Consider the following 128,642-nt stretch of genomic DNA (forward strand, 5'->3'; position numbering starts at 1 on the left):
TTCATGATTTCCACATTGGATGGCTGCCCAGGCATCCACCTTTGAAAGAACCCTGATTACAAATGCCATTTTAAAAACCTATTCTCCAAACTCAACAAAAAATTAAGTATTGGTTCTGCTGAACTGGTGCAAACCAGCTGAATCCCACCACTACCCTCAACCTTGGGGTTTGAACCTGGGACCTCAGAATCCCAGCTCAATGCTCTATCCATTGTGCCACCAGTGGTCGGGCTAGTTTTACTTTATTAGGCTTATTAGATTTGTTTCTATTAGCGTTTTGAAAGAAGCAACATTTGGCTCAGGTCACCCTTGCACCATATGTTTATTTTCTATTTCAATTAGTTTCTATTCACATTTTAAACCTATTCACTTGTTCTTTTTGCACATTAAATTGGATGCTTAAATTATTACCTTTTAACTTCGTTTTCCAATATAAGGCCCAGTCCTGTTTAGACCTCTGATAAAACATTGTTACAACTTCCTACCGAATCCAAAAACAAGTAGAACAGAATACTTAAGTTTTTCAAGAATTATGGCAGGGATCCCAACAAGATATCTGTACAAAAACTATATATGAGATTTTAAGATTGGATGTAAGTAAAGAAATATATAAAGAACTGTGTTCGCTATTGCACTAGCCTACTGGAATGTAAACTCTAGGAGGGCAGCAATTTTTATTTCTCACTGATATAACCTCAGTGCCAGAACAGTACCTGGAACACAGTAGGTGTTTAATACATATCTTTTTTTATTTTTTAATTTTTTTTGTTTGTATTTTTCTGAAGCTGGAAACAGGGAGGCAGTCAGACAGACTCCCACATGCGCCCAACCGGAATCCACCTGGCATGCCCACCAGGGGGCAATGCTCTGCCCTTCCGGGGCATTGCTCTGCTGCAACCAGAGCCATTCTAGCGCCTGAGGCAAAGGCCACAGAGCCATCCCCAGCGCCCGGGCATCTTTGCTCCAATGGAGCCATGGCTGCGGGAGGAGAAGAGACAGAGAGGAAGGAGAGGGGGAGAGGTGGAGAAGCAGCTCTGTGCCCTGGCCGGGAATCGAATCCGGGACTTCCACACGCCAGGCCGACACTCTACCACTGAGCCAACCGGCCAGGGCTAATACATATCTTGAGTCTATAAATGAATGCTGCAGCTAAACATGTAGTGTTTTCTCTTGTAAATCTTAATTTTTTTAAGCCACAATATTAGAAAACTTCACACTTCCTAATCATGTTTAAAAACTTTTCAAACTAGGTAATTATTTTCATTAAGAATATTTTTGGCTTGACCTATGGTGGCTCAGTGGGTAAAGTGTTGACCTGGAACACTGAAGTCACCAGTTCGAAACTTCTGGCTTGCCCGGTAAAGGCACATATGGGAGTTGTTGCTTCCTGTTTTTCTCCCCTTCTCTCTCTCTGTTTCCCTCTCTCCCTTATTCTCTCTCTCTCTCTGCACCCCCTCTAAAATGAATTAAAAAAATTTTTTTAAATAATATATTTTTCTTTTCTTTTAGCTCAGCATCTCCATTTCCTTCTATATCACATTAAATTTTAAGTGCTCATAAAAATACCACAAGGTAGCATACAAAATCTCCTAACATTTCTGGATATTTTTGGTCAAATTTTACTACATACTCATCCTATAGGAAATCTTAAATCCAGGGAAGAGTGACCCCACTCTGGAACCTTTCCTTGCGGGCCTCCTAGGGTCTATGTCCTCCCCTGTAGGGTGAGACCTCAAGGCCTAGACATGGCCCTGCTCCCCCAGAGAGCTCCGGTCTGTTACAGAGGGTGGAGAGACAGCTGGAGGGCACACTGCAAGGCCTGGGCTGGTCAAGGGGCATTAAGCAGCTGGGGTAGGTTTTCCTTGGGAGAGGGTTGGGACAAAAAGGGCCACTCATTGGAGCATGGCTTGAGGAGTCCACAAATTCTAGGGACCGTAAGAAGGCATATTTCCTAAGGTAAAAACAGTTTGTTTATTAGCTGGATTTGTAACTTCTAAATACTTAGGTATATAGTATATGTTCCTCTATTTTCAATCTTGACAGGGCCCTGAAAACATCAGAGACAAGACTATGTGTGTGTATATAATTTGTGGGTATTTTTGTGTGGATCTGCTTACTTAAAATCCATATTTAAAGTTTATACATTAGAATACTGGGATTTAAGTAATAAAATTAGCATTTGTTTGAGTATCTTGTATTAGCTATTTATCAGAAAAATAAGTTTCATCATAAATGGCCTATAATAGAATGTGAAAAGAAAGTATACAATTCAATGAGTTTTAGTATTTCCAGAGTTATGCCACCATCATCACTGACTTTAGAACACTGCCGTCACCACAAAGAGAAACCCATACCCACTGTACTGTGGTAGGGTGTGCAAATCTTTGCAGAGCTAGTGCTAATGCTGTACACGGCTTAGACAGTCTATATTTCTCACCAGACTATATGCCCTTATTAGGACACGGGACGTGCCTGACTCTTAATTTTATCACATAAAGCAGTATTCTTCAAACTGCTTTATAACAAATACTTGTTGAATAAATAATAAAGTTATAAACATCAAAAAATTATAATCTGAAATCTTTGATATTGGCTATTTTGTCATTACTCCTTTATTTTTTTTAAGAGAGAGAGAAGGGGAGAGCTGAGTAACGGGAAGCATCAACTCGTAGTAGTTGCTTCTCATATGTGCCTTGATTGGGCAAGCCTGGGGTTTCAGACCAGTGACCTCAGCATTCCAGGTAGATGCTTTATCCACTGCGCCACCACAGGTCAGGTTCATTATTATTTACTTCTTTAAGATTATAGAAAAATCTTAATGAATGATTTTGGTTTTAATATATATCATGAAAATGCACAAATGTTTTCAAACCAATGTAGAGTTTCAGATCCTAATACTAAGTCTAACAAGGTTAAATTAACAACATCCTGTAAGAGCCCATTATATAACTCAGTATTTTCCTGTAATATTTTTTTAGAAGTTCCAGTGACACACAAAAAAATTCCACCTAATTCATTGTTATGATTGAATAAATATTTATTAATTCCATTCTAAGTTGTTCAAACTTATATTTTAAAGAAAAATATTTAAAAATACATTAAAACTGAAAACATGGTACCATACCAAAGATTTGAGAGTTCTGAGTTGAAATTTACTTTTATTCCTAAGAAACAAGTATTCGTTACCTGTTCCCTTTTTAGAAGAAAAAGTGAATTCTATATAATATATGCTTCCTTTGCCTTTACATATATGCACTGACATTTAAACATGGTACAACCTTAGATCAATAAATAGTTATAAAATAAACCTTCAGAATGTAGTCACTAAGAGTGTGTCCAGACACTTCTACACAACCTTTTTGAATAGGAAAAAATATCAAGATTCAAGGAGTTATACATTCTAAACAAATACTGTAAATGGATTTTGGTGTTTACTAACTTAAGTACTCAAGGACTTGGTTTGAGGAGTCCAACAGACTGAAAGTTTGCTTTTCAAGACTACTGTTATCTTCTATCAATGGAGAGATTTTGGCATTTCTATATTCTAACAGTTCACCATCCTTGCTCGATGTCAGTAATTCGTTATCAACTACACCAATAGTTGCGTCTTCCACCAGAATATTTGCTTGGTATGCTCCAACTGAAATTTCAGGCAATCCAATGTAGTCATGATCTGCCACTATTGAACCTTGTAAGAGATAAAGACTGTCTGAAAGGAGAAACATCAAAGGGTGCCTTTTAGAATTATAATTAAACACATCATTTTAAAATTAAACAATGTTAAGTGAGGAACAAGATCCAAAATAATAGAAATTTACTAGCAAGATTAACTTCTAAAAAAAAAAAAGATTAACTTCTAGTAGGTTCTCCTGTCTACGAAATAAATAAACATTTCAAAGAATGAATAAAATTATATATACATTTGAGGTTCATATAACCAGGGTCCCCAAACTTTTTACACAGAGGGCCAGTTCACTGTCCCTCAGACCATTGGAGGGCCGCCACATACAGTGCTCCTCTCACTGATCACCAATGAAAGAGGTGGACCTTCTGGAAGTGCGGTGGGGGGCTGGATAAATGGCCTCAGGGGGCTGCATGCGGCCCTCAGGCTGTAGTCTGGGGACGCCTGATATAGACAGAAGTCAGGAAAGACCATGGATTTAAAAAGAGCCAGGTTTCCTGTTCCCTTGACTTGTCTTTGGTAGATGTGGGGAAGGGGGTGGAAGCAACTGCCTATTATGGTATAGATTAAAACCAAAATTATAAAACTGTATTTTTGATGTTAATAATATCGTTAATGTGCTTCTACAAAACATTTCTGGGTAAATTAGTAGGATATTGAAGAATATTTTTTAAAGTAAAATTGTTAAATACTTAAATTTACAACTTTGGATAATTCTTCAATCTTTATAGAACCCCTACTAGAACAATAATATCAAATTATTACTGACTGTCCATGTCATCTTCAGGTTACTCAGCTCTCCCTATTCCTCTTAATAATACTCATTTCCTTCACTACACTCTTCTGTACAAGATTCAGAAAGGGGCCACGTACTGTGAGAGAGCCAGCACTCTCCTAGGACATTACCCCACCTCAGCTGCAAACTGAGCAAACAAGCTATACTAAACCTACTATATTCCCAGCTAGAGAAATTAAAACCCCGAACCTCTCCTGCTCAAGGACTTTAAATACCTCTCTCCTTTCACCTGCTCCCCTATGCTTCAGGGCTCAGCTCAGGGTGACATCCCAGTTGGTCACCTCCCCTCCAACCTCTGCAACACCACAATAACTTCAATTTCCCAAAGACCATCAGAACCATCAAGTTAACTATCAAGTCTCTCCCAGAAACAAATGGGTTATTTTCTAACCCTGTTCGATTCACAGGACCCTCTCCTCTTTCAGCTTCACAAAATAAATGCTCCTGTCCCACCACACGGCTCTATCCCTGGCTCACTACCCCTTCCACACGGTTGCAATGCTCAAAGCAGGCCTCTGACCATGTCTCCCCCTAGTTGGGGCTACACTTTCCTCCACCTTGACCGTCTGCAGTTCAGAGACAGATGGACAAAACCGATCCCTTGTTCATCTGTTCTCTATTCACCTCTCAGCCTGCCTTACCCAATCAGGGGCTTTCTATATGTGTGGGACCAACACCTATATGCGCCTCCCAACTAATTGGACGGGAACCATACCCTAGTCTATCTCACCATGAATATCAACATAATCCAAGTCTTGAGATCAGTGGCTCCGCACAAACTGGGTGTCTTGGTTATTACCATTTATTGGTTCACTCACTCTCATACTTGTCATTTTAGCTTTTGGGCCCTGTCTCCTACACCTGTTCTCTAGCTTCTTATAGAACGGCATGCAGGCCTTCACCAACCAGAAAATTGGAGAAATCTACCTAGCTCTACACATCAACCCTGAAACCTACACTCGCCGGGCAGAAAAATCTGAGCCCCCATGTCTACACCCCTAAACAGCAAGAAGTTACAGAAGAGAGTCCACTGCCCCTATAACCTAACCTGCCTTCTGCCTTTTCAGCATGTGGTCTGTCTCCGGCACCTTTTCTCTAATTTCCTCCAGGACCGCCTGAAGGCCTTCACTAGCTGGACTGTCCATGAACAGTTACTCCAAGCCACCTACCAGAAGGTCCCTACTTCACCACTGCAGCCCATCCCTTCCCCAGACTCGCCGCCCCTTACCAGCAGGAAGTAGCTACAGAAAAATGATCGTTGCCTCTCAACCATATAACAAAAGGCTGGAATGACAGGGTTGCAGGTGGAGGGCAAGACCACGTCCTCCCTTAAGTGGATGAAGGGACACTGACAAACTAGATATTCCAGATTACCTTCCCCCAGGCATCCGGTGACTAACCCGGGTGTGGAAGGTCCCCTAGCGTATTTACGGTTAATCTGACATAAATCGCTGAAAGATACATTTTTCCTTAAGACCACCAGCCCCCACCCTCAAATCCCCTATGTAACCCTACCTGTTAGAGAACCGGGGGCTGCTCTCCCTTAGGAGACAGCCTGGCAGGTTTCCTTTCATTAAAGCCTGTTACACTGGGCTTTCGGACTCTGATTGATTCTACCAGTTACAATATGTAGTTATAAGTAGGATGAAGATAAAGTTCCTAGAATCAGGCTTACCTGCTGGGACCATGTTAAGTAAACAGGCTGCAGTGCAATACTATAAAAAGCTTAGCTTAAGTCTAATTTAATACCAAAATGCTCATGAACTTTTAAGGTTTTGCTAAATCCATACTGAAATACCAACAAGGAATTTTTGTTATTAGCATTTTTCTCTATTTTGAGCAACTTTGTCACCTCTATCAAAAAATACTTAAAACAAATGTTAAACTAATGGCAAAGCAGTAGCATCCTTTAAATAAAGATTAATATATATGAAAAAATTCCTCCCTACCTGATATTTTAATTAATCACAACAAGGAACTCTTCTACCATGGCTGATTAACATCCTGGACCCCTGCCCTCTCTTCCTGTATTTTCTCCCCCAAAATTAATAGATTCTCTTGAAGAGTTTAATAGCTTAAAGAGTCCTCATATTTTAAGTTTAAGAAATAGCAAAAGGAAGACTAATTGCCCATTCAGAGTAGAGATCAATAAAAGTTTCTCAGAGCAGATCAAGTTGGTAATATAGCTTAGAACACAATTCCAATCCACCCATCCTCATATTAATATATGAAAATCTCACTAAGCCTACTCCAACTTCAAGTATATACTTTCTACCAATAGGTGGCAGAAGTGGTCTTCGGTTTGCACGGACAATTAGTTTTGCTCAAGCAGTACTTTGTTAGGCAGTATACCTCGTATTTTAATTCTGAAAGGCCTTTCAAGTGTAACTCTGCTAGTCCTTATTAATACAAATGTAGTAATTAGATTCAAAATGCTGTTAAAAAGATATACATACATATATACTGCTCACAAAAATTAAGGGACTTCAAAATGAACATGAAGTAATAAAATATCCCCTAATTTTTGTGAGCAGTTATATATGTATGTATTTTTTAGAGAGAGAGGAACAGACAGGAAGGGAGAAAGTTGAGAAGCATCAACTCGTAATTGTGTCACTTTAAGTTGTTCACTGATTGCTTTTCATATGTACTTTGACCAGGGGGCTCCAGCTGAGCCAGTGTCCCCTGGCTTAAGCCAGTGACTTTGGGCTCAAGCCAGCGACCTTTGGGCTCAGGCTAGCAACCATGGGGTCAGGTCTATGATCCCATGTTCAAGCCGGTGACCCCGCGCTCAAGCTGGTGAGTCTATGCTCAAGCTGGCGACCTAGGGGTTTCGATTCTAGGTCCTCAGCAACCCAAGTTGACATTCCATCCACTGCGCCACCACCCAGTCAGGTTGGTCATATATATTAATGGTGGAAAAAAGTATAGATAACACTGGGGAACAATTTTTTTTTTCATTTTCTGTTGCATGAGGATTTAGAACTATTTCTATATATTTCTGCATCGCTAATTCCAAATCTGAAATCCGTTTTTTGTTGCATGCTCTAGTTTTTATGCAATTTTAATTTCTTTTTGTTACAGTTAATGGCATGCATTGGTTTTTAAGTTGGAAGTTAAAGGGCAATGACTCTTGGATTGAACATAACCACAGGGCAATTAATGTTTTACAAATATCACTTTTACATAATTGTAGTTGTTTTTAAATGTAAAAAATTATCTGATAAAAACACCCTCTTATTTTATTTTAAGATTAAATCATGGCTTCTTCAAGTAGGCATATATGTAAGAATAGTCCTGACACCTTCTGTTATATATGTGGCTGTTACACACTTCAACATCAAAGGCACATATATTGCCTATTTTCAGCGGTTCCAATTGGTTATTTAATTCATCTGCAAGAAGATTATAATGACATAAAAACTGTCCTCAACTTTCTGAAGTATGAGGCGCATAACTGGATCATTTGTGTAGATCTTAAAATGGTAAATTTCCCGTTAGGACAACAGAGAGGTTTCACCAAGTATCCTTGCTTTCTGTGTTTGTGGGACAGCTGAGCTCGGGAGAAACACTGGACACAGAAGGAGTGGCCGAAACGTGAAGCTCTGGAAGTAGGGATGCAAAGTATTGTGAATGAACCTGTAGTTAATCGAGACAGGATCATTTTTCCCCCACTTCACATCAAACTTGGCTTAATGAAGTAGTTTGTTCAAGCTTTGAATAGAGAAAGTGAATGCTTTCAATATATTATTTCTGCTTTTCCTGCTTTGTCTTTCAAGAAGATAAAAGCAGGTGTATTCAATGGATCTCAAATTCAAACCCTCGTATGTGACAAAGAATTTGCCAGGAAGATGAATAAGGAGGAGAAAGCAGCATGGCAGTCTTTTGTGACAGTTACAAAGAACTTCCTTGGCAACAAAAAAGCAGAAAACTATGAACTTCTGGTTCAAAGGATGCTGTTGGGTTTCCGAGACATTGGATGTAACATGAGCGTTAAGATTTACTTCCTGAACAGTCACCTTCATATGTTTCCCGAAAATCTTGGAGCTGTTAGTGATGAGTAGACTATTGCTGGAGCATCAAACGAGATTGTCCTCAACAAGTACACAAACGCAAGAGCTACAAATGCAAATTTTTGCCTGAATAGAATTTAAATAAGTTTTGCACAAATTTTATGATTAAAATAAGTGTTTTAATATGTTCTATTTCATAATTATAGACAGATTCTGATGCAATAATATCTTTTAGTGTATTTACTGCATTATATAAATTATTATAATTTCACAAAGATGATGCCCAAGAAGACATCATTATGTCATATTCTACTTCATTATGTTAAACTAAATGTTGAAAATTTTACAATAAGTTGAAAACCTAAAATCTTGAATTGCAAAAAAACTGTAGCTTACAGAGAAAAATTAATGTCAGATTTGAGATCAGCACATTCGAATTAGGTAAGAACAAGTGTTTTTGTGGATGCAACAAAAATTTCGTTCCCCAGTGATAATTGAAGGTGGCAAAAAATGACTTTTGTATGTCAGCATGGGAAGAACTGCTGGATAAGAGGCACAATTCTGAAAGATAAAAAATAAATCAGGCAGCCCATGAGAAGTGCTTCAGTAATAGCAGCAAGAAAAATAAAATGACCAATGAATGAAATATTTTTAGATTCTGTTACTAGAGGACCAACATTAAAGTTCACTATTAGCCTGTCAATACTGGAGAAGACTAGGTAGTGTTTTATAAGAGAACTTAAAAAGGCTAGATGTGGTCAAAGTGTCCTGATGAAATTTTTCTAATAAGTCTTAAAGAATTCCATAGGTTCAAGGCCTGTACAATATGGCAAAGTCAGTGATAGCAGATATCATAGCATTTAAGGTATTTCCAAAGATCCTTGTAGACATCTTTGATGACAAAAGTTTTCTGTCTCAGAAACATTTTCTACACAGATGAAGCAGGTCTATTTAGAAAAATATGTCCAGTAAACATGTCTCAACAGGGAAAATCTGCATAGATGTAAAGCTTATAAAAATCATCACTTTGGCCTGACTGGTGGTGGTGCAGTGGATAAAGAGTCGGCCTGGAACGCTGAGGTCACCAGTTTGAAACCCTGGGCTTGCCTAGTCAAGGCACATATGGGATACAACTGTGAGTTGATGTTTCCTGTTCCTCCCCCACTCAACTCTCACTCTCTCTCCTCTCTCTAAAATGAATAAATAAAATCTTTTTTAAAAAATTACCACTTTGGTTTGCCAGAAATGCATTCATAGGTCTTAAGCACTTCTAGTTATACTAAGAAACAAATAAACTTTACCAAACTCCTGTCTGTTAAAAGAAAGGTTCTAGATACAAGTGATACACACACACACACACACACACACACACACACACACACACACACTTTTCTTTTAAATAATAAACTTTAAGGAACCTTGTTGTAATAAGGATTATACTCAGCAAATTCTACACAAATCAGTTTATACACAATAGAAGATTTCAAGCCTTGTTTGTGAAAAGAAAACAAATCTCATTCATTCAGAAAATTCAAGTATGTTTCAATTCCTACTATGACCTAAATCAACTAGAGCCAATAGAAATATTCTTTAACTTCAAAAAAGATTACAAAAAAATTACCAGAAAAAAGACTATTGATACCTTCTGTATATGTTGAAATATATTTTAGATATACTGGGTTATATAAAATAAATTATTAAAATTATTTTCACCTATTTGTACTTTTTATTGTGACTACTAGAACATTTAAAATTATATATTGCATAATTATTGCATTACATACCTATTGGACAATACTGATCTAGAATAATCCTGAGTTAGGGATATAGAAAAGAACAAGGTAAGAATCCTAAGTTAAGCATACAGAAAATAACAAGGTAAGTTTTGCCCTCATTATAGAGAGGTAGACAAACATTTTTATAGGACTTTTCTACTCAGTCACATTACACAAGAGACTTTAAGTATTTTTGTTTTCTTAACCATTGATTTAGTTATGATTATGACATCTGTCATAAAGCAGTATTTCAGTTTTGACCAGATTGAACAATTAAGTCTTTAGTTTCTTAGAAACAAAAGTATTTTCAAGACATTTCAGGAATCTTAAAATCTGGCATATAAAATAATGGTTCAATATCATTTTTCTTTTCAAAGAGGAACATTATGATTACAAAGAGACAATATGGTATATCATAAAATGTCTTGTTAAAATAATTAGTCTTGAAAAGGAGCCTGGCATTGAACTAGACAAAATGACAAACAGGACTGCTTAAAATAACAATGAGATATTGTAGACGTAGCACGGAATGTGCTCTCTCCACACTATGTTCTAGATAAGAAGTTGGCAACAGAAGCCTATCTGCTTTGGACAATGAGTCTTTAATACAACTAGGAAATCTCAAGGCTGGTAAAAGTAGCAGTGACAAACAAGCAAGAGAGACAAAATCCCAGTTCTCTTCGTGATAGCTCATCCAAATTTATGTCAAACAAAAGAATGGGGCTCTAATTAAAGACATTTTGTTTGCTTTAAATTAAGTTCAAGACTCTAAAATCAGCTTCTGAGGTGAAGATTTTCAGGAAAATATGTGATACTGGAGAAAAAGACTGCAGAAATCTCATTATTCCGAATTTTTGCAAATAAGAGAAACATAAAAAGTGGACCAAATAGTCATCAAGAACTAGATTCCAAGATGGCCAGATCAATACTTTCTTGGTTAACAAGAAAAAACAAGTTTACTCATCTATCTCAGGTTTTTTATTCGTACACTAGTACTAAAACTGTAATTTCCTTTAAATTGGCAGAGAATTCAAGCATGGTGCAAAAATTGTCCTACCTGTGTTTAGAAACTGTTCTGTGCAGTTGGATTCTGAAATATTCAGGAGTAACAAAATGACCTCATTTCTTTAGCAAGAACAAATTGAAAAATGCTGAAACAGATCCTGAAACAGCAACACTTCAACTTTGTATTAATGAAGGAAGGTTAACACATTAGAAGGGAGCTAAATGCCAAAGATTAGGAAGAAAATCGTGCTAAAGAAAGAACATGTATCTGCATAATCTTTTTCTACTTAAATTGCAGAAGGGAGAAATCATAAAGGATAGCTCAAAACTAAGAGACACAAAAATAAAGTACTTATCTTCTAACAAAGAGAATGAAGACACTGTGAGCTTTCAGAATTAGAACAGCCTAGATAAGACTTGCTACTAGAGCAGCTGGGTCTGTCACAAGCAAATGGAAAGGTACTAAGAGCTTCTAACATGAGAGCTGTGACCCAGATCGGAAGCACAGCTAAGCTATTGCCAAGCAGACCCAAAGTGCTTTCATATACTAAAGTATAGGTAATCTGCTGCTTTTCTAATTATTACTTACTTAGGCTTGTTAAATAATTCAGTTGTTTATATTGTTTAGCACTATACTAAATTGTAACTTTCATGAATTGTTTTCATATTCAAATAATATTGATGCTTTGTCTTTCTTTATAAAATATGCAAAGTTAAGGTAACAATGAACTCCCTCTCAGTTATCCACCTTAGGGAAACTAGGGAACAGATAACTAGGACAAAATAAAACAGTCTCCATAAAAGTGGGATTAAATCCAAAAGCCACAGCATAATGTCATTTAGCTCTAGTCTATGAAAAAAAAGAGCTAGGGAAATCAGGATATCTTGACTGCACAGAACCATATTTGGGGGCAAGTACAACCTTGTTTAGGGTGCAATCACCTCTTATAGCACCTTATAACATTCTTAGTATTCCCCACTCTGCCCCTTCCCCTCATCCACCATGACCTGATTATGATGCAATGTTAAAAACTAATCATTTTTTTAAAGTCCCCCAATATATTTATTTCACAACAGGATTCTAGACAGTATGTTTGTTTTGGCATTAATTATCTTAGTTGTTGTTTTCATGCTAAAATGAGACACAAAATTGCTCATAAAATACTGTGAATGTGAAAATAGAGAACACATAATTCTTCCTTCTGTAAAACAGTTTCAGTATCTCCCATATGAACTGTGGGAAAAAGTGTGAAAATCACACTAGAAATCAGAATAAAATTTCTTAAAAGCCTGACAGTTCCAGAAGAGGCATTCTAATAAAACAGACCTATACCAAATTTTATAAAAATGAGAAGAAAAGAAAACCTAACCAAAGCAGAGAGTTGGGGGTTATATTAGCTTCCTCCTCATTCAAAGTATAAATGTAGAGAAGTGACAGATATTTACCTTGTTCACTGGGCTCTCTTACATAGGGCTTAAGGTGAGACATTTTGATAGGTCTTTTCAGTCTAGCCCCAGTGTTATCTCTCAGAACAGCACATCCACTCTCTGTGATATAGTCTATGACACAAGGACCAACCCACTCGGACTGGAAACGACCATCCTTCCACCAATTTTTCCTTTGTCTTAAAACTTCATGACCCACTTTTAGATGAAATGGATTTAATTGCTTTGGTTTCTTTTTAACAGTGATCTTGTTTTTATTTATTTCATCGACATTTTTATTCTCCATCTACAAGTGCAAAAAAGACAGATAGAACAAAAAGATGAAAGTGCTACAGTTTCCTGAAGTTAATTGCAGATGGTTATTTATTGAGATGCTACTTAAAAGATAGGCACAAATCCCATTTAATTCTTAAATATCGCAAAGTCAGCATTACTCCAACTTTACAAAGAAGGTAAACTGAGGTTAAGTAACTTGCCCACGTCAAACAACTGGAAAGCAACAAGACCAGAGATTTGAATTCTGCTCAACTTGATTCCATAATTCATGGTTTCCCCATATCTGTCTCTCAGAATTTCATAGCTAGCAAGCACATTGTTTAATTAAGACAAGTAGAATTTGGTAGAAAAAGAATATGGCTTAAGGATATATATATTGTGTGTGTGTGTGCACACTCGCATTTGCATCTCTGTGTGTATATATATATATATATATATGCTACAATTTTTAAAAGAAACCACTTTATAGCTATTTCTATTTTATAGTTTTCTATTAAATAGAATCACCTGGCCCAATGAAGTTGTCTTATTCTCCATTATTTTATCAGCTTCTTTAATTGCACCTAGAATTTTGGCAAACATACTTGTATTATCACCATCCACTTCACAAAGAACATCTGAAGTTGCAGGCATATAAGGATTTCGATTAAACATTTGAAAGTATGGTGTATTTTTAGTAGGCTCCTATTTTAAGAGAAAGAAACAATAATTTGTAATAGAACATTTATCTAGGCAAGAGATGGTCATAACTCAAAAGTACAGAGTTACAAAAAGGCACATACCAAGTGAGTAATATTGAAGGCAAATGAAACAGCTGATAGGTGGTCATCCCAGTTGTTTGGGTGCTCAGCACAAAGTTTGGAAAGAAACGTTTTGATGGTGTTGGGTATACCTTCAGCTTGGTTAACAGTTTGAGAAGCATGAGGAATCACAATCTGCTTTGTGCCAAACAATCCACAAAGTTCAACATTAATCTGAAAAATATATAAAACAAAGCTGACTTTAAAATTGTATTTTTCCCTTGAAAAAAGGAAGAATTTCAATCTTGCCTTTTTCATTGACCATAGCCATTCTATATAAAAACATGTATATTTTGTTAAAAACAGTAGTTATCAGTTACTGAGTTCTTACTATGTGCTGGCCAATGCACTAGATGCTTTACATTGTTGTCAGACATTATGACAATCATATAAGGTATTAGCTCCATTTTAAAGAAATGAAGATTTGGGAAGTTAAGGCCTTGCCAGAAACACATATACATCAAGAAAGTGGAAAGGCCCTGGCTGGTTGTCTCAGCGGTAAAGTGTTGGCCTGGCGTGCAGGGGACCTGGGTTTGATTCCTGGCCAGGGCACATAGGAGAAGTGCCTATTTGCTTCTCCACCCCCACCCCCTCCTTCCTCTCTGTCTCTCTCTTCCCCTCCCGTAGCCAAGGCTCCATTGGAGCAAAGATGGCCCGGGCGCTGGGATGGCTCCTTAGCCTCTGCCCCAGGCGCTAGAGTGGCTCTGGTCGCAGCAGAGCGACGCCCCTGAGGGGCAGAGCATCGTCCCCTGGTGGGCAGAGCATCGCCCCTGGTGGGTGTGCCGGGTGGATCCCGGTCGGGCGCATGTGGGAGTCTGTCTGACTGTCTCTCCCCGTTTCCAGCTTCAGAAAAATACAAAAAAAATAAAAATTAAAAATTAAAAAAAAAAAAGTGGAAGAACATAATTTAATATCAACTCTGAGTTCAAGTAATATTTTAATTCAGTAGAGAACTTCTTTAAAAAACACTGAATCAAATAATCTAATTAACAGCTACATGACCTTGGCCAAGTCACCAAACCTCTGTGTACTCAGTTTCCTCATCTGTAAAATCGGGAAAATCCTACCCAGAACTTTTCTGAGTATTAAATGAATAAATGTAAAGACTTAAAACAGTTCTTGGCAAGTATTAAGTATTATTGTTGTTATACTTATTATGTACAGGGCCTAAAAGAAGACAAAAGTTTAGAAAACTTCTAATTCTAACAGTAAACTGGTTACATGTAAAATAACTTATTTTTTCTACTTTACATCTAAGACTACTTTTCTTATTAAACTGTGTAAACTTTTGGCTGATAAAGTTGTTTCTGAAAAAGGAGAGTGTTACATTTCTTGTTTACTTTTAAGATGAATAGTAGTATCAGAGTAAATGAAGAGGTAAAGCAACAAAACCAGAGGGGAAAAAACAAAAACAAAACCACATTTCCAAAGCGCCCTTACAGATAGGGGCAGTCATGTGACAGAGTTCTGGTCACAAAGATAAAAATGGAGGCCCTGGCCGGTTGGCTCAGCGGTAGAGCGTCGGCCTGGCGTGCGGGGGACCCGGGTTTGATTCTCGGCCAGGGCACACAGGAGAAGCGCCCATTTGCTTCTCCACCCCCCCACTCCTTCCTCTGTCTCTCTCTTCCCTTCCCACAGCCAAGGCTCCATTGGAGCGGAGATGGCCCGGGCGCTGGGGATGGCTCCTTGGCCTCTGCCCCAGGCTCTAGAGTGGCTCTGGTCACGGCAGAGTGACGCCCCCTGGTGGGCAGAGCGTCGCCCCTGGTGGGCGTGCCGGGTGGATCCAGGTCGGGCACATGCGGGAGTCTGTCTGACTGTCTCTCCCCGTTTCCAGCTTCAGAAAAATACAAAAAAAAAAAAAAAGATAAAAATGGAAATTGTTAGGCTCTTAATAGCTGTTGGGCAGACTCAGCTGGTACTAGCTCCCCTTCCCCCATTACCTTTCCATTCTTTCTGCCTGAAATGTAGACTTTGTGGCATGGGCTCTGGCAGCCACATTGTTAGAACAAGACTAACAGTCACCTCTTAAAGATGGAGGAACAGTAAGCTAGAAGCATAAGTTCCCAATGACATTCAGAGTTGCCCTTCCAGCCTCAGAGAGACTGGCCTTCTTTCATCTAAGTTTATATAGTAGGCGGAAGAGAGGTGTTCTGTTACTTGCAGCTGAATACAATTTCTAGCTAATTAACTATGTACAAGTAAGCTGTCCCCTGTAAATTCAACAGTAATTAAAAAGAAATCCCAGAGAATAGGTGTATTTGGGTCAGTCTCAATCTGAGGTCATAAACAATGGTCTTAAATGACTGACCTTTGGAAAAGGCTTCAACTTTTTTGTTTCAAGAGATTGCCTAGGAATGGTCCAGTGAATGAATCCATTTCTGAGATGCTATCCTGATATGCTTACTCCAATAGCCTTTTTTTCTCCCCATTCCACCAGTGGTTACAATATTGGTTTTTCATAATACATAATTTTAAAATTAAAAAGTAATTTTACACTTGAAAATGTTTATTCTCTTTTCTTCAGAGGTTTACAAAAAATTGTCTACTTTTATGGAAACAATTTAGCAAACACTCTAAGCCAAGTTATGTTAGAAATGTGTACTTTCATCCAACTGTATAACAAACCTCCCACTTCATTTATACTGCTCTACTCTTATTAAAACACTTTAACAGAGTTTTCCATCAGTATTTGCTGACAAAATAAAACATTTTCTTTGGTGGCTCTATGCTTTCTGTGTAACACTGAAGCCATTTAAATCACAGTAAACAGGACACGTTTCCCCAGTTATATGTGATTTTTAGTTCTTGTTGTTATTAAACCTCATAAAAGCAGCTTATATATGTTTATTGTTACTTTTGGCAAAATGTTCAAAGTCCTGGATTGATCATCACATGATTTCAAACATGACTGGGAAACTGGCAGTGACTCACACTGGCTTTACACTGCTTCAGCTATTTAGTACCCTGAAACACGATATGCACTCAGCGTGAGGCTCCGCATTGATAAAGGTGGAAGCGAGTAAGGACTTAAAAATTGTTCTTTATAATTTTGTATTTTGGTGGCCAATTTCCTATCAGATTGGATTAAAGTATTAATATTATCATGTTTTATTCCAAGAAACTTACGCCACCTGGATATTCTGTGAGGAGTAGCTTGGTGAAAACTCGATGAGAGCCATGAATTCAATTATTGCTGAGAGCAAAAAGAGTCAGGGAACCACTGTAAATTCCCACACACTGGGGATTCTCACTTTTCTCCTAGGATACCTTCACATACCAGCTCTGACACCATCATGCCTTACTGATTCAGGGTGCTATTATCAACCTGTCCATATTATTAGTAAAGCTTTATTTTTTTCTTATTACATAAAAAGAAATATAAACAGAAGTCCCACAAAATAGATTGTCTTACATACCCTATTTTGCAGATCACTGCTGTGTCAGTCAAGGTAGGCAAGATTATGCTGCAGCTATAAAACACTGAATGTCTCGGTGGGTTTACCTCAACAGTTTTACTGCTTGCTTATTCAAAATCAGCTGTAGGTCAGAATGTCTCTTCAAAGCAATTATTCTCTACTAGGTGCCTCAGCAATTCTGAATGAGAGAAATTCCCTACCCTATAGTATAGTATCTGGACTATCCTGTAAGTTCTCCAGAGAAAAGAGTAGGACTGGGAGACTAAAGAACTGGGCCTGAGTTTTTTACTGCCTCAGGCTGAGAGTGGTACTCAGCTATCCACTCATTTTCTTTGGCCATATCTAATTCCCTGGGCTTGACTACCTGCAAGAGACTACAAAGAACCGTGTATGTTTGAAAGACAAAGAGAACTAATTACTGCTAGCACTAGCAATTTATATCACAAAAGCAATAGATGATTATGTATATTTTAATTACTAATTATAAAAGCAACATGATAACACATATAAACTGAAAAATTAAGAGAAAAAATTATAATCTCATCACTCTTTAAAAAAAAAACTCCATGATTAACCTTATGGATTTTTATTTTAGTTTCTTATATCTATTTTTTACATAATTATCTATGTCAATATATGAATATGTAATATATATGTCATAAAATTCTTTACTCAATCTTTTTTTCTTTTTTTTGAGGGAGACAGAGAAAGGGACAGATAGGGACAGACAGGGACAGACAGACAGGAAGGAAGAGGGATGAGAAGCATCAATTCTCTTTTTTCTATTTAAACTTTTTTTTGTGTGTGTATGACAGAGAAAGAGAGAGAAAGAGAGGGACAGATAGGGACAGACAGAAAGGGAGATGGGAAGCGTCAATTCTTCACTGCAGCACTTCAGTCGTTCATTGATTGTTTTCTCATATGTGCCTTGACTGAGAGGCTATAGCAGAGCAAGTAACCCCTTGCTCAAGCCAGCGACCTTGCACTCAAGCCAGGAACCTTGGGCTTCAAGCCAGCAACCTCTGGGCTCAACGCCAGTGACTATGATCCCACGCTCAAGCCAGCAACCCCATGCTCAAGCTGGTGACCCTGCACTCAAGCTGGAGACCCCAGGATTTTGGACCTGGGTCCTCTGAGTACCAGTCTGATGCTCTATCTACTGCAGCACTGCCTGGCCAGGCTTTATTAAAAATTTTAATTTAACATGTTGTAAACATTGTTCATGTCATTTCCTTTTCTTTATTTGTAAACATTGCTAATGTCTACATAATATTTCATCATGTGACTAGACATTTTTCTGAAACATGTCTTTTTTTGGGTATTTAGGTTGTTTCCCATCTTTTGCTAAAATAAATAGCAGTGTGGTATTTATAATAAATAAATAAATAGTAAGAGCCATTTCCATACTTTATTGACTCATAAAAAATTCTTAGAAATAGGATTGCTATCTGAAAGAGAAAAATAATTCTATGACTCTTAATGGCCCTCCAGCATACCATTTCATAAACAAGTCAGTTTCCAGGGGCAGCGCTACCAGTAATGTAAAGCCGTCTCGTTCTGCCTGTGCTCCCTTTGGCATTATTACTATTTTTGTTGAAGCAAAAAAATGGTCTTAATCTGCATTTGCCATTACCATTGAGTTTAAACATTTTTTCATGTTTCTTATTTTTATTCCCTTTAGTGAACTGCTTTTGCCATTGATTTAATTTTTAAATTTGTTTAAATCTTTTATAATAAAGACAATAGCCCTTTCCTGCATAGATTTACTTATTTTTGTTTACCTACTTCTTGGCCTTGATGTTTTCGTTATTTTACCACAGGTAAGTTTCTAATTTTTATGTAGCCAAATTTGGTGATGTTTTCCACTGAAATTTAAATACTACTGTTCCTAAGCTTAGAAAGTTACCTCCATCTGTAGAGATTTTTTAAAAAGTCAGTTGTACTTTTCTTGTTTCTAAAATCATAGTATGTGAAATAAGACAGTCTTGCTAGTTCTGATTTTTTTCTTATACAACTATCCTGTCAATTATACAAAATTTTAAATGCTTTTAGTGTGGTAGTTATTACATTCCTAGTGTAGTTGTTCTGTATTTCTTTTCTGGAATTTTCATTTATATTCTTGTCTGTTTATTCTCTCAAGGTAACTTTACTCTGAAAAACGGCCAGGGTAAGGGGAGCAGCTCCCTCCTCTTAATGCTGATCAGAAATTCATTAATTACATAAATTATTTTCAGAAATATTAATACCTTTTGATATTGAATGTTCTTATTCATGAACATGATACATTTTATCATTTAGTCAATTCTCCTTCTCCATGTCAATCAGAATGTTTATACTAGAAGTAAACAAAGATTATTTGGTCCAACTACCTCATTTCAGTTTGAGGAAACCTGAAGATAGGTTTAAAATGACTAAATAGAACAATAAGTACTAAAATCCTGGTCTCTTAATTTCCAGTCCAACTACCTCTGTATTATACAATATTAAACCTCTATATCCGTAGCAATTTATCTAAACTTACTAAGCATCCTATAATCTAAGGTATGCTGGTCAATAAAGGTGACCAAAATATGCTGTTCGACTTAAGTAGTTTGTCTTACCTGATGAATGAACTCATCTCTTTGGTCCATTATTATTTTCTGAGGCGGTCCATATAATAAAAATATATTGACAATAGCTTTAGCAATTTCTGATGCTGAAACATCACATAGAGGCAAAATCACAACCCATTTTGTGAACAAATCTGTCATGATTATAGCATATACATGACTTTTGTTGCTTGTATGAAATGGGCCCATTAGATCAACAGTAACTATACTCCATGGATTTTCCACCTTGAGAAGATGCTGTTTAGGTGCTAGAATAACTGTATTTTTTGCAACTTGACAATGATGACAGGCATATACCTACAAAACAGGCACACAGTAAAGACAAGCAAATGTTAATATATTCAACATAATAAATTCTTATAAATCTGAATTTTAATAGTTATTAGGTTCTTTGTGTTTTGAAGAAGAAACTTTTAAACTATCTTAGAATAGAATATAACCTCCGGAGTGACGTCACGGAAATGGCGCCGTGAGAAGCGCGTCCGACAGCTCTCCCCTAAATCACAACAAATTTATCAACTAGAAACAGAAAAATTTATCCTCGGAGCATTCCGGAGTTCCACACAAACTGAAAGCAAAAGGACTGTTATCACTTGAATCTGAGAGACGAGGGTGTGGAGGAAGCTACCGCAGCGACGCTCATTCAAGCCGCCAGGGAGTGCGCCCGCGGTGAGTCAGCCCATATACTTGGGAACCGCAAGCCACCGCTCGCGGCCGCGAGCCCGGGAGCTGCCGCGAACCCCCGCGAACCGCCACCGCGAGCTGCTGCGAGCCCCTGCGGAACCGCCACCGTGAGTGGCCGCCACAAGCCGCCGCGCGCGCGTGCGCGCGCGCCCGGTCCGGTTGAGCACTGCTGACGTTCCCAGCGGCCCGCACACTGCGAGTGGGGGTCGCCGGCCACCGGTGCCCTGAGCGCCCCATTCGCGCGCGTGCCTTGGGCATTCCACGCGCCCAGGGCGCCCTGCTGGCCCGCACACCCAGGGGGCTCCATTATCCTGCGCCTGGTGCGGTCCAGCCGCCAGCGGCGGGGCAAGCGGGAGAGGCTTGGGAGATTCTCTCCGTGGGCGGGGCACCTCACCCAGCCATTCAAGCTAACAATCAAGCGTTGGGGGAGGGGCGCGTGCAGGCAGCCTAAAATACCCTCTGAAACACAGCTGCGACCCAATCACTGAAATTAGCTTAACCCATAAAATCTGCGCACCCTCGGTTCTAATTGATAAGATCTCTCTCAGTTCAGCGATCCAAGACAAGAGGCGTGATATTTTTTAGTGCCTCTCGCTAAAGGGGCGGGGGCAACTTCTGATTGATAGAGCCTCCATATTCAGGGATAAACGCTAACAAGAAGGACTTGGCAGATAATAAGGTCTATACTACACTAGTCGTAAGCAGAGACTAGTGCCTCTTCTTCCCTGCAAAAACAGGCTACAAAGTGTGGAAAGCCTGGGTTGAGAGGTCCAACTAAATGATAGGCGCTGAACAGTTACCTTGACAACAATTGACTCCCACCCCCGCCTGATTACACTGGAGGCCCTGACTCTCAGAGCCTTTCCCAAAGCCTTGCACTGAGTGGGGATAGAGTGGGGATTTCCCAGCTCTTTGAGCCTCTTACTCCCCAGGCAGAAGCAGTTGCAGCCTTATAGCTGGATCACCAGGCTGCTAATTCAGAAAGGGGGGACTAGGAGAGAGAATCCAGGAAAGCAAACTCTCTCATCGTTGGACCCTGCAAACGCCAACAAGCCTTTACTTCCAGCAAGACTAAAGCCAATTATATGACATTGCCATAGAATCCTATCAACTGCAAATCCCTAACTAAGAGTGACACAGGGGCAGAGCCTGGGGTACAGAGTCACCGACTAGGAAGAGGGAGAGAAAAGAAAAAGGAAGAAGTTAACCTCTCAAAATCAAGAAAAACCCACAGACTTTACAACTTGATCCACTAATTTTTTGTTGTTGTTGTTGTTGTTGCTTGTTTCTTCTATTTTTTTGCCTTTATTTCCTCCACCTCGGTCCTTCTATTCTCTGCCCATCTTATGCTTCCCCTTTCTTGAACTACACTACCCATGAGTGTTGCATTTTATTTTTCTTCTTCATCCTCACCCTCCTTTAAGGTTATACTCCAAAACACTTAACTCTCACTCTCTCCTCTTTTGTTTTTTTTTTTTTTGTCTTGCTTTATTTTGTTTTTTTCTCCTCCTATTTTATTTCTTCCTTCGTTTTTCTCTTTTTCTTATTTTTTCCTTTCTATTCGTTTTTTCTTTTCTCATTTTACTTTCCTCCCATATAATCCTCAATCACGAACAAATTAGTTAATTTGGGACTCAAGGCTTTTTTTTGGTTTTATTTCTCTTTTTTGCTTTTATTTTTATTTTTTTTTTCTCTTGTTTGTTTATTTTTGTGGCATTTTGGGTCCTCCCAACCCAAGGTCTCCATTGTATTTAGTCTTCGCTCCACTTAATACAACAGATTTTTACTTATTATTTTTATTTTTTCTTCTTTATTATTCTTTTTTGGTCCTTTTTTCTGATTCCCTCTTATCCCTCTCATTATATATCTTAGTTGACCATCACTTACAAGCAAATCATCTTATGCTTGTCTAAGATTTTCTTCCTTTTTTTTTTTTTTTTTTTTTTTTTTGCATTTAGTAGGTCCCTACTCCCTATTTTTTGCCCCTTGAACTCTTCACCCCAAATCAGGCCCTCCATTATAGGCACGATATTTTCCTGAGGAGGGGAGAGGAGAGAAAGAGAAGAGAGAAAAAGGGGGAAATAATAAATTATTACTGGTTTTTTTTGTGGGGTGTTTTACCCTTTTTTTTTTTTTTTTTTTTTTTTCTTTTTACTCTTTATTAATTCTAATTAGTGCTATCAATAAGACCACCCTCAGATGCCGATAAGAAAGAGGAAATCGAATATTATGGATACAAAAGAAAGAGAGGTAACACAAATAGATGTGGAAAAATCTATGGAGAAAAGACTTAACATATTGGAAGCCTTGGAGCTAAATGACAGAGAATTTAAACTAGAAATCTTAAAAATACTCAGAGATATACAAGAAAACACAGAAAGGCAATATAGGGAGATCAGAAAACAACTCAATGAACACAAAGAATATATTACCAAGGAAATTGAAACTATAAAAACAAATCAAACAGAAATGAAAAACTCAATTCACGAGCTGAAAAACGAGGTAACAAGCTTAGCTAACAGAACAGCCCAGATTGAAGATAGGATTAGTGAAATAGAAGACAAACAACTTGAGGCACAACAGAGAGAAGAAGAAAGAGACTCAAAAATAATAAAAAATGAGAAAGCCCTACAGGAATTGTCTGACTCCATCAGAAAGAATAACATAAGAATAATAGGTATATCAGAGGGAGAAGAGAAAGAAAATGGAATGGAGAATATACTCAAACAAATAATAGACGAGAACTTCCCAAGCCTGTGGAAGGAACTAAAGCCTCAAATTCAAGAAGCAAACAGAACACCAAGTTTTCTTAACCCCAACAAACCCACTCCAAGGCACATCATAATAAAGATGACACAAAACAATGACAAAGAAAAAATTCTCAAGGCAGCCAGGGAAAAGAAGAGTACAACATATAAAGGAAGGCCTATTAGATTATCATCAGATTTCTCAGCAGAAACTCTACAAGCTAGAAGAGAGTGGACCCCAATATTTAAAGCCCTGAAAGAGAGGAACTTTCAGCCAAGAATACTATACCCATCAAAGCTATCCTTCAAGTATGAAGGAGATATAAAAACATTCACAAATACAGAAAAGATGAGAGAATTTATCAACAGAAAGCCCCCACTCCAGGAAATACTAAGGGGGGTTTTCCAACCAGATTCAAAGAACAAAAGAAAACAACACCACAAGTAACAGCTCCACCAAGAACACAATAAAACCAAACTTAAACTGTGACAACAAAGGAAAAAAAGGGGGGAGAGGATGGAGATTAACAGTAGCAAAGGATGATGAAGTGCAGAAATACTTATAAGATAGGGTACTACAATGAATATGGTAGGTACCCTTTTCATTACTTAATGGTAACCACCCTTAAAAAAACCACCACAAAAACACTTGACTTAAAAAAGGTAGCAACAGAGGAAAGAAGTATGGAACACAAACAAACAAAAACAAATGATAGAAAAACAAAAGAGAAGAATCAAACTAGATACAAAACTAACAGAAAGCAATTTATAAAATGGCAGTAGGGAACCCACAAGTGTCAATAATTACACTAAATGTAAATGGATTAAACTTACCAATAAAAAGACACAGAGTAGCAGAATGGATTAAAAAAGAAAATCCAACTATATGCTGCCTACAAGAAACACATCTAAGCAACAAGGATAAAAACAAATTCAAAGTGAAAGGCTGGAAAACAATACTCCAAGCAAACAACACCCAAAAAAAAGCAGGTGTAGCAATACTCATATCTAATAATGCTGACTACAAGACAGAAAAAGTACTCAGAGACAAAAATGGTCATTTCATAATGATTAAGGGGAAGTTGAATCAAGAAGACATAACAATCCTTAATATATATACACCAAACCAAGGAGCACCAAAATATATAAGACAGCTACTTATTGACCTTAAAACAAAAACTAACAAAAATACAATCATACTTGGAGACCTTAATACACCGCTGACGGCTCTAGATCGGTCATCCAAACAGAGAATCAATAAAGATATAGTGGCCTTAAACGAAATACTAGAACACCTGGATATGATAGACATCTACAGGACACTTCATCCCAAAGCGACAGAGTATACATTTTTCTCTAGTGTACATGGAACATTCTCAAGAATTGACCATATGTTGGGCCACAAAGACAATATCAGCAAATTTAGAAAAATTGAAATTGTACCAAGCATATTTTCTGATCATAAAGCCTTGAAACTAGAATTCAAATGCAAAAAAGAGGGGGAAAAACCCACAAAAATGTGGAAACTAAACAACATACTTCTAAAAAATGAATGGGTCAAAGAAGAAATAAGCGCAGAGATCAAAAGATATATACAGACAAATGAAAATGAAAATACGACATATCAGAATCTCTGGGATGCAGCAAAAGCAGTAATAAGAGGAAAGTTCATATCACTTCAGGCCTATATGAACAAACAAGAGAGAGCCGAAGTAAACCACTTAACTTCACACCTTAAGGAACTAGAAAAAGAAGAACAAAGACAACCCAAAACCAGCCGAAGAAAGGAGATAATAAAAATCAGAGCAGAAATAAATGAAATAGAGAACAGAAAAACTATAGAAAAAATCAATAAAACAAGGAGCTGGTTCTTTGAAAAGATCAACAAAATTGACAAACCCTTGGCAAGACTCACCAAGGAAAAAAGACACAGGACTCAAATAAATAAAATCCAAAATGAAAGAGGAGAGATCACCACAGACATCATAGAAATACAAAGAATTATTGTAGAATACTATGAAAAATTATATGCCACCAAATACAACAACCTAGAAGAAATGGATAAATTCCTAGAACAATACAACCTTCCTAGACTGAGTCATGAAGAAGCAGAAAGCCTAAACAGACCAATCAGCAGGGAGGAAATAGAAAAAACTATTAAAAATCTCCCCAAAAATAAAAGTCCAGGCCCAGACGGTTATACTAGTGAATTCTATCAAACATTCAAAGAAGACTTGGTTCCTATTCTACTCAAAGTCTTCCAAAAAATTGAAGAAGAAGCAATACTTCCAAACACATTTTATGAGGCCAACATAACCCTCATACCAAAACCTGGCAAGGATGGCACAAAGAAAGAAAACTACAGACCAATATCTCTAATGAATACAGATGCTAAAATACTAAACAAAATACTGGCAAACCGAATACAACAACATATTAAAAAAATAATACATCATGATCAAGTGGGATTCATCCCAGAATCTCAAGGATGGTTCAACATACGCAAAACGGTTAACGTAATACACCATATCAACAAAACAAAGAACAAAAACCACATGATCTTATCAATAGATGCAGAAAAGGCTTTTGATAAAATACAACACAATTTTATGTTTAAGACTCTCAACAAAATGGGTATAGAAGGAAAATATCTCAACATGATAAAGGCCATATATGATAAACCATCAGCCAGCATCCTATTAAACGGCATAAAACTGAGGACTTTCTACCTTAAATCAGGAACAAGACAGGGTTGTCCACTCTCTCCACTCTTATTCAACGTGGTGCTAGAAGTTCTGGCCAGAGCAATCAGACAAGACAAAGAAATAAAAGGCATCCATATCGGAAAAGAAGAAGTAAAGCTATCACTTTTTGCTGATGATATGATCCTATACATCGAAAACCCGAAGGACTCCACAAAAAGATTATTAGAAACAATAAACCAATACAGTAAGGTCGCAGGATACAAAATTAACATACAAAAGTCCATAGCCTTTCTATATGCCAACAATGAAATATTAGAAAACGAACTCAAAAAAATAATCCCCTTCACGATTGCAACAAAAAAAATAAAATACCTAGGAATAAACATAACAAAGAACGTAAAGGACCTATATAATGAAAATTACAAAGCATTGTTAAGGGAAATCGAAAAAGATACAATGAGATGGAAAAATATTCCTTGTTCTTGGATAGGAAGAATAAATATAATTAAAATGGCCATATTACCCAAAGCAATATACAAATTTAATGCAATTCCCATCAAAATCCCTATGAGATTTTTTAAAGAAATGGAACAAAAAATCATCAGATTTATATGGAACTATAAAAAACCCCGAATAGCCAAAACAATCCTAAGGAAAAAGAATGAAGCTGGGGGCATTACAATACCTGACTTTAAACTATATTATAGGGCCACGATAATCAAAACAGCATGGTATTGGCAGAAAAATAGACACTCAGACCAATGGAACAGAATAGAAAGCCCAGAAATAAAACCACATATATATGGTCAAATAATCTTTGATAAAGGGGCCAACAACACACAATGGAGAAAAGAAAGCCTCTTCAACAAATGGTGTTGGGAAAACTGGAAAGCCACATGCAAAAGAATGAAACTCGACTACAGCCTGTCCCCGTGTACTAAAATTAATTCAAAATGGATCAAAGACCTAAATATAAGACCTGAAACAATAAAGTACATAGAAGAAGACATAGGTACTAAAATCATGGACCTGGGTTTTAAAGAACGTTTTATGAACTTGACTCCAATGGCAAGAGAAGTGAAGGCAAAGATAAATGAATGGGACTACATCAGAATTAAAAGTTTTTGCTCAGCAAGAGAAACTGATATCAAAATAAACAGACAGCCAACTATATGGGAACTGATATTTTCAAACGACAGCTCAGATAAGGGCCTAATATCCAAAATTTACAAAGAACTCATAAAACTCAACAACAAACAAACAAGCAATCCAATAAAAAAATGGGAAGAGGACATGAACAGACACTTCTCCCAGGAAGAGATACAAATGGCCAACAGATATATGAAAAGATGCTCAGCTTCATTAGTTATTAGAGAAATGCAAATCAAAACTACAATGAGATACCACCTCACCCCTGTTAGATTAGCTATTATCAACAAGACGGGTAATAGCAAATGTTGGAGAGGCTGTGGAGAAAAAGGAACCCTCATTCACTGTTGGTGGGACTGTAAAGTAGTACAACCATTATGGAGGAAAGTATGGTGGTTCCTCAAAAAACTGCAAATAGAACTACCTTATGACCCAGCAATCCCTCTACTGGGTATATACCCCAAAACCTCAGAAACATTGATACGTGAAGACACATGTAGCCCCATGTTCATTGCAGCACTGTTCACAGTGGCCAAGACATGGAAACAACCAAAAAGCCCTTCAATAGAAGACTGGATAAAGAAGATGTGGCACATATACACTATGGAATACTACTCAGCCATAAGAAATGATGACATCAGATCATTTACAGCAAAATGGTGGGATCTTGATAACATTATAAGGAGTGAAATAAGCAAATCAGAAAAAAACAAGAACTACATGATTCCATACATTGGTGGAACATAAAAATGAGACTAAGAGACATGGACAAGAGTGTGGTGGTTACCAAGGGTGGGGGGGGAGGGAGGACATGGGAGGGAGGGAGGGAGAGAGTTAGGGGGAGGGGGAGGGGCACAGAGAACTAGATAGAGGGTGACGGAGGACAATCTGACTTTGGGCGAGGGGTTTGCAACATAATTTGATGACAAAATAACCTAGACATATTTTCTTTGAATATATGTACCCTGATTTATTAATGTCATCCCATTACCATTAATAAAAATTTATTAAAAAAAAAAAAAAAGAATATAACCTCCTATTCAGGATAATAAGCAAATATTGGTTGCTACTATTACTCAATAACTATTTTAAGGAGTCTTATTCACATGGAGCGTAATTCTGGTTTACAGTCAATAAACACTTATGAAATGACTAGTTCTTAAAACAAGTTTGCTATGATTTTAAATCAATCTGTAAATACCAGTATATACTAATTTCTATAAGCAAAAGATTTTTTTAAATTATCACTCTAATAAGTTTATTCATTCATCTATTTCAACAAATATTTATTAACAAATCATTTTATTCAAACAATATTTATAGATGCCAAAAATTCCTGTGGATCCTAGGAAAAGAGAATGGACAAAACCAAAGTCCATGCTGTTATGGAGCTTTCATGGGAATGAGGTGAGACCAACTGACCAACTTATAGGTGGTGTCATTGCTCAACATATTTCTGGAACTCCACTTTGAAATCACTTTTAAACCAACTCCTGAACAAAAGTTAAAAACGATCTTATTGCATTATTACTTCTGAGCAAAGTTTTTATTTTCCAACTTATGTAAAAATAATCCCAGGTTATTTCTAAAAATCATATCCTCTCTCAAATGATAAAGATTTTATAAAGATTTCATCTAATGTTTATAAAGGAACTGTGGCAGGTTCTAAAAGGCAAATAACAATTACTAAGGGATCTCACATACATATCAAGGAATTCCTACCATTTGTAAATTGAGTATCTAGAAAAAATAGAAATCAGTTGAGCTACCAGCAAGAATCTCAGAATTTCTTGGTGAATTTTTTATTATAAGAAGTGGAAAGCCCTGGTAGGTTATAAAGTTATAAAACTCTGACTAATTGCATTATCTTCAGAATTTGATTTTGCATTTGGTTGATTTTGGGTTTCTGCCATATTTGATATTTTCTACGACAAGATGAAATGGGCACAAAAGATGAAAGCAGACATAGGACCTGACTTAGTATGAACATATTCACCTCTCAAGGATTCACATCAAGACTGAATGACTGCCATCAAAGGGGAACTAACTTAGTTAAAGAAATTTCAACCCCATTAATATTATGCCTCTATAGAAGAGTTCAATGACAAAATTTGGTTCTAAAAAAAATCTACCTAAATGCAAGCTTAAATAATGCTTTGTTATAGTTCAAATTATATTTTTGTGATTTTAAGAGGAATTCTGAAGGGAAATAAACTCCCTTTAAATAATTCTGTACAAAAACTACCCAAGAGAAAATACTTAGTGAGAACTGCTATCCAGAGACAATGTGGAGCAATAATGAATTCTGAATATTTGACTATCTATTACAGAGATATTATTTATTTAAGATATTCTCAATACTAGCCATACCCACTGTTTGACATCATTGGTCACAGAAGTCCAATAGTAACTGGATTCCACTAGAGTAAGGGTTCTGGATATGCCGTGATGGGATCCAGCGTCATTTTCGTGGCATTCTCTTAGGACTTTCTTTTTCTCTTCTTCTGAAACAATTACCAAACGGTTTTGTTTTCTGTCTTTTCCAACATAAAACAACTTTTTTTCTGGAATAAATGACACCAAAAAGATATAATTGCAATATTTAGAGATTTATACAGTTTTAAGATAATCATAGCCTTATCTTTAAACCAAGAGGGTTTTTTTTTTCCAAAATTAAACACCTTTTTCTCTCTAAAACAGAGTATTTATTTGTAACAATGCTACCATATAATCTGAGAGTTCCTCAGCTTTACACTTATTAGATACGTAAGAAGAGCACTAACTGCTAGAATTTTGTATCTAGCAATACAAGTACAACTATCTTTCTTGCTCATCAAAGCATGTGATAACTACAGGAGTATGAAATTATCTTTTTATGGGTTATTCAGATTAGAAAAATATTTGCAATCATCTCCTAAAAACGGCATGAATTAGCAAATGAATTATGTACAGATAAGCTACTTCAGGAACAGAATTTTCCTTCCCTCCCTCCCTTCTTCCCTTCCCTTTCTTCCTCCCTCCCTCCCTCTCTCTCTCTCTCTTTCGTTCTTTCATGTGTGGGGGAGAGAGAGACAGGAAGGGAGAGAGATGAGAAGCATCAACTCATAGTCACAGAACTTTTGTTGCTCACTGATTGCTTTCTCATATGTGCCTTGCTGAGAGTGGGGGTCTCTAGCTGAGCCAGTGACCCCTTGCTCAAGGCAGCAACCTTAGTTTCAAACCAGTGACCTTTGGGCTCAAGCCAGCAACCATGGGGTTATGTCTATAATCCCACACTCAAGTTGGTAACCTTGGGGTTTCAAACACGAGTCCTCAGTGTCCCAGGTAGACACTCCATCTACTGTGCCACCACCTGGTCAAGCAGGAACAGAATTTTCTGAAATAATATTTCATCATAACTGTATTTTTGTAAGCAACCACCTATCTTAAGTTTTTCTGGATTTGAGTAGGAGGTGAGCTTGATAAAGCCAGAAAGTGGGAGAACCTTAATCCTCAAGATAGTTCTCTGTTTTTCTTTGGAGGACACCTGAGAAGAATCTACAGCTGGGAAGAACCACTGCCTCTCCAGTGTGGATGAGGTGCCTGTCTGAACCCCAGAAAACACCATTAAACTACTAATATGTTTAATTAAGCACATGCTCAGTGGAAAAGCCCTTACTTGAATTAGAAGGTAAGAAACTTGAGGGCAGAAATCATATCTATCTTATTCATCAATGTATTCCTAAGGCCTAAAATGTGATTTGCACACAGTAGGAACTTGGTAAACATTTTTTATGTAAATTAAATAAATTGGCCAGTGAATCCTCACTTTGGTTTAAAAGGCATGCCTCTTCTTAAGCTTAAGGGTTATTAGAAAGAGTGTATGACATAGGGAGAAATGAGCAGGTATTGATCTATTATCTCTTGACTTGCTTTGAGGAAAGCCTGATTCTCTACCTAGAAGTAAAACTCTCAATAATAGCACCAACATTTATTTAGCTATCTACTGACTGTACTTCTTACTTATCGCGTTCCAAACTTCTCTTCCCCTCCCCTTTCGAAGAGGAGAAAGCAGTAAAAATTACCATAACCTTTCAAGAAATATATTCTACTGTCTTCCTAATATTTAATCCATCCAGAAGGATTTGAGGGTCCAAAAATAAATATAATTCTGAGCTTATTTAATGGCTGTGGGAAAGGGACCCACAGAAATACATATAATAAACAAGTTAACTTTGTCAACATTTTCATATCAAGTGTCAAATAAAATCTTCACAGATCGTAACATGGGTGCTTCAAAATGCACCATTAGAGTAGGAACTACCTGAGAGAAAAAGCACAAAAAGTGAATTTAGGTGTTTTGTTTTTTTCATGATATCATTTTCTGTCTATAATTTTAAATGCCATTTTCATGCTTATGGGGTCTTCAGTTAACTTCGGTGTATTTTTATTTTGCTTTTGACTGAGTGGCATCATCAATTCAACTGGTAATTATTTAGCAACAATTTTAATTACTATAGAAATTCTCAGGATTCTGCAAAGAACACATACAGGAGAAGAAGCTATACTAACTCTATCTTCCGAATTGGGAGCCTTGATCTTACCTTTGAAGACAAACTTTTTTGCTGCTCTCCTTATTCCGCTCCTCTCGCTGGGCAGTGTCGTTGGATGATATTCGCCAGTTCGTTTATAATACGCAATCTGTTTCAGATGAAGGTCGCCGTTTTTTCCACTACGGACCATTGCGAACCTAGGTGAAAGATATTTAAAGATATCATTTAAATGATAAGCTACTTCAATTGCTATTTAGGTCAGGCCCTGTCATACTTCTGCTCACATGTGAACTGACCATTCCTGGAATATGATCTATGACAGAGATGTTTGTAGTACAGGAAAGAACAGTATGATGCATACGAACTGAAATATTCAAATAGTATTTTTCAGATACATCTTGACAAATTATCTCGTCTCCTTCCATGTGGTAAGAAATGCTGAATACCTTCCACATTCTGGGAATAAAGGAAATTAACAGGTACACTTTAAAATGTTTTGCTTAAAGTCTCTCATCACCACCCACCATCACCATCATCATTTAAAACATTACTTATATAGAATGGTATGTTGTGAGACATTTAAATAAATAAGTTATGAGGAGAGAAATAAAGTTTTATATTATTTCTAAATATATTATGGTCATTGCGATATGCAAAAAAAACAAAACAACCCAAACCCATTCAAATCAATTATGAGAAAGATATATTTTGGAAACATTCAAATAAAAAATTAAAAGGAGATATTTAGCCATGCTAGTTTTCATATACTCTTTTGAACAATATGTAAGCTGATTCTTTGAATAGAAATTAATTTTAATCCTATGGAAACCTTCTCTTTGCTATAAAGAAAAATTAGGCTGTACTAGGCAAAACTTCTCTGATTTTAGACCCTAAATAACATTAAAAAGAAAAACACTTTCCCCAGGTTTCAGATGAAAGGAACCACGCTCTGCTAGTTTTCTATTCTGCCACCACTCCCAGTCCATCTAGAACAGTGGTTCTCAACCTGTGGGTCGCAACCCCAGCGGGGGTCGAACAACCAAAACACAGGGGTCGCCTAAAGCCATTGTCGAATGACCAAAACACAGGGGTCGCCTAAAGCCATTGTCCAACGACCCCTGCCGGGGTCGCGACCCACAGGTTGAGAACCGCTGATCTAGAATCACTTTTGATTCTCCCTTCTCTCCCTGCTGCTGGGCCCAAGGAGACTGACCTTTCCAGAATGCATTATTGTTTTCTATTCCACAAAGTCCATTCTGCACCATTATGAAAGACAGACTGGTATGGAAAAACAGGAAGGTCAGTACAGGCCAGTTCAGGGACTACTGCATAATTAAAGCAAGAAATGATAACATTCTGAGTCAAAGTGGTATCAGTGGAAACGGATACATAAATTTTGTAAGAACCGAGACTGACGGGATGTGTGGAGTCAATGAAATGAAGAGTCTAGGATCACTTCTGAAGTTCTGGCTTGTGGAGAAAAACGACAGTATTGAATGTGTTGTATTCAGCTCCTGGACAATCTAAGCAGGTGTATGGTACATGAAGTTAAGGCAGTGGAAGAAGGAATTCATGAACATGCACCTAGTAAAGAGAAAAGTAGACATATCCTTATACTTGAACATTCAGGTAATGAGTACACTTGCCTATGAATCCTTCCTGACCACATCTAGTTCCTCTCAGGCAGAGCCTTGGTATACCCACAGTACATGTACCATTTTTATAAAATCTGCAATACTCTATTGAACTTACTAGTTTACATGTCTCTTGTAAATCCTTCAAAGGTATGAGATTAGCCAAAGAATGAGGGGAAAAGGCCAGAAAAGGTTCTGTTCATAAAAGCCTAGGGAATAAAGAACTCTTAAACTCAAAGTAGAGGAGAGGTAACATGATACAGAACTAAAAGTGTCTATTGGTTTTGGCAATAGTTACAGTAGAGCAGGGCAGATGGAAACCAGAGCGCAAGGAGGTATAGCGTCAACAGGCATTGAAAATGGATTTAGTTAGCTTAAATTTAGGTGCAGGCAAGGAACTACAAAACAGTTGCTAGAAACAGTTATGAGGTTTATTCACTGATCTAAAAAAAATATTATTGAGCTCCTGCTATGTGTCAGGCACACATTGGAAATAAAATGAGGAATAAGACGTATATCCTCTTGACCCTTGTGGAGTTTACATTCTATTAGGATTAGAGATTGTTCTGACACCAAAGTTTACAGCATAGCTAAAAGGTGGCAGCAACTCAAGTTTCCTTCACTGGATGAATGGATAAACAAAGGGGATATATGTATACAATAGAATAACTATTCAGCCTTAAAAAGGAAGGAAATTCTGACACATACTACAACATGAATGAACCTTCAGGACATCATTCTAATGTAAAATAAGCCAGTGACAAAAACACAAATACTGTATGATTCTAAATATATGAGGTACCTAGAGTAGTCACATTTATAGAGAAATTAGAATGGTGATTGACAGGGTGTGGGGTTGGGAGTAACAGGGGAGTTATTGTTTAAAGCAGGGGTCCCCAAACTTTTTACACAGGGGGCCAGTTCACTGTCCCTCAGACCGTTGGAGGGCTGCCACACACAGTGTTCCTCTCACTGACCACCAATGAAAGAGGTGCCCCTTCCGGAAGTGCAGTGGGGGGCCGGATAAATGGCCTCAGAGGGCCACATGCGGCCCGCGGGCCGTAGTTTGGGGACGCCTGGTTTAAAGGGTACAGGGTTTCAGTTATGTAAGAAAAAAAGAGTTATGAAGATGGATGGTTACACAACAATGTAAATGTACTGAATGCCAGTAAACTGTACACTTTAAAATAGTGAAGATGATGAAGATGTCATCTAAGACTCTCACATCTAGAGAGAAGTCAATGCCTGGCTTTAAAGCTTCAAAGGCCAGGCTGACTTGCTTGTTAGAGACTATCAAAGCCAGTGCTTATTTACCATTTCAAAAACCCCAGGGCCTTTAAGAATTATGCTAAATCTCTTTTGCCTGTGCTCCATAAGTAAGAAAACAAAGCCTGGGTGACAGCATGTCTGCTTAAAACATGGGTTTACTGAATATTTTAAGGTCACTGTTGAGACCTACTGCTCAGGAAAAAAACAAAAACATTCATTTCAAAATATCACAGCACACTGACAATGTACCTCATCACCTAAGAGCTTGATAATGATGTACAATGAGGCCCCGGTCAGTTGGCTCAGTGCTAGAGCGTCAGCCAGTGTGTGGATGTCCCAATTTCGATTTCTGGTCAGAGCACACAAGAGAAGCATCCATCTGCTTCTCCGCCCTTCCCCCTCATCCTTCTCTCTACCACTCTCTTCCCCTCCCACAGTCAAGGCTCCATTGGAGCAAGATGGCCCATGACTGAGAATGGCTCCATGTCCTTGCCTCAGGCACTAGAAAAGCTCCAGTTGCAACGGAGCAACAACCCCAAATGGGCCGAGCATTGCCCACACATGGGCTTGCCAGTGGATCCCGGTCAGTCACATATGGGAATCTCTCTGCCTCCCCACTTCTTACTTCAGAAAAATACAGAAAAAAAAAGATATAGAATGAGATTAATGTTGTTTTCATGCCAACACAACATCCATTCTGAAGCCCTTGGGTCAAAGGGTAATTTGCCTTTAAGTCTAATTACAGTCATGTACCATTTAATAATGGGGACAGTTCTGAGAAAAACATCTTTAAGCAATTTCACCACTGTGCTAATATCATAAAGTGTACTTATACAAACTTAGATGGTATATCCTATTATATACATAGGTTATATGGTGAAGCCTGTATAGCATGCTAGTGTACCAAACACCACGAGAGCAAACCAAGCACAAGAGAAAATGATGCAATCAAGAAATGCAGTAAACAAGATCTATGAGGCTGCTGCTGGTGAAACACTGCACATTGTTTAACAGAAAACTGTTTCATATAAATAGAAAGAATACACTTTAAAACAACAACAAAAAGTATAATATAGTAAACACACGGATCAGTAACACATGATTAATGCATTCCATGAGGACATTAAGATGCCTATGATGTCCGGCAACAGGAATTTTTCAGCTCCATTATAATCTTATGGGACCACTGTAGTATATGTTGTCCTCATTGTCCACAATGTCATTTTGCGATACATGACTGTATTTAAGAAATATATTTCATAAGGCTATAGCTGCCACAGTGATTCTACTGATGGTAGAATCTGGTCAAAGTACGGTAAATTAAAAACTTTCTGGAAATGATTCACCATTCTGAATGCTATTAAGAACATTCGTGATTCGTGGGAAGAGGTAAAAATATCAACATTAACAGGAGTTTGGAAAAGTTGATTCTAACCCTCAGGGATGACTGAGGGCCTCAAGACTTCAGTGGAGGAAGTAACTGCACGTGGTAGAAACAGCAAAAGAACAAGAATTAGCAGTGGAGCCTGAAGATGTGACTGAATTTCTACAATCTCACGATAAAACATTAAAAGTTAAGGAGTTACTTCTTATGGATGAGCAAAGAAAGAGGTTTCTTTTTTCTTTTTTTGAAGAGGGAGAGACAGGGACAGACAGGAAGGAAGAGCAATGAGAAGTACCAACCCATAGTTGCAGCACCTTGTTGTTCATTGATTGTTTTCTCTTATGTGCCTTGACCAGGGGGCTCCAGCCAAGCCAATGACCCCCTGCTCAAGCCAGTAACCTTGGGCTCAAGCCAGTGCCTTTTGGGCTCCAGTGAGCAACCATGGAGTCATGTCTATGACCCCACGCTCAAGCTGGTGATTCCACGCTCAAGCGGGTGACCTCAGGGTTTCAAACCTGGCTCCCCAGCATCCGAGGCCAATGCTCTATCCACTGCACCACCGCTTGGTCAGGCGAAAGTGGTTTCTTAAGATGGAATCTACTCCTGATGAAGATACTGTGAAGACTGCTGAAATGACAACAAAGAATTTACAATATGTAAACTAACACAGTGGTCCCCAACCCCTGAGCTGCGGACCGGTACTGGTCCATGGGCCATTTGGTACCAGTCCGCAGAGAAAGAATAAATAACTTACATTATTTCTGTTTTATTTATATTTAAGTCTGAACAATGTTTTATTTTAAAAAAATTTCCTCTGTTACATCCGTTTAAGACTCACTCTTGACGATTGTCTCGTAAGTTCGACAATTATATTGAAAAATACCACAGTATTCACACTGGTCGCATAATTTTATTTTGTGCACTTATCCGTCCCATCCTAAAGGACAGTCCGTGAAAATATTTTCTGACATTAAACCAGTCCGTGGCCTAATAAAGGTTGGGGACCACTGAACTAGTGGATAAAGCAGTAGTAGGATTTGAGAGAACTGACTCCAATTTTTAAAGTTCTACTGTGGGTAAAATGCTATCAAACAGCATTCTATGTGACAGAGAAACTGTGTATAAAAGGAAGCAACATTCAATGCAGAAAACTTTATTGTCTTTTTTAAGAAACTGCCACAAGCACCCCAACCTTCAGCAACCACCACCCTAATTAGTCAGCAGCCATCAACATCGAGGCAGGACCCTCCGCCAGCAAAAAGATTATGACTCACTGAAGGCTCAGATGATGATTAGCATTATTTAGCAGTAAAGTTTTTTAAATTAAGTTATATACATTTTTAGACATCATGCTATTGCACACTTTATAACAGACTACAGTATAATAGACTACAGAGCTTTTATATATACTGAGAAAACAAAACCTCTGTAGGACTTGCTTTATTATGATTTCACTTTATTGTGGTGGTCTGGAACGACACCTGAAATATTCCGTAAGTCTGTCTGTAGTCCTCACAACTCTGGTACTGGCGAAATGATAGCACTGGTCTATTGAACAGAACAGAGTATCCAGAAACAGAACTGGAACAACTAAACATCAACAGGAAAAAAAAAAAAAAGATGAATCCCAACTCATATCTTGCACCATCTGTAAAAATTAACTCACAATGGGTCATAGATCTAAAGGTAAAGCCAGAAAATAAAGATTTCTGGAAGATAACAAAAAAGAAAATTTTGTGAGCTTAGGTTCCCATATAGCAAACCAAAAGGCCATTCATAAAAGGAAAAAGTTTAAAAATTGTTCTTTTAAAGACACTATTAAAATAAAAAGAGAAATTATAATTAAGAAAATATCTGCAGTACATTTATATAGTAAAGAACTTGTGTCTAGAATTTATCAAGAATTCTCAAAGCTCAATAAGAAAAATGAATAAATCCAATTTTAAAAATGGGCAAAGGATTTGAACAGACACTTAAAGGAGACATGGATATACATATATGTGTATACTATACACATACACACAGTGGACTAATACTCAGACATGAAAAAGAATGAAATCTTACAATTTTCAACTACATGGACAGACCTACAGGGTATTTAGTAAAATAAGTCAGAGAAAGACAAATACTGTCTCATTTTCACTTACATGTGGAATCTAAAAATCTAAATAGGCCCTGGCCAGTTGGCTTAGCAGTAGAGCATTTGCCAGGCATGTGGAAGTCCCAAGTTCGATTCCCTGTCACAGCACAAAGGAGAAGCGGCCATCTGCTTCTCCACCTCTCCCCTCACCCCATCTCCCTCTCTCTCTTCCCCTCCCGCAGCCATGGCTCAAATGGTTTGAGCAAAGTTGGCCCCAGTTGCTGAGGATGGCTCCATGGCCCAGCCAGGCAGAGCATCACCTGATACTGGCTTGCCAGATGGATCCCAGTCAGGGCACATGTGGGAGTCTGTCTCTGCCTCCCTGCCTCTCACTTGATATAAAAAAATAAAAATAAAATAAAAATCTAAGCAAATGAATAAACAAAACAGACTCACAGATACAGAAAAACTGATAGTTGCTAGAAGGTTAAACAGAGGAGGTATAGGCAAAAAGTAAAGGAGGATTAAGAGGTACAAACCTATAACACAAATAAGTGATGGGGATATAAAGTACAGCATAAAGAATACAGTCAATAATATCACAGTAACTTTGTATGGTGACAGTGGATATTTTTGTGATCACTTTGTAGCATAGATAAGAATGAAATCTCATTATGTTATACGCCTAAAACTAATATAAGTAATACTGTATGTCAACTATACTTTAAAAAGTTTTACATTCCAGAATAAAAATCAGACATGAGCCCCCCCCCCAAAGTATGGATGGCAAATAAACACATGAAAAGATATCAATATCATTAGACAATAAAAATGCAAATTAAATTCACAATAAGATATTACATATCCATCAAAAATGGCAAAAACAAAACAAAACAAACCTGACTGTACTAGGTACTATCAAGGATGCACAAAATTTCTGGTGAGAATACAAAATGTTTACACGGTGGACAACAGTTTTAACCCTAGAGAAATGAAAGTGTATGCTCACACGATAAACTATTGTGTGAGTGTTTCTAGAAGCTTTACTCAGAACAGCCAAAACCTGAAAACAACCTAAGCGTTCAACTGGTGAATGGATAAACAAATTGTGGTAGATCCACCCAGTGGAATACTACTCAGAATTGATGAGGAACACACAATAAATATATCGAGGAATAGGGATGAATCTCAAAATCATTAGGCTAAGAGAAAGAAGCCAGACACAAAAGACTACATACTATATGCTACTATTTCTATGACATCTGCAAAGGGAAAACTATAGGGAGAGGAAACAAGTTTTCAAATATTAAAAAAAAAAATTAAATCTACATATGCAATTTTTAAGAAGTAATTGCAAATATTTATACAGTACTCTACTGGGATGATCCTCACAACATTCTATGGAGTAGGTACTAATTTTAAATCCATCTTACAATAAGAAAATGGAGGTTCAGAGAGATTTACTTAAGGCAACAATTAGCATATGCGCTGACATTTTTACCTTGGTCTCTGTTGCTTCAAATTTCATTTTGTTTTTTCATCCCCTCTCCTACTCTTGGAATTATTTGTCATCCCCAGCTTTCATAATACTTAGTGCAGGTGTTTGCTAGAAAAGTTATAAAGTGATTTTGTAATAAATAAATATAAATAAGGACTAAGGTCTTATTAATTTTTAATGATTACATTGTTTCACACAGTGTTTGGGACATAATGGACAATCAACAATTTGTCAATAAATAAAGAATAACTTGCATTTGTTATTAGAAGAGGTCATGAATTAAAAGAGGACACACATTCCAAAGTTCACTTTGGGAAAACATTACTTTATTTGCACACATGTGGCACTACAAGTACAGTGTGCCTAACAGGGTAAGGCTTTTAGGAATCAGAATTTCTAATGTGAGAGTTACCTAACCCCAGTATCCACATTTGAAAAAAAGGACGTAATACTATACTTAACCCTCCTTTTTCACAATTATGTAGTTCAATGGATTTGAAAAGTCCTTTACAAATGGTAAACCAATATATAATTATTGTTAAAGTATTTAAGTATTACTATCCATATCAAGATGTTTGAAGAAAGAACCCTTTCTCTACAAATCTCTACAAGGAAAACAATTTTAAGAACTCATTCCTTTCATTAATGGCTGATTTTTGGTTTCTGGCAATGTTTATAACGTTTTACTAACAACGAAACCCAGAAGACTCAACAGTTACATACTTTATAATCAGATTATAGTCTAATGTGGATCACAAACTTCTAGTTCTGGCAGTAAAGACAGATGTCAAGGACAAATAAAAAATGCAAAAGAAAGAAAAATCAGTCCACCAAAGGAGTGTTTTAAGTAGTTTACTGCTAATACCTGGTATTTACATACAGGAATAACTTAAAGAACTAATTTTGTTTTTTGTTGTTGTTGTTGTTGTTTTCATTTCAAAGTGTATTCACCATCTGGTTCCTGGAAACCATCTATTTGCATAGTTAATAAGGCTTTAAACTGTAATATGCAGAGCAAACATAAATAATCTTTCTGTGCCCATATATTATTAAATCAAGGTATCGTTTACAAGAAACAATTAAGTGGTTTGAGTTAACAAATACGAAGATTATATTTGGCTTCTTTTGGATATGCTCACAGTTTCAGGAATTTTTAATTAAAATTATTGCTTGTGTATTAAATAAGGTGACCAACTGTGTAGAAAGGACAGTCCTTTTTTAAGTTCCATCCTCCTTGAAAAGTGTCCTCCTACATGTTCTCCTTTTTGATATTGGAAGACTAATCTGTAAATGTCCGTATTTGGTGGACGCAGAGTCGATCCATTGTGTGTGATGTGATATTTGTATCTAATGTGTGAATAGATATTTGTATCTAAATGAGTACTTTTTTCTTACAATTATTATTAAAAATTAATAGGCAGGTAAGCATAATTACAATATAAAATATTACAAACGTTTTTATTATACATTTAGCATATTATAGTGCATTATTGTTGCAATGAATAAAATGTTTCTTTTATTTACGTAGTTTTCTTCAATTTATTTTTGTCCTTTTCATTGTAAAAAAGTTGGTCACCTTAGTATTAAAACAAGTAGGAATAGAAAAGGTAGTGGCAGGTGGCTCATTACAGCTTCTAGTTTTACAAGAGGAAATGTCAGGGTCTTATTTGGTTGAACTTTCTACACTGTATGCCTTGTACAACATCAAATAAAATGCCTGCGTAAATATTTACCAGTTAGTTCCTTTAATAGTTTTATCTCTGTGTGCAATAAAGGCAGTAAAGGATCATTTTAAATAAAATCAGATGTAACTGTTTCACCAAGGGCAAAACCCATCAAGGATAACAATTGAAGCCTCTAAAAGGGGTATGCATGTATCCCAACTTAAAAACTTAAAATCAGTACTATTTCAATATGTTAACCTGTGGTCAGAATTTTACTTCTTTATTCTATTTTAATTTCTGAAAAATGTAAGAGAACAATTTTATGCAAAGGTAATGACTGGGAAATCCAAATACATCAGACACTTCTCCATAATCTGCCTCACTTCAGCGTAAAAAGCTCATTTAAAAAAACGAAGCCACATGTTATAAATACGTTTCCACTTTGAAAATCTTCTACTGTAGCTCAGAAACGCCCATATAAGGGAAGCCCAGAAATAAATGGGTACTTTTCCCTTAAAACAACGGGACCGGTCTCCCTGAGCGGACAAGTTTCTCACCGCACAGGTCATAGGAGAGTTGAATTTGTGACAAAGAGGTAATTCTTCATATTGAATGACAACTATGATTCAGTAACGGGGGCAAACCTTTAACGTCAACCGAGTGCCGCACTCAAGTTTTGAATTTGCTCGGAGTCTCGGCTCCGACTAAAGTTAGCACAAACAGAAAACCGACCATTAAGTAAAACTCCGTTACACTGAGTAGGCATCGCAGGCACCTCCCTAGGCCCGAAACGGAAATCGCCCGGATTCGGCCCTGCAGGCTGGGACCTCGCAACGCCCAAGGAAGGACCTCCCGCCCAAGGGCGCCTGCGCAAACCCACAGCGTCAATTCAACCCTAGGCTAGTCGACGCGAATGATTTTGAAATTATTGTCAGGTTACGCCTCTTTAAAATTCATTAGGTATGACAAAACACACCAGGACGACCACTCACCGAAGTGGTCCTAAATGCAAGCCACAAGATTTAAGCGTCCTCTCGCGACTTATCTGGTGCTGGCGGAAGCGGAACTACCCGTGTCGTTAAGTGGTGGGTACATACGGGGGCGGTTGAGCGCCGGTCAGAAAAGGTTAAGGCGGAACCTTTGGCTCTCGCCGGAAATTGTTCTGCCCGGTGAGGTGTCCGAGTGAGACCCAAAGCGGGCGAGGAGGAGGCGTGGTGTAGTAGTGCCTTGCACTACCTCTGAGTGGCTCTTCTGCTGCTAGTGAAGAAAGAAGACCCACGTCTACGCTAGTAGCTGGAGTCTCTGACCAACATCTCACCCCTGCCCTCAGGATTAAGGGGGACACCGAGACCTGTATGGGATCGGCCATCTCCAGCTGCTCGCGTGACGACCGCAGCCGTGGCGGGTGAGGGCCCCGAGACCGAAGAAAAACCGAGGTGCAGAACCTGGTCATCCAAGGTTTGCAGCCGCTGCTGAGCAGTTGCTTTGTCTCCTGAGCTCTGCGGAGCCCTAGACACGTTCTCCTCTGGGCGAAAGGCAGCGTGGAGGAGTGATAGTAGAGTCTTCCGGGCCGTTTCGCGTCTTAATTTCTCTTCCCCCATTGCTTCCCTTTTTCATTTCTTGGTTTTGAGATACTAGAGATGTCAGCCCTGGAGAGAACAGCCGAGCTTCTATCTGCTACTCCAGGCTGCGGTCTCCCCCCCCCCCCCCCCCCCCCCAAGAAGGCAGCCTCGTGTTTGGGGACTGCTGTGTGTAGAAATGGCTATTTCTGTTTCCATTTTTCAGTCTTTATCCTTCTGTCCCTTGCCGCCTCATCCACTCCTCAAAAGAACAAAAAGCCCCATGCGTTGCAGCGTCCCGGAATGAGGGTGGAGGCTGCGGGTCCCTGCCTCACCTATCAGTTGGAGAGTGTTGCATCCTTTGGCGCTTCCAGGGAGCAGGGGCGAGGGTGGTGACCATTGGATGTCATTTACTAGGTTCTCGACCACTTCCTGGGAGTTGGCGACCTTTGGAGTCTTGCCTGTAACACATGTCTTGCTTAGCGCGCTGGAAGGCTTAACTGGAAGTAAGAAGCATGGCAGACTGAACACCTACCATTATTGCTCTACACTGGGATAGGCTTTTGTTTTGCTATTGGAAGGTCTGCAATGGAAAATAAAGTTTTTGTTTTAGGTAGTTCTTCTGGTTGCCAAGTGATTTACATAGGTTCTCATATACCCCTCAACAATTCCGTGAGGTATATTAGATTATTTTGCAGAATACGGTCTCATTTTACAGAAGTAGAAATTGAGGTTTAGGTCACATAACTTGCCCTAATAAACTTGCTATTATTAAACCTTTGAACCTGTATAAGAAGCCAGATTTTTCAGACTTCATAATCTCTATTTTTAATTATTATACTACTATTGTCCCGCGGTTCTGCCTCAGCGCTTCCAGTTTCTTTACTAACATTTGCAGTGGCTGAAAGTATTCAGTAAAAAAATTTTGGGATATGCCTACTTAATGTGCCTAAAAAAAGGTACACGTGATCTCTGTCTTTATGGAGCTTCAGTATTACAATGCAGAATTAAGTAATTCAGAAAAGAAAATACTGTACTTACTACAGCATGGGCTTTCTTAAAGCAAGTGGCCAAACTAGCGATTTTCAACCCGTGTGCTGCATGCATGTGGTATGCTGGTGTGCCACAAGAATTTTTAAAACATGCAGTCCCTGACAATTTAGTTGGCATTGACCTTGTTTCTCTTAGATTGTCAAATAAATAAATGACAACAGCCAACACAATAATAGCCATTGATGTGGACGAATCAGAATTATACTTTTTTTTTTGTCAAATCAACAAAAAATATTTTTTGTTGTGCCTCAGAATTTTAGTAATTAGTTTATACATGCCATGAAATGAAAAAGGTTAAAAATTGCTGGATTGAACTGATACGCAGAAGGTTCCGAGTTGTTTAATCAAAGCTTACTGTTTAACTTTTAAACTCCTATGGCTTGCACAGTTAGTTGTTATGAAGGTATTAAACTGAACAATTGGTATTACATTCATTGACCACCCAAATAAGTGCTAGGTAGCAATTAAGTACCGAGAATATTGATGAAGTCCTTGTTCTCCAAAAGCTCCCATGCAACTACATATAGGTAGTAGTATGGAACAGTTATTTTTCCTAAATGTAAATGGTATAGTGGTTATGTAAGAGGACATCCTTATTCTTAGGAAATGGGTACTGAAGTGTTCAGAGAGGAAGTGTATTGATGTGTATGGCTTTCAGATAGGATACAGCACATATATGTGTGCATATACATAGAAAGGAAATGTGGCAGATTTGTTGAGTCTGGTGGTGGGTTCATGAGTGTGTTTATAGTGAATTGTTCTTTCAACTTTTCTCAGTATTTGAAGTTTTTTTATCATAAAAAGTTAGGGAGTAAAAACACTAACTCTAATGGAAACAGATAATTGTAAAGATAAGTCCAAAATATTGTGGAGCACAAAGCGTGGGAAAAGATACTGATGCAATATTTGAGGGCTGGCAGGGGCTTGATAGTTGTCAGAAACACATGTATTGATGAGGACTCTCCAGTAGGGTTATTGAAGGAGAAATAGGAACTTTTAAGATTAGTGAATTCCAGGCAGAAGGAGAGGCAGGCTCAGCAGAAAGATCCTGCATGAATGTTTGAAGAAGGAAAATATCAACGTGAAGGTTGTGTGGAACTTGGTTTGTTAATGTAGAAGTAACATCATAAGTGATAAATGATTCTAGCCTGCCTTTGCCAGCCTGCTGAAGCTGGCCTTTTTAATAGCCTATTATGTAGCTGTAGTAATAGGTGCCCTGGACTGAGTCACCATTTATAGCAATGTTTCCACTGGAAAATGCTTATAGGATTTCAGGAAAACTGGTTATGTGTCTGTATTGTAGCTGCGCATCAGGAGCTGGAGCTCTTATTTTCTCTGATTTTGGGCACAAAGATTTACTAATTTCATAGTTAGATTCCTTAGGGAACCTATAGATGGCTTGGAAAGATTTTAAGTTCAGGTAAGGGCAGATTCTGAATACTATGTAGGAGTGGTGGATGATCCAAGGTGTTATTTTAAGGATTAGGTAGCTTTGACCATGACCAGTAAAGTTGTGAAGGAGATAACTGTTTACTCCAGGCAATAATGTTCATGATAGTCTCAAAACAATGTGCTAAGACAGGAAAAGATATGAGGTCTCCAGCAGCAGCAGTGGCAAAAAGAAGTCTCTGTGGCTTCATTACCTGAGAGGTCGTACATTCTAAATTAAATTGTATATATCTGTTCTGTGCCAGTTAAGTCAGAATCTCTGTCTTAATTATAACAGCTAACAAGATATATAAACAGCTAACATTTACTTAATGTTTACCGTATGCTAATTGTTGTAGTGTCTTCATTGTCATTGACTAGTTGTGAAGAAAACAATCTCAGATTTATCATCCTATTTTACTGGAATTAGATCTTTGGGAATAGGACTTTCAGAGTTTTGCTTTGAAATTCCATCTAGCATATCATTCAACTCTTAAGAATATTTCATCAAGTAATTTCTTATGTTACTGTAATCAAATGAAACATTTGATCTATAGTTGCATCGTGATGGGTAATTAGTTTTACTACGACCAGGGAATAAGTACATGTGAACAGCCATGAGGTTATTATATCCCTGTTACATAGTTCTTAGACTGCTGTCCACGGGCACCTCTATGTGAAGGAGTTGGGATACCAGTCAGTTATATAGAGCCGCATGTAGAATTTAGTGCACATGCGCATGTTTTTCCTGAGGAGAGAAGACACAGATTTTATCAGATTTTTCCATTACAGTTGACAGACAATATTATATTAGTTTCTGTTGTACAACCCAGTGATTAGACATTTATATAACTTACTAAGTGATCATCCTGATAAATCTCATACCAGCTGACACCATATGTAATTATTAAAATATTATTGACTATGTTCCCTAGCTGCCAGTATTTGACTTCTAAAAATTTAAGGGTTGTTGTTATAATTAAATACTGTTTCACTCTTGTTTCGTTGATTTATATGTGAGACCAGAATACAGAATAGTTAATGTTCTCTAAAACCCTGTCTCAAACTGAACTTTTACAAATTGAAGCCTTTTAAAAACTGATTTAGCTTCCACACTATGGCTGGTAACATTAGCTAGTGCTGGCTCAGATCTCTCCAACGAGGAAACAGTGGACTACAAGAGCCTGAAATCTCTCTTATTTCCAACAGACTCACGTTCAGCTTTGCTTACCCCCCCCCCAAATTATTATTAATCCTCTTTTTTAAAGTTAACCTAACCTAGCAAAACAAAAAAGAAAGAAAGAAAAAAGAAAAGAAAAGAAACCTGAACAATGCGCAGCAGTGGCGGGAGAACAGATTTAACTTAGGTGACTTCCTGTGGTTGTTGGTTGTTCCCTGGAGTATCACAGTGATGGAAGCTGCACATTTTTTCGAAGGGCCCGAGAAGCTCCTGGAGGTTAGTTTCTCCAGACAGCAACCCAACTCATAAAGGATCTGGGGATCTTCGCACTATCCCAAGATCTGAGTGGGACATACTTCTGAAGGATGTGCAGTGTACAAAGTATGACAAAAACTGACAAGCAGGAAGCTTATGTACTCAGAGAGAGTAGCATGCTTGTCTCCAAGAGACATTTCATTTTGAAGACATGTGCTACCACTCTCTTGATGAAAACACTTGTTCTCCTGTGGAAACTTGCTGGGATTACAGTGAGTTTGATTCTGCATCTTTTATTCTGGTAAGAATTTCATGAAGCCTTCTCACCAAGGATTTTGTGAGAATTTCTTACGGGAATTACCAGGTAGAAATAGAGTTTCTGAATGCAGTTTGCCCAAATGAAGGAACATAATGTACGGGATGTATGGATTCTGACTGCTGGCACTTGCATTCTTTGGATTTCCCAGAGAGGAGAGTAATCAGTCAGCCAGATCAAACCCTGGAAATTCTGATGAGTGATCTTGACCCAGCAATTATGGACCAGTTCTACATGAAAGATGGTATTACTACAAAGAATGTCACTCATGAGAGTGGAATTTGTGATCTGATACCAGACTCTTTTACTGATGTCACAGTGTTCAATCTTTGTGGGTATTTGACAAAAGGTATGAAACTGTGTGGAACTTACTGTACTTTTCACATCACTCCAGAACCAGAATTTTCTTATGTTAGCCTTGAAACAAATAACTCAGACTTCCTACAATGACCTGATCAGAAAGTTTCTGAAGTCTTCAAGCCAGGAAAATTTGTGACCACCTTGTTTGTCAGCCAGAATTCTAAGCATTACACAATACTGTCCTTGCCCTAGAATATTGAAGGTTTTAAATGTCTTGACTGCCAGAGTGCTGTGTTCAATGATTACAACTTTGTTTTTACAAACTTTGCTACAAAGCCGCAATAACAGCAGAGTTGATTAAGAAACAACCAGAGGGGGAAAACCACGAAAGGAGAGTACACATAGAAGAAGGTGGTCGCTGTATTTTAAATATTGATTCCTGGGGCCTTGCTTTTCATAATCATCACCTTGTAGTTGCAGAAAGTCAGTCTTGCTGAGACATTAAAGTGCAGGTAGAAAAGCTTACTATATGACGCTTTACAACACTTGTGACAACAATTCAGTTTGGGTCACACACTAATGTTTCTTCTGCTATCCAAATTCCCCGCAGACAAGGCTTCCGTCTTTCTCAGGGGATGGCCTCAGCCCAGCGACCCAGAACTGTTCTAGTAAACTGTTGCCAGGATATATCCAGTTACCTCCAATTTCTAGAATGTATTATCTGCCAATGTTACTGAAACCAATTTTTACTTTATGCAGATATTTTTTGCAACGGCAATTAAAATTTTTCTTTCAACAGTGAGTCCTCTTAAGAAAGTAATTGCACTTGTCCATTCTGTGTATTACTATTTTATTTATTTATTTATTTATTTTTCATTTTTCTGAAGCTGGAAACAGGGAGAGACAGTCTGACAAGACTCCCGCATGCGCCCGACCGGGATCCACCCGGCACGCCCACCAGGGGCGATGCTCTGCCCATCCTGGGCGTCGCCATGTTGCAACCAGAGCCACTCTAGCGCCTGAGGCAGAGGCCAAGGAGCCATCCCCAGCGCCTGGACCATCTTTGCTCCAATGGAGCCTTGGCTGCGGGAGGGGAAGAGAGAGACAGAAAGGAAGGCGCGGCGGAGGGGTGGAGAAGCAAATGGGCGCTTCTCCTGTGTGCCCTGGCCGGGAATGGAACCCGGGTCCTCCGCACGCTAGGCCAACGCTCTACCGCTGAGCCAACCGGCCAGGGCTGTGTATTACTATTTTAAACATTGTTTCCCGCACTTGTATTCCTTTAATTGATTCTGTTCCTCACCGCGGTGTTGCCCCTCCCAGCCCCGCCCTGATAAAGCAATATACTGTTAAAAAAATTGATTTAATGTAATTACAGACTGATGTTTAATGGCCAGTAGTTTTACATCTCATTGCATTTTATCTATTGTTTTCCATTCATATGTGCAGAGGGATTTAGCTTTTAGTGTAATTTTATTATAATTTAAATAATTTTTCCCTAATTTGTTAGCTAATTTTGGATTTGAGTATGTAGTCTTTTTGTTTTTTTGTATCAGTTTGTCCAGTTGCAAAAATGTATGTTATTGAAGATCACAGTCTTAATTTCTTAATTTTATGGGAGAAAATATCTTTTAATTTTGAGGGCATGTACCAAGGTGTTAGTACATATTTCATAAACATCATTTAAAATTAACTCTTTCATTGCATTTTAGGTAAAAGGATTGCTGAATCATCTCACTGAGGCAATAGCCTCCCTATCTTTGTTTCTTAAACTGCATCAACCGTGAAGCAATGATATCTGAGAACAAAAGAACACTTGCCAACTAGCTGTCATCACAATTCAAGTGACTATATAAGCAGAAAGAAGCTACAACAGACCTCTGCGTCAGCTGGTGTAGAGAATGCATTCTGATTCTGTTCATTTAGAAGCAGTTTTACTATAGCACATTTAAATTATAATCTATATCAAATGAAATAAAAATGAGTGAAGCCCCCAGATTCTTTGTTGGGCCAGAAGATGGGGAACTCAACCCCAGTAATTACCGACATTTCTTCCACCATGCAGATGAAGATGAGGAGGAGGAGGATGAGTCTGTAAGTTGTTTGTTGTTTGGTAAGGGAAGACCAATACAGGATTGACTTTTTTACTGATCATTCATTCTTAAGGTGTATTAATATTTTATCTGAAATTGTGAAGACATTTTTTCCACGTAGAAATTTGTTGGAAATATTTTAAACTGAAAAAGCATGTTTTGTTTCATGAGTGACATTGACTTTATAGTGCATCATGAAATACAATTAGGGGTTAGACTTTTAAATTGACCCCTATTTATGTTTCATAATGCCTATTATAGTGTCTTCAGTGACGTGCCTAGCACAAAACAGGGCTGGGTAGGAAAAGGTGGCCTTAAATCAGAAGGGTTTCTTGTACTGTATATGTAGAAGTACATAACAAATACATCAAGATAAAGAAGTGAAAAGAAATAATTTCTAAGGTACCAGAAGTAGGATTACTTGAACCAGCTTCATTGAGTTTGTCATGTTGTCAGCACAGGTGGTGGTTTGCCATAATGTATCCCTGTGTGTTGACTAATCAGTGGTATATAAATTGTGTGGCTAGGAGATGCTCTATTTTTACCTGCAGATTGTGTGTGTGTGTGTGTGTGTGTGTGAGTAAGGTCTGTTCTCTTTCTGGTCTGCATATGAGAACGTGTATGCATGTTGGATCTTTGGGAATGACACACATTTATTATGTTCATTTTGTTATAGTTACATTAGTTCAACATTCTTGTCATTGTTTTCCCTTTACAAGTAGAGATATGCTTTACTCTGAAAACTGATTTAAAATACAAACTGATGTTTGTGTTTCTTATATTTCTAAATGAAAAGATAATTTTGTTTCATAACAAAAACCTATTATCTTCTTGGTAAAAGTAGTAAAAAACTGAAAATAGCTATTAGGTGACTTTAAATTCTTTTTTTTTGTAGTTATTTAGCAACACCTTTCACAGTGCAATTAGACATCTGAAATGCAGATCAGATTCTCACTCATTCAGTACCCATCCCACCACCTATCTCACTCCAGAAAAATATAATGATTTTCTGTTACCAACCTAGACTTCTCTTCCTCTGAAGTCTTGTCTAGAAGGACTTGTAAGTTAAACATTAAAACTGAGCTGCTCTGACTGACTTAAACTGGAAAACACTATTAACTCAGCTTCTACTTTCTACTACACATTTTTTTATTTTTGTATTTTTCTGAAGTGAGAAGCAGGGAGGCAGAGAGAGAGACTTCCACATGCGCCCAACCGGGATCCACCCGGCATGCCCACCAGGGGACTATGCTCTGCCCATCTGGGCCATTGCTCTGTTGCAATCAGAGACATTCTAGTGCCTGAGGCAGAGGCCATGGAGCCATCCTCAGCTCCTGGGCCACCTTTGCTCCAATGGAGCCCTGGCTGCAGGAGGGGAAGAGAGAGAGAGGAAGGAGAGGGGAAAGGGTGGAGAAGTGGATGGTCACTTCTCCTGTGTGACCTGGCCAGAAATCTAACCGAGGACTTCTACACGCCAGGCCGACACTCTACCACTGAGCAACTGGCCATGACCTTACTATACTTTCTCTTTACAGCATTCTTAATGCACTGTGAACACCACTGATAGATCAAGTACAGTCTTCTTACATATAAGGACTTTTTTTTTCTTACCTGTATCTAGAACTGTACTGTCTCTCATCCCTTCTACCTTTTATGTTTTAGCATTATCAAATTTTTATTTCCCACATATTCCATGTTGTATCATGACTTTTTGCTTTTCTATGCACTCCTTTTTCTCTATAAAATGGCCAAATTTGGGGGTGCCTTGTGAATTGTTTTTTATTTTTCAAAACAATGCTCATATTTTATGTATTCTCTTCCCCCTCTCTTTGCTCTTTTCCCCGTGAGAAATCTAAACACTTCTTCCTTGGTACTGTTACTATACCTTGACATACATACTTTTATTTCATGTGTGGTACTATATTATTACCGTATTTCCCCATGTATAAAATGCACCTTTTTACAAAATATTTGGGGTCTAAAAACTGGGTGCGTCTTATGCAGTGGTTGTGGCATTTCCAATACCATCGATAGAACTGAGGACGAGGCAATATATGAAGACTGGTTCGTCATCAGACACAGATGAGCACAAGCTAATGGATGGGAGTTTGACAATGATGAGGAGTTGTATGAGTTTTATGATGAATAAATTTGAGTTCAATAACTTCATGTAATACATTTATTTTCTAATTTCAGGCCCCAGAATTAAGGTGCGTCTTATACATGGGGAAATATGGGGCTCTGTCCCCCATTAGACTTGAAGTACTACTTTGAGGACAGGTAGTTTCTGTATATCTAACTCTTCAGTGCTTCATTTAGTTTTTGAAATATTGGTACTTATTAAATTGATTTTACATTAATGATATGTAGTTGTCACTTTTTTTTTTTTAAGAGAGAGGCAAGAAGTGTGAGCGATGAGAAGCATCAACTCGTACTTGCATTAGTTTAGTTGTTCATTGATTGCTTCTCATATGTGCCTTGAGTGACTGGTGGGCTCATGCCAAGCCAGTGAGCCTGCTATTGTATTGATGATCTCATGCTCAAGCTGGCGGCTCTGCAGTTCAAGCTGGCGTGTCTGCACTCAAGCCAGTGACCTCAGGGTTTCAAACCTGGGTCTTCACCTTCCAGGCTGACCCTCTAGCCACTGTGCCACTATTGGACAGGCAGTTGCCACTTTTGAAGAGCTTGATATGGTTCATTTTACCTGTAGATTGATAACACAGTTTGTTCCAGATTATTTCTTTTTAAGATTGAAAGAATTTCATTTAGACATTTTCTAACAGAATAACTTAGATCTGTTTTAAAAATTACCTTTATTCTTCTAAGGTTTTACCTAATAGGAAAATTCTATAAATTTTTCTTAATGTAGGTTTAGTTGTACATTTTAAACTTGAATGTTCTCAGTTTATCTTAGCCAGTGATCAGATCTTCATTAAATACCGTAGCTCTATAACAACTAAACATAACATGTTAGATTTTACTTTTTAAAACTGTAAAGGAGTATGTAATGTTAGGTGGAGCACTTTTGTTGTCTAAGGTATCTACTTTAGGAACATGATAATTAGCTATGTCGAGGCTTTTCATCAGGGAAGAATTGAGTAAGAACATCAAAGTGGATGATCAGAGGGAGAAAGACAACAGATCTCGGGGCGGTGAGAATCTACAATCAAATCCAATACCAATTTGAAATTTATATGAATTAGAGAAATGAAATATAATTCTGGGCTAAAGAATAATAGTTTCATTCTGATGTTATCCAGTTTTATTTTTAGGTTTATAATAAGAAAAAGTCTAGTAAAACTTCCTAGCTCTAGTATAATTTGAGCCCAAATTATGTCATATGAAATATATATAAAATGGAATGGGAAAGAATTGAAATGAAAACTGGACACAGCTTTATATATTTGATAAAACTAAGCATATGAATGCAGTGAACTCAATAAGTCTTCAGTAATTTTATAAACCTATGAGCTACTCATACATTATTATTTCCATTTCCTGCTCTTAGTTTCATGCTAAATCCTGGCCTTGAACTGTAATGGGTGTGAGAGGTTAACACCATTAAATAGGAGTATTCAAGTATGAACATTGGCATGTCAAAGAGCATTGACACTTCTCTTAGTCTGGCTTTCTCCAGAATTTCCTTACAAGTTGTAGTTGACTAATATTCAAGCTCAATCTACAAAAATAGTTTAATACTGCATAGCTTTGTAGTAAGAACAACATCTTATTTTAGTTAAGAGAATTCTTTATCTCACTCCCATAGGCCTTTTTAGTTGGATTAGATAGGCTTTGGCTTTTATTTGTCCCTTTACTGGTGTGAGGAAGGTAAATAAATACTAGGTACAATTAAAAGAGTATTTGTTTAAGTTTAAAATTTAAAAGAAAATAGTAAAAATGTTCTGAATGTTTTCCGTTTAAAAATTTTTTGCAGACCTTTGTAGAAAACTATTTTGTTAAGTACACTGCTCACAAAAATGAGGGGGTATTTCAAAATTTTATCTCTTCATTTTCATTTTGAAATACCCCTAATTTTTGTGAGCAGTATATATATTATAAAAATGATACAATTTTGAAAAATGCCTGTTTTGGTTAATGTGTTACTTTTATTGAATTATCACATCCCACCGCTATTTTGGAAAAAGATTTAAGATAGCTATACTTAGGAGTTCTTAAGTCAACCTGATTTTTTGTTTCTTTTCTGTTTTAGCCACCAGAAAGGCAGATTGTGGTTGGAATATGTTCCATGGCAAAGAAATCCAAATCCAAACCAATGAAAGAAATTCTCGAACGGATCTCCTTATTTAAATATATTACAGTAGTAGTATTTGAAGAAGATGTTATTTTGAATGAACCAGTAGAAAACTGGCCTTTATGTGATTGTCTTATCTCTTTCCATTCTAAAGGTATTAAAGAAGGGATAGAAACCCTTTTATTCTCTCTGATTATAAAACTATATATATTAATTGTAGAATATTAGATATATTAGATAAATAAAATTAAACACATTCACTCTCACAGATAGGTGATATTAACATTTTGATGTTTCTTTTTAGCCACTGTATTTTTAGAAACGTAGTATTACAGTGAATATGTAATTTTATATTTAATATTTTCATTAATTATATCAAAATATTTTTTTCGCCCTGGCCGGTTGGCTCAGTGGTAGAGCTCATGCCAGAGCGTCGGCCTGGCGTGCAGAAGTCCCAGGTTCGATTCCCGGCCAGGGCACACAGGAGATGCGCCCATCTGCTTCTCCACCCCTCCCCCTCTCCTTCCTCTCTGCCTCTCTTCCCCTCCCACAGCGAGGCTCCTTTGGAGCAAAGATGGCCCGGGCACTGGGGATGGCTCCTTGGCCTCTGCCCCAGGCGCTGGAGTGGCTCTGGTCTCGGCAGAGTGACGCCCCCTGGTGGGCGTGCCGGGTGGATCCCGGTCGGGCGCATGCGGGAGTCTGTCTGACTGTCTCTCCCCGTTTCTAGCTTGGGAAAAATACAAAAGAAAAAAAAATTTTTTTTCTGTATATTATTCTTCAAAAACCTGATTTTTAATGGTGTTATAGTGTGTCATTATGTGGATATACAATACATATTTAACCAGTATCCTAACAATTTGGTGGTTTCCAGTTTTATTAAAATTGATGAACTCAAATGTATCTTTGTTTGAACTCTTTAGTTTTTTAAGATAAATTCTTGAATTATTGAATTTTTAATCCCTTACACTGTTGAGATGTATGAAATGATCTGTCATTCCTAATATACACATTCACACTTTATTTCTTAACTTATTTTTTCGGATTTTAGATTTTACTTGCTGTCTTCTATAAATCAAGCTGAAATATCAATTAAGCTAAAGTATTACTTCATAGTAAAATAATTCATGGTAAATCTACTAAGCAAAATTATTGTTAAATGTGTATCTGAAAATTTATACCCTATGACTCTGAATCATGAGAATTTCTCACTAAGAACTATGAAAGATACATACTCATTTGTAAATGTGTTTATATTATCTGGTTCTTGCCACCAGAATATGTAGTCCCTGGCTGTGTTTAAGGTCTCACTTTAGATGTTAAAGAAGCATCTCCTTCAATGGGATGAGCCATGGTTGAGACCTTGTGTGCTCCCACAGCCTATAGCAGGGGTCCCCAAACTATGGCCTGCAGGCCGCATGCAGCTCCTGAGGCCATTTATCCGGCCCATGCCGCACTTCCTGAAGGGGCACCTCTTTCATTGGTGGTCAGTGAGAGGAGCATAGTTCCCATTGAAATACTGGTCAGTTTGTTGATTTAAATTTACTTGTTCTTTATTTTAAATATTGTATTTGTTCCCGTTTTGCTTTTTTACTTTAAAATAAGATATGTGCAGTGTGCATAGGGATTTGTTCATAGTTTTTTTTATAGTCCGGCCCTCCAGCGGTCTGAGGGAGAGTGAACTGGCCCCCTGTGTAAAAAGTTTGGGGACCCCTGGCCTATAGTGATTTTATTATTCCATAGAGAAGCCAATGCCCTGGTCTTAAACTAACGTTCATCGTTTCAGAGAATCTTGAAAGTTGCTTATCTTTGAGGGTAAGGCGTTCTTCCCTTACTACCACATGATTCTTTGTACGAAACCTATTTGTCTATAAAAATTAGATGCTATCTAAGGTCATATGCCATATGCTGTCTTTTGGTAAAGAAAAAGTTTCTCTTTAACAACATCAAAAGCAGGGAATTGTTTCTGAATCCTGTTAGGACGCTTCAAATTATAGACATTAAGACATCTTTACAAGTGAAGAATTCTTCTGAGAGTCTTCATAAAACTTAAAGGGTTTGTAATTTGTGGTCAAGCGATTCTTAGTACAGAATATTTCTATTTAAAATTTAAAACTAAGAGGAATTTTGGACTAAATTTTTTTTTTTTTTCTGAAGCTGGAAACGGGGAGAGACAGTCAGACAGACTCCCGCATGCGCCCGACCGGGATCCACCCGGCACGCCCACCAGGGGGCGATGCTCTGCCCCTCCGGGGCGTCGCTCTGCCGCAACCAGAGCCACTCTAGCGCCTGGGGCAGAGGCCAAGGAGCCATACCTAGCGCCCGGGCCATCTTTGCTCCAATGGAGCCTCGGCTGCGGGAGGGGAAGAGAGAGACAGAGAGGAAGGAGGGGGGGGGAGGTGGAGAAGCAAATGGGCGCTTCTCCTATGTGCCCTGGCCGGGAATCGAACCCGGGTCCCCCACACGCCAGGCTGACGCTCTACCGCTGAGCCAACCGGCCAGGTCCTAAATCTTTAATTGACTGTAGCTTTTTGTTTTAACTTCAGTATGTTTTAATACTCCCTCTACTAACTATACTGGTAATGCTACAAAATAAGGTCTTCACAGCTATACTCTCATGTATTCTAGTTAAATGCTAAAGTTATACATGCTTGTTGATTTTACCCCTTTCCTTAGATAAAATATTCATTAAAATTTTGTCATTTAAAGAATAATAATAGTTAACATTTAATGAGTGCTTGCTGTGCCAGGTATTATGCTAAGTTTTTTTGTTTGTTTGTTTGTTTTTTTCATTTTTCTGAAGCTGGAAACAGGGAGAGACAGTCAGACAGACTCCCGCATGCGCCCGACCGGGATCCACCCGGCACGCCCACCAGGGGCGATGCTCTGCCCACCAGGGGGCGATGCTCTGCCCATCCTGGGCGTCGCCATGTTGCGACCAGAGCCACTCTAGCGCCTGGGGCAGAGGCCACAGAGCCATCCCCAGCGCCCGGGCCATCCTTGCTCCAATGGAGCCTTGGCTGCGGGAGGGGAAGAGAGAGACAGAGAGGGAAAGCGCGGTGGAGGGGTGGAGAAGCAAATGGGCGCTTCTCCTATGTGCCCTGGCCGGGAATCGAACCCGGGTCCTCCGCACGCTAGGCCGACGCTCTACCGCTGAGCCAACCGGCCAGGGCTATTATGCTAAGTTTTATATACACTTTTAACTCCTCAAAAACCCTATGACATAAGACTTGTATAATACCCATTTATAGCCAGGAGTCAGGCTTAGAGATGTTAAATAAATTTGCCCAAGATCACACAGCTAGGGAATGATGGAACCAGGACTGGAAACCTGGTTTATGTTATACTGCCTCATTATAATGTGAATTGGTGAATAAAATTGTAGACTTCTGTCAATACAGAGAGTGACATAGAATCATTAAAATTTTTTAGATTTTTTTAAGACCATAGTTGCCATTTGATTTTTATCATAATTAGCTATTTTAGCAAAGTTTAGAAATTTTAGGGAGTTAATATCTGATATTTTAAGTTGACTAGAAGCAGCAAATGTTATTCTGCTTATGTATTTTATATTTCGAGCATATGTCTGTTGTATGTGAATTAATTTTTGTTTTGCTGCTGTTTTGGAGATGTATAAGTTCTTTGAACTATCAGCTATTTTATATCTATAAACAAAATATTTTAAGTGAGAAAGGGAGTTTTTGTTTTTTAAAAAATTACCAGGTGATTTGATATACTTATTTATATAGAGATTTCTGTTTATGAGGTAATCGTACCTTTTATCAGGTGACTGAATAATCAAACATGTCAGTGCTCTAAATTTGGTTATATTATCACTGGTGTGCTGTGCCTTGTCAATCAAATTAACTAGGAAAGAATATGGTTTACTTAATAGTATACTTAAATCAAGTTTTATGTGTTTATTATGTCATGCCTTTATAAAAAGCAGTTACATGCGTAATGAAATGCAACTTTTATGGGAGGTGACTTAAATTCAGGAAAGTTACGTATGTCAATTTATCTTGAGATTGTACAGAATATGTTAATGATATGTGTTCTTAGGATTTCCACTGGACAAAGCAGTTGCCTATGCAAAACTCAGGAATCCATTTGTAATCAATGATTTGAATATGCAGTATCTCATACAAGATAGGTGAGTGAGTGGTGAAGTTGGTTGACTTAAGGGAAGGAAAAGTAACTTCATTTTGATCTACTATAAGCAGACATGGTATCAGGTGTTTTCATATACATTAATTTGTGATATCCTTGAAATAATATGTAGAAGCAGGTATTCATACTCAATTTTACAGATGAAGAAACTTGAGAATTAGGGATTTCAATTAATTTGCCCAGAGTTACAAGTAGTTCCACAATTAGTGGGACAAAGACTTATACCAGCTTTGTTTAATTTCCAAAGCCTACTAAACCACTGAAAATGATGAACAATTACTTTTATGTGACTGATGAGGAAATTAGGCCGTTAACAGTCAAGTGTAACCATTTTGAGAAATATTTCATTATCAAACATTTATTTAACAGGCAAGAAATATGGATTTATAAAGGGAAATGGTAAAATAAGAATGTATTTTTGTATTTCATTTAATTGATGTTTTACTCTGATGGCTACCATTCTATTTTATTGTGTTAGCTTACAATATGATAATATATATGAAAATACTTTAGAAAGTATATGGTTCTATAGTTTATTACAATTTTTCAATTTTTTTTTTACTATTCTTTCAGATAATATTAATACCTAAAATTTAAAACATTCTTTTTAGGTTTACATAGTAATGCATGTTTACATATTATGAATATAAATATATGTATATATATATATATATAAATACTTATTTTAAGAAGTTTGGAAAATAAAAGCATAAAAAAGACATTTAAACCTGCCACTACATCTGCCATATTTGCTTCATATAGAAAGCAATGCATTCATTCACTCACATTTACAAAATTAGGATCACTGTTCTCTTATACTGTGAACTTTTTCCCATGTCATTAAATTTAAATAGAGTATAAGGTGTTTAATGATAAGGTAGTCTGTCATTTCTATATAGCAACTTTATTTAACCCTTTCTTTTTATATTTACATTCTCAGTTCAAAAAATTAGTATTTTAATGTGCCACATAATGTATTATGTACACATTTTTATTATAATTATGAATATTTACATTTTTCAATATTTTAAGTGACATTTAAAAAATAAAGATATATACTTTATTCTAGTTGTAGAATAGTAAATATGTATTTATGAAAGTACAATGATATTCTCATGAAATAGCTATAATACAATAAGGATGTTTATTTTCCTTTCTTTTCAGGAGGGAAGTATATAGTATTCTTCAAGCTGAAGGTATTTTACTTCCTCGTTATGCAATTTTGAACCGTGACCCAAATAATCCCAAAGGTAAGAGAGATTTTAAGCAAGCTACCTTCTGTCATTCAACATACTTTTGAGCCACGTCCCTTCTATAATTACGTGGAAGGATTTTAAAGAACTCAAAGTATTCTGTTCAATTTTTTTAATGATTCAAATAAACAAGCATTGTATTTAGTTAAATTGTGACATTTGAGCTGAAAAGCTAACTAATGATTTTGTAGTTATAGGTCCTGTTTCTTTCATTTATATATGACATATCTCTGAGACTCATTAAGAATAATTTTTTAATTACATACATTAATAAATTTGTATCGATTAGGAGTAAACAGATGATTCATTTATGACTATTTGAATTAAGTATTAGAAACTTCATGGTGAGATGGCACAGTTAAATTTCTGATGACTAGGAATTTTGAAATATTGCTGTTGCCCTGGCTGATTTGCTCAGTGGTAGAACATTGTGGATGTCCTGGGTTTGTTTCCTGGTCAGGGCACACAGAAGTACCCATCTGCTTCTCCACCTCTCTCCCTCTTCTCCCTCTCTCTCTCTCTCTCTCTCTCCCCCCTACCCCCTGCAGCCATGCTTTGATTTGAGCAAGTTGACCCCAGGTGCTGAGGATGGCTTCATGGCCTCCACCTCAGGTGCTAAGAAAAGCATGGTTGCTGAGCAACGGAGCAACGCCCCAGATGGGTAGACCATCACCCCCAGTGGGCTTGCTGGGTGGATCCTGGTCAGGGGGCACGCAGGAGTCTGTTTCTACCTCCCTTCCTCTCACTGAATAAAAAAAGAAAGAAAGAAGTACTGTTATTTATTAATATCTTAAGTACCCTTTGCTTTATTTTCCTAGTTACCTAAAACAGCATTGTAAGCTATACATAACTTAGTTCAGAAAGGCAAGGCAAATGTTCATCTGTTTTAGTAGTTAATATTCTGATAGTTTTGGGGGGAATTTTGATTACTGTAAAGCAACTTTTATTAAAACACAGGTATAACATCTATTATCTGTAGCAGGGAACTTTTCTTATTTGTCTAGAGGTGGAAATTTTACTTTATGAGTAGAATGTTGCTTACTCTGCATATCAGTTACTTTTCAGATTTAAATAATTTCATGTTTTATACTATCTATAATATAATTGATCTCATATGTTTTTTAGGAAGTGATAGTAGTTTGGAGTTAGTTCTTAGTCATTTTTGTTGGCATCTTTGAATTCTATAAGGTGATAGGGTGAAATGTCAGTTCCATAAGATGCTGAAGAACAACTCTCGTTACTAATGCCATGTATCATAAATATTGGTATATGTTGTTTGCATAAATGTTTTTAATTAAAATTTTTATCCAAGGTTACTTTTCTTTGTAATCTGTATTTGAGTAAAAAAAAAATCTCAATAATAATATTTCTAGATAATATGCAATATGTGATTTTCCTTGCTATTATGTTTGATTTATAGAATGCAGTCTGATTGAAGGGGAAGATCATGTAGAAGTAAATGGGGAAGTTTTCCAAAAGCCATTTGTAGAAAAGCCAGTCAGTGCTGAAGATCACAATGTTTACATTTATTATCCAACATCTGCTGGTGGTGGAAGTCAAAGACTTTTTCGAAAGGTAGACCATTTTTGTCCTAGTGAATACTGTTCTTTATACATTGTTGTATAAATTTTACTAAAGATAATCAAGTATTAAAACTGTGATTAAATAAGAATGTATCATTTAGATATAAATTGTTAAAACTGATATTATACTTTGTTAGAAAAGCAAGATATCATTTTAGTTACTTAATGTTGTTTATGCAAAATTTCTACCTACAAAATACCAACGAGGCCTGACCTGTGGTGGCGCAGTGGGATAAAGCGTCGATCCAGAAAACTGAGGTCGCTGGTTTGAAACCCTGGGCTTACCTGGTCAAGGCATATGGGAGTTGATGCTTCCTGCTCCTACCCCCTACCTCTTTCTCTCTCCTTCTTTCCCCCTCTCTCATTCTCTCTCTCATCTCTGAAAATTGAATAAAGTCTTTAAAAAAAAATTTTTTTAAATACCAAGGAGTTAGTTTATTTTCCTTTTACCTTTCATTTACATATCCGTCACATAAAAATTTAGGTTAAAATCAGCAGTCTTTAGAAAAATGATCCCAAAATGAATAGTTCATAGAAAGGCAATAATATCAACCACTTTTACAAATATTCAAGTATTTTCAAAATTTCACCCATAAGAAAATAAATGCAAATTAGGTATAAAAGATGACATTGAATTACTTTTTGTACTGACAAAGATTAAAAAGATTGGGGTAGTTGGAAAATAAGAACAAGCCCACACATTGGCAGGAATGCACATTATGTAGCATCTTAGCACATCTTCGCATCATGAAATGAAAAGTTTATATACACTTATAAATAACCATGGAAATGCAAAGTAAGAACACAATAAGATATTACTGTATACTATTTTATATCCACTAGAGTGGCAAATATTGAAAAGTCTGACAATACCAAGTGTTGACAGATAAAATGTAGACCAGTAGGAACTCTCATACATTGCTGGAGGAACTATAAAATATTAAAACAGTTTGTAAAAGATTTTGATATTATATTTGTAAGTTGAATATGGGCATATTCTATCAACTAGCAATTCCATTTTTAGTATATACCTTAGAACAGGGGTTGGGAACCTTTTTGGATCAGAGAGCCATGAATGCCACATATTTTAAAATGTAATTCCGTGAGAGCCATACAACAACCTGTGAATCTTACGCATTATCCAATAAAAATTTGGTGGTGTCCCAGAGGACAGCTGTGATTGGCTCCAGCCATAGGTTCCCGACCCCTGCCTTAGAATCAACTTTGTTATACAATAGTATGTGCCACAGGGACACACATGTGCTACAGGGATACTTTTCAGAATATTTAAAGCAATGTTTTACTAGCTAAAGCTTTGGAAACAACCCAAATATACTGTGATAGGAGAATGAATGAATTATGGCATATTTATACTATGGAAAATTCTATAGTAGTAAAAATGAACAAACTGGAGTTACATGCAACAACATGGTTGCATCTTAGAAACATTATTAGTGTTTATTGTATTGTTAATGCTGTTTCACTTAGATATGTTACAAACAATTACAGTAGAAAATATAGTCTCAGCTATATAGTAAGTATTTTTAAATATTTGTGGATTAAAAATTTTTTTGTCTAAGATGGAAATAAATGCTAAGGTGTTATATAAAAATAGGAATAATTTAGTTTTTATGTTGATGGACATCTTTGTTTTTCAGATTGGCAGTAGAAGTAGTGTTTATTCCCCAGAGAGCAATGTACGAAAAACAGGCTCATATATATATGAAGAGTTTATGCCTACAGATGGTACTGATGTAAAGGTAGGTTGATTAAAGTGTATTTTAATTTTGTATTTAGAGTTTACCAGTGATATCAGAGAATACCTTTAATTAACTATATCTAACCTCTGCTCTGTCTTTATTTCTTTTTCTTTTTGTTTTTTGTGACAGAGACAGAGAGGGACAGATAGGAACAGACAGGAAGGGAGGGAGATGAGAAGCATCAATTCTTCATTGCAGCTCCTTAGTCTCCTTAGTTGTTCGTTAACTGCTTTCTCAAATGTGCCTTAATGGGGGTGGGGATCTACAGCAGAGCAAGTGACCCCTTGCTCAAGCCAGTGACCTTTGGGCTCAAGCCTGTGACCATGGGGTCATGTCTATGATCCCACGCTCAAGACAGCGACCCCACACTCAAACTAGTGAGCCCGCGCTCAAGTCAGCGACCTCGGGGTTTTGGACCTGAGTCCTCTGCATCCCAGTCCAATGCTCCAGCCACTGTGCCACTGTCTGGTCAGGATTTATTTCTTTTTGATTAGGGATTCTTTATCTGTTTTGTACCATGAATGCTTTTGGCAATGTAAAGCCTATGGACCCTGTAATAAAATAATTGTTTCTTAGAATAATGATCTTCAGTACTTAAAATAAAACATACAGGCCTAAAAAGGAGACAAATTTTATTGAGACACAGTTTTAAAAATATTTTAAAGTCTCCTGACCAGGGGGTGGTATAGTGGATAGAGCATCAGACTGGGATATAGAGGACCCAGGTTCGAAACCCCGAGGTCACCGGCTTGAGCATGGGCTCACCAGCTTGAGCACGGGGTCATAGACATGACCACATAGTCGCAGGCTTGAGCCCAAAGGTTGCTGGCTTGATCCCAAGTTCGCTGGCATGAGCAAGGGGTCACTCACTCTGCTGTAGCCCCTCTGGTCAAGGCACATATGAGAAGGCAATTATTGAACAACTAAGGTGCTGCAATGAAGAATTGATGTTTCTCATCTCTCTCCCTTCCTGTCTGTCTGTCTCTAGCTGTCCCTATCTCTGACTCTGTCTTGGTCAAAAAAAAATTTTTTTTTAAAGCAACTTTATAATACAATTATACATATCTTTCTTTAAAAGTACATTAAATGATAAAATATAGTGGGCCTAGTTCTAATAGCCATCACAAGCACTGATTAGCATAAATGATGTTTTGAGATATGCAACAACTGTAACGTGTTATAAAAATGTGTGATTTCTGTTGGTGACAGATAAAGTCTTCATTGTTTTACCTTCTGCCAGTATATCTAACCAGAGCGTTCTTTCTTAAATCTGATCATGGACCTCTCCTTTGAAATTCTCTGTGGATTCTCATTGACCACAGAATAATAATCCTATTCATAAAGCTGGCCTACAGGATATTTATTTCACACTTTGCCCTCTGTCTGTCCTGTGAACCTTACTTCTTAGAGTATAAACCATACCAGATCATTTACTTTTACCTGGACACCTCGTGTTATGCCTCTACCCTCTGTGTTTATTACCTTTGCTTAGTGCCCTTCCCTCTTTTGTCTGCCTTCAGATTTGTGCTGTCCCTCACCACCACCCCCTTTAAACCTTCTTTTGGCAGTGACTTCCTTCTGTAACGTGTCCATAGTTCTTTATGCCTCTTTGTTAAACTAAAACAATTTGAGAGGAATCACATCAAACACATTCTTATATTCCCTCATAATGCTCAGTATGATTTTTTTCTATAGAAAATGGAACTTTACCAGTTTTGTCATATAATTACTTATAATTTCTTCCAACATATTAAAAATTTTGCTATGTAAATAGAAAGATATGTGGAAGTATAGAGTGGAGAGTGAAGTATTTTTTATTGTTTATTTTTTTAAATTTGTTTTCTGCTGTTATGCATATATATGTATATATATCCAAATATTTTTTAATGAAATATATATGTTAACATTCATAAAAGGTATATACAGTGGGCCCAGATTATGCCCATGCTGAAGCTCGAAAATCTCCAGCACTTGATGGCAAGGTGGAACGGGATAGTGAAGGAAAAGAAGTAAGATACCCCGTGATTCTCAATGCACGAGAGAAATTAATTGCTTGGAAAGTCTGCCTTGCATTTAAGGTAAGATTTTATACAACCCACATAGACCTTTGTAAAGGTGCTCACAAGTATGTGCATTTCAGGATTTACAAGATACACAGGGAATATTGGACATTTCTTCTGGGGTATATCTTCAATTTTTTTTTCCTTTATGGTTTTTTGGATTAAAGTGATATAATTTGTGCTAGCACAAAATTTATCAAAGCCTTTAAATATTTTTACTTTTGAAAAATTAAATGTTAATTGAAGAACTGCATAGAATAGAAATTTTTTCAGCCTCCCTAGTTTGTTAAACATTGTTCTCCATCCACTTCATGGTAGTGATTATCTGGCATGTTTTTTATATTGATATTTTCAGAGTACTGAAGTTACAGATAAGTAATTTCTCTTATTTTTTTTTTTTTTTTACTTATTGTGAAATAAACTAGTAAATGGTAATGTACTTTTAGGCATTTATAAAATTTGATCTGTTCTAATAAACATGGAAAATTGTGAATCTTAATTCAAATGGAATTTTCAAGTTTATGATTTATTTTAACTAGCAAACCGTGTGTGGCTTTGATTTATTACGGGCCAATGGGCAGTCCTACGTCTGCGATGTCAATGGCTTCAGTTTTGTGAAAAATTCCATGAAGTATTATGATGATTGTGCAAAAATACTTGGGTAAGAACTTTTTCTTTATATTTCTTTCTTTATCTTCGTTACTGCTAATGCATACTAGTTATCAGAAACTTACTTGTCAACATAAAATAATTGCTAGGATGTTGTTAGTGCTCTAGAGTAAAAATCATGTTCATAAAACGTATCCCAAAAGACCGTGCCAAGTCCAGAATTACACTTTGAGTTATCAAAGGTAGAATTCTTTATGACCAATATAGATAAAGCCCTACAAGTATATTAATGTCATAGGTTAGAAATACTATAGTTTCATTTTCTTAAATGGTACAAAATTAACATTCATGAAATAACCAGGGTGAAAAAGAAATATTTGAAATTCAGAATTCTTTTGAAGGATGCTGCTTAGTAAAAGCATGTGTTACTTAGATATTTCTCATGAGATTTTCAAGTGAAGTTAAGAGAAATTATTACAGAATGCCATTTTCTTATTCTTTGACCTGTTTTTTAATACTTTTATTTAGAAGACTCACAAGACAAAAAACAACAAAGTAGTTTTTTAAACCATTTCAAATATATATGATAAAGCCATAAGAAATTTATACTTTAAAATATATTGTAATAACTAGAGTTAGCTTTTATTGTATATTTCAAAGATTTGTGAACTTACCCTTAAAGTGAAATTTAGAGGAGCTCACTGAATTTAAACAAAACCAAAAATATTTTATAATTACTTAAACAATTTCTAATGTTAGTAAAATATGATAGACATTTTTTAAAAATGGGCAGTGCCCTGGCCGGTTGGCTCAGTGGTAGAGTGTCAGCCTGGCATGCAGAAGTCCTGGGTTCGATTCCCGGCCAGGGCACACAGGAGAAGCGCCCATCTGCTTCTCCACCCCTCCCCCTCTCCTTCCTCTCTGTCTCTCTCTTCCCCTCCCGCAGCCAAGGCTCCATTGGAGCAAAGATGGCCCGGGCGCTGGGGATGGCTCCTTGGCCTCTGCCCCAGGTGCTAGAGTGGCTCTGGTCTCAACAGAGCGACGCCCCGGAGGGGCAGAGCATCGCCCCGTGGTGGGCAGAGAGTCGCCCCCTGGTGGGCGTGCCGTTTGGATCCCCGTCGGGCACATGCGGGAGTCTGTCTGACTGTCTCTCCCCGTTTCTAGCTTCAGAAAAATTAAAAAAAAAAAAGAATAAAATGGGCAGTGATATTTAGAATAGCTTCAGAGATGATCAATAAATTGATAAGAAATGACCACTGGCCACACATAAGAGATAATCTTGGATTTTAGAACCTTTGTAAAGTAGATGCGATGCAGTTGTGATGTGAATCCAATGTGACTTATATTTTTAAAACTAAAGTATATAAGTAAATACTTCCATATTTATGGCATCCCATTAGTCTGATATACCAGGTTAGAACTGCTGATCTAGTTTTTCTTGAGCAAGATTGATTCTTTGGGTTACTTTTTATGTACTGTTATCACATAATCACTTGAGAGTTTGACTTTAACTCCTATGGTTTTTATTTGTTAAGTATACAGTTTTGTCTTAAAATGAACTAATTTTTAATTTTTTTTTCTTTTTCTCAAAGCAATATTGTGATGAGAGAGCTTGCCCCACAATTTCATATCCCCTGGTCAATACCCTTGGAAGCTGAAGATATCCCAATTGTGCCAACTACATCTGGAACTATGTAAGTGAATATTTTCATTTAGAAACTTTTTGGTTTTCCCCATTAGTCTGTGTTACTGCAATAAAGATTAAATTTCTGAATGATTATTGGATACTTTACTGGGAGTTTTCATATGAAACACTTTGCAGATGGAGCAACAGATCATATGCTTATACAGGGGTTCTCCTAGACTAAAAATCTTTTATATTGTTATAAATAAAGCCCTGAAAAACGTTTGTGTAATTATAGAACTGTTGAATTAAACCGTAAAAATAAAGGAGATGACATCAGGCATATTACTTAATGATTTATAGTCAGTGATCATGCAACTTTGAGTCTCTTAGCATGTAAAGAATTAATATACATTTATATTACATTTATATTTTGAGGTAAATTAATTAGACCAATATTGCTAAAGTGTGTAAGAGCATTTTAATGAGAGCTACTGCTTGAAACTCACCTGTTACTCAGGTGAGTTGATCATATTCTTCCCATACACAGCTTTGAAACTTATATTAAGCATATTAAACATTCACAGAGGTCCTGGGTGGAGGGAAACAAAATACTTAATTTTGTTTCTAAACCCACAATTCCATACTTATATATTTAACACAAAATTTGGGGGAGTAACTTCTAAAATCCTATAGTATTGTATTCTGTGGCGTACAGTTTGGCAAACACTAAATTATACCTTAGCATTCATCCTGAGACAGTGTTATGTTCCCATAATTTGAGTTGGAAACATTTGTTCTTACTTGGGCAAAATAAATGTAGTAAAGCTTTGTTTTGTTTTAATTTAATGAAATCTCAGTCTATAATAACTGAAGCTATAGAGCAGGTATTTAATGAAGTTCTAAGATTGCAGTGCATACTCTGTAGAGAGGAAGCAGATATGTTATAGTTTATTACTACATTTCAGCTTCTTAAACTTTTTGGGTTTTATTTGATAAAATAAAAACTAGTTGTTACAAGAACTCTAGTCTTCATAGGGAAGATCTTGAAATGATATTGATTCTAAATAAATAATTAGATGTACTATTCTGAGTTATGCAACACAAATTTTTGTTAGGAAACTGAGAATTTTATTTTGCTTTAATTTTAGGATGGAACTTAGATGTGTCATAGCTGTTATACGTCATGGGGATCGAACTCCAAAACAAAAAATGAAAATGGAAGTGAGGCATCAAAAGTATGTTTATGGGGAATAAGCTAACACTCAAGAAATAATGTAACATTTAAAAAAAATTTTTAAAGATTTTATTTATTGATTTTGCAGGGGGTGGGGAGCAAGAAGTATAGTTACTTCACTTTATCGTTCATTGATTACTTTTCGTATGTCCCTGACCAGGCTAACCCACAGTTTCGAACCGGCGACCTCAGCGTTCCAGGTTGATGTTCTATCCCTTGTGCTACCACAGACCAGACAGTTTAACCTTTTTGATAGATGATTAACTATTTTGATTAATACATCATATAAAAAACTGCTTATCACCATTTCTTGACCATTAATATTTAACACTAGATGCAATTTAAAATACTTGTATATATCAGCATCTGTAAATTATTGTGGCAGTATTCATAAATGACCATCAGTCTAACCTGGCTTTCATTTATTGTTGTAAAGGTGTTCTATTTTATCTTGGTTTATTATTCTCTTACATTGCTCTCTGACATTAACCTCCCAATCTTCTAGAAAAAAAATAGTAGACTGAAAGTTTGTTTTTTTAAATTTAGTATTTGACATGAAAATAATAAAATTTGACAACCTGAGCTATTAAATAATGTGTTAAAATGTATTTTAAAAATATGTATGTGCATGTAGTGATTTCAGAGAACATATAATATTTTCTATTACAGTCCTACATTGTTTCCATCATGAGTAAACTTTTTTAAATGATCTAGTGATTATTAGTTTGGTATATTTTAGTAAAATGCAAAGGTTTTTTTTTTGTTGTTTGTTTGTTTTTATTGATTTTAATTTGTGTTAAACATAGATTCTAGTGTTGCCCAGAATGCATCTTTCCTCCCCCGTATTCCCCTCAACATCTCCCTTGCCCCTTCTCCATAGTGCCCTCCCCCCTTCCCTTCAGGTTTATCCCATTCTGCCATCCCCTTTCCCTCTGGAAAATGCAAAGGTTTTTGATCAAAGTAAAGAAGCAACATGGTATGATGAAGCAGGACAAGAGGACAAGAGGAAACACACTATTTGAAATCCAAAGACCTGAGTCCTATATTTATCATTCATTATTACAATTCTATATCTACTATTTATTAAAATTTTAAATATAAGATGGTAATACTAATTATTGCAAATGACTAACAGTGCTCTGTCTTATTTTTATAAGATTTTTTGATCTTTTTGAAAAGTGTGATGGATATAAATCTGGGAAATTAAAACTCAAAAAGCCAAAACAATTACAGGCAAGTGCATTTGATTCTTGTTGAGTTTTAAATTGCTAATGGCAAAGTTACATAAAAATTTAATTTTCTTTCTTAGTTCTTAATTTATTTTATAGGAAGTGCTGGATATTGCACGACAGCTTCTTATGGAGCTGGGGCAAAATAATGATTCTGATATTGAAGAAAACAAGTCAAAACTTGAACAACTTAAGACAGTGTTAGAGATGTGAGTATCTTTTTGAAACCCTTAATTTTGATAATGATTTATAGTGCTTTTTAAAAAAAATATGTATGACTTTCCTTATTAAATTTCTTTCACAGTTTGACCTTTTTGCTCATTATTACTGTAACTGAGGAGAAATTAGTGAAAGTCTAATGAGATTTTTAGTTTCACCAGTGAGAAAATAATGTATTGAAGATTATTGTTTTAGTTTTACTTTTCATTTTAATGAGAAGATGAAATGAGGCCATCAAATTTGGATTTTCTATGAAGTACTAATTAGGATGAAGTCCACATTGTTAACTTGACCACAGATCAGTCCTGTTTAAAAAATAATAATTTTGAACTATGTTTTTAATCAAGTGAACTAGGCATCACCAGTATTCCTATTATAAGCTTTATACTTTTGACCACTTATATATAATCTTATTTCCTTTATTTTTTAAGACACATTTATGTTTTTACATATTTCTATACTTAACTTTTCAAAATCATGTAACTTTTGTAGAGAAACTTTGTATTTTTATTTTTAAGGTCCTCAGAATGACTACCTATGGTAGAGATTTTCCACTAGGATATTTTGAAGTATTCAACAAAATAATTATAAAATAGGAGAGGACATTAATATCTAAAGCTTAGTGGGGTTTTTTTCTCTACATGGATTTTAGTTTTTCTGTAGGAGGTCATATTGAACACTTAGCATTATTCATTCTGCTTGCCATTTTTTTATCTTAGGTATGGCCATTTTTCTGGAATAAATCGTAAGGTACAATTAACCTATCTCCCTCATGGTTGTCCTAAAACATCTAGTGAAGAGGAAGGTATGTAATTATTAATACCTATTGAGATTTAATTATATGTAGGGACTTCCTACTCATTGTTGATTGATTACCTTTGACACTCTCTGCCAAGTATTTTAGGGATTAGCATGCTGTTTAGTGGAGTTTTGTCAACTGCTTTCTATCTAAAGTATAGATTTTATTCTTGATCCTTTAGGTAAAGGGTAGATTTTATTATTTGAAAACTACATAGAACTTCCCTTATCCTTGGGTTGTTTCAGGATGCTTATTTATAACTAAATGTTACTTAATGAAATCTTTTCCCTTTTGGTATAAGAGCTCAAAGCAGGACAAAAGCTAAAAAAAAGTATGAAAAGACTATTTGAAAAAATACACAACATGTTCTAAAATAGATATACTTCTCTACCCAATAAGTCAGACTAAGCATTTAAGTAAGATGAGTCTTCTAAGAGCAGTTAGCACAAAAGTTAATACATTCATTTTACCTTTCAAAAGAAAAATGGGTAGGGGTTAGAGAAGCCATTTCATGGAACAGTGCAGATGTTCAATGATATAATAGTAATCTCTCTGGCCTATCACACTGGCAAAGTTTGTTTTTTGTGTGGTTTTTTTTTTTTGACAGAGACAGAGAGAGTCAGTGAGAGGAACAGACACACGGGAAGGGAGAGAGATGAGAAGCATCACTTCTTCAATGAGGCACCTTAGCTGTTCATTGATTGCTTTCTCATATGTACCTTGACTGGGGTGCTACATCAGAGCAAGTGATCTTTTGCTCAAGCCAGTGACCTTGAGCAAGCCAGTGACCTTTGGGTTCAAGCCAGTGACCTTTGGGCTCAAGCTAGTGACCGTGGGGTTACATCTATGATTCCATGCTCAAGCCAACAACCCCATGCTCAAGCTGGTGAGCCCACTCTTAAGCCGGCGACCTCAAGGTTTTAAACCTGGGTCCTCTGCGTCCCAGTCCAATGTTCTATCCACTGCGCTACCACCTGGTCAAGCACAAAGTATTATTTTATTCTTTTTTCAAACTGGTAATAAAGGATGCTGCTGAGAATATAGTATGACAGGGTTTCAGACTACCGGGAGGAGTATAAATTAACATAACTCTTTGAACAGTATTTGTCAATATAAATATATCAGAAACTTTAAAAAATGTTCATAACCTTTAACCTTAATTTTGCTTATACAGATCTATCCCAAGGAAGTAATCAGATATTCAGGGAAAGATTGATCTATCAGGATGGTTAAAATGGCATTTATACTAACAAAAGTGGAAGTAATGATTATCTTATATACCAACAGCTTTGATTATGTTGGTCTTTATATATTTATTTTAAAATTTGATGTGTTGTTCTCTTGTCACACTTGGTGATTAATAGCAATAAGCTTCATTTCCTGTATCTTAACATGTATGATCAAAAACATTCCATAAATAACTAAATTAAAAAGTCAGTTAATTTAATGTCCTTTCATAAATTAACATTGATCTACATCAGGCGTCCCCAAACTACGGCCCGCGGGCCGCAATGCGGCCCCCTGAGGCCATTTATCCAGCCCCCACTGCACTTCTGGAAGGGGCATCTCTTTCATTGGTGGTCAGTGAGAGGACCACTGTATTTGGCAGCCCTCCAATGGTCTGAGGGACAGTGAACTGGCCCCCTGTGTAAAAAGTTTGTAGACCCCTAGTGATAAAGCCCATGCAACTATTAACTAGCTCCAGGGAAAAGGGTGATTTTTCTATCACTTCTAATAAATCATCATTAAATAGTTTAGCACTTATATTGCTTATTTTTTCAATTACGTTTGTTTCTGTAACATAACACTTAGCTTAGGATGTGATGAAGAGCCAGTCAAAATTAAGTATAGAAACTCACTTATGACACCTGCTCTGAGTCTGAGAAAATACTTGGTGTGAGACATACAGAGATTCCACAATTCTAAACTTTATTTAATTTTATTTTTTTAATTACAGTTGACATACAATTTTATATTAGTTTCAGATATACAGCATAATGATTAAACATTTTGTAAGTCTGAATTTTAAAAACTACTCTTGGCTATCTCACTCATAACTTTATATATCTCATCCATAAATTTAAATTATAATAAATATTAAGTTCTCTCATCTCACATTTCCTTAAAATTATGCAAATCACCGATTTCTAATAATAAAAAAGGAATAGATCTTCTTCACTTCAGTTCTTGATATAAATACAAGATCTGGATCCTGCCATTAAGGAGCTCTTCATCTAGTAAATGTAGCACAATTAATTGCGTTGAGCAAGGACCATTGCTGTCATACCACTATGAGAGCAGTGAAGTAAGGAGCAGTGCTTCCTTTCAGGAAAGTGGGAAAGAGTCCCTCAAGTATGAAAGATAGTTTGAAATTTTAGTGAGATTTCAGGTGGAACAAGGGGTGTTTCTGACAGAAGCAACAACCTACAAAGAAAGGTATGTTTAAGGAAAAAAATAATACATGATGGCCATATTCCACTGCAGAGGACCTGACGTTTGCTTTATCCGTTCAACTGTATCTTAGACAGTCGAAGAGAAGAACCATCCTTACTTTTGGTTTTAAAATGGGGAGGAGAACTAACACCTGCAGGCAGGGTCCAGGCTGAAGAACTTGGAAGAGCTTTCAGGTGTATGTATCCTGGAGGTCAAGGTAAATCTTGGTGTTTCTCTAATTTGGATAAATTTATACATTGTATTTTCAATTCCTTATTTATTTTGGTATGTTATTAAATATCTATAGAAATACAGTGAAATAAAAATATAGCTTAAGTGATTTGAGGATTTATTTTCAGGAGATTATGCAGGATTTCCTGGTTGTGGTTTACTTAGATTACATAGTACTTACCGACATGACCTCAAAATATATGCCTCTGACGAAGGGCGAGTGCAGATGACCGCAGCGGCTTTTGCAAAGGTATAAATCAATGTTTTTAAAATTACTAGAATTTTTATCTGTCTTTTAAAATATTTTATGAAGACAGTATTTTAAATTTCCAAATTTGAGACTTCCAATAAAATCCCTGAAATGACAATGATAAACTGTATTAATAATAAAGTTTATTTATTGTAAATAGTTTCTACCTTATAAAATTTAGGATGTATCAAAATACTTATGATACTTTCTATTATTTCACATGCTAATTTTTAAATATGTGTTGGTTTTTATTTAATATATTTAGGGGCTATTGGCACTAGAAGGAGAGCTTACACCCATTCTTGTTCAGATGGTAAAAAGTGCAAATATGAATGGTCTTCTGGATAGTGATAGTGATTCTTTGAGCAGTTGTCAGCAACGTGTGAAAACAAGACTGCATGAAATACTTCAGAAAGACAGAGATTTTACGACTGAAGATTATGAAAAGGTGGGCAGTCCTTTTATATGCATGATATTATACACACATAGAAAAGTTCAAAAATATAAACTTAACCTTTATTGTGTTATAAAGCAAATGCTTATATAATCATCACCATCCAAAGAGAGAAATAGCATACTGCAACAACTCCAGCCCCTGTGTTCCCCTATCCTAATTGCAACTTCTCATAGAAATAACTCCTGTCCCGACTTTTTAGTTTCCTCTTTTTTATAGTCTGATCACATCCAGAATACTTGTTTGATAAGTATATACCTCTAACTGTTATAGTTACAGTTTTGGCTACTTTTTAAGCTTCATATAATAGAATACATTTTATGTCTGGCTTCTTTTGCTTGATATTGTTTATGAAGTTTACACAAAGTTTTGAGAATTTTAGTCGTTAATAATCATCTCTGTGCAGTATTTCATTTCAGATTTTGCAGACTTTTCTTGTAAAAGACCACATAGTAAATCTTTTAGACTTTGATGGTCACATTTGGTCTCTTGTTGCATATATTTTTTTTTTTTTTATTTAACCACCTTTTAAAAATGTAACAGCAATTCTTAGTTCATAGGCTATGCCACAGGCTACATTTGGCCTACAGGTCATAGTTTGACCCCATGTTCTATTTTATATCCTTGTGTGCTCTCTTGGTTATAGTCTAGGAGTGGAGTTGTCATGACCCACAGTATAGTTATGTTTCCGTATTAGTAGATAATGTCAAACTGTTTTCCAAAGTCATTGAACCAATTTGCACTCCCATCAGAAGTCTATGAGAATTGTCATTGTTCTACATAGTTCCTGTTCATGGTATTCTCTACTAGTCAGTTCTGGTCATTCTAAAGGTGGATGTATAGTAGTGCCTCGTTGTGATTTTAATGTTTATCGACCGAGCAGATAATCCTCTTTCCTAAAGACTTCTCTTCAAGTCTCTTGTCCTTTATTTTTATTAGATGTATGTTTTCCTTTTTGAGTGATAGTTCTTTATATTGATTTATTTTGGATTTGAGCCCTCTTTTGTGTTGTAAATGCTATCACCTATTCTGAGCATTAATGATGTCTTTGGATAAGCAGAAGTTTCTGTTTTCAGTGAATTTCAAGTTCAGTTTTATCCTTTATAGTCAGTGCATTTTAATGTATTGTTTATTTTTTTCTAACCAGAACTTATAAGATATTCTATATATTATCTGTAGGCTTTACTGTTTTGCCCTTCACATTTATCTGTAGTCCAGCTAAAATTGAGTTCTGTGTGTGCTGTAAGGTGAGGATGTTCAAAGTTCTGTTTTTTTCCCAACTGTATGTACATCCTGGTGTTGCAGCGTGACGTACTAAAAAGACAGTCCTTTCCCCATTAACTTTATAATACCATCTTTATCATATATGTTGGTCTGTTTTTAGACTATATTCTTTTGTCTTTATGAAACTCTATTTCTTAAGTATATCTCTTAAAATCTGCATATAGTTGTATTTTAAATAATTACTATGAAAATTTTGGGACCCTGGCCAACTGTCTCTGGTAGAGTGTCAGCCTGGAGTGTACATGTCCTGAATTTAATTCCCAGCTAGGACACACAGGAGAAGTGATCATGTGCTTCTCCACCCCTCCTCCTCCCCCTTCTCTCTCTCTCTCTCTCTCTGTTTCTTCCCCTCCCACAGCCATAGTTCAATTGGTTTGAGCGAGTTGGCCCCAGGTGCTGAGGATGGCTCCATTGAGCCTCTGCTTCAGGTGTTAAAAATAGCACGGTTGCTGAACATAGCCTCATATGGGCAGAACATTGCCCTCTAGGGGGCTTGTGGGATGGGATGCATGTGGGAGTCTCTCTGTCTCTCCTCCTCTCACTTAAAAAAATTGCTTAAGGCAATTGTTCCATTTATGATAAATTACTGATAAATTTATGTATAAATCTATTATATTTTTAATGCTTTATATTTTTACTGCATTTATTTATTTACTCATTTATTTTTGTGACAGAGAGAGAGACAGAGAGAAACAGGTAGGGACAGGTAAGACAGGAAGGGAGAGAGATGAGAAGCATCAAGTCTTCATTTCGGCACATCAGTTGTTCATTGATTGCTTTCTCATATGTGCCTTGAAGGGAGTGGGGGCAGGGTGGGGGAGTACAGCACAGCAAATGCCCCCTTGCTGGAGCCAGCAACCTTGGGCTTCAAGCCAGCGACCTTTTGGCTCAAGCCAGCTTTCATGGGGTCATGTCTATGATCTCATACTCAAGCCACTGACCCCATTGTCAAACTGGTGAGGCCATGCTTAAGCTGGTTGAGCCCACAGTCAAGCTGGCTACCTTGGGGTTTCGAACCTGGGTCCTCCGAATCCAGTCTAATGCTCTATCCACTGTGCCACCATCTGGTCAGGCTACTGCTTGTATTTATATTTCTTTCTTGTCTCATTGGAATTGACTTTTATTTTCTGTTAGTTTGAAAATTTTATTTGATTTTACTGTATGATTTTTTCATTATCCCAGAGAAAACAATAGACTTCTATGACTTTTCAAAGTTGAATGTTTGCATCATGCTTTTGCTCTTCTAGAACAATGCAAGGACTCTAGAAGAGTGCTTTTCAAACTTCAACTTGCACAAGAATTATATGTGGTCTTGTTAATCACGCAGATTCTGATTTATCACATCTCTGCTAGGGAGTAGGATTTTGCATTTTTAGTAAATTTCTAGTCCACAGTCCTGAACCACATAGTAACAAGTCCTACAATCATTGTAGCATTTGCCCAGCTTGCAACATACATGCTATTAATATTGTTTATCTTTATTCTGTATAATTTAAACGCCACATGTGTTAATGTTCTTTTATATAACTATTTATTTAGATTTCCCTATGAATTTACCCTTTTAATTACCTTTTATTCTTTCTGAATTTCCATTTAAGATCATTTTCTTTTGTTTGAAGAACAGTATATTAATTCTGTTAGTATCAGTCTACTAGTGAATTCTTTTTTGTTTGTCTAAAGACGTGTTTATTTCAACTTTACTTTTTGGATATTTTTAACCATATTATAGAAATCTAGTATGACACTTTTTTTCATTGCATTGAAGATAATGTTTCACTATCTTTTAGTTTCGAATGATTGCCTTGAGAAGTTAGTTGTTGATCTTATTGTACCTTTGAAGAGTTTTTTATTAACTGCTTTTGGCCACTTTTAACATTTTAATTTTATCTTTTGTTTCCAGTAGTTTTTCTACTATATATCTAGATTGCTTTTTAATTTATCCTAATAGTTATTTGTTGTTGTTGCTTTTGTTTGTTTTCTTGTTGTTGTTCAATGAGAGGAGGGGAGGCAGAGACAGAGACAGACTCCTGTGTGCACCGGGACCAGGATCCACCCAGCAAGCCCACTAGGGGACGATGCTCTGCCCATCTGTGGCGTTGCTTCTTGCTCAGCAACCTAGCTCTCCTTGGCGCCTGAGGCAGAGGCCGTGGAGCCATCCTAAGTGCTCAAGGCCAGCTCACTCCAATAAAGCCATGGCTTTAGGTGGGGGGGGGGGGGTAGAAAGAAAGAAGCGAGAAGCAAGAGGGAGTGGGGTGGAGAAACTCGTGGGTGCTTCTTCTGTGTGCCCTGACCAGAAATTGAACCTGGGACATCCATACTTGAGGCCAACACTCTACCACTGAGCCAACTGGCCAGGGCCTATCCTGCTAATAGTTAAGAGAATTCTTGCATTTTTAGTTTCAGTTTTGGAAAGTTTTTTTTTTAATATTACTTCTGTTACATTCTTCTTGGTCTTCAAATATATGTTTGCTGGAATTTTCTCTTGATTTTTTTCATCCTTTTATCTTCATGCTTTATTTTGGATAAAATCTTCCAACTAGTCTCCAGTTTACTAAATCTGTCTCTGGCTGAATTAAATGTGCTATAAATTGAGTCAGTGTATTTTCAATTTCAGAATTTCTGTTTCCTGCTTCTTTATATATAACTTTATTGTAATTTTTCAATAATATACAATTCTTTGATGATTTTTAGTGTTTTGTTTTATCTTCTTGAACACAGGAAATATCTTTTGATAATATTATTTAGAATCTCTTTGTTTCTGTTTCTTTTGTCTATTCTGATGATTGGTGTTTATGATGTCCTGTTTTCTTGTGGCCTGAATATCTTTAATTATGGTGGGTGTTTTGTTTGTGGAAATAAATTGAATATTATTATCTTCGAATAAGGTTTTTATTTGTTCCTGCTATGTAGCTGTGGACACAGCGATCTAGGATCGTTTTAATCCAGTTTCAGGACAAATCTTTCTGAGTCAAGAGTTGACTTGAACCTGGTCTGCAGTTTGTTGGTGGTTTGTTTTGTTTCTGATTCACCCTCATCTTCTGAACCTGAAATACAGAGAGTTTACCAGCATTTCACCTTTGGAAACCCTAGACTTCACTTTTGTTCCATTAATCTAACAAGACTCCATTCTCTGCTATCTGTTCAGGATCAACAAAGGGTCTCCAGTGCAGAAATAGCCTTAAATACCAGAATAACTCTATGTATGAGTTTTGGTTTTATAATTGTTTACCAAAGTATTTGTCAGATACCTTAAAGCAAGTGTACGGAAGTTCTTTGCCCATAATTTTTACTTATTTACAATAGTTAGATTGAGCTAAACTACTTGGTTCACCATAATGAGAAGTGGAATTATACTGTACATTTTTTCATTATTTGTAGAAGGTTATAATTTGCCAAGCTAAGGGTCAAAACTAGAATGAAACTATGTTGTCATTAATGGTTTTTGTTGACTTGTAAAAATCTTATCATAAAGAGATTAGCTTGGTGTTTATGTGCACCAACTTATAGCTAGACTATCTGCTTTTCCCCCCACTTATCTCATACTAGTGTTTTTTTGTTTATTTGTTTGTTTTTGTGACAGAGACAGAGAGAGGTACAGATAGGGACAGACAGGAAGGGAGAGAGATGAGAAGCATCAATTCTTCATTGCATCTCCTTAGTTATTCATTGATTGCTTTTCATGTGCCTTGACCGGGGGGCCGCAGCAGAGCAAGGGACTCCTTGATCAAGCCAGCGACCTTTGGGGTCAGGCCAGCAAACATGGAGTCATTTCTCTGATTCCACACTCAAGCCAGTGACCCTGTGCTCAAGTTAGTGAGCCCACGCTCAAGCTGGCGACCTTGGGGTTTCGAACCTGGGTCCTTTGTGTTCCAGTCCAACACTCTATATATACACTGTGTCACTGCCTGGTCAGGCTCATACTAGTGTTTTGATCTTGGGCTTAACCCCTAAGTACCTCAAACTGGAAAAAGATGATAATAATAGAGTGTTAGGGTTATTATTATATATTTAAACATATGTCAAATGGTTAGAACCATACTTGCTCATATTGAGTCAGCAAATTGTAAATGTAAGTTAGAATAAAATGTCATTGTGATAGTACTTCTAGAAGCTCTTTTTTCTCTGGGTAATCTCATGATAGCTAACATGTAATCAGGTTCTTACTTCCTCCTTGATCTTATTACTTTATAGTACGGGCTGTCTTGATTTGTGATACAAAATTACTCTTCTGCTGGAAAGGTTTATATTCTCTTTTGAGCAATTGTGCATAAGTAGATATAAAATATATACTTTACCCATTTGTAGCTTACTCCATCTGGAAGCATTTCTGTTATTAAATCAATGCATTTAATTAAAAATCCTGTGAAGACTTGTGACAAAGTTTATTCCTTGGTACAAAGTTTGACTTCTCAAATCAGACATCGTATGGAAGATCCCAAGTCATCAGGTAAATATTCTGTTTTTCTTAGGGAGTAAAACAAATAAAAATTACTATTTGGTTACTATAAACATTTTTAAATATGATGCACTAATCATGAGTAATGAAGCTTCATACTTCATGTAGGTATAAATTAATATATATTCAGCAAAAGAATAAATAGTTAAGCTATAATTGCTTCTTTTTCCATGATAGCATGAAAGAGATAAAAATTCTTATTTCATTAATTCTGTAGTATTGCTATATAGCTAAACGGCAAATAGGTACCATAATAGAATGACCAAGCAACAGGAAGGTGATCGGGGCTCTGGCTCTGAGACTAGCTGATTAATAATTTGAGCAACTTTAGAATCTTGGATTGCTTATCAATAAAAGAGGATCCTTTGAATTTAATGTTTCTTTCTGGTAATGACTGTCTATTCTGTTGGTTACATGACCCTAACTAAAATAATAAATAATAATTAAAATAATTTAAAATTGAAAATATATTAGCTTAAGAGTTTTGTTATAATTGTTGTTATTAATATTATATTTGAAGTATGTAACATATGGAAAGATCTTCTGCAAACCCAATTCCTAACCTAAGTATTTATATCTTTATTCAAGTCTATAAAATATATGGTGGTTAATAGCATATACCTATGGTAACATTTCCTAACTTAACAATTTTATCTTTGAAATACAAAAAAGTTTCTAATCATCAACATTTTAATGTACTTATTTTGATTTTTAATTTTAATATACTAAAATATTTATGTTGTTTTAGATATTCAGCTTTACCATAGTGAGACATTAGAACTTATGCTACGTAGATGGTCCAAGCTGGAGAAAGACTTTAAAACAAAGAATGGAAGATATGACATTAGTAAAATCCCTGACATATATGACTGTATAAAATATGATGTTCAGCATAATGGTTCCTTGAAATTAGAAAACACAATGGAATTATATAGACTTTCGAAGGCATTAGCAGATATTGTTATCCCTCAGGTAAGTAATTCCTAGGAATCAGTTTTCTTCGAGTTGTATAGATACTTTACAAAAGTCTATCAGTGAATAAAAGAGCTGGATTTCATGTCCATATAAAACCCATAACTTCAAAAAGGCATCTAAGTGATTACAATTTATGTTTTGAACTTTTTATTTGTTATATTAAATATTATTTGATTTTCTAATTGTTTGTAGTGACTTTTTAAAATTTAAGCTTTGGTACTCTTAAAGAACAACAATACACTAACACAAACAAGACAACTAAAAACAGGATGGAATAAATTGCTTAAATATTTATTGGGCACCTGTTGTACACCTACAAGGCCTGTGCTTTGGAGATGTGCAGGGAGTGAGAGACAAAGGTAGTTGTGGTCCTATGTAAATATTATAACTCTTTTTACTATATGGGAAAGTTTTGAAAATATTTAGATGTCAAGACATTAAGTAGTTATTGAGAAGGGGGTTGTTCATAGGTCTTTTTATTATTGGAAGATAAAAATAAAGGTGAACCAGAATTCAAATAACTACAATGCAATTAAGCAGAGAATCAGATTGACATAAAGGGGTGAAAGGAGAAGTTGAGGTAAGAGAGTTTGTAGAATAAAATAATTCTGGATGCTCTTTTGGCATCTCAATTACTAAAAGATTATTTGCATATTTTAAAGGGGAGAAGAGAGTAGTTTAGACATTTCCAATGTGAACTACAGTTAAAAAGCAGAAAAAATGAAATGCATGAAAAGTACAAAGATTATGACAAAAGCAGCCTTCTTTAAAACTACTCATGTAAAAATGCTTAAAATAATATCACTCTCCTGCTAATAGTCACAGAAAATTCAGGAAAAACTGAAGACTTTGAAAAATTAGGAATTCAGATAGTACGCAACTTACATGTGGTTATCCAGGTAAATGTTAAAGATTAGTTTATTCTTTCAGCATGAAAGAGCAACTATATTTGATCGGTCAGATATATAATATAGACAATTTTAGATATATTGTATAAGTCAGTGATTTGCAAATAAATTCTTTTTAAAAGAAAGGATAAAATATCTCAAACTTTAGGAATGTATCTTTGGACCTCTCTTTAAGAAATACTGGCTTAGAAACAAGTACTTTTGTTCACTAACAACTTTTTTTTTTTAAGTATGAGGAGGGGAGATAGAGAGACAGACTTCCATATGGGCCCCAACCAGGATCTACCTGGCAACACCCTTCTGGGTCCAATGCTTGAATCAACTGAGCTATCCTCAGCGCCTGCAGCCTATGCTCAAACCAGTTGAGCCACTGGCTGTGGGAGCAGAAGAGGGAGAGAAGGGAGAGGGAAGGACAGAGAAGCAGATGGTCTCTTCTCATGTGTGCCGTGAGCAGGGATCAAACTCGGGATGTCCACATGCCAGGCTGATGCTCTATCCACCGAGCAAACCAGCCAGGGCGCAACTTTTGTTTATTAAATAAAAGAGTTTATTCTGCAAAATGAAATGCTCTATTAATAAACTAAAAATTCCATTTTTGTATAAATAACTTAAGATTACCATAAAAATAAACATACTAAATTCTGCTGAACTCAGTATTAGCTACAAGATATATAGATGATCATTGAGCTAACACTAATTTGATTATAACTCATTCAGTAAAGTTACTGAATCAGCATCCATCTCTGTTACAAAATGCAAGATACAGAGTTCATTCAAATTTTTCTTATTAAAGATTCTGAGAAAAGTGGTTACTCTTAATTTTGGTAAAAATTTTCAATTCACATTGGAAGCATAAATAAAACCTTGATTTTTTCATTGTGTTAGATTACATTGACATTAGTCCAGACTCAGTGCATCTTAGTTGTACTTATTCTTACAGTAGAGAAGATTTAAAAGGATATTTAAAAGATAAACTAAATAGAAAGCCCTTTTAAATATTTACGTTGGCTATATGCATTTTTCAAGGTAGATTTTTCAATATATCTAAATGTATCGTGTACTTAATGGGTAAATAAATATAAATGATTTGTTAACATAATATTTGAGTTATTACATAGTTTGTTTAATCTCCCGCCTCTTTTTTCTCAGTTATGTACAGGAAACATTTAGAAATTGGGAATGAAAAATAGGTTTCTAAGAGCTGGGATCAAAAGAATACTCAAGTATTAATAGGGTTTTAGATAATTTCTTCTTTTGGTATATGTATTTTTGGTACATTGTTTAAATAGTCAAAGAAATTTCTCACCCATTTTTTTTAATTGAGTTTATTGGGGTGACACTGGTTAATATAAGTATACAGATTTCAGGTGCCCAATTCTACAACACATCTCTGTACACCGTATTGTGTTTCACCCCCCCAAATCAAGTATAATAGTATATGTATTGTAATTATTCTATTTTGTTGTTACTATTAATCTCTTACTGTGCCTAATTTATAAATTAGACACTATCATCATAGGTGTATATATATATATATAAGAAAAACAGTATATGGGAAAACAGTGTACAAAGAATTTGGTACTGACCGTTTTCAGGCATCCACTGGCAGTTTTAGAGGGTATCCCCATTAGTATATGTATACTATACATAGTTCTCATGCAAATAAAGAATATTCAAGCTTAGAGACTTGACGACTGAGTCAATAATGTAAAATTTTTACTTGTTTAATATGTGCAAGAAAAATGTGTATACATACGCTTTTTGTGCACAGTGTTGCTGTGCCTCTATAAAAGTTGGTTTCCATTCTTATAATGAATTAGTTCATATATCTATGCAATGTAAATTGGGTAATTCTAATCATGTCTAAGCTTAAATTTGACAAACATGGTTTATTACTTTTAGTTATTTTAACAGTTAATTTTAATTATGATAGGTATTCTTGCTATTATAAAATCAATTTTTCACTTTTTAACTAGTCTCAGTCCTCAGAAAATAGAAGCTCTGGTTTAAAAATGATACTTTAAAATAATAACAATGGTATGGCAATAGATAAGAATGTCTAAAGACTAAATTTGGTATTTAGATTTTCTTCATTGAAATGACACACATTTATTGAAGTTCAAAGAATTTCTTAATGTTATTTATAGATTATGAAATACAGAGGCTTCTTTATATTTGTCATGTTAAATTCAAGGACACTCATTAAATATCACCACATAATAAACTTTCAAATAGCCCCATCTGTTATTTCAATCAGTTGTTTATGAAAGAAACATTGTAATAACATATGAAAACTTGAATATTTAACAATAATTTGCTCTGGTCAGTTGTGGCAAATGAGCAAAATAACACTGTTGAAGGGAACGAGTAATATAACAGTAATATAACTTTGTTGTAAAATTAGAAAAGCAAAAAAAAAAAAAAAACCACTGTGATACCAACTAGAGAAACATTTTAATGTTTTGGAAAATTCTTAAAGGCCTTTTCCTTTAAATTCATGCAGATATATGTTCTCTTAAATATGTGTGTATAACAAGTATATTCTTTTGAAAATAGAACCAGGAAAAGTATGCTGTTTTACAACCTGATTTTTTCCTTTCATTTCAAGAACATTTTATATAAGTAAATCTATATATACATATTATTTCTGATGGCTGAATGGTGTGATGTAATACTAATTTATTTAACTATTTCTCATATTTGGAAATCAATTTTTAAGATTTCTTTTACTCTTTTTACAATGTCTGAATATTTACTCAATACTGTTTCTCTAGTTTAAGAAATCTTTTACCAGTTTTCTTCTAGAGGAGCAGTGTATGAGTGTCTATTTCTTCATGCTTTGCTAACAACAAAAATTTCCCCTGATGATTTTTTTTCCCCCTGATGATTTTTAATTGCAGCATTTTGTTTACTTATACATACACAATTACCTTTATATCCCTTTTGTATTCTTAATTAACAGTCATCTATTTTGGCAAGATGATTGAACCAACCAAGCTTTAGTTTAAGGGAAATGACCCCAAGAAGTTCAGTTTTCATAGGTCTTCCATCTGTAATCAAGCAGCCGTTTCTTTATCAGGCAGTCTTCAAATCTAGTATTTGCACTTATATTTGTCTATATGGGAAGTACGTGGTAACAGGAAGCAGCCTTCAAATTTACATATTCCAGATTATACTTGGAGAGAGAGGGTACATCTGTTTCTTTCTCCTCTGCATTCTCTCTTCTTTTCCTCTCTGTCTTCCCCATCTCACCTTCTGCCATCTTCATTTTTTCCTCTGTCCTCCCATTTACACTCACATCACAGATTTTTTTTTTCCTTTTCATATTGGGTCATTTTCTGTCTACTCCTTTGAACTGTAATTTTTATTACAATTAATTTTTTCTTAATATTTCATATTATAATTTCCCACTAGAAATTTAGTTAACCTATGATAATTATAAACACTAGGAAATTTGTATGTTTTATGACATTTTTTTGTTCACCACAATTAAAACTTTTAAAGTGTTAGCCAAAGATTTTTAAAAGATTTTGTTAGCCTTTTTAATTTTTGAGATTTTAACATAAAAATCTCATTGTTTTGACTTATATTTCTTTTTATATGTTTATTGACTGTTTCTTCTGTGCTTTAGTGTTTGTCTTCTTAATCCATCTTTCTTTTGGGGTTGTTTGTACCTTTAAAACCTGCCAGTTTACTGTCCATAAAGAATACATTCATCCTCCCTTCTTTAGAAATGACTTGCTTTTTTAGTTGCACCATAAATTCTCTCAATGATACTAAACAGTTTTGGGGATAGTATACTTACAGTTGCTGATGTAAACTAGGAGTTGTTCAGTATTCAAAAAAAGGCTAAAGTTCTTTAATTTAGCAATGCATTTGTTAGAGCTCTTTGACGTTGTACCCTTTTTTTCTAATGTCATGTATTTTCTGTTCAGGAATATGGTATAACCAAAGCTGAAAAGCTGGAGATTGCCAAAGGCTACTGTACTCCTCTAGTTAGAAAAATTCGCTCAGACCTTCAGAGGACCCAAGATGATGACACTGTAAATAAACTCCATCCTGTGTAAGAGACTGTACTGATATTTAAATCTACAGGCATCTATTTTTTGCATATTTCAACTCTAAATTACTTTTTAATATTTCTATTTAAAAATCAAGAGTGCGTCAGTTGGCACACTGTGGAAATACAGCTTACCTGGGTATTCCTAGTAGTTACACTTCCAGTCCTGGTTCTTTTTCACTCCAAATCGGGGGGAGAACTGAAGTGACAAGGGAATATGTGTCATTATTCACAGTATTCATATATACCCCGTTCAACAGCATAAACATTGTGAGCTCCTTTCGGGCTGTGACCTCTGTCATTTTTAGTAAAGGAGGTATAATGACCTACTGACAGTGAACTTGACTATAAGGTATTTCTTTGACTAAAAGGTCCCAGTTAGTTCTAGTTATTTTATTGTTAAAGGAGTATCTACTAAGATAATTCTGTGGTTTAAGAATGATAGATTTACTTATAATGGTCTTTTACTTCTAGTACGATTAAATTTCATTTTATAAAATAATTTCAGTACTTAATAAGTTTTGATTATGTGGTTATGTCTTAACACTGTCTCTCTTTAACATTAGGTATTCCAGGGGTGTTCTGTCTCCCGAACGTCATGTTCGTACCAGATTATATTTCACCAGTGAAAGTCATGTACATTCTTTACTATCAATTCTTCGCTATGGTGCCTTATGCAATGTAAGTAGAATGTTATTCCAATCTACTTAAATATGTTTCATTGAATTTGTACTGAAATCACTAACACCTGTTTTTACTGTGTAATTTTTAAAATTTATTTTTAGTGAGAGAGACAGGAAAGAAGAGAGGTGATAAGAAGCATCAGCTCATAGTTGCGTCACTTTAGTTGTTCATTGATTGCTTCTCATATGTGACTTGACAGGGCAGTGGGCTCAAGCTGAGCCATGACCCTTGCTCAAGCCAGTGACCATGAGAACATGTTGATGATCCCCTGCTCAAGTCAGTCACCCTGCATTTAAGCTGGTGACCTCAGGGTTTTGAACCTGGGATCTCAGTGTCCTAGATCAATGCTCTATTCACCGATCAGGCACTGTGTAATTTTAATAATTCATCATTCACTATTTGTCAAGGCTTTATTATATTATATATACATATACTACACACTGAGCTTGGTATTGGGGATAGAGACATTTTCTCTTTTGGAAAAGATCTGTTTAAGCCAGCGGTTCTCAACCTGTGGGTCGCGACCCCGGCTGGGGTCGAACGACCAAAATACAGGGGTCGCCGATGGCTTTAGGCGACCCCTGTATTTTGGTCGTTCGACCCCGGCGGGGGTCGCGACCCACAGGTTGAGAACCGCTGGTTTAAGCAAACAATATAAAATATTTTAGGTGATGTCATAGGCTGGTGGCAGTGAGATCAAGAGAAGCTGATGAATTTGAGTTCTTTAGGGATTAGAATTGATAGGACTTCGTGTTTGGTTGGATATTGTGCCTTTTATTTACTGCTGTGTATTGAATCATACCAAAGGTGATTGGCTTAAAACAACCACAATCATTTTTCTTTTCTTTTTTTTTCTATTTTTCCAAAGTTAGAAACGTGGAGGCAGTCAAACAGACTCCTGCATGCACCCGACCAGGATCCACCTGGAATGCCCACCAGGGGGCGATTCTTTTCCCATCTGGGGCGTTGCTCCCTTGTTGCCAGAGCCATTCTAGCACCTGAGGCAGAGGCCATGGAGTTATCCTCAACGCCTGGGCCAACTTTGCTCCATTGGAGCCTTGGCTGCTGGAGGGGAAGAGAGAGATAGAGAGGAAGGTGGAGAAGCAGATGGGTGCTTCTCCTGTGTGCCCTGGCGGGGAATCGAACCCAGGACTTCCACACACTGGGCCAATGCTCAACCCCTGAGCTAACTGGCCAGGGCCACAATCACAGACATTTTTATCTTTCACAGTTTAAAGAATTGACTGTGATCTTTTAGGCAGTTTTATTATGGGTCTCTCATGAAGTTGCAGTCAGACAGTTACTGGGACTTGAATCATCTCAAAGCTTTCCTCTCATGTGTCATGCTTCCTTCTGGTTGTCAGCTAGGACCTTGGTGGGGTTGTTTGGCAGAATACCTATACCTGGCCTCTTCATATGACCTACTTCAAAACATAGCAACTGAGTTCCAAGAGTAAGCTGTAGGTTAAAGGAGGGGGCAATAGACCCACATTGCTGGGTGAATGGAATTTTACTTTCACACTGTAAAATTAGTACTTGGGACAGGATATATTGTGGTGGCCATCTTTGGAAAATATGTTCATTGGCCACACAATCTATATTTCTCCCATATGGAAAATTCACTTAACTTTGTCAATATTCCCCCAGTCTTTTTCTATTACAGCATAATCTTGACATCTAGGATCTCATCGTCTAAATCAGGTCCAGATATGGATGGGGCTCTTTGGACACAGATTCTTGAGTGCTTCTTAATTCAAAGTTACATGTATTTACTAAGTAAAGATTAAACTCTGTACCAAAATGATGTCCTATTTTCTACTTTTAAAATATTAATTTGAAATATAAACTATATCTGAACTCATAATGTCCTTATAAGACCCTGTAAAAAATAATACTTAAAACCTTGCTCAGTACCTTCCTCGTTGAAACTTGATTTTTTAGTGTGGACTGGGTAAAATCCATCTCTCCATAATAGATATATAAAAAAGATTTGTTAAGGAAATAAGATTATAAATAAGTTTTCAGGGAATACATATATATGTATAAAATGGTGCTTAATTTAAAAATATTTTTATGAATTTTTACATGTTAATTGTGGTTAGAAAGATGTTACTAAATATTATTTAATTTTATCTGTTCATTAAAATAACCTAGCAAAATATAATTGCAACATTAAATTAGATATTAGATGTTCTTTTTAATAATGTGTTATCACGAAGTCCAATAGATCTTTTCACCTATTGAAAATATTTACTATTTAATTTAAACCCATCATTTATAGTGATTTACATCTGAAACTTAGTAATACTATGCTAATTTGTGTTTTCTCTTATCAATTCTGGAAAAAACAAAACCATGATTCTTGGCGTATATCTCCACTGCAAACACAGACAGTACACAGACACACAGATGCAGCTTTTGCCCAGAGTGTTGCTTAGGGTGGGAGTAGCTGCTCTGTGGCTTGGCATTAGAGCAGTTAGAGTTGTAAATAGCTAATTATTGAAATGAAGCTAAGAATACATGGAACTACACAAATTACATGATGCTGGTTTAACTTTACTCTTCCAAAAACTTCAAAAGGGGAAAGCTTCTTCAAGAATGTATAATGTCTAAATTTAAAAATGAAACATATGCTAAAATTTAAAAAATAATCAGCATGTGGTCTTGTAAATTTGGGCTTTTGCATATCAAATTTTGTTTTTTAAAAGCCACATTTATACTAAAGTAAAAAATATTATATACTCTTATTGCATACAAAAAATGTTGGATGCTTTTATATATTTGTGATGTTTATGACATAGATGAAGGAAAGTTATCTGTGATGTTCATGAGGTCTAAGTAGACCCTGTTGACCATAGATTATAGACTTTGGACTTTGAGTAGTTTGATCTCTCCAGATAGAATTTTCTACTTGGATTGCTTATAGTACATGTACATCCATTCATCTGTTGATGGACACTTAGGTTGCTTACACATCTTGGCTATTGTAAATAATGTTTCAATGAACATATGGATGCATACATCTTTTTGATTTAGTGTTTCAAGTTTCTTCAGGTAAATACCCAGAAGTGGAATTGCTGGGTACTTTTTGGTATCTTGTTATGGCCTTTAAAAATGTCTATTTTGTCTGGTATAAGTATTGCTATCCCTGTTTTGTTTTGTTTTTCAATTTCTATTTTCATGAAATATCTTTTTCTATCCCTTTAAGTCTGTGTGTGTCTAACCATCTGAAGTGAGTCTCTTATAATAGGTAAGGGTCTTGTGTTCTTATCCATTTGCTACACTGTATCTTTTTATTAGAATATATAATCTATTTACATTTAAAGAAATTGTTGATCAGTATGTCTTTTTACTTTTTTTATTTTTCAGAATTTGATTGTTTTTTTGGTCTTCTGAAAGAAAACCTTATATGCAAATGTGCCACATCTTTTTATCTACTTATCTTGGGCTGCTTCCATGAACACAGGGATGCATATATTCTTTTGAATTAGTGTATTTTGGTTTGGGTTTTTTTTTTATAAATTCCCAGAACTGTGTGGCCAGAAAAAAGGAGATCTCGCCTTTTGCGACAGCATGGATAGACCTGAAGAGCATTATGCTAAGTGAATAAGCCCTTTAGACAAACACATGTATGTACCATATGTAGAATTTTTAGTCTATTAATAGAGCATCTCATTTGGTGCTGATGAGTTCCTTCAACTTTTTCTTGTCTAGGAAGTTCTTTATCTGTTTTTTTATTCTAAATGATAGGTTTGCTGGGTAGAGTAATGTTGGTTGTAGGTCATTGTTTTTTATCGCTTTGAATATTTCCTACTAGTTCCATCTGGCCTGCAAAATTTCTGTTGAGAAATCAGCTGACAGTTTTATGGGACCTTTCTAGTAGGTAACTAACTGCTTTTCTCGCTACTTTTAAGATTCACTCTTTGTCTTTAGCCTTTGGCATTTTAATTATAATGTGTGTTGTGGTATGGGCTTCTTGAAGTTTGCTTGTTTGGGACTCTGTGCTTCCTGCACTTGTGTGTCCTTTTTCTTTATCAGGTTAGAGAGTTTTCAGTCATTATTTCTTCAAATAGCTTCTCAATCCCTTGCTGTCTTTTTCTGATATTGCTATAATATGACTGTTGTTATGCTTGATAGAGTACCCTTATTTTTTAAAATTCATTTTTCTTTTTGCTGCTCTGTCGAGTGTCTTCTACCTTGTCTTCCAAATCACTCATTTGATCCTCTTTCTCATCTAATCTTCTGTTGATTCCTTACAGTATTCCTTCTGACTGGTTCTTTTTCAAGGTTTCTGTGTCTTTTTTTATGCTGTTGAAGTTCTAAGTTCCTTGAGTATCCTTATAACCATTGTTTGAACTCTGTATCTGATAGTTTGCTTGCCTCCATTTTTTTTAGTTCATTTCTGGAGATTTCTCATGTTTCTTCATTTGGGACATGTTTCATTTCTCCCCGTTTTGGCTACCTCTCTCTGTTTGTTTCTATGTATTATGTAGATAATGCTATATCTCCCAGTGTTGATAGGGTGACCTTAATGCAGTAGGTGTCCTGTAGGTCCCAGTACAAAGCCTCCCTAGTTACTCTAGCTGGGCATTATAAGTGTGCCCCCAGTGTGGGCTGCCCTTTGTTTCAGTGCACTTTGATTGCTGTTGGCACTTCAATGACAGGGATTTAACCACAGTGTGATTGGCTGTGAAGACTGGCCACGACTACAGAGGCAGAGCTGCTTTGCAAGGGCTGACTCTATTGAGCAGAACTTGCTTCTGCAGGGCTCTGGTGCCTCCCAAGTCTGCCCCTTGATTGTTGCTCATGGAAGTGGTAGAGTGGTGCTCTGGCATCATGTGAAGCTGGCCACCTGGTCAGCTGGCTCTGGGTCCTGACTAGAGATACAGACCAAGACAAGCTGCTTCTTGTACTCTGCCCAGGGCCACCTGACATGAGCTATAGAGTGATCTACAGATGGCTACTATTGTGCTGGGTTTGGAGGTACCTGGGAGAGGCCATGCCGCAAACTGAGTCCAGCTGCCACACTAGTGCCAGGCCTAGGGCCACTTAGCAAGAGGTACATGGCTGCCTATGTCAAATGCTACTTCTTTGGGATTTGTGAACATTTGAAAGAATTTGTGACCAAGATGGTCATTTGCTGGAAGCAACTTGGGTAGGCCCAAAAGTTGGATAGGGTAGAGTCTCATGGAATCACCAAGGTTAGGCAAACAGTTTTAGCTAGTTTGGTGAACTCAGATATGGTGCTTGCCTGCCAGCTCTATGGTGGGAGGACTCAGCAAAGATACAAAGATTTCTGCCAACACTTCTGTCTAGGAGAAAGGCACCCCTCCAGTCCTCGTCTCAGAGCCAGACAATTCAGTTTTCCCTATGTGTCTCTAGCAACTTTCCAACTGCTGCCCCAGTGCTAGAGCTCAGAGTGAATGAGGCTAAGCAAGACCAGGCACAAGCCTTTTAAGAGGAATGTCTGGACTCCTCCAGCTCTCCATCTCGCTCAGATAAGGTCCTTGCTGGTTTTCACCGGCAGAAGTGAATTCACAGAAGGCGGATTTCTCTTCCAAGCACTGAAACCCTGGACTGGGGAGACTGGTGTGGTACGGGGACCTCTCACTCCTCAGGGGGAACTTCTGCAACAGACATATTCCTCCAGATTTTTAACCATCACACACAGGTTTCGAACCATCTTCTCATGGTTTCCACCGCTACGTGGCTGTTTCTATATATTTTAGTGATAGAATTTGTCTCACTAGATTTCAAGTGGTTCTGAATGATGGTTGTTCTGTAGTTTAATTGTAATTTCGATGTGGTTGTGAGAGAAAGCCAATACAATATTTACCTACTTTGCCATCTTGACCAGAAGCCTTTTTGGGGGGAGGGGGGGTGATTAGTATATAACATAACAGTTCAAATGCTGAAGAAATGTTTATCTGAAACCTATGTATTCTTATTGATCAATGTCACCCTGTTAAATTTAATTTTCTAAATGTTAAATATAATAACTTACCACAAGAGTTTCTAATACTTCTGGTAAGGTATTTTTAAAAATTACTTAAAGCTTAAGTAATTTACTGAGACAAATACAGTGGAGTTATTTCTAAAGATTTGTGCATATACCTATTCACTTTTCTTTGTGGTGTCACTCAGCATTAAGTGAGCTACCATAGTGAAGATAAAGTGACTTTCAAGTAGTACAATATAAGAAAATGTTTTCCATTTATTTTTTATTCAGGAAGCAAAAGATGACCAGTGGAAACGAGCTATGGATTATTTAACTGTTGTCAGTGAGCTCAACTACATGACTCAGATTGTTATCATGCTTTATGAGGATCCTAACAAGGTAGCAAGAGTTCTTGATTTCCATATAGTCCCTGAGGTGAATAAGTAGCTTGAAGTTTCTCATTCTCAAAATGTTCTGTGAAATTTTTTTAGGATCTGTCTTCAGAGGAACGCTTTCATGTTGAATTACACTTCAGTCCAGGAGCCAAAGGATGTGAAGAAGACAAAAATTTACCATCTGGGTATGGATATAGACCAGCTTCGAGAGAGGTAATGAAGACGAAACTCTCAGTGCTTGGTTACTACAGTTTTAGCTTTTCATGAAGTGTCTGAAAGAAACTGACTATGACTCAGTTTACCCATTCTATTATTTGGGTATAAAATTTTTAACTTATCTGTCTCCTCTACTATATACAGTGAGATTCTTGCAGTCTAGGACTGTATCTTACTCAGTTGTGTCTTCGTGTATAGTACCACTCAGTAATTATTTAGTGAGCCATCAAATGATTATTTATGTATGCAATCATCACATCTGTTGGAAATATTTGAAATGGAATATAAGTATTCTATAATATATAAATTCAGAGGCAGTTTAGTTTGTGCTTGGAATGATGCTGTTCATATATTAAAAAAAACTAATCTCTACTCTTTTTTATTTTATTATATTGTTTATTTATTTTGGACATTTAATGCACTTAATTAGGCTGTTTTATTTTTGTTGTTGTATTATTGTTTAATTTCTCCATAAAGTATGTGTATTTCCTAAAGTTAGAAACTCGATCAATTGTCTTACAATACCCAAAATAATACTAGGCTATTGTAAGAACTTAATTACTATTAATTCACTTGAATAAACAATTTTGTACATGTACTCTAAATGACTACCAGTTGATTCAGTTTGTTCATCAGGAAAGATTGTTGTTTTATCTGATATGTTTTATTCTTTTCCCATAGAATGAAGGCAGACGACCTTTTAAAATTAATGGCGATGATGAACCACATACATCTAAAAAAGATGAGATTGATCGAGGTGTGCTGTTTTTCAAACCTATGGTATCAGAGCCAATTCATATACACAGGAAGTCTCCACTTCCAAGATCTAGGAAGATGGCTACAAATGAAGTAAGTGCACGTGTTAAAGCATGTATTTTATAAAGTAAACTAACTATTTTTATGAAACAGAAAAGAAAATACAGCTTTAATTATAGAACAGGACATAATTTTTAAAATAATGGATCAAGAATAATTTTTGGTTAAAAGTAAAGAAGAATTGCCACAGATGCTTCAATAATATCTAATTCCAATGACACTGTATTAAGATGAAATTCTAAATTGTTAGCCTACTTGCAAAAATCAATATATGAATTTGAAAATTTGATGATTAGTTAAAAGACTTACCTTTGTATTAACATCTACAATTAAATAACTAAAGCTAATTGTTATGCTCACTACTAAATTAACATTTAAATAGCTGCTAAAATAACATTTAAAAAGAAAGTTGAATAGTTAGAATGAAGCTAGTTTAGTAAATCTTTATCTGTATAGATTTTTATACTTTAAATATCTTTACTTTGGATTATCTATATTCTCTGCCAGACGATTTTCCAAGCACTGATTGAGGTCACTGCTTACAAATATTTTCTAAAGGCTGAGTAAAAGTATAAAGCAATAACTGAACTTTAAAACAGAAGAATCATCAACTTCTAAGTTAGAAAATATTTTTGTTGCTAATAAACTGTGCTAAGTAAGGAGTATAACGTTACCTAGCAGTTGGAGAGTAAGAATATAAACAACAAAAAGGAATTATGTTTGTTTCTGTGGTCTCAAATTATATAAAGATAAGTGCTATATGATTCTTAAATTTCAAATATATATGTACCTCAGTTTAACAATACTGAACATATCTGTACATATAGAAGAAATATCCATCAGTACAATAGATTGTTGTAATTTTTTAATGAAAATTGTAAACTAGTTAGGGTTCCTAAAAATGTGATATTTTAAGTTAATTCCAATAGAGGATGATTGACAATTGTAGAACATGGGTTATTAGTTCTGTTATAGCTTAATTTAAAAAAATATGAAACCTGGGGTTATGTTTAGCTATCTTTAATTTCAGAAAATAACCTAAACTACCTTTTATGTGAGGGCAGTGATTTTGATGTTGAACAAAGCAATCTGTAATTAATCAGAGTGTTTAGGAATTTCACCGTTAAATCTTCTCCTGCACTCCAAAAAGCCTGTAATATTGATATAGCCATCTGTTTGCAACTTATCTGTGTTTGCAAAATCTTCAACAAAATCACTGCCCTTTGTTAACTCTTAAAACACAGGACACATTTATAAACGTTTTTTCTCATAAATACATAAATAGTTACTTTCAAGAGATTATTTCTATGCCATGCTAAACTTTTACTTTCATAAGGTAAATTATTCAAGTAAAACCTTGAAGACTCTTTCCAGCGTCTGCCATCTCCATGGATATCAGAAGTTTGTACTTCCAAAAGCCACACAGAGAAAAAGACTATTCTCTTCATTTTGTGCAAGTAGATTTTACTCTGTCCTCGCTGTCTGAACCTGACCGTGCAAACATGTACAATGGGAATGTTGGCTGCATGTTTTGCCTACTGGACTCTATAAATGATATTTGAAGGGTATATAAACAAATAGATAGCTTGAAAGTATAAACAAGTACCATTTGAACCCATCTTATGTTTAATTTTTTTTTTTAGTGTCTGGCAGATATTCTTTTCTACATTATATATGTTGATATCTAGTTCACCCTTTGCATGATTTTTTTATGCTTTGGGTTGAAAACTTTACCCCATATAGCACAACACCTCTTGAATATCTAAAATTAAGCAGAATACTTTCCTATTTTAAAAATTGCTAAGATAAAAGATTATTAAAATCTTTATAAGAGGGAAGGGACAACTCAACTATTAAGCAGTATGAATATATTTTGTATGTTTAAGATAGTAAGATAATTCTCATAATTGTTATCACATACAGTTAGATTTTGTCATTCCTATCATTTTTCTCAAATATTAAAATATTTGGCTCCCAAATTACTGTTTAATAGTTTTGAAAGAATTGATAAGCAAATGTGAACAAACTGTATTTTTTTTTCTTTCTGATCATTGCCTCTGTTGTATCTAACTTTGCATGCTCTGCTTTTTTTTTTTTTTTTTTTTGCCCCCTTTCTCACTTCCAGGAAGAGAGCCCCCTGAGTGTGTCTAGCCCAGAGGGTACTGGTACCTGGCTGCATTATACCAGTGGTGTGGGTACTGGGCGTCGAAGACGCAGATCAGGGGAACAAATCACTTCTTCCCCTGTCTCCCCCAAATCATTGGCTTTCACATCCAGTATTTTTGGCTCATGGCAACAGGTTTTTAAACTTTACTTCATTAAACATTTTTCCTCCCTGCATTCAGAGCAACATACAGCTATCTTTGAGGACATCTAATCCCTTATATTTTACATCAGAGTAAATCCTTCTGTTTTTTAATTTTGAGTTTATTTTAAAATGCTTGTAATAACAATATTTATCTAATAACAATAACAATATTTGAAGGAAAGAAATCACTTACATTGCATGTGTTTATCATTTTTACTGGGAGGGTTTTAAATATCCAGGATTTAAAAATTAATAAATGTATACTCCTGGTACTTTAATTTAATATAATTTTTAAAAATAAAAAATATTTCTTTGACATAATTATCCTTTAAAACATTCAGAATCAAAACTACATAATTTGATGGTAGGAGAAATAATTCCCCCCCCATAATTGAGAAATTAAATTCCCACTTGGAATTTGCTGAGAATGTGAACATTTTTTTAAAATACCAAAATTTATGTGACCTTGTATTAATTAGCAGGATACACTAATACTGATCATGCTTTCCCTCACTCCATTACCTGGGAGTATCTGATTAAAGGGATATATACATTGTTTTTTGTGTATTTTTCTTAGTTGTATAATAATTTAATACTCTTTTTAAGATAAGAGGGGGCAATGCATATCTGACCATCAACAATATGGGTCAAATAACATGACATCAGAAAGATTTTCGTGATGATATTTGGAAATTCAAAATAGTTTTGGTATTTTTTTTGTTGTTTTGTTTTGTTTATTTTGCATTGGAAGGTCTGCTGTTACACATGACTTTTCCAAGAATTTCAGCAATTTCCTTTTGGAAATATAATGGTTTTGATCATAGGAAAAGGGATTATGGTATCCATTAAGGCTGTGAATATTTAAAGGTTACTCTGATAAAGCCCGTGCATGGATCAGTAATTGTATGGTGACCTCAACAGTCTCTGTCTGTCTTTTCTTTTGTTTGTGATTGTTTTTCCCCCCTTCAAATACAGGAGCTGTCTAAGAATGGGCATTTTGCTTCCTTTAAGAGAGAGTGAAATTATATCAATCTATTAATTGTTTCTTCTCATCTGTCTTGCTTCATACATGATGTTTCATTCTTGAATGCCTGCTTCGCACCACTTCATTGCAAGGACCTCATATGAAATGGACTCCCTTCAGAAAGGGATCTTGCATGATCTTTCATGTTTTATGTATTTCTACTAATACTTATCATACAGCTTATTAACCTTTGTCTGTCTGAAACAGGCTGCAAATGAAATATGGACTTCTGAATTTATTTTACTGTTTTTACCTTATTTATTTTGCTTTCCTTGCACAGGTTGTATCTGAAAATGCTAATTACCTGCGAACACCAAGAACTCTTGTGGAACAGAAGCAGAACCCTACTGTAGGTATGTGGTCTAAAAAAATTGTAATCCAAATCTTAAACTCAGTATATTGCACACATATAAAACTCTTTAATGGTGAAAACATGACCAAATGCTATGCTTTAGTTTTTATTTTAACATATACTAATTCAGAAATGTTGAGTTGTACAATTTGAAATATACAACCAAGTTTTGATAAAATAAATAAGAAATAGCCTTTAATTTTGTTTTATAACCCTTTTGAATGACCACAATATAAACTACTTAGTCCAATTACCAATGCTCGTTATTAACCTTGTATTCCATAAGTTAAAATTCCAACATGTTTCAATTTGGGAAGGAAACTTTATTTTTCCTAATTGGTAAATACGAGTAACTGTATGTGGTATTACATACAAAAAAAACCCCTTTTACTTTTCTGATTAAAAATATTAGGTGGGCCTGGCCTGTGGTGGCGCAGTGGATAAAGTGTCGACCTGGAAATGCTGAGGTCGCCGGTTCGAAACCCTGGGCTTGCCTGGTCAGGGCACATATGGGAGTTGATGCTTCCAGTCTCTCTCTCCTCTCTCTCTCTCTCTCTCTCTCTCTCTCTCAGTCTCTCTCCTCTCTAAAATGAATAAATAAAATAAAAATTAAAAAAAAAAAGATTTGTTTAAAAAAAAATAGGTGGGGAGTGTTTCAGACTCTATCTGGGATTATGAATTTTTGTTTGATCATCTCTGTGGGAAACCACAGCAGGTCGAATGCTCAGTGGCAGTGTTGCTCACTGACCTTGGGACACAGTTGGTTCTTTGCTAACTCTCAAGCGAAGCAACCTCTCTAAACATATTTGGTTTTAAGCTCATTATTGATAAACTGTATGAGGTGTGGCATATTATTTTCTGTAAATAGTTATCTAAATAGATTTAATTAAAGCATAAATTAAGTTTCAACTATGTATGTACTATGATCTCTATACTAAGTATATGAGCTGTTTGTTGGTGCCTACCTACTTGAAGATCTTTCTTGAGTTAATTACATGTAGCTAATGTTGATAGTTTTTAATATTCCCACAATACCTTGTCAGAAATATATATATATATCCACATAATAAATATACATATCTATTTCTCCTTCCTTTGTGTATTATGATGTATTAGATAGAAATTTATTTCATCATTACCCAGTAGTAAGAGTTTTGCTTGGTTATAAAGACTTTTGCTACAAATTAAGCATCAATTTATACTGACTGTGTTTTATTTGTTAATAATATATTTCATTGGGGTCTTACTAAAGATCTTAAGTAATTCAAATATTGGAATTTAAACTGATTTAAAGGAACTGTTTTTACCTGGTCTTCTCACAAATAAGTAAGCTTCGATTTGCTTTATTTCATAACAAATATTGATAATTTTAAATTCAAGGTCATTAGAAAAGATTCTTTGCAGGCATACATCCAAAATATTGATTTACTATGATTAAATTTGTGTTAGGAGAGATTTTTTTCTGTGGCCTGCTCATGTAAATTAATTGACAATTCCTTATCATCCTAAATTAATTTTTGTGGTAGCGTTTTTAGTACTTTTAACGTGTGTATATCTAATTATTGAATGGGCATATTATTTTCCTCAAAGACAATATTTTGTCCAGTGTTAAATACCTTCACTTGTTGTATATATGAGAAGTAGTTGATTGTATTAAAGTTGACATTACAAGCGAATTGTGAGCCTGTTCCAGGCACTGCCAAATATGTGTGGTAAGAGCCACGTTATTGCATGCTGCATGAATTCCCAATGTGAATGGAAGAACACCCGTTGTGTATGTATTTTCTCTAACTCCCATCAGGGTCTCACTGTGCGGGCCTGTTTAGCACCTCGGTGCTCGGGGGTTCTTCAAGCGCACCTAACCTACAGGATTATGCTCGTACTCATCGTAAAAAGCTGACCTCTTCTGGCTGCATAGATGGTATGTGCACACATGCACACACAGATTCATACCTACACCCACGCACACACCCATGACGATACAGTATTTCACAGAGGCAAGCCTAAGGCCAGTGACTGATCAAGTGGAACCCTAGCATCCATTGCCTAAATGCCTATCAGTGCTCTCTGCTATCCACCGCTTGGACCCATGTTTCATCGAACAGTTAATTGTAGTTAGACTCACAGTACTTGTTCACTGAGTCGTTTGTTGAAATGTGGAATTCAGAACTGCATCATATGTATTATTCTTTTAGATAGTTGATAAGCCATATTATAAACAATAAATCTTTGATCTTTTAAACTTTGTTCACTGTTAGTCTTTATTTTACTTATTGATATTGACTAAATAAATAGAAGAAAATATCATCTTGGCAATATTTATAAAAATTAACATAGGTTGAGAATTTTTTAGAATCCCTAGTTCAAGGAGATCCTCTCAGTAATATACCTTAAGTTTTAGTATTTAGAATTTTTTTTTTTAGTTTTATTTTTCTATTACTTGAGGTTCCTCTTGTTCTTAGAAGTGTGGATTAACCTTATCAGTATTAGCTGTACTTAAAACTTTTTCTCATGTACCCACAATTTTACTGTTGTCAGTAAAGCATGGATTTGTCAGAATTGCTAGCTCACCCTGCTTTTCTTTCTTTTGTGTATTTCATTAAACACTTTGCCTCTGTCATCAAGCCATTTTACTTCTTTTAACTAGTATTTGGCTTATTACCCTTTCTCATTGTCCCTTCTGCATGTCACCTAATACTAACCTCCTTATATATTTGTTTTTCCCTTTTTTTTAAGTGTCCTTCCTTTGGTAGCTGTTACAAATTTCAGGTACCTGTTTTTCTCTTTCTTAGACTCCACACGCGGTTCTGCTGTTAAAAGGTTTTCTATCTCATTTGCTCGACACCCAACCAATGGTATGTTTTGCTTTTATTTTAAAAGATACTCCACTGCTTCATCCTTTTTTATTTTTCTTTTCTTTCAAAATTTGGGGTATACAGTATCACTCATTTCTCCATCCGTAATTTCAATTGGCATACAATTCCGGCTTATAATTCACCCAAAGTATTGATACTGTCTAGCTCCCCTTTTTTAGCTGTAATTTGCACAATAATTTATCATTACTCATCCAACTTTTAAATGAACACAATGATGATGAGTTTCAATACTAAATTAACACCTGAAAATTCCTTCTAATTTCTCAAGTGATCAGTCTACACAAATTAAAAAAAAATAGTATTTATTTTCTTAATTCATAATAATTTTAATGTTTTTTGTTCTTAATTTCCTTTCTGATCACATGGCATTTTATTGAGTTATTTTACAGAAAACAGAGCCACACTATCAAATAGCCAAATGAGATGTGTCTTTGAAAAGTTCTTGGAACCAAGGATGGAGATTTTACTGTGTAGCAGCATTTCTCCCCGGCTCTTTGTCTAAAGCGAAATCTGACGTGGCCCGGAGCACTCTAAAAGTTTCATTCAGCATTCACTTTGTCCTCATGTAGCAGTATGGTTTGCTGTTGTTAAGCAACCAATTTCTCTTGGTATCACTGCTTTTTGTTAAAATTTGGAGAATGTCTGATATGAAGGAGACTAAACTAGAAATCTGGAAAGCCAATTCAATTAAACTCAGTTCTTGAGGCTGAACATGAAAGTATTTTGTGGCCACTATTGACTGAATTGTTGCACTGTTACAGCTTTTATATAGAGAGCTTGTTTTTGTGGGGCAAGAGGGAGTGTTTACTGAACACTTTTAAATTCAGGATTAAAGAATTTAAAAGAAAACATAGAGGATTTTGATGTGATTCAGAATAAAGGATTTTTATTCCTGAAACTTTTTTTTCTTTCTAACTGCAAATAAGTCTTTCAGATACTCAAGTCAGATCTTTCAAAAACTTCCATGAAAAACTAAAGGATTGAGCACAAGTTCATAGTCATTCTTCTCCCCAGATTCTTACAAAGCACAGCTAAATAACACTGCACTAATGCTTCTTGGAGGCAGTGTCAGAAGATCTATCTCATCCTAATGACTGAAAATTAGCTTTAAAACTTCATGTGTTTTTCTTCTGTTGAAGCTGTTTAAATGCTACCTTTTGAAGAAAAGATTCTTATTTGATAGAGCTGCAGCTTCTAAAGAACATGCATGCATAAGAACCGAAGTCACAAGGAATACAGAAGTCACAAAATTCGGAGCAGAGACATTGCAGGTTTAAGACAATATAGTTTTTGTGCAGATTGCTTGTGTTTATAGTCAGTATTGCAAGTTTTATATAAGAAAAATCTGTTTACTGAAGCTAAAGAAAATTCCTTTTGTTCAGTTTAACAGAAAATAGAATAATTTTATATTTCTTTGGTGTAGGCTTTTAAAGAATATAGATAATTCCACACATTATGAGACTTAAATGCATATAAAATGTATTCCATTCAACCCCAGAAATATTTCTTTTGGGTCTCTTTTTCTTTTTTTATAATAGGTTGTCTTATCTATCCTATGAATTGACATTTTTCTCTTTCACATATTATTTTTCCTAACTTTCATATTATTTCCATCTTAACACATATCATAAACTTACCCCTGCCTTCATCTTTAGTTCAAGGAACGTGGTGAAACAAGTTATCTTCTGACAGTGCTTTACCTTATTTTCTGGGCCTCTGTGCAGAATACCTACACTTCTGTAGGTGCTGGTCCGTTTCCTCTGTGGGATTTCTAGGCTCCAGTGGTATGTTTCTATAGCTTCTAAACATGACAGCAGGGTTGCTTTTTAAATTGCTAACCCTTTCATTGTGCATTAAAGGAAATGTTTACTGAAGATAATGGGAAAAAATGAGGTCCAAAAGAAATTGATTATATTGTACTTTGCCTGTTACAAAGTCTAACAGGCAAATTCAGGAAAATAGTTATTATGGAAGACTTAGAAATATTCTAAGGAAGGAGTAAAAAACCACATTATTCATTTTAGTGTATTGCAAAGAAAGGGTTTGCATTTATTTGCATGAATATTGTACTTAAAAACATGTAATACTTGTGCAGTCCTAATGCCTTTACTGCTTACTTTAGGTGTTTTTTGTTGCTATTAAGGTATAATAGTTGTTGTTTTGTTTAAGTATATGTAATGTAATATTGTCATGCTTTGGTTTGCACCTGAAAATCAAACATCAAATTTGTAAATCCTTCAGTAATTTTCATAGGACGGATAGATTATTTTTTTAACCAAGGTTTTCGTATTCCAGCTAAGAATTAGGCAGTTCTTGGGTCAATATTTCCTCCCAATATTAAATAAACATTATTAGTCAGTGTTAAAATGAGCACATGCTTATTGAAATAGACAATTTTGTGGTCTATTTTAAGTTTAATTTCTACTATTAAATAATATTTGACTTTATGCAAAACTTGAAGTATTAAAGGTATTTTCTCTGGAGGAAAATTAATTTGTATTTTGGAAAGAGTAGATGCAGAAAGAGTTGTCTTTTGCTTCTATATGAAAGCAATTTTAAAAGCCATTAAGTTTAAATAAGCCATTTTTTGTAAAAAGAAAATAACTATATCCTACTTTTGGGGGGGGAAATATTTATTTAAATGTTTTTGTTTCACTGATGGTATTGATACATATCTGCATGGTTTATGAAATTTTTGTATTTCTGTGCCGTTGTTGAGTACAAACGTATATGTATTTTGAATCGCTTTTTACTCGACCTACCTTTACTCAGCTAGCAAATTCCAATAATAGAATTATTGTGTTTATTCAATCAAGGTAGGTGAAATATGATTTGGAATTTTAATTTCACCATTAATGAATGAGTGTTCTTTTAGGGTCACATTAGAGAGCATTATTGGCTTTGGGAAGACTAGAAAGGTATATAAAATCACTCTTCACAAGTAATTCATAATTGTTTTTCAATAAAAAGTTACTTGTAGCATCCTGGCATCAGGCATACATCATGGCATCAGCCTACTTACCTATAAAATAGACTGATTTTAAAAAATAAGAAACTGAAAAATTGTATTTTTTTCTCCTCCCCTTCAGGTATTTTTTTAAGTATTATGTTCAGATTTGATGAAAATATAGAATGATATTGTGTGCATGCTGTACTCTGTGGTTACATTTAAAATGAAGTCTGTCACATCTTGTTCCAATTCCATATTGCATAGCATCTGGTGTCATGACTTCAGAGGTCCCGTGTGTTTGCATGTGGTATCACACAAAGACGTAAGCTTCCACTTCCACGCAGTGGCCTGCTTCCTTTACAGCTGCTGGTTTTTGTTTTCAATATTTAATTTTTGTTCTTGTTTTTGTTTTTGTTTTCCAGGCTTTGAATTGTATTCCATGGTGCCATCTATTTGTCCTCTAGAAACTCTTCACAATGCCCTGTCTTTAAAGCAGGTTGATGAATTTCTTGCTTCCATTGCTTCTCCATCAAGTGAAGTTCCACAGGCGACCCCTGAAATTTGTAGGAAAATTATTATTATTATTTGATTTGGGGGAAGTAGATATTCTCTGAATATAAAAAGAATTCTAAAAACATAAACTCAAGTAGTGGTAGCGAATAGAATTTTAGGAGTGAAAGGGGTGTAAAGGAACATTATTTGGAATTCTTTATTGTAATATGTACTGTGTCACTTTTTTCGACTCCAAAACTCTTTTTCTCACAAAAAGGAAAAATCTAACACTCTGCAATAGATGTCAACACATAGTATAGAGTCATGATCTTTGTTTCACAGTCCTATTGTATATCATTCTATAATAAGCGTTTTAAAAACTCTAGAATAGCAGCCTACATTAACCCATATGTGCCCATCACCTCACCACTTTGATAAGTACTCATATTGATTCAGAAAGAGCTTTTGACTAGAGAGAAAAAATAGGACATTTTTTCAAATTGTGTTCTACAGTAAATATTCTGAAGAGGTTAGTGTGTGTGTGTGTGTGTGATAGATAAAAAGGGGTTTATAACCATTAAGTTTTGAAAACTGTATACATCTTACCTTCCTTGAAAAAGGTATAGTTATAATGGCTACGGCTCTTCTGTAAGGAAACCTCTGTACTCAGATTTTCGAAAACCTTTTTTGGTAATATGTTTAAACATGTAGTACTATTCTGAGGGAACATCATTTTGGGAAATGCTCAGGGCTACCTTTTTAGGTAGAGAAGTCACCTGACTATTGTCATTTTCAGCTCAGTGAGATCCTCCAGCACATTGGAATTGCCAGGGAAGGAAGCGTTAGTTTTGGGAGAGAGCGTTCTGTTTACAGATAAAAAGCTTGTTATTCCTGACCAGGTGGTGGTGCAGTGGGAGGAGCTCTGGACTGTGACGCCGAGAACCCAGGTTTGAAACCCTGAGGTCGCAGGCTTGAGTGCGGGCTCACCAGCTTGAGTGTGGGGTCACTGGCTTGAGCAAGGGGTCACTTGCTCTGCTGTAGCTCTCCCCCCCCCCCCCGTCAAGGCACATGAGAAATCAATGAACAACTAAAGAGCCACAAAAAAGAATTGATGCTTCTCATCTCTCCTTTCCTCTCTGTCTGTCCTTATTGTTCCTCTCTCTGACTCTCTCTGTCTCTGTCACAAAAAAAGAAAAAAACGAGCCCGCTAGTTCTAGTCATATCTTAGAGAAGCTACAGACTTCCTGTGTGAACCTTCTCCTTTCTGTAAGGAAAATGCTGTAAATGGGGTTCTCTGAAGTATTAAACTGGAGGTCTTGGAATGAAAGCCACTTCCATGTCTCGCTGTTACTCTCCTTCCTTCACGGGGCCACCGCATGTGCTCTTCGAGAGAATTCTCTTCACACTGAATTCTATCCACATGGTGCCCCTGCATTTCTGCAGGGTAGGAGCCTTTCCCTGTCCTCCACTTCTGGTAGTAGAGGACAACTTTCAATCATTAATTGAAACAGATATATCTTGGTGCAAATGTTCTAAAATATTTCACTTTGGGAATGGTTTTGGAAAGTAATCTTTCATTTTAAAACTTACATATGGAATATAAGAACTTAGGGTAGATATAAATAATATTTAGAATTTAGAAGAATTCAAGGAATGACTTAACAGTAATGGCAGCAGTAATAATTCGTGTTTGCTGTGGAAAGAAAATCTTCATTGAATATTTACGAAAGATCATTTTGAAGGTTTATTCTATAATGTCATTTTATTATGGCTTTATATCTCTGGTTCATGAATTCAGTTCATCAGAGTATATTTTGAGGTATATTAATGAAATGATCAATATTAATTTCTTTTCCAGTTCTAATAAGCTCTCCTTTATATCTTGGATACAAGTTACACCCCAATCCATCTGGCTCTCCTAAAATTTCATGTCATTACTTACTAAAGGAACTAGATAAGAAAGGAAATATCATTAACCCTGGTCGGATAGCTCAGTTGATTAGAGCATCATCCCAATATGCCAAGTTTGTGGATTCGATACCCTGTCATGACACACAGAGGAACAGATCAGCATTTGTTTCTCTCTAGCTTCCTTCCTCTCTCTAAAATCAATAAGTAAATTTAAAAAACAATAAAGCAAATATTGTTAATGCAGTTCATAGAATTGGGTGAACCTTAGAATTAATCTAGTTCATTGATCTTTAAACTACTACCAAGAGCTCTTGAAAGTTCCAGAGAAAGAGAAAGGTTCTGAATGTGTCTTTCGGGGCTGCTTCAACCAGAGTATTTGCTGTGATTCACTTTATTTAAGATTTCATTTGAGAAAAGTTTATTGTTTAAAGGTAAAAACTTAGAATGACAGTGCTGAGGAAATCAACTAGTTAGTGATCAAGCAAGATTAAAACCCCATTCTAAAATGATTTGTATTTAGTCCTGGCCAGTTAGCTCAGTGATAGAGTATCAGCCCAGCGTGTGGAAGTCCCGTGTTCGATTCCCGGTCAGGGCACACAGGAGAAGCGCCCATCTGCTTCTCCACCCCTTCCCCCTCTTGTTTATCTCTCCCCCCACATCTCCTCCCCTCCTGTAGCCAAGGCTCGATTAGAGAGAGTTGGCCCAGTCGCTGAGGATGGCTCCATGGCCTCTATCTCAGGTGGTAATAAATGGCTTCGGTTGCAATGGAGCAACGCCCCAGATGGCAGAGCATCACCCCTCATGGGCTTGCCGGGTGGATCTCTGTCAGGGTGCATTCGAGAGTCTCTCTCTGCCTCCTCTCCTCTTACTAAAATAAATTAAGTAAATTAAATTAGAATGATTGGCTTTTAAATTCTTTCTGAATATTAAAAGAGGGTGTCAATTAAGATAGAAAGATCTGAATCCTACATTTTATAGTATAGCCGTAGAATTAATATTTAGTAATCATATATACAGGATAGGGCAAAATAAGTTTATAGTTGTTTGTATGGAAAATAATACAATAATTAATAATAATACAAGAATAAATTTTCATGTACTCTCAACTGTAAACCTATTTTTGCCCCACCCTATATTTACATTATTTATACTTAATTTCCTAACATGTCTAGAGAGTAGCAGCATAATATGGAAGTACATTGATTTTGTTGTGTTACAGGAAGAAAACATTAATTCTGTCATTACAAAAGATATTTTCCTCACCTAGGACAAAATTAATTTTGTGGTAACTATTAGATAGATGGCTTATCATGGGACACTGACTATCAGATTGAGGGGAAGGGTGTGGGAATACTAACTGGATAAGTTAGAGGTGGAGGGTAACACAATGGATAAAAGCAAACAGAAAAGAGCTGAGCAATGGTGTAGTGCTTTATAAGATATCTTAGGTACTCTTTTGTAACTTATATCATTTCATTAGTGACTACTTTGAGCTTCTGCCAGTGGAATTTATATTCATTCAGTGTAGGTATCAACTATCTAAGCCACATTTGCCATCATTGGCCCATGTATTGATTTTTCAGAGACACACTTCTTATTGTATCAGGTCCTCCCCTAAAATTGAAAAGTAGGCACATCTTTTTTTTTCAGTTTTAGTTTCCAGTTAGTTTATAGTCAATATTATTATTATTATTATTTTGTGACAGAGAGAGGGATAGATAGGGACAGACAGGAAGCAAGAGATGAGAAGCATCAGTGCTTTGTTTCCATACTTTAGTTGTTCATTGACTGCTTTCTCCTATTGCCTTGGCCCGGGGGAGGGGAGGACTACAACAGACCGAGTGACCCCTTGCTCAAACCAGATGAGCCCACGTTCAAGCTGGCAACCTTGGGGTTTCGAACCTGGGTGCTCTGTGTCCCAGTCCGATGCTCTATCCACTGTGCCACTGCCTGGTCAGGCAATATTATTATTTTTACTTATTTATTTTTAAATTTTAGTGAGAAGAGGGGAGGGAGAGAGACAGAATCCCACATGTATCCCAACTGGGCTCCACTCAGCAGTCCTACTGGGGGCAATGCTCTCTCTGCTCATCTGGTGCTCTTGCTCTGTTGCTTAGCAATGGAGCCATTTTTTAGCGCCTGAGGCAGAGGCCTTGTAGCCATCCTCAGTGCCCCAAGCCAACTTACTGGAACCAATGGACCCATGACTATGGAAGGGGAGGAGAGAGACAGAGAAGGGGTGGAGAAGCAAGTGGTCGCTCCTCCTGTGTGCCCTGACCGAGAAACAAACCTGGGAAATCCACATTCTGGGCAATGCTCTACCACAAAGCCAACCGGCCAGGGCTATCAATATTATTTTGTATGAGTTTCAGGTGTACAGCATCATGGTTAGACAATCATACTTCACTAAATGTTCCCCCAATATTTCCAGTACACCAGCTTTTACACAGTTATAGACAAACATTTTTATTTCTCTCCCCTGCCTTTGTTTACACACTCACCAGCTCATGCCAGTGGCTCCCCAACTCTAGTCTGTTCTTCCCCAGAGGACACCATACTTAAGAATTACCTCTTCTTAAAGTTTGCTTGCATGAAGATAAATCTTAGCTGGGTAGTATAGGAAGACACTCTGGTTCATTACTTATAATCTAGCTAGTTTATTCTTAAATATGAGATAGTTTAGACCAGTGGTGGGATTCAAATAATTTAACAAACAGTTCTCTGCCCTAAATATAAAAAAAATTCCGAAAGTAGTTTTATTATTTCATGCATTTAATACTTAAGAACAATAAAAGAGGTGTACAAAACTAGATTGAAATAAGAAAAAGTTTAAAAATATTAATGAAAAAATATTAAATAATACCTAACCAAAAAACCAATAAAACTGTTATTTAAGATACTTCCGCCTGACCAGGCGGTGGCGCAGTGGATAAAGCGTCAGACTGGGATGCTGAGGACCCAGGTTTGAGACTCCCGAGGTCGCCAGCTTGAGCGCAGGCTCATCTGGTTTGAGCAAAAAGCTCACCAGCTTGGACCCAAGGTCACTGGCTCAAGCAAGGGGTTACTCAATCTGCTGAAGGCCTGTGGTCAAGGCACATATATGAGAAAGCAATCAATGAACAACTAAGGTGTCACAATGCGCAACGAAAAACTAATGATTGATGCTTCTCATCTTTCCATTCCTGTCTGTCTGTCCCTGTCTATCCCTCTCTCTGTCTCTGTAAAAAAAAAAAAAAAAAAAAAAAAGATACTTCCATATTGCTTCTTCATTGGCGTCGTCACTTGCAGTTTTCTTCGCTTTTATCTGAGCATCATCGGCTGTGATTTATCCTTAACCATCTCTTCACTGTAGGAGTAGGATCCCCTTCCTTAGAATGTAAATTTGTGATTTCCACATTGGGCAGCTGTCCAGGCACCCACTTTAGAGAGATCCCTGATTACAAGTGCCATTTTAACAACTGGTTCACCAAACTCAACAAAAGATATCGGTTCTGTTGAACTGAGTGCAAACCAGCTGAATTCCACTGCTGGTTTAGACCATTGTGTTATAGATGAACTGTTTTGAGAGAGAATCTGTTTTGACTCTTGGTCTTCTCTATGCTTTCAGCTCTGCCATCTCTTAAGAATCCAAGTTTCTATCAGGGCAAGATAAAATTAGTCTGTTGCTCTATTCTTGTTGGCATTCCTTGGAGAATACTGTTAAATGCTTATTGCTTACAATATAACCAGAACATGTGTTTGGCTAAGAGCATGAGAGAACTTTTTATTGGAAGGAGGGGTTTGCCGAATTTACTCTGAAAACCTTGCCTTGTCTGTTTTCCCATTACTGTGTATATTCATAGGACCACTAAATGTGTCATACGAAGTTTTCTAAAGTGTACAGATAGAATTGGCAGGAAATGACTGACTTACCACGTTTGTGTTTGTTTTTCTCTACAGCTTCACGTCCCAGTCCAGTAATGAGAAGAAAAGTATCTTTAAATACATATACACCGGCAAAGATTCTACCAACACCGCCAGTATTAAAGAATACTAAAGCAAGCGGCAAACCAGGTGAGGCATGTGTATGAATTTATGGACTCTGTATAACAAGTAGGTTGTTTTTTAACTGTGTACCGTATTTTATTTTTAAATAAGATCATTACACTCTAGGAAGTTACTTGATCAAGTAGTTAAAAACCTGTTACTGTAGCCTTTTGATATATTTGTATTTTTTCTCTATTTTCTCCTCTCCCACATCTGTTAATAAAGTATATTTTATACTTACACTTTTCCCATACTAATTTATGCACTGTCTTCTTTTGCTTTTCTGTTGAGCTTAGGCATCATTTTAGTCATTTTATATGAAAGAGTTGGGTTTGTTTTTTTTTTGAGAGGGAATATGTAATAGTAACCTTTGTTATTGTTCATTTTTACCTGTCATTTCCATTCTATTGTTAAACCTAGACAGTGAATTTTTATTTCAGATATTTATTCCTTAGATGTTCTTTTTTTATTCTTCTTTATAGTTTTTCTTTAGAGATTTTCTATATATCTATTCATTGTAAGCATATTTTCCTTTGGTTTTGAGCATAAAGTAGTTGCTTTAAAGTTCTTACCTATTAATCTGGCTGACTTCAGGATTAGCCTCTGAATTTATGCATTCCTAGGAAGAAAGGAGTTTTCCTTCCTATTTTTTTCATATATTGAGTAATTTTGGATTGTATCTTAGATATTATGAATTATATGTTGTAGAAACTGGGGACTCTGTTATTTCTGTTATGTTCTTCCAAAGAGTATTGGGTTGTTTGCTTTTTTTTAAAGCAAAGATTTAACTTTGAGCTCAGATTGCAAACTGTGTCCCTCAAAATGGCTGATAACTTTACCATCACTGCACTTTCGGCCTTAGCTGGAATTCTTGGAACTTACTCTGCTCCTGCTATAAATTTGGTCTGTGTTTATACAAAGAATTCAGGGCCCTCTGGGATTTCCCACCTGACTTTCCAGCAGCTATAGTCACTCCAATACTTACCTTCTGGTTCTTCATGCCAGTAAGACAGAGTTTTATGTTGGAGTTTTAGTCATTTCCCGCAGTGCACATTGTATCCTGTCCTTAGGCCAAAAGCTTTAAAAAGGGGGGAGGAGACTGCCCATCTCATTATGTTCACTTCTTTTGAGTGTTAATGTTTTCCAGTATATGCCTACCTTTGTTCACTCTTCAGTGTCTCCGGGTAGTTGTTTTATACTTTATCCAGAGTTAATACTTGTTATGTGTGAGAGGACTGGTCTGACATGAGCTTACATATCCAGAAGTGTAACTTGGGTTAGAATTGCTTTTTGACAACTCATTAGGGTTTGGTTTTGGTTTGCATGTAGAAGGATGTCCTAAGCCTGTGATGGTGAACCTTTTTATAAAAACCGCCCTCTCCTTTCCTGGACTCCTGCTCCTTGTGACAGCTCCTAACAGACTGAACTGGGGTTGGGTTGCATTTTTCAGGGATTTGGATGGTATTGGGGCCAACTTGTACTTGGTGAACATGTTAAGAACAGTACTCTTTTATGGATTCTTGCTGTATTGGCCAAGAGTTTGCTTAAAGGCTTTAATCACTGTAAAAAAAAAAAATAGAAGACTGGATAAAGAAGATATGGCACATATACACCATGGTATACTATTTAGCCATAAGAAATGATGACATCAGATCATTTACAACAAAATGGTGGGATCTTGATAACATATGGAGTGAAATAAGTAAAACAGAAAAAAACAAGAACTGTAGGATTCCATACATTGGTGGGACATAAAAACGATACTAAGAGACATGGACAAGAGTGTGGTGGTTGCGGGGGGGTGCGGGGGTTGGGGGAGAGGCACAAAGAAAACTAGATAGAAGGTGATGGAGGACAATCTGACTTTGGGTGATGGGTATGCAACATAATTGAATGAGAAGATAACTTGGACATGTTTTCTTTGAATATATGTACCCTGATTTATTGATGTCACCCCATTAAAATAAAATTTTATTTATATTTTAAAAAAAAGAAAGAAAGAAACTGCCCTCTTTTGCAGTGCTGGTCAATCTGGTCCCTCCCGCCCAGTGTCTCTCTCTAAAAGTGGGCAGGAGGGACCAGGTTGACCAGCACTGCAAAAGTGGACGGTTTTTATAAAAAGGTTCGCCATCATAGTCCTAAGCCAAGAAATTTTCTAGTTTTCTTTTTTTTTAATATATTGTGATGACATGGTTTCAAGTGCCCCACTCAATATAATTCCCTGACTCCCTCATTGCCCCCCCCATGCAGTCACTTTCCATTCCCATTTCACCTCCTTTGCCCCTCCCCCTCCCTTCATCACCTCTTTTCCTCTGGTAATTGCTACCTTGTTGTCTGGATCTATGTGTTATGTATATAATTTGGCTAATCCCTTTAGTTTTCTAACCTCTTAGCTTTCTAGATAGGGATAAAATAGGAGATATAGGAGAAAATAGATGTTTATAGGGAAAATGACAAATTAAGTTTATGTTTCCTGTCAGATACCTGTATAGAGACACCTGTATAGAAAAAAGACCTGGGCCAGAGTATAAATTTGAAGGTTGTTAGCCCAATATATAATAGTTAAAAATGATGGAATAAATTAGGTTCCAGGAAGAATGTAGGATGAAAAGAGAAATCTGTTTTGTGAATGCAGCCCATTGACATGACTTTTCTGTATTGGTGTGGAATTCTAAAAAGTAAAAGGTTAAAAATGCTCTACTGAACGTTTACAATGTTTCATTTACATTATAATTATAACAAAGTATATTATTTTATCACTCAGCAGTATTATTTAAACTTGGATTGCTTGTGAGCATCTAAGCAATAGTTTTTCTTTTTTTGTTTATTAGCTACCAGCGGACCCTCTAGTGCAGTTGTTCCTAATACCTCATCCCGGAAAAAGAATATAACTAGCAAACCAGAAATTCATGAACACAAAAAAACCACTGGGAAGAAGAAATGAAATCTCTTAGTAGGAGCTGGAAGGAACTCTTTATACAAAAATCACATGTTCATTAGAAAAGGATACATATCCTGACCTATAGTGTGCAGTGGACAAAGCATCAACCCGGAACGCTGAGGACGCTGGTTCGAAACCCTGGACTTGCTTGGTCAAGGCACATTTGGGAGTTGATGCTTCCTGCTCTCTCTAAATGATTAAAGTCTCTCTCTAAAATGATTAAAGTCTTAAAAAAAGAAAAGAAAAACATACGAAAAAGACTTAGCTAAAAATTGTCAAAGTATGTAATTTATTCATTTAAAAATCTCTGTTATCATTTAAAAATAGGTTAAATGTAAAGATTCTTTGTGTACATTCAGGTAAGAAACCTTTGCCATGATCTGAAAATGTTTAAAACAATGTTTATTAGCATTTTATTAGTAGCAAAACTTATGGTGATACAGGTCTGTCATTCTTAATTTGATGTTTACCATGTGCCCGTGGTAAAGAAAAGGAACAGGAACACCCAGCTGGCCTGTGCCATTGTCACACCAATAGTAGTGCTGCTTGGTGATGAATCTGCGATGTGGCCTCTGTACACACTGTCATTATGATGGGATTGCATCTTGACTGTGAAAATCTGTAGCTTGGGTTGAAATTTGATGGTCAGGATTACATATTTGAGACTTTAAAAAGTTCATTCACAAAGAGATATCATTGACCATTTAGATTAGAAACTTCTCCCCAAATTGTTACATATATTTGCTACAGTATCTAATAACTGGAATGAAAAGATATGGGTTTTTTTTTCAATCTGCGCTTCAAATTTTTTTATTGTGTGTTATTTAAAATATTACATAATACAGCTGGGATATTTACACCTTTATGCACATAAATTTGTATATTTGTAGAGAATATTTTCTTTATCTTGTCCTTACTTTAAGGTGCTTTTGTTCATCAGGAAAATGTTGCTTCATATGTTGGCAAGAAAGACATCCTTAGAGTCTCTTTTTAAGAGAGATAGTTGTCAAGATTATAAATGTAACACTTCTTTTCAGAGTTCTTTTTAAATCTAAGGAACTCAATTCAAAAATAGAAATCATCAATGTGAGAATAATATCTGAATTCTGTAGTGGTAGATACTATGTGTAGAACTGTTTTTACTCCATCCTTCTCTAGTGTATTAGTTGTCCTCACCAAGAAAGCTTAAGTGAGTGTTTGAAATAAATGCCTCTTTCAAATGATTAGATTTCAAAGGGAAATTGAGATCACTCTTGTGATTTTATCTATGATGTGAAAAAATAATATCCTTGGTGCTTTTTTCTCTGAAGAAATGATTAATTATATGCCACTTGAAATGACTTAAACTGTAAACCAAACAGTACAACCTGATAAGAATTCCATGTATTGCCAGTCAGATAACTTAAATTGCTAAAGTTTTAGCTTTGAGCTTATAGTTTAAAAAAATTATTGAATCTTCATGTGAATACAGCTATTAAAATTCACTTCTAACCTTAAATCATCATATATGAACTGACTTTTAGAAAATAATCATTACATGTTCATCTTAAAAGGTACCAGATGTGAAAGTCAGAAATATATACAATTATGTAAGTTCATATACTTCACATAAATGTAAATGTATTACATAGGGACATGTCTTGTAAACAGTTGAATGTACCTAAGCTTTTTGTATGTGAAAGTACAGTTAATGTGTTCATAGTGGGAGTAAGGAAACTACTTTTATTTTGTAGGTGGAACTGAATTAAAATTTTTTATTTCCAGAATCAGAAAGTGATTTAAATGTAGTATTATTTATTTCTGAATATTCTTTATCTATTAAACAATGCTTATCTTTTTTATTAAATAAAATTTATTACTATCTATATACATCACCATTTAACTTGCTAGAAATTATCTAGAAACTTCAGTACAACTCACTTTTTCCATTGTTGTATAAGAGCTATGATTTCACTGTAGTTACTAAAGTCAGTAACATTGCTTTGAGGACTGGGCAGTCTTATTTGTAAAAATCTTAGAATCATTTTCCAAAACAAAAAGTCTTCTATATCAGAACAAGAAATTATAGTTATTGCCTGATCGGTGTTGTGCAGTGGTTAAAGCATTGACCTGGGACATTGAAGTCCCAGGTTTGAAACCCAGAGTTCGCTGGCTTGAGAACGGGCTCAGAAGCTTGAGTGTGGGGTCGTCAACATGATCCCATGGTCACTGGCCTGAGCCCCCCACCCTGTCAAGGCAACACAAGAAGCAATCAGCTAAGGTGAAGCAACTACAAGTTGATGCTTCTCATCTCTCCTCAGTATCTCCCTTCCTGTCTATCTCTCTTAAAAAAAATTAGTTATCACTATTTAATGGAAGTTTTATTTTTTATTTATTTATTTATTTTTTGCATTTTTCTGAAGCTGGAAACAGGGAGAGACAGTCAGACAGACTCCCGCATGCGCCCGACGGGGATCCACCTGGCACGCCCACCAGGGGCGACGCTCTGTCCACCAGGGGGCGATGCTCTGCCCATCCTGGGCGTCGCCATGTTGCGACCCTCCTGGGTGTCGCCATGTTGCGACCAGAGCCACTCTAGCGCCTGGGGCAGAGGCCACAGAGCCATCCCCAGCGCCCGGGCCATCTTTGCTCCAATGGAGCCTCGGCTGCGGGAGGGGAAGAGAGAGACAGAGAGGAAGGCGCGGCGGAGGGGTGGAGAAGCAAATGGGCGCTTCTCCTATGTGCCCTGGCCGGGAATCGAACCCGGGTCCTCCGCACGCTAGGCCGACGCTCTACCGCTGAGCCAACCGGCCAGGGCTAATGGAAGTTTTATTGAAGCATCTGTTTCTCACATGATTCTATCCTGGAAATTGTGGTGTTTGTTTGTTTATTTTTTTTGTTTTAAATCCTAGAAGATATTTCTGTTAGCAGCCTAATCAGTTCTCCAAGCAGCAAAGAGATGTGAGAGCCCAGCTCAAGAAACTGGTTATCCTGGGATGTTAGTCTTCATAGTACATTATTCAATCTTTTCACCTTTAAAAATCCTGTACCTGAACTTAGTTCTAATTTGGCCTCTAAAGCTTACCACCAGCAGATTCTGCTGCTCTGGATCTAATGAGTATTTTCTATGTGACAGAGACTGAGAGAGGGACAGATAGGAAGGGAGAGAGATGAGAAGCATCAGTTCTTTGTTATGAAACCATTGTTCATTGATTGCTTTCTCATATGTTCCTTCAGGGCGGGGCTACAGCAGAGTGAGTGACCCCTTACTCAAGCCAGGGACCTTGGGCTCAAGCCAGCAACCTGGGGTTGTTTATGACCCCATGCTCAAGCCAGTGATCCTGTGCTCAAGCTGGTGAGCCCGCACTCAAGCCAGCAACCTCGGGGTTTTGAACCTCAGTCCTCTGCATCCCAGTCAATTGCTCTATCCACTGCGCCACCACCTGGTCAGGCTAATGAATTCTCATAGTCCGTTCTCAAGTCCTGTCAAATGTTTTGGGGTTTTATACCGATCAGGTCAAGGAGAAAATTATGCTGAACACTTTTCCTCATGTTTCCTTTCAGCAGTAAATGAAGGCAGAAAGGCGACAGTGAAGAGACAGAGACTGTGTGTTGAGTATATACATAGAACAAAAGGGCAATAGATGGCAATTATAAAAGTTGAGTTCTTTTTCAAGAAATATCTAATTAAAATTCTTAAGGGAAAAGTCACCTAGAATTCCCTCCAAATTCAGCTAACCCTGATCTATGTGTCCAACATAATCTAGTTTTATGCCATTTTGAACTAAGATTTTTTATTTTTGTCCTGTGTTTATACTTTGGTAGGAAGTTCTTGGTCTTCCCTTGTGTGCTTATCAAAGTTTGCTTACATACAGTGAATTTTACATCATCTTATCCTGCCTTATCTAGACAGTGTAGATTGTCTGTGTTCTTCTGAATCCGGTTGGGATTGCCTCTGGGACGGCCCAGCAGTTCCCTCTCGAGTCCCTCTCTAATTGTCTTTCCCTGTACCGGGCGCCATCACAGAACAGTAACATTCCTGCCCAGGGAACAATTCTTCACACTCCTGCAAGGGTCACTTGTGATAAGGAGTCCTATTTCCAGTAGAAATAGCTCTCCCTTTGTACAGAATCACAGGTGCCAAGCATCTGTCTGCCAGGTCAAGTTTTCTTAATATGGATCTGATTTTGGGGGAAAAGCTAGTATCTATTTTTAGAAAATGAAGGACTGTATGACACCTATTATTTTAAACTGTATAAATTATATTTCAATTAAATATAGTATTTTGATTTTTTTAAATAACCTTTTCCTTAACTGAAAGAGGTAAATTAAACTTTCCACTTAGGGATTTCTGTCAATTTCTTTTACTGCGTTTTTACCTTTTTTCTATATAGTGTATGGCTGTTTTCTGTTGCATATGAATTCACAACTGTTAGATTTCCATTGTGGGTTTTACCTTTATCATTATAACAGTATCTTTTATTTTGTCTCTTGGATGCATTTTCCCTATAATTTAAAATATCAGACATTAAGGTAATGACCTATGTTTTTTTGCTTGCATTGCCTGATACATCTTTACCCATCTTTTTATTTTTTATAGTATTTGTGTCACTTTATTTTAATATAGTATATAGTGAGTTACAGTATAAAGTATATAATGGGATTCAGTTTTTGGATCCCTCTATTGTATACATTAGTGTTGTTTGTATGTAATGTGTCTTTGCTGTTAGGTTATGCTTTCTGTTTGTATTTCTTTTTTAGTTTTTTTAAACCTCTTTGTAAAAGAATACTTTTCATTGCAAGTAAGAAAAATTCCAATTAAACCTGGCTTAAAACCATAGGGAAATTTACTGGTACACATTTCTGAAGGTCCAGAGGTGAGACGGGCCTCTGCCCCAGTTCCGTCAGTCGGTGTCAAGGAGCCAGGTTCTCTCCCCTCCAGCGTGGCATGTGCTCTACCCACAGTTGTTTTCCCTCATGTTTACAAGATCGCTGCCAGTGGCAGAGCTATAATGTTTCTTTGTTCATGTCCAACACTGCAAAATTAAGGGAAGTTCTCCTTCAACCATGGAATAGTAAATCTTACTGCAATGTGATTGGGCTGATCTGTGTGATCTGTCCACTTCCGGAGGAGTAACATTCTCCAGGAGAATTCCATGAACTTCTTGCCCCTGGAACTGGAGCTGGGCTCAGGTTCCCCAAAAGCTTCAGCACTGTTGGTGTTTGGGGCCAGAAAATTCTCCATTGTTGGAGGCTATTCTACACACTGGGATGTTAGCAGTGTCCCTACGCCAAGCTGCAAAGATTCAGGTCGTCAATTAAGACAGTGACCAAAGTGGAAGCAACAAGTCTTTATTCACTTACTGTGATATATAAGCAAGAGGCCAGAGAGAGAAGTAGTGAGGGCCCCTTACTGTGGCAGTTTTTCGCATGGAGGGGCACTGAGCAACGTCCATCCAATGATGTGCAGTGCAGGTGGAGGAAGCCGTCACTGCGGATGAGCACTGGACAAAAGCTTCCTGCCGGTTTACGAATCCAGGAAATTGGGGGCAGGGAGAAGGAGAAGGCCTCTGAAAACAGAGTGGAGAATAGTGTCTTAGTCAAGGTCTTCCTCCAAAAAAGAGGTCTCCGTGAAGCCGTTTAAAAAGTGTTTCAGCCAAGGTCCCCTGATGAGGAGGTCTCTGAAGGGGCCGGGGCTAGGAAGGCAGGTATGCGTGTGAGCAGACTGGCTCAGGGGGGCCTGACTCCATCACTGCAACTCCCTTAGAAGTCTGCCAGGCAAAGCCTTTGTACTCGCCTGTCGTGAGGCCTGAAGATCACACGTAGAATTTTGGCCTGGGGCCAGTCCTCTCATCCTGGCCTCTACCCGAAATGCCAGTAGCATCCCCCTAAATTATGAGCGTCAAATATATCTCTGGACATTATCACATGTCTCCTGGAGAGCGGAATCATCCCCAGTTAAGAACCACTGTCCTAACGCACAAGACTGAAGAAAGGATGGGTATGTGACCAAAATTAGGGTTCTGATAGGAAGGAAGGGGCAGGATGGATAACAGATAAGTAATCAACAATGTATGCTGTACACACTATGCTTTTATTATATTATCTGTGTTTACTATAGTTTTACACTAGTGGTTTTCTTAACTATAATTTTGAATTACATATTTAATTTTTTTGGAGATGCTATTGACTCCTTGCTAATTAAACAAGGTCCAATTAGTATTCTTATATAGTAATACCTCGGTTTTCGTTTACTTCAGTTATCATCAGTTTCGGTTTTCATCCATTTTTTCTGAAAAAAATTTGTGTCAGTTTTCATCGGCATGCCCACGTGATCTCACTGCTAATTTTTTTAAAACAAAAATGACCCACGCATTCTGGTCAGCGTGGCATTGTTTCTCATTGTGTGAGCATCACCCCGTACGTCTAGCCAAAGAATTCCATTGCTTTCTAGTGTTTTTTTTTATTGATTGCAAGTGCTAATACTACAATTACGTATAAGTGATTACTGCGTACAGTAATTGGATTTACAGTGATTCGTATGGAAATAATTGCCTCGGTTTTCCGTGGTTCCGGATGTTGCCGATTATTTACTATCGACGAAAACCAAGGCATCACTGTACTTCCTTCTGCCTCTCCTCTACTGCAGTTTTAGTGGATTGCATTATTTCCTTGACTCTGCGTTTAACTTTGTGCGTATAAATGTTTATGCTTTATTACATGCTTATCAATTTACATGCTATATATTGAACCCCTGGTTAGTCAAAATGAAAAGTCACTTCACTTTATCTCCTCTTTGCTTTCTCTTAGTTTTAGTTTATCATCTTCCTTCTGATAAGGCATTTTTTGGAGGAATGGCTTTATATTTTCTTTTCCCTTTCCTCAACTCTGGTAGTTCATACTGCATTTCCTTTGGTTGTTGTGCCATGTTGGTTCCGATCACCTAGTTCTATCTCTGTATGAAATGCTTGTTTCCTAAGTTCTTTGAGTTATCACAGTATATTTGGTTACATATTTCAGGTGCTCTGAATTCATTTTTTATTCTCCTCAACAGTTCTAACTACCATTGTTTTTCCTGTTTCTTTCCTCCTTTTCTTGGAGTGTTTTTGTATAAGTGCTATGCAGTTTCTTTCTCAATTATTACTCATCTGGAAACGAAGCCACCTTCCTTCTGGCTTACATAGCAGATGTAACTGTATATGCTGGGTGGGGGAGCACTTTGGGCTGACACTCTTCCTTGGTGATGGTGCAGCTGCCTGTGATGGGATCGTGGGTCTGAGAGCTGTTTCAGCCTTTCATTCTTTCCTTTAGAGTCTCTTTTCTCCCCTCTGTCTCATCTCCAGACTGTTTCTTGTAAATGGGACATGTCTGCCTGCGTTGGCTCTGCCTCTCCTGCTACTCTTTAGTAGCAGGCAGCATCCAGAAAGCCCCCGGCTGCTGGCATCACCCCATTTCCAAAGTCTCAAACAGTTGGCTTTGCCCCTCAGGTGTTCTTTGGAGTCTGTTGTTCTAACGGCAGATCAGAAGCCGGGAATATTCTCTTCAGGCAGTTTCCTATCTGACCTTTCCTCATTTGTCAGCTCTGTCTCATATATTGTGGCTGGGTTACACGTGCCTTCTAGTTGTGCTGAAGACAATATATATTTCCGTTTTATATTTGGGGTTAATTTTTTTTGAGAAATGATTTTTATTTTCAAACTGGGCATTATGTCTTTTGTTACTATAACAAAAAGAAAAAGCAGGAAGAGGAAAAGGAGAAGCCCTGTCTTCTCATCACAGTTATAATTTTCAAATAAAGTTAATGCCAGTCCTGCCTACAGTAAAATGTTAGGATAAAATGAAATGATAATTTGGAAACTCTTAAGGGAAAAACAAGTTTGAAGCATTTTGTGTAAATCTGTTGTAATAGAATTGCATGCAGTTCAAATGTCGACCAGGCCTCTGTTTTCAATGGTATTTCAACATTTTTGCAGTCAAGGATGTTGTAGACAGCTCCCAGTACTCTATAATGGTCGCTCTTGTTGCCACGGGAACAGACTGCCTAGTAACAATCTGACAAACCAAAAAAAAATCAAGGTTATTTTGGCATCTTTTCCTTTTAAAGAATCTTTTAAAGTAAGACAATGTTACAAAGCAGGGTTAAAAAAAACCACAGTATTTGACAAAATAAAATCAGGCCTACCCTCCCAACTCGTACATGTCATATTGTGTGTGGTGTGAATGGCACAGTTGTGTGATAATGGATGTACGGTTTAGACACCCATTTTAAAGCACCTATAAGGATGTAGCTCCATGATGAAATACACTGTTTTTGTTTTCTTAAGAAGATCTTAGGCCTGACCAGGTAGTGGCGCAGTGGATGGAGCGTCAGACTGGGATGCAGAGGACCCAGGTTCGAGACCCCAATGTCGCCAGCTTGAGCATGGGCTCATCTGGTTTGAGCAAAGCTCACCATCTTGGACCCAAGGTCGCTGGCTCAAGCAAGGGGTTACTCGGTCTGCTGAAGGTGCATGGTCAAGGCACATATGAGAAAGCAATCAATGAACAACTAAAGTGTCGCAGCAAAAAACTGATAATTGATGCTTCTCATCTCTCTCCGCTCCTGTCTGTCAATCCCTCTCTCTCTGTCTCTGTAAAAAAAAAAAAATTAAAAGATCTTTATTTATTGATTCATTTTTTATTAGAAAGAGAGAGGAGAGAGAGAGAGGAAAGAGGGGAGGAACAGGAAGCATCAACTCCCATAGATGCCTTGACCAGTCAAACCTGGGGTTTCAAACCAGTGACCTCAGCATTACAGGTCGATGTTTTATCCACTGCGTCACCACAGGTCAGGCGAAAGTAGGCTATTTCTTTATCATTCTGTGTAAGGTGCTTCAGGAGTGCTTGATATATGGAAGAATGGTTTGTTTATTTTTAAATAACCAGTTTGCCTTCTGAAAGTGTTTTTGCTGCTTTTAAAAACGATAGATTTTTCTCAAGCTAGTCAGTACTGAACAGCAGTGAGAAAGGTAGGTGGACGGAAAGATGAATGGAAGGGAAAGGAGAAAAGAGAGAAGGTGAGGGAGAGATGAGGCAGAGAATGAAAGAACATAGGCTCTATATTGTCAAAAGCATAATTGCTGATGTGAAGAAATTGGAAGCCAAATAATTAAAGACCATCTCTGCCACTACACATGGAAATGCTTAATTTGTTTTAGAATTCTTGGCTCAAAATTAATGACAATAAAATGAGACCTGAGTGTCCGAATGCTATAACCCCCCACAATTTTGTATAACTGATTCTTCATTGGTCATTTAAAACATTTTTGGAAGTCCATGTGCCTTACCTCCCTTCCAGTGGGATAGATGGAAAAGCCACAAAGAGAGAACAAGCCACACAGTCATCTCCTATTGGAAGAGAACAGAGTCCACTCCACCTGCAGGAGCTGCAACCAACTTTTAAAAATGTAAGAAAAGAACAACTCACAACTCAATGGAAGCATGAAGTCATTTCAGAGGCTCTGTGAGAAATGGTAAATGTCCAACTTAGAATCATGTGACTGAAATGCCACCATGTGCTATTATTACACAGGCTGGGCGAGAGCATAGAGCACTGAAGAGACAGATATGCTTTAATTACATTTTCAGCAATAAAATTTCTGCATGTAGAAACATGTGTTTTGAGATGTCTGATTATAATGGTCTCTACATTTTTCAAACCCTCTTCAAAAAAGATCTAAGTCATTGCTATAAAGGGTGTAGTAAGGACCCGAGAGAAAGGAGACCTGGGTGGAATCCCGGACCTGCTGCCGGCTGTCTGGGGACCACAGTGCTTCAGATCCTGTGAGGCTCAGTTCTCTTCTCTTCAGCCACAGGCCACTTCATCTCAAAATGTGTATGAACTTGCTTTTCCTCAGAATTCTAGCCCTTTAACCACGCCTTCTATCACTAGCTCCTTCCTTCCTCATAGCCAACAAATGTTTTTTGAACGCTAATTAGGTAAATAACATAACTAAAAAAAGAGTAGACGATTCCCATTACTACTTTTTCTTGTTCCCCAGAGGCTCTTTTGAGGAGTTTACTGTTAATACAGTGAATGCTACAATATTTATAATATTGAGAATTATCAACCTGTGAATATTTACATAATAAACTACATTACCTAGAAGGCATTTAGTTCTGTATATTAGTTGATATCATAAATGCAAGGTTTTTCATATTAGATTAAATAAATGAAATATAGTTACAAAAATGCTTTTACAGCAAGAAAAAAATCTACCCAGCATCAATATGGTTAGTTTAGCCCAATAGACTTGTGTAAAAGCAAATGACTATAAGGGGACATTTCTGTGTATATAGAATAAGTTTCATATTCCTGCTACCTATGCATGATTACCCTTGTTTGATGGGTTGTTTATACCGACATCTATTAACTGATCAGCTGGGTTGTGGCCTCTCTCTTAGAATCTATAATGTTGTTAAGCCTAACAACATTTTTTCTTTTACCTTCTATATTCTGACCAATGCTACAACCACAAATGAGTAGCCCATAGGAATCAGATGACCTCATATTACTGGTTTGGGCCAACAGGCTACTACATTAGCAGAAAAGTTGGTTGCCAGTAGATGTGGAAATTTGAGAGGAATTTATCTGCTCAAAACATCTCACCTACTTCCTAGATGTAGTGTGTGAAATGTCAACGTGGGAGATCCTATGGGGAGAAAAAAATCAGTAAGAAACCATAGTGAACTCCCTGTCAGAGCACATAGATAGCCCCCTTTAAAATGCAGATACGTTTGGAAGGCTTACTTCATTAATCCAGCCATTAACCCTAGTTAATCAAATGCTTTTATCACAGTCCTCAGAGAACAGGCATTCCTTCACCAAATGTGTGCTGAGTGCCGATTATAAACCAGTTGCTGTGCTTAAACCCTGGTGACACAAAAACACAAAGTCCTGTTTCCATTCTTCAAGAAATGTACTAATAGGGAGAACAAGTGCTCTAAGGCAATCATAGAGTCCATAGCAAAATGACTGAGTAACTCTTCCATCCCAAACATTAAAAAGTCTGGATAAAATATTTTATTTTGGAAATACATATAAGAGCTTTAAAGCAAGCAATTAAAACCAAAAGTTGTCAAAAACAAAAAAGGAATCAATAGTTAAATCAAACTTGAAGTCTTTCTGTCCAAGACATTTGAAGGGTACCTCAATCCCTGACTTTTCAGAGCTAATGTATCTGGTTCACACGAGCTATTGCTAGTGGCACTCTTCCAGAGGTATCCCCGGGACTGGCTTGCAGACTCTAGGCATGGCGAGTGGCTGGAGGTGCACTCTGGTCATAAAGGAGAGAGCAGCAAAGGGGCTGTGCTCTCCGTGAACCAGAACTGTAAAATCTTATGCCTGCTCATCATCCTGATAAGCCCTGTGGGTTTACAAACAAACAAACAAAACAAATGCAAAAATATACTAGTGGGGACACTTTCACAATCCAGGTCACATACAGGGCACTCCCACAGAAAATCTCACTAAAGAGAATCTTAAGATTAAAAAACAACAATTTGCAAATCCCATGAGAAAAATCACAGGTGACAATTGACATCCTAGGAGACTTATCGTGCACATAAGGAATAGAATAAGTCTGTGGTAGGCGCAGGAATTTACAGGGGAAGATAGGAAAGGCAACAACAATGATTTCATAGATGTGCCTGCACTGGCCTTGAGGGGGAGGCTTAATTTAGGGGCTGTAAAGAATTTCATAACTTTGAAGTATAAACTATGGCAGATAGGGCTGGTTTCATCAAAGCACGTAGTACTCTAAAAGTTTGTTCTGTAAATGGTGAAAGCTTTTCAAAATAAAGTGATGTCAGCTTAATATTATAATATGAAGTTAAGAATTTTCTTAAAATCACATATCATCCCATTATCCTAATACAACTATTTTCATTTTTTCATGGTCTCTTTCAGTTGTTTTCGGGCATCTTTACATAGTTGTAATCATTGTGCCATAAACATACAATCTTGTTTTTCCTATTTCCTGGTTCTTTAATACACATTAGATGACATTTTCCCATGTTACATAGTATTTATAATGTTCATAATTATCACTTTAAAATTCTGGCATTTTATTTAAATTAAAAAAAATTATTAAGAGAATATATGCATATTAGGTCGGATTTTATTAAAATATGAAAAGGAGCTTCAGTTCCCTGCCTCTTTTTGATTTCTACACACCCCTACCCCCCAGTTTTCCTTTCTAAAGTTATCTCCTTACCAATTTTCTAGTTTGTCCTGAAATATTAGCACATTTTTATATACTAATCTTACACAGTTGTTATGATTTATCAATTTTAGATATTAATAATTGACATTATTATGATAAAAATTTAACTTTTCTTTCTTTTTTTTAAGTGAGAGGTGAGGAGGCAGAGAGACAGACTCTTGCATGCACCTCAAACAGGATCCAACTGGCAAACCCATTAGGGGGCAATGCTCTGCCCATCTGAGGGTGTTGCTCTGTTGCTTGGCAACTGAGCTATTTTAACGCATGAGGCAAAGTCATGGTGCTATCCTCAGTGCCCAGGGCCAACTTGCTCGAATGAGCCATGGCTGAGGGAGGAGGAGAAAGAGAAAGAGAGAGAGAAAGAGCAAGGGTAGGGGTGGAGAAGCAGATGATCACTTCTCCTATGTGCCCTGACTGGGAATTGAACCCGGGACTTCCACACACTGGGCTGATGCTCTACTGCTGAGCCAACTGGCCAGGGCCAGAATTAAACTTTTTAAACTCTAATTTGTCTTCCTATCCTCTAATATTATAATACTGTTAATTAATCAGTACTTACAGTATTAGTGACTATGTAAATAATGCTTATTGCTGTGCTGTGCTAAGTAATATAATATACACTGCTCACAAAAATAAGGGGATCAGGGAACCTGCAGATACTCCAGTTATTTTCAGCCTTTTGTAAGTGCATTTTTACCAATGAAATAAAAGTTGGTTTTGTATCTCATTTGCGTAATCAAACAACTTTCTTTGACTTGTCATTTGCTTTTCTGATGTTCTTGTATAATAAAAAATATCAAGGCCCTGGCCGGTTGGCTCAGTGGTAGAATGTCAGCCTGGCGCGCAGGAGTCCCGGGTTCAATTCCCAGCCAGGGCACACAGAAGCGCCCATCTGCTTCTCCACGCCTACCCTTCTCCTTCCTCTCTGTCTCTCTCTTCCCCTCCCGCAGCTGAGGCTCCATTGGAGCAAAAGATGGCCCGGGCGCTGGGCATGGCTCCTTGGCCTCTGCCCCAGGTGCTAGAGTGGCTCCGGTCACGACAGAGCAACGCCTCGGATGGGCAAAGCATCGCCCCCTGGTGGGCATGCCAGGTGGATCCTGGTCGGGCGCATGCGGGAGTCTGTCTGACTGCCTCCCCATTTCCAGCTTCAGAAAAATACAAAACAAAACAACAACAACAACAACAACAAAAATATATATATATATATATAATGCTTTTTTTATTTATTTTTATTTTTTGTTTCATATTCATTTTGAAATATTCCCTAATTTTTGTGTGGTTTATATACACACACACATGTATTGTTGTACAATATTTGTTTCTTCTTGGAATTAGTTGTTTCATTGGTTTTCATCTATTGTATGTATTATGAGTTCTTCAAATTCTCCAATGGGTATGTAGAGTTCAATATTATTTTCAAAATAATAGATAACAAATTAGTTCCATTTCCTCCCCTAAATATCCTTTTATTGTGTCTTGTCTGTAGAATGACTTTAGAAGTTGGGCTCTAAACAGACCTATTAGTAGAGAAGAAATAGAAAAAACCATTGAAAACCTCCCCAAAAATAAAAGTCCAGGCCCTGACGGCTATACCAGCAAATTTTATCAAACATTCAAAGAAGACTTGGTTCCTATTCTACTCAAAGTCTTCCAAAAAATTGAAGAAGAAGCAATACTTCCAAACACATTTTATGAGGCCAACATAACCCTCATACCAAAACCAGGCAAGGATGGCACAAAAAAAGAAAACTACCGACCAATATCTCTAATGAATACAGATGCTAAAATACTAAACAAAATACTAGCAAATCGAATACAACAACATATTAAAAAAATAATACATCATGATCAAGTAGGATTCATCCCAGAATCTCAAGGATGGTTCAACATACGTAAAACAGTTAACGTAATACATCATATCAACAAAACAAAGAACAAAAACTACATGATCTTATCAATAGACGCAGAAAAGGCTTTCAATAAAATACAACACAATTTTATGTTTAAGACTCTCAACAAAATGGGTATAGAAGGAAAATATCTCAACATGATAAAGGCCATATATGATAAACCATCAGCTAACATCATATTAAATGGCACTAAACTGAAGGCTTTCCCCCTTAAATCAGGAACAAGACAGGGTTGTCCACTCTCTCCACTCTTATTTAATGTGGTACTAGAGGTTCTAGCCAGAGCAATCAGACAAGACAAAGAAATAAAAGGCATCCATATCGGAAAAGAAGAAGTAAAGGTATCACTTTTTGCAGATGATATGATCCTATACATCGAAAACCCCAAAGAATCCACAAAAAGACTACTAGAAACAATAAGCCAATACAGTAAGGTCACAGGATACAAAATTAACATACAGAAGTCCATAGCCTTTCTATATGCCAACAATGAAACAATTGAGAATGAACTCAAAAGAATAATCCCCTTCACGATTGCAACAATAAAAATAAAATACTTAGGAATAAACATAACAAAGAATGTAAAGGACTTATATAATGAGAACTATAAACCATTGTTAAGGGAAATCGAAAAAGATATAATGAGATGGAAGAATATACCTTGTTCTTGGTTAGGAAGAATAAATATAATCAAGATGGCCATATTACCCAAAGCAATATACAAATTTAATGCAATTCCCATCAAAATTCCAATGACATTTTTTAAAGAAATAGAGCAAAAAATCATCAGATTTATATGGAACTATAAAAAACCCCGAATAGCCAAAGCAATCCTAAAGAAAAAGAATGAAGCTGGGGGCATTACAATACCTGACTTCAAACTATATTATAGGGTTACAACAATCAAAACAGCATGGTATTGGCAGAAAAATAGACACTCAGACCAATGGAACAGAATAGAAAGTCCAGAAATAAAACCACATATATATATTCAAATAATTTTTAATAAAGGGGCCAAGAACACACAATGGAGAAAAGAAAGCCTCTTCAATAAATGGTGCTGGGAAAACTGGAAAGCCACATGCAGAAGAATGAAACTGGACTAGAGTTTGTCCCCCTGTACAAAAATTAACTCAAAATGGATCAAAGATCTAAATATAAGACCTGAAACAATTAAGTACATAGAAGAAGACATAGGTACTAAACTCATGGACCTGGGTTTTAAAGAGCATTTTATGAATTTGACTCCAAAGGCAAGAGAAGTGAAGGCAAAAATTAATGAATGGGACTACATCAGACTAAGAAGTTTTTGCTCAGTAAGAGAAACTGATAACAAAATAAACAGAAAGCCAACTAAATGGGAAGTGATATTTTCAAACAACTGCTCAGATAAGGGCCTAATATCCAAAATATACAAAGAACTCATAAAACTCAACAACAAACAAACAATCCAATAAAAAAATGGGAAGAGGACATGAACAGACACTTCTCCCAGGAAGAAATACAAATGGCCAACAGATATATGAAAAGATGCTCATATTCATTAGTTATTAGAGAAATGAAAATCAAAACTGCAATGAGATACCACCTCACACCTGTTAGATTAGCTATTATTAACAAGACAGGTAATAGCAAATGTTGGAGAGGCTGTGGAGAAAAAGGAACCCTCATACACTGTTGGTGGGAATGTAAAGTAGTACAACCATTATGAAAGAAAGTATGGTGGTTCCTCAAAAAACTGAAAATAGAACTACCTTATGACCCAGCAATCCCTCTACTGGGTATATACCCCAAAAACTCAGAAACATTGATACGTAAAGACACATGCAGCCCCATGTTCATTGCAGCATTGTTCACAGTGGCCAGGACATGGAAACAACCAAAAAGCCCGTCAATAGATGACTGGATAAAGAAGATGTGGCACATATACACTATGGAATACTACTCAGCCATAAGAAATGATGACATCGGATCATTTACAGCAAAATGGTGGGATCTTGATAACATGATACGAAGTGAAATAAGTAAATTAGAAAAAACCAGGAACTGCATTATTCCATACGTAGGTGGGACATAAAAGTGAAACTAAGAGACATTGATAAGAGTGTGGTGGTTACAGGGGGAGGGGTGAAAGGGAGAGGGAAAGGGGGAGGGGGAGGGGCACAAAGAAAACTAGATAGAAGGTGACAGAGGACAATCTGACTTTGGGTGATGGGTATGCAACATAATTGAACGACAAGATAACCTGGACTTGTTATCTTTGAATATACGTATCCCAATTTACTGATGTCACCCCATTAAAAAAATAAAATTATTAAAAAAAAGAAAGAAGAAGAAGTTGGGCTCACAAAACTAGAAAGAAAAATTTGGCAG

At 36.6% G+C, this 128,642-nt stretch overlaps 2 protein-coding genes and 1 pseudogene across 24 annotated transcripts; 2 read left to right on the forward strand and 1 right to left on the reverse strand.

The window, feature by feature from the left end:
* Positions 1-3,051: 3,051 nt before the first annotated feature.
* Positions 3,052-42,240, reverse strand: GIN1 (gypsy retrotransposon integrase 1). Of its 6 annotated transcripts, none has more exons than XM_066277821.1 (9): positions 42,157-42,240; positions 36,438-36,546; positions 31,687-31,832; positions 29,474-29,667; positions 19,810-20,115; positions 13,776-13,967; positions 13,501-13,677; positions 12,718-13,003; positions 3,052-3,709 (listed from the first exon to the last, which is right to left on the reverse strand). In XM_066277821.1, exons 3-9 carry the CDS (start codon positions 31,823-31,825, stop codon positions 3,435-3,437), a joined length of 1,569 nt encoding a protein of 522 aa, XP_066133918.1. In that variant the 5' UTR covers positions 31,826-31,832; positions 36,438-36,546; positions 42,157-42,240; the 3' UTR covers positions 3,052-3,434. The 6 variants fall into 6 exon arrangements, with proteins under 6 accessions (XP_066133918.1, XP_066133917.1, XP_066133916.1 ...); XM_066277820.1 differs by having other exon boundaries at positions 36,438-36,549; XM_066277819.1 differs by lacking the exons at positions 36,438-36,546; positions 42,157-42,240 and adding exons at positions 31,932-32,091; positions 32,849-32,909.
* Positions 42,241-42,339: 99 nt separating this feature from the next.
* PPIP5K2 (diphosphoinositol pentakisphosphate kinase 2) lies at positions 42,340-113,982 on the forward strand. Of its 18 annotated transcripts, none has more exons than XM_066273928.1 (32): positions 42,340-42,622; positions 48,965-49,346; positions 53,556-53,751; positions 57,657-57,747; positions 58,929-59,014; positions 60,438-60,592; positions 62,259-62,360; positions 64,277-64,438; positions 64,960-65,081; positions 66,622-66,723; positions 67,805-67,891; positions 69,048-69,127; positions 69,223-69,328; positions 70,058-70,143; positions 72,662-72,787; positions 72,930-73,051; positions 73,317-73,499; positions 79,095-79,236; positions 79,994-80,217; positions 85,064-85,191; positions 85,755-85,869; positions 92,102-92,209; positions 92,302-92,418; positions 93,103-93,270; positions 94,574-94,694; positions 95,367-95,536; positions 96,850-96,922; positions 98,723-98,842; positions 99,714-99,776; positions 103,170-103,310; positions 109,090-109,203; positions 112,008-113,982. In XM_066273928.1, the coding sequence occupies exons 2-32, from the start codon at positions 49,233-49,235 to the stop codon at positions 112,118-112,120; spliced, it is 3,837 nt and encodes a 1,278-aa protein (XP_066130025.1). In that variant the 5' UTR covers positions 42,340-42,622; positions 48,965-49,232; the 3' UTR covers positions 112,121-113,982. The 18 variants fall into 18 exon arrangements, with proteins under 18 accessions (XP_066130025.1, XP_066130023.1, XP_066130027.1 ...); XM_066273926.1 differs by having other exon boundaries at positions 42,340-42,600; XM_066273930.1 differs by having other exon boundaries at positions 42,340-42,600; positions 72,933-73,051.
* Positions 46,318-47,612, forward strand: LOC136334119 (S-adenosylmethionine decarboxylase proenzyme-like; annotated as a pseudogene).
* Positions 113,983-128,642: the final 14,660 nt, after the last annotated feature.

The sequence above is a fragment of the Saccopteryx bilineata genome, chromosome 4 (genome assembly GCF_036850765.1).
Source record: "Saccopteryx bilineata isolate mSacBil1 chromosome 4, mSacBil1_pri_phased_curated, whole genome shotgun sequence".
Lineage (NCBI taxonomy): Eukaryota > Metazoa > Chordata > Mammalia > Chiroptera > Emballonuridae > Saccopteryx > Saccopteryx bilineata.

Bases quoted from the DNA above. Each gene is read 5' to 3' on its own strand.
- PPIP5K2 (XM_066273928.1), top strand. From the start codon at position 49,233: ATGAGTGAAGCCCCCAGATTCTTTGTTGGGCCAGAAGATGGGGAACTC. The intron at 59,015-60,437 runs GTAAGAGAGATT...TTTGATTTATAG, and splicing joins TGACCCAAATAATCCCAAAG to AATGCAGTCTGATTGAAGGG. The intron at 73,052-73,316 runs GTATAAATCAAT...TAATATATTTAG, and splicing joins CCGCAGCGGCTTTTGCAAAG to GGGCTATTGGCACTAGAAGG.
- GIN1 (XM_066277818.1), bottom strand. From the start codon at position 31,825: ATGGTCCGTAGTGGAAAAAACGGCGACCTTCATCTGAAACAGATTGCG. The intron at 13,678-13,775 runs GTATGTGCCTTT...CTCTTAAAATAG, and splicing joins CCTTCAATATTACTCACTTG to GAGCCTACTAAAAATACACC. The intron at 13,004-13,500 runs GTGATTCTATTT...TTGCACTTGTAG, and splicing joins AGACAACTTCATTGGGCCAG to ATGGAGAATAAAAATGTCGA.